The 144,179-nt window shown below is 39.2% G+C and overlaps 1 protein-coding gene across 2 annotated transcripts; it reads right to left on the bottom strand.

Moving 5' to 3' along the window:
* Positions 1-23,817: 23,817 nt before the first annotated feature.
* Positions 23,818-118,883, bottom strand: cdh11 (cadherin 11, type 2, OB-cadherin (osteoblast)). 2 transcript variants are annotated; one of them, XM_085477066.1, is made up of 16 exons: positions 118,415-118,883; positions 80,208-80,265; positions 56,398-56,812; positions 54,354-54,493; positions 53,390-53,684; positions 49,520-49,639; positions 47,835-48,002; positions 41,992-42,179; positions 34,672-34,785; positions 34,416-34,555; positions 33,843-33,979; positions 31,883-32,004; positions 31,625-31,742; positions 28,348-28,599; positions 26,704-26,855; positions 23,818-26,397 (listed from the first exon to the last, which is right to left on the bottom strand). In XM_085477066.1, the coding sequence occupies exons 3-16, from the start codon at positions 56,546-56,548 to the stop codon at positions 26,032-26,034; spliced, it is 2,463 nt and encodes an 820-aa protein (XP_085333192.1). In that variant the 5' UTR covers positions 56,549-56,812; positions 80,208-80,265; positions 118,415-118,883; the 3' UTR covers positions 23,818-26,031. The 2 variants fall into 2 exon arrangements, with proteins under 2 accessions (XP_085333192.1, XP_085333193.1); XM_085477067.1 differs by lacking the exon at positions 80,208-80,265.
* Positions 118,884-144,179: the final 25,296 nt, after the last annotated feature.

Raw genomic sequence — 144,179 nt, 5'->3', positions numbered from 1 at the left:
AATTCACAAGTGAGACTAACATCTACCACAGATATTCCAAAGGCTTTGTAATCATTTGTACTGTACTGTGCAAATGTCTCGAGCCACAACTCACTTCTGATTATTTTTTGGGGAAAATGGGTGCCTTGATTTATTGAAGCATGTGCAAATGTAACTTTTCTGCATTAATTATTCCATTAATTTTGGCGTGATAGGGTCACGTGTCAGGTCTTTGCTGGATCCCCCCCCCGGTTTCTTAAAGGCATGTTTTTCAGATACAGTTCTGGTTTTTTAGGTCTATCATTCCTTTTTTCTTCCATTTGTCTAATTTTCTCTTTTTTTTGTCTTACAAGGACACACCAGACACCATATTGACATTTGTCAGGTTTTCAGCTAATAGCTCATTGGGGTCACTTTGTTGAATTACTTTGTTAAATTATTGAAAGAAAATGGAGCAAATGATGTGTTTTTAATGACAGGCTTCTAGTAACAAAATGGCAATTTAAAATAGGTTCTTTGCTAAGTTGTCTGCTTTGCTCGGATACAAGGCCTGGATGACAGGCAGAGTCTGAAAGACAGTTGGACATCCTGGAATTTTCTTTTGCTCACGATATCATTAAACATAACAAGAAATCGTGGTTCCCTGGAAACAAAATTCAGGGAAACGAGGGGTGGCTCAAGACTCAGGACAAACTGGAAAATACAGTTTTGCACTGTGCAATTTGACATTTATGCCAGATGTTACAGTGGAAATGAATCACAGCTCTCAAAGGGCATTGGGAAATCTATTATCAAACAGCGTAAGCTAAACAGTGCCTAATCATGTTCCCAGAGGCAGCGCTAAATAGTTTTTCTGTGTCTTAAGGTCCTTGACTGAAATGATAGATAACTGTTAAACAGCAGTAGATAATTTCCATACATGTCCTGCTTTCAAAGTCACTGTGAAAGCTAAAAGAGCAAAGTCAGACATTCGGTGCACTTGAAAATCTGAATGGTAGTCCTTGACCTTTATGTATATATTTTTAAAATTTACTCACCCATCTTAAAACCCACCTCAATCAAGTCTACATTACCAAAATAAATATCCTTAGTATTTAGAAGTATCTAACTTTGCTGTGCCTCTGTCTCATTTTATTTTACCTGAAGGAAAAAGTGAATATCCGGGGCCTATGACAGGTGTGATATTATTCTGTTATCATATGTTACCTTATATATGTAATCAAAGTAGTTGAATTAGAATACTGCTGTAGATCATATTATACCCTTTAATATAGAGTGTGTGAGCTGTATGTAGTTTAGTTCTCATTATACTTTTGAGTTAAAAGAACATATTCACTTATTAGTTTATTAGACAAGTGTGCATCACTCTGTATCCTTGATCTGCTGTGAATGTGTTACATGCTTAATTGTTGAATCATGAAGAGAAGATTGTAAGCAGGAGACTCTGTGTCTAAGACAGGGGAGATAGACAGACCACATTCCATACCCCCACCTTACAGAAAGCAGAGAAACAACTGCCGAGGTCATAACTTAGGCGCTGTAACAGAGAAAGAATGTGATGTTTTGGCTTTTATGACTAGATGGGGGCCACTAGAGACTATAAAAAGCTGAGCAACCCGTCACCATTTTGAGACATGCTGTCGAACCTCTGCAAGCATCTCTCCCGTCCGGACGTTGTAATGCTCTGACTGTTGAATTGTATGGAAATAAATGATTGTTGATTGAGCATTTATACACCGAGTATTGTCCTTCCTTCAGCCCAAAGATTCAAAGAATTGGGAGATTTCAACAACTTGGTGCCGTGTGACCCGGATCTTTGGTGTGCTGAGGAGGTGCAGATTTGACCTTTGGTGAGATCGTGAGGCGAGGTGAACAGAGGACCGGTCCAAAAATAAAAAAAGGTAAGCACAGCCTGTTGTATTATAAATACCAAATGTGCATATTGGGCTTTCCAAATTAATCTGTTCACTGAGTTACACGTATTTTCACAGTAAATTTGTCGGTGTCTGGTTTTTGGCGCAAGATACTAACAACATAAGTTGAGGCTGAATTCCAGTGTGTTAAATAAACTGCTTCTACCGAGATACTAATAACATACTACGTTGGACTAGTTGCAGTAAACTGCTTCTACCGAGATACTAATAACATACTACGTTGGACTAGTTGCAGCCACTTTACCTTCCACATTTAATTTTGTCTAATACTGGCTTCTGTAGCAATAATACGTTAGAATTTCTTCTGAAGACGCGGCCATTAGTTCAGTACATTGAAGTCGAGGTTTGAAGTTTGTTTATGGTGTCAGTGACGTCCTGGCTCTTGCCGGCTATGAAATAGAAGTTGATTTAAGGAAAAGCAGATGCTGGCTTCACGGTGCAGTTGAACGCTGGCAACGCGAGAGCGAAACACGTCCGTAGGTTTGGTTTATGATACGGCCGTGTTCCGGTGGTGCGGCCGTGAAGTGCAGTAGTGGTTGGTGCTAGTTTTAGTACATTGAACAGAGGTTTGACGGTGGTTTGTGGCGTCAGTCGAGTTTTTTTTTTTTAAGGGCTGCGGTCATAAAACAAAGTAAAATTTTACTTGCCAAGAAGTACATAGAGCAAAACCTGGTTTATGATGTCGGGTATAACTTCGGGGATGCAAGCATCACTTTTATGATGCGACTTTGCCCCGTTGTGGTGGTCATAAGCGCAGAGAAAGGGGTATTTTGGTCTATGGTGCAGTGTGCTTTAAGAAGATCTAATAGTTGAGCTCAGAGGTTTCTGTGTAAAATTCCCGCTGAGGAAAAGTGTTGTGTGTGTGTGTGTGTGAAGGCGCGCTCTGAGTGTGTTTTTTGGTGAGTGTGAAGCGTGAGCACAGTGACAGTGACGGTTGATGTGTTTGATTAGGAGGACATTAGAGCAAAGACACATTTTAGGATCAAAGGTTGATGCCTAGTGTACCTGTGGAAATAATTTTGCCCTAGGAGTGGCGACCCTCCTGTTCGTGGACGCGCGGCCAGGACCGGCGGCGTCCGGATGCCGAGGTGGTGACTTGGGGAGGTGAGGGCCCCCGCATAGCTACGGAATAACACTGGGACCGCAGCGTAATCGCGGGTTCACATTTATTCCGGACTAGAACAAGACACATTTTGCGAACAAAGGTTGAGTCTAGATTAGTAAAGAAATATAAAAAGGTTGAATTCCTCGTTTCAGTGGTTGAAATTGTTGTGTGCCTGTCCCCTGACGAGTGTGAAATTAAAATAAAGAGGGAATTTGGAGCCACATAGAGATAGACGGGCATAATTGGGTGTATTACTCTGTGGTGTAATAAAAATAAAAAGGAGAGATAGTAAGAGGTGTGCAGTGGAGAATTATGGAGGAGTAGAGAGAGGAATGTGTTGGGAGACTGGCGTACAGTTTACGCTGTCAAGGTAGGCGGGTTGCCTGCTTATCTGTTTAACATGTGATGAAAATGAAATTAAATAAATCTCTTAGTGTGTTAATACAGGAAGCTGCGGACCTGGACCAACTGCCCCCACAAGCACAGCGGCCGAAGCAAAATTATAGGTAATGGGAACCACACCCAACACGAATCAGCAGCTGTGAAACAGGCAGCAGCAAGGAGAGAATTAGAGGAGAAATTAAGAGAAGTTTTAACACATAAAATTGGGGCCAACGGACTTGTGGAGGTTGGGAAGGCGTCCGGAGCATCACAACAAAAAGGTGAAACAAAAACACACAAGCAGAGAAATCTGAGAGAAAGGCTCCTTTTAAGGTAACGCCTAGTTTGAGAAAAAGATCAAATTAACCTGCTTGCCTACAAATGCACATACACGCAATGAAGAAACAGCTTACACTCATGAACACGTGAAGATTTTCCAGCAAGGCTACAGCAGCGAAACTTAACATACATCTGGTGTTAAAGGATAAATACATTACTGACAAATAAACTCTCTGGGTTGCAGGACAACAATTTAACTTAAAAAAAAAAGACACTGGTCTGACCAACCAGTGAAGACATGACAAATTTAGGGGTTAAAAGATTCAAATTGTGACATGTTTTCTGCTGATTGATTGATACAAGTGATTACTGAATGAAAGAAAATTTCCTTTTGGGCTTTTAAACATGATCTTAAGAATTTTAACAGGTGCATGTTGTCCTGTCAACTTGGTGGGTTAGGAGTTGATTATATCGGGAGAGAAAAAACAAAAAAAGGGGGAGAGAAGGCTGACACAGGGCCTGGCCCCATTGTCTCCCCTCTGAATAACACAGCCAACACAACATCATTTTCCTGTTCGTTTGTTTTTGTTTTTCGTTTGTTTTTGTTTTGTTTTGTTTTTGTTTTTTCTATACATATTTAATTACAGGCTGCTTTGCCGGCCCTGAAAGCCGAGGCTGACTGGACTCCTGCTCTCCCCCATACGTGACACTGACCAAATGCTGCAACAGCTGGACCCACAACAACGACCTGAGAATGTCAACAGACCTGCAGGAATGTGATCTCATGCAGCCGAGACGGAGAGCACTAAACCTAAGGCCCGTTTGGCTGAATTTGGCTGAACCTAGAGACTTGTGAAAAAGTGACTGTAAAGCAAATCCAAGCTGACTTATTAATGCAGTGTCACACATAAAGCAGTCCTCTGTCATTTACCCCATTTTGACCAGTTTTTATTCATTCTGCAGTTTTTATGACAAATCAATTAGGAATGTCTTAACTGCAGGTACTCTGTGCCTGAAGGTTCAATTATGGATGTCAGTATAGCCTGTCACACCACAACCTCTAGAGACATTGTGTGTTCTCAATTAATCTCTCCGACTGAATGCATTTCCCTTACTTTTACTGGATATAATGTGCAGAACTAAGGTGATTTATAGGTTATGTTTTTGCATGTTGCCATTGTCGTCTTCTTCAGCTGGTCCTTTTAGGGGTTGCCACATCCCCAGCATTCTCTTCGGTCACATCAGCCCTCGGCATGTCCTCTTTTACTACAGCCATTAATCTTCACTTTGGTCTTCCTCTGCCTGGCAGCTCCACATTTATGTGTCAGTGTAAGAGATTAATAAAGAGGCTTTGCTTAATTCTCACAGAGCCATCAAAAATCAGTTAAAAAGTGACTTGTTCAGAAATTAGCAAGGAACTCGAGTGATCATATTACATGTAAGTATAGTGTAAGGTAGCACAGCTGTTGTCTTGAACTGACTCTGCTTTGGGGGCAATTTTGTCTTACCACCTGGTGGTTATAAAATATGGATTTTAGTAGAGCAGCACCGTTTTATGTCAACAAAAATGCAGAGCAGCAGTTTTATGTCTACACAAATGTACACTCAACAAAAATATAAATGCAACACCTTTGTTACTGCTCCCATTCCCCATGGGATGGACGTAGAGACCTAAAATTCATTCCAGATACACAATATAACCATCCCTCCCAAACAGTGGTCACAAATCAGTCCAAATGTGTGGTAGTGGGCACATCTGCCATATTGAGATAATCCATCCCACCTCACAGGTGTGCCACATCAGGATGCTGATCTGACATCATGAGTAGTGCACAGGTGTACCTCAGACTGCCCACAACAAAAGGCCACCCTGGAATGTGCAGTTTTGTCTCACAGCAAAATGCCACAGATGCCACAAGCAATGAGGGAGCGTGCAACTGGCATGCTGACAGCAGGAATGTCAACCAGATCTGTCGCCCGTGCATTGAATGTTCATTTCTCAACCATAAGCCGTCTCCACAGGCGTTTCAGAGAATATGGCAGCACATCCAACCGGCCTCACAACCGCAGACCTCGTGTAACCACACCAGCCCAGGACCTCCACATCCAGCAGGTTCACCTCCAAGATCGTCTGAGACCAGCCACCCAGACAGCTGCTGGAACAATTGGTTTGCACAACCAAACAATTTCTGCAAAAACTGTCAGAAACCGTCTCAGGGACGCTCAACTGCATGCCCGTCGTCCTCATCGGGGTCTTGACCTGACTCCAGCTCGTCGCCGTAACAGACTTGTGTGGGCAAATGCTCACATTCGATGGCGTCTGGCACGTTGGAGAGGTGTGCGCTTCACGGATGAATCATGGTTCACATTGTTCAGGGCAGATGGCAGCTGAGAATGTCCCAGTTCTTGCATGGCCAGCATACTCACCGGACATGTCACCCATTGAGCATGTTCGGGATGTGCTTGACCGGCGTATACGACAGCGTGTACCAGTTCCCACGAATATCCAACAACCTCGCACAGCCATTGAAGTGGAGTGGACCAACATTCCACAGGCCACAATTGACAATCTGATAGACTCCATGCGACGATGTGTTGCACTGCATGAGGCAAATGGTGGTCACACCAGATACTGACCGGTTCTGGGTCCCCAGACCCCCAATAGCGCAAAAAACTGCACATTCCAGGGTGGCCTTTTGTTGTGGGCAGTCTGAGGTACACCTGTGCACTACTCATGATGTCAGATCAGCATCCTGATGTGGCACACCTGTGAGGTGGGATGGATTATCTCAATATGGCAGATGTGCCCACTACCACACATTTGGACTGATTTGTGACCACTGTTTGGGAGGGATGGTTATATTGTGTATCTGGAATGAATTTTAGGTCTCTACGTCCATCCCATGGGGAATGGGAGCAGTAACAAAGGTGTTGCGTTTATATTTTTGTTGAGTGTAAATAATAAATATTTATTAGTTAAAAAATTTAAAATTTTGATTTTTTAAAAATACTAATTATATAGGAGTACAAACTTTATTTTAGAAACAAATATATGTAGAGAGTTGACAAATGAAAAAGAAATGCAAGGGAGTGATGGAATAGGTATGCTTTTCTGGCATGACAGCTTATCCACTATTTGTATGCACTATAAATATACACCACATATAAATAGTATATAACACTTCAACCACTTCATAGATTGAAGCCTGAGCTGGTTAATGGTTGTTCTTTCCCTGCAGAGGACGAGTTGAGTAAAGTGAGGAATGAATAGGATAATGACTACATGACTGTACACGAAAGTTTATTTTGAAAAACCTCTACCTTTTTAAACATCCAGGAGTTTTAGGTTACCAGTAATTAGTCTGTACAACCCTGGCCAAAAGGAAGAAACGTCATGGATGAAGAAGCAAAATTGGACAATTCTTTCTTTATGAGGTTAAAAAGTGCATTGATCAGATTAGCTGTCAATTGTGTATTAATAACAAGAAACAAAAATAAATATAAACATTAGGTAGAAACCCAAACCCAGAAAGGTAAATGGTAACAACTGGATAGAAGGAAAAGAGAACAGGACAGATAGACAAAGAGGAAGAATGACAACAATCTGAACTGGATAGCCCAAGACTTATAGTTAAGTTCATAGGTGTATAAATCCTCCCTGTTGGACACATTCAAGGGGGGAATCTGAGCTGTCGTCAGGGAGTTGTGCTTTGTACTCTTTTACTGACTTCTTTCGCTGGCATAATACAAGTTACAACATGGTACAATAAAACTGGTGGCTGATTTGAGCAGCAACAGTCATTACAGTTTTGCTTTTTAGCTGTAGTGTTGGCATTGTGGTGTGCAGCGTCCCTGGTTATCAATAAACCTTCATTAAATTATTTTACCATCTGGATGGCTGATTAAAATTACCGGTGAGCACAGGCAAAACCAAATTACTAGCCTCTCTTGATAATACTAATATTAAGAGAGAGTTCCAGTCTGCATTTATCTGTAACCATTAGAACTAAAACAACTCCAAGGTCTAGAGGTGAAGTCGATGTTATGAAGGCAGATACAGTGAATATGACTTAAAAGCATCATAATGAATAAGAACAAGGAAGCACTTTGTGGTTCTGGGATCAGATGGAAGGAGCGACACAAAAGACAAACTAAAACAGCGCCAATAATGATACAATTTCTTTCTTTCCATGTGACTGCCTAGCTCACTGGTTGTCACCCTATTCTTTAATCTGTTTAGTATCTAATTGTGAGTAATGACGCTATTGGCTGATATGGCATGTAGCTCAGCCAGACCCTCTGTGCCCAGTCTGCATATCCAAGCCATCTGTGAGCCACACGCAGGCATAGCCGAGGCCATATTAATACACACACCATAACCACTGGCACATACACAGATCAGCGAAACAACCTTAGTTTAACGCAGGCTCACGCACACATACCATAGCAACTGTCAGCTTTAGCACATTGGCTAACCAGTGGATTCATAACACACCGAATTAGCTTTAGATTTGCAATGAAAAATCAGTTCATTAAAAATGCATTAAATATTTTGTGTGTGTGTGTGTGTGGTGATGATGGTGACGGGGGGTGTTAATCTAGCTTTTTTCCCTCTCCATTTACATTCCCCTCCTCTTTGCTCCTGCCTTCTCGACATTTCTGGTTCCAGCATGATGACACGTCAAATGGCTGCGAGTCTTCATTTATATCAGAATTAGCGTCATATGTAGCCATAATTATGCAGAGGTATCCTTTGAGCCTTTTCACTCATTGAATACAATAATTTGTCCAGTTGTTGATCAGAAGGCTTTGGGTACAAACAGCTAGTCACCCACAATAGTTGGTCCAATCAGGATGCTTTGAATTTGGCAAATTGAACAACAAAGGTCCAATTGTTCCTGTCAGATGAAGGAGATGTCTTGTTTGTTCATTCATATTACAGCTAGCTAAAAAAAAAAAAAACCCATCCAAAAACACAAACAAAAAAACAACAACAAAGGTGTTTCTGACTGCAGATACACTTTTGGTATGTTGATCTAAACTGCAGAGATCATTGGTGTGTGCCCTCATTTTGCCAAAATGGTATTGGCAGTATGTCTTCAAGTCTGTGTCCATGCATTCTTAAATCATTTTGGCTTGCTTTCAGGCAAACGTACCAAGACTTGCTTATCACAATGCAAACAGGGTTCTTGGATGTATTGTTCTGGAAATCCAATAACAGCGTGAGGTGAAAGGGGAGGGAAAAAATATGATGACCTGTCACCTCATCCATGCTGGCGTGATGGGATGACAGTCAAAGTTAAAGGAAAAATGTAACTGCAGACTAGAAAACCGACAGCTGTTTCCTTAGAAGACAGGAAGGTAATTTGTGAGCTGAATTATGTGAGAAAAAGACAAGGAATGCAAGATCTGCAAGGTCTCTGCATAACTATTGTTATCTTTGTGTTGGTGACAGTGGGAGACAAGGGCAGAACATTGCATAGAGTTGCAAATAAACTGCTGCACACTGAGCTGTTACATTGTAAGAAAAACAAATCCTCATTTGAATGGTTCATGCAGGTCCAGTGGTTCACAAATCCAAAGTATATTTTGGACATGCACTTGTAGGCAAGCACGATGTCAAGACATTTCATAAAAAATTACAAATCCACACACACACACACACACACACACACACACACACACACACACACACACAAATGTTGTCACTGTTTTGACTATTAAAATTGAAACCACTGAAAGTTTTAATGTATCAGAAATTGTAAGAAGAGATCCAGAGATGAGGAAAAGGTGGTCCCACTAGATTCCACATAGACTGTTTCTCTGTTTTGGGCTGTTGGCTTTTCGGCAAAGAAGTGTGGGGGATCAGAGAAAGAGAGATGATGATTATGGAAATGAGCAAGCTCTCTTTCTGAAAGATTAAACAGGCCACTGATTGCTTTTACATAACCTTCATTCACAGACACACAGGCTTGCTCTGTCACTCTTCCTCTCACACACACACACATTTTCTGCCTTTCTCGGTGCATTGTGTGTCGTCTCTCCTGTGTAAAAGTGCCCTCTTTCCAACCTCTCCTTTGTTGTGTCGAGCTTTAGACACACAACAAAACACTGCCATATACACACAGCGCGGACAGCTGCAGATTGAGTCATGAGACCCCAGAGGTCAATAATGCTCCATAAGAGAGCCTGCTGTCAATTCTCTGTGTGCATAATTTTGCACGGGTGTAATGCTGTTGTTTCTATAGCGTGCCCTCGAGAGGATATGCGGTTTTGTAGGCCAGCTCAGAAGTTGGTGCCAGTCATTGGAACTTTTCCAGACTTCTGTTTTGTTGGTAAATAAAATAGTTCTATGAGAAATCAGTTTGTGATATTTACACAATTTGTTCAGAGACCTCATTTTCATTTGGATACAGTCTCTCCAGGTGAAATGATTACTTTTAAACCAACTATACTTAAATCATATGACTTAGGATCACTTCAGCTAAACTTGTATTTGCCTTAATATCCTCAACAGCCTCTTTAGTCTCATTTAGTCATTGTTAGCTAACAACTTCTTTGGGATACATAATAGCTTCAAAGTTCCCGAGATGGTATGTACTTACATTTCATGTTTAATGTAAAGTGAAATAGTGGCAGGGCTAGTTCATTAGTTTGTATAGCCCACCCTGCTTTTAGGCAAACCTGACAATGTCAGGGCCCGATTCTAATTAAATAATGGATGGTGTCCTGCAGGATCTCTGCCCAAACCTGGACCAGGGCATCGCTGAACTCCTGGGCAGTCTGAGGTGCAACTTGGCAAAATAGTGTCCCAGATCTGTGCTATTGGATTTAGGTCAGGTGGCTGTGGGGGTAGGGTAATGGTATCAATTCCTTCATGTTCCAGGAACTGCCTGCATACTTCATCCCAGTGCCTAATGGCAGTCAGCCTACCCTGCACTGGTCTGTGCATCCCTTCATGGATATACCTCACAAGACTATCACAGACCCACCACCAAACCGGTCATGCTGAATTATGTTACAGGCTGCATAATGTTCTCCGTGGCCTGTCCAGACCCTTTTAAGTGTGTCACATGAGCTCTGGGTCAACTTGCTCTCATGTATAAAAGCACAGGGTACCAGTGGTGGACCTTCCAATTCTGGTATTATATATATATATATATATCACATATGGCAATTCTGGTATTATATATATTACATATGGCAAATGCCACTTGGGCTCCACAGCGCCAGGCAGTGAGCACAGGGCATGTGTGCCTGAAGGTTCATCTTGGTAATAGTGCATTAGTGCAATAAAAAGGGAAGAATGAGTTACAGACTACTTTAATTAAGAGACATGTCCCTTATAATGTTGCATGTTTTGATGTTATGTACTTTATGGATAACATAGTACAGAAGAAGGAAAATTTGTTTGTCTATGGTATAGATTTGGGTATAGGTTTGAAACTGAAGCCAAAAAAAATGTGTTTAAAGTTGTCAGTTTTTAAAAAATTTAAGGGGCAGCTGGGAATGACTCTTCATTGCAAATAGACTTCCTTAATAGTTTGAATGTGTCTGGGGAAAATGTTTGTCAGGTCCCTTTCCCAGTAACTTTAGTAAGTACTTTCCTGATTATTTTATGTGCTCAATCACTAGTTTAAGGTGATATTGAATAGAACATTAAGGACATCTTGTTAATTATAGTCATTATTAGTCACAAAGAAGAATTATTCTGGCTATTCTTATTTAATGATGATGTTGTCGGTTGCAAGTCTTCAGCAAATTTTGCGTTGATGCTTAGTTTCTCAGTCAGATCCACCCCTTGCTTGTCGCATCCAGTTTCAAAACACCAAGAAGGCAATAGAGAAAATGTTCTGGTGGAGGCTTCCCACTGTGACTTCACCTACCAATAAATGTGTCTCATTAAAGAGGACAGTACTGTAAATCCATAAATAAGATTGATTGTATTTAATGTCATAAGTTCCTGATATAGACTTGATAACAGATGGTCATAGAAAAGCAAAGCCAACGTAGAAATGCATTAAGCAACATCATTTCTAATGGCCATTAAGGGGTGACTTACAGTTGCAAAAAGAAGGGTAGATGTCTTTAGGGAAATGACTGCCGGCATAAAAAACAACAACAACAATTTCCTGTTTTCAGTTAATATTTTCAATTAATAGTTTTATGTGTTATTGAATACTGTGCTATGTTTATTTCCCAAAATATGGCCACTAGGATGATAAAGCAAAGTGTTTTATCATCCCTCTTTTGTATAAAGTTTGTTGCTCTTGCCTGTAGAATTTATAAAGACTGCACGTGTTTAACTTATTTGACAAACAAAGACTTACATGCATGCTGCATCATTCAATGTTACATTTTTAAAAATTTTCTGCCAATAGGCTTTGAATTCTAGCTGGACCTCAAAATGGTTGGGGACCTCTTTAAATCTTCCCGTGATACGGCTTTGAGTACAAACCCTGATTCTGACACACAATAGTCCATCTGGTGGCTTCAAACAGTGATAAGCTTTTTACTCAACTAATTGCCAACACAACCTTCAATTTTTCTATAATTGTATGAGATCCCCCTTTTTTTTCCTCAGGACATGAAGCAGGTGCATCACACAGATGTTACAACTGGGGCAGAATTGGCTGCTGTGTTGATCCTTGCGAATAAAAAGTTTCCCACCTGAGGCTACGCCTGACAGTCAACATCATTATCAACAAAGAGTTTTCCCTTTCAGCATCAACAAATTTATAAAACAAACAAAGCTTCTTTTTCAAGCATGGGATGTGTTGCCTGGTGATATTTTTTTTTTGTCTCTGTTTATCTTTGAATAAAGATGATTAGAATTTTATGTGACTATAAGTACTATACGTGGACCTCATCTGGTAGAAACTTTGACTGCATGGGGACATCATTGCAGTCAGTAATAAAAAGCTATGTTTTGCTCAGTTTCATGTTCTGACAAAACTGAATAACACACACACACACACACACACACACACACACACAATAGTTGTTAATAACATCTAGTTATTTGAATAGAAAAACTATAATTCTGATGTTCATGCTTACTTGCCACCAGAGATGGGCAGTAACGCGGTAATCCGATTATTTTTTTTCCAAGTAACAAGTAAAGTAAGGGATTACTATTGCAAAAAAAGTAATTTGATTTCTGTTACTTTCCCGTAAGCATACTGCGTTACTAAAACCGTGATTTTTTTTTTTTTTTTTGTGAGAGTGTCTCATGACAATTACGTAAGCAAGTGGGACATTCGTAGCAACAGCTGTGTGCAGATCAACAATGGATAATATAAGGAGTGTGGGAGAGCATATGAGCGTGCAGCATTTAAAGCGTGGAAGTACTGACCTTTGAGTTTGATTCCGTAAAAAGTGACAAAAACATTAGCGTCCGCTGTTCACTGCGTGCGAAGAAAACTTCTTTTTACAGTGAAAAAAACCCCTAAACGTCCGAGCAAGCACTGAGTACGCTGCCGCTGGAATGTGAAATTCACAGAGAAACTCCCAGATCTTTCCACTGACCACTGCAGCACACCTGCACCAGGGCAAACCTCCGCCTGCCCCACTCCTGCTATACAGGTGAAAAGAGAGCAACAGGACTGCTGAGTCTTTGATTTTATTTATTTTCTGCTGTGTTTTACTTGCATCTATTTGAAAGAGTAAGTGTAAATACAAAAAACTATTTTATTTTATGTGCTGGAATGTGCAGAAAATAAGTTTAAATGTTAAACAAATTTCTTCCAGTCAGAGAATGTTGCATATAATTTAATGTTTGCTTGATGCATGAAGCTAAAAGATTAAAACTGATAAAACAAGTTTTAAAAGGAGACTTTTCCATTTGATTACATTTTATATGATGGATTATGCAGAAAAAGTAGAATTGGGCTGAAAGATCTATCGCTTTATTACCTATTCAGGTTGTAAATCATTTTTTTTAAAAGTAACTAAGTAACTAATTACTTTTCAAAATAAGGAATCGGTAAAGTAACAGGATTACTTTTTTGGGAAGTAATCGGTAATTAGTTACTGATTACTTTTTTCAAGTAATTTGACCAACAATGCTTGCCACTAAAGAAGCTGAGATATTCAACTGCTAGACTCACATGTTAACCCGGATAGTTTTGTCATTGCTGTTTTGTTTTTTTCATACTCACTGCCAGATTAATAAAATGTAAAAATAATTTTAAATGGCCAAAGATACTCCTTTTCTATCGTGGATCAAGAGTTGGGAGTTCGCCTTGTAATCGGAAGGTTGCCGGTTCGAGCCCCGGCTTGGACAGTCTCGGTTGTTGTGTCCTTGGGTAAGACACTTCACCCGTTGCCTACTGGTGGTGGTCAGAGGGCCCGGTGGCGCCAGTGTCCGGCAGCCTCACCTCTGTCAGTGCGCCCCAGGGTGGCTGTGGCTACATTGTAGCTTGCCATCACCAGTGTGTGAATGTGTGTGTGAATGGGTGGATGACAGGTTGTGTAAAGCGCTTTGGGGTCCTTAGGGACTAGAAAAGCGCTATACAAATACAGGCCATTTACCATTTACCATTTATTAAGTAGATTTAACGAGGAATTTTTCAAGTGCTTGTTGTCTGTTTAAATAAAATGTAACTTTAGACATTTTTCACAGAGAATATGTGATACTTTCATTTTCACTCCACAATGACATTGCATATAAACCATTCAGTTATTTATTTATTTTTTATCAGTCACAAACATTATTTAAATGTTGTTTTATCCGTGAAACAGTACTATAAGAGGGTAACATCAGCAAATTTATTAGACTTAATTAAATAACTAGTTGGAGAAGATGGTGGAAAATCAGATGGCTAAAGAGAAAGAAAATTTTCTTCATCCATGGGCTAACCCAATAGAACTTCATAAATATGTGTACATAATACCCAGAAATAAAACAAATATTGATCTGACACAGGCAAACAAACTAAAACAAAAAGCATTTACGTATTTTTTTTTCTTAACAACAAAATAACAGAATATTGTTCTGCCTCCAGTTTTCCAAAACATTATTTATAGGTTTAACAGCCTTTCTCTTCAAACAAACCAACTGCAAATTCCGCAACATTCAGGAGAGAGACAAAGGTTACATGTCCATGACAAACATGCAGCAGTTTTTTTGAAGGAGTTTCTATTTCTGGGAGTTTGTACAGAATATTCAGCAGGAAATTTCATGTAATACGTGAGACTACTAACAATACTGACTGTTGTCTCCACAACAAGAAGCAGTTGCCACCTTCATCAAATGTCTGAATGTGTGAATCCAAACTCATTAAATAGAAGGAACACTTTCGGAAAAAAGCAACATAATGAGAGTTTGCACCGGTACTGGCATAAGCAGTTTACTGTATTTATTTTTATTCTAATAAAATATTTTTGATAGAAATTGTGATTGGCCATACATGCAACGTTTGAGACAGAAAATGACTTCCTCAATCTTTCATATACACCACAGACATAGTTTTGCTTATTGAATGATCAATTGAATTTTTTTTATTATAAAATAATTCTGTTGAATTGCAAACATACCTGAATATGTTTGTTCGTGATAACAAATTTGCGAATTTATTGTTGACAAAGCCTACATAAGACTGCTAGTTTCTATTAAATACTGTAGTTTTTCCATTGCTCATGCATAACCTTGGCTTGTGGAGAGAGAGAGGCATTGTAACAACTTGGTTTACCAGTGTTGGACACTGACAAAATACAAATGATTAGCATAACTGATTGGTAATTTCATACTGACTGTAGGGAAGAAATAATTTAACCCTTTAAGACCTACTATAGAACCAAGTCCGCCAGAGCTTATATTATATTTTTACATGCTGTGGAGCCATTTTTGGGAGCATTTCAAGTTGCTATACATCAATACAACAATTATAGCCCAGATTTTAATAATATGTATTCATTAAGTGCATAGTAATTACATAAATTGCAAAAAAGTGCAATAAAATACAAAAAAATTGAAAATCGTTTTTGCTTTTTTAACATATATTTCTAGTTAGAGAAATTTAAGAGGCTTATCCCTCAAAACTGTAAATACAAAAGAGTTGCACAAAATAGTTTCCCACCACAGGAAATTTATTTTGAGTGTCTTCATGGTTTTATTTTTGAAATACACCAATTTTTATACACTGCAGGAAAAACGAAAATAAATATTATACTGCAAATTTGCAAAAAAGCAGCATATGCATCAAAATAAACTATTTCCAGCAGTGCAATATGAGTCCTAAGCATCCCAGAAACAACACAGAAAGTCATAAAGTCAAACATAACTTTTAAAAAGACCAGTATAGGCCCTGATGGTAAAAAAGACTACATTTCCGCAAAAATGACGTCACTTCCGGTTTCGGCAGGTAATGGCGGACATGCAAAAGTTTGCGCTGACGTCTATTCCAACGTAGGAAGTGTTATGAACAGCTGATCGGATCGGCAAAGCGTGTTTCTGGAATATTATGTTTTTGTTCCTGCAAGCGCTTTTTATGCAGTTTTTGCAAAGCTTTATGTGGAAGGAAACCGTGACCTAGGACAAGCTGATGGCATAAGATGTAAGTACAACTCCTCCGGTTTCATATGCAAAAAAAATTATTGCGCTAGCTTACGTGGTTGCAGAGCTACCGGGATTTAAAAATAGTAAAACAGAGCGTGCCCGCTCCGACCGGCTTTAAAGGGTTAATAAAGGCAATAGGACCACATCATCTGCAAAAAGCTGATTCAGGACTGTTAGACCTGCTAATATGACACACCCCCACCCATTGGCTGTTCCTTGAAATTCAATCCATAAAAATTAGGAGCAGAATCTTTAATTCTGACTGGCTCCTACACCCAGAAATAAACCTAATGCTAACAATGCAACAGTCTTATTATGACTCCAAGGGACCAAATAGCCTAGAATCTGTGTAAGTGGGATTAAGGATATTATGGAATTGTTATTGTAGAAGAATTGTGTGTGTGTGTGTGTGTGTGTGTGTGTGTGTGTGTGTGTGTGTGTGTGTGTGTTGTTCTCAATCTGTGTGTATTCAGATCTCTCTTTGTGTATTATAATCCATGTGTGTACTGTGATCTGTGTGTGAAGTCAGATTTTAAATGTGTGAATAAATCTGTAAAGAGCTTTGTGAATCTGCAAATGTGTGTTCAGAATGTGTGTTTAATCAGATTTTTAAATGCGTAAATAAATCTGTATGTGTGAATAGATAGTAATGGCTGAAAAGTCTTAAAGTTTTGCTCAAAGTCAGTCATCATTAACTGGCTGTCTTTCTACACATTTGCTACACTACTGCTGTAACAGACCTACATATATGTGCAAAATGTGTGAGAGTTGTCTTTAAATCAGGGGTTCATTAACCCTGAGCTCAGCCTCAAAGGCTTTCACTCACACTCAGTATTTACAAACAGGTGGTGTGTTACTTAGTATTCAAGTATGATATTAGTTGGCTGATATTGGTGATTGTGCTGATGCTAGGCAGGCTCAGATGGACAGACCACAGTTGATTTCTATATATTGAAGCTAAAGTATCTGAATTTCAGGAGCGGGACCACGCCTCCAAACATGCCCCCTCCACTTCTGATCTATATCTGATCCCCCAGTTCTACAAGCTGTTCGTTCTCATTTCCGTGCCCCACCCTCAATCCCCATTTTCAGTTCTTTCACTTATACATTTCTCATTAGTACATGGGGATCTGCTAGGCCCAAACCGCTGCTCAATTCATGTTTAAGCCATTCACCTTTATGAAATAAAAACACTATAAAACCTAAAATGAGGATGGGCCCAGCGAGTGAACTTGCTTTAAGGATGTTTATTTTGTTAGTAGCTGTCATAAATGGCTAACATTGGAGGTTTTTGGAAAAAAAAATGATATAAGTGTTATATTACTGTTATAACAACTATAATGGTCAACTTATGGTTCGCTTATTGTAAATTGTTCCTACTTGTAGCACAGGCTTTTATTTTGATCTTTTAAGATCAAGACTATGCTGAGAAATTGGGATCCCAGGGTTGTGGTTAGCAACGCTGAATTGATTTTCTAACGTGTAGTTCCTGTAGCTATAAGTGTAAACGTACTCAGAAATGTGCTTTAATTTTTTATTTCTGTCTGAATTTATGTCATGATGTTACAACACTGCTTGTGTAGCTGCTGTTGATTATGGCAGTTAATGTGACAGTGGACCCCTGGAAATAACGTTTGAATGATTATTTATTACCAATTCTTTACAGGTTTGCATAAAATCACTTCGGTAGCTGGAGCACTAAGGGCCATTTTCACAGCATAAATTTCAGCTTGGCACAGTGGGATACTTGCAAAAGAAGACAAGATGGAGAGACATGTTCTTTTAAATCACTTAGTGGATCTTGCATATGGTCTGCTGTGTTTTACATGACTATAGTCTGTTATGTTGTGCAAAAGTGCATCAGTACTTTATTTATGCACTTTTATTTTGTTGTGAAGCACTTTGTGATCCTCGTCTTGATACATCTCATCATTAGGAGTTGATCGGTTGACAGCGCAGTACCTTAGGGTCCAATACTATCATTTTTATCGTTAACTCTGTTTTCCTGGGTCTTTTCACGTGTGTTATGAATAAATCTTCTTTTTTTCGGTACCGGTACTAGTTTTATTTTGTTGTATTTATCCGCGACACCTTAAAGGCCGGTCCGTGAAAATATTGTCGGGCATAAACCGGTTCGTGGCGCAAAAAAGGTTGGGGACCGCTGGTCTAGGGTGTCCTGGTACCAAATGCACAGTTTTATGCTCGAAAATGATGGTCTTTTGTGGACAATCTGTGAAAGGTGCAGTCCAACAATAGAACAACATGTAGGCAATGAAATTCCCAAGCTAGGACAAAAAGGCTAGGAAGTGTGACCTGTTGTTGGCCCATAAGCTTTCCTCACTCAGGACCAGTTGGGCATAGGTAACCCTGCAGTACCAGAAGAAAATTGTCAACATAGTTCCTAGAAAATCCCGCTCACCATGGTAAAGTTATGTTGTTGTTGTTGTTTTTGTTTTTTTTGTTAATGAGGGGGGGTTGTCATGTCTGTGTGTAGGCAGGCAGGAGGAGAGAACCCAAAACGCAGGACTCACGGAGGCGGAAGTAACTCAAAGCACACAGCTTTATTGCTGGTATGAAACTGAACAGGAAAAACACTAACTAAACTGGGTGAACAGAATAACTAGACAGGTTGGCATGCTGGCAAATGGAACACACAGAGGACGCGAGGGTGAACAGACGTTAACGACGCAACACTGACACAAAGACACACTGGGCTAAAATACACTGAGGGAGTCATCAAGGAATTAGAGACAGAAGGGGAACACAGCTGGGAGAAATAAGACCTAACGAAACAGGGAGAGCAAAGCCGGAACACTGACATCAGACAGGAACAAGAACCTTCAAAGTAAAACAGGAAACAAAACTCACTTTACTAAGACACGGACTAGACAGAGAGAGACAGACTTGACACTGACCAAAGCCTACTAAATAATAATCATAATCAAAACAGTATCACTGATTAATCAAATCATAAATCATAATCTAGAAAAACACCAAAGCATGAAAAACAGAAAGCTGGGTCAACATGACCCAGAACCGTGACAGGGGTAAGGTTTGATTTTTGGACCAGTTTTTCAGCATGAGTGAAAGTTTATGCTGAACGACTATTCAAACAATTTAACTGAATATGTAGAAGCTCTCTTAATTATCAAGGAACTGGTGGCCTCCCTAAATAACTAACTAAATTAGCATTTCACTTATTACCTTACTGACTGGCTGATGGGTTAATTTTACATGTGAATGGTTGCTTACTGTGTGCTTGTTTTCAGTGCATTCAAGGACATCCAGCTGATAGAAAACACTCCCCATGCACCTAACCAACTTACAGACGCCCTGGCAAACTGAATGAATAACTACATTACTGACTGGCTGTGTGACTGGTTAATTAACTTACTGTCTGTCTGTTTGTAGTGTACCCAAGGACATCCATCCAGCTTGTACACAAACTATTTCACTCACAGACATCTCTCCTCTCTGGAGTGACGGGAAGAATATTTCCCTGTTTACTCAAGTGCCACTTCATGATTAAAAACTAATCAGGCTTCAGCCAGGCTGGGATCCCCCTACACACTGACACAGAATGAACTGTAATTATCTTAACTGTGGAGTAAGAAGCGAGCGGCAGGGAGACATGAATAGAAAGAGAAGGGGGATAAAAGAGAATAAAGAAGAGGATAAAAACATAACTGTGAGGAGAAGGTGAGTGGTCCGAGCCAAGATAAAGGGAAGTAAACAGAGGGGAGAAGAGTAAAAGTGTGCAACGCCTAAAATTTAAAGCAGTTAATTATCGTGATAACGCATATCTTCTCACCTTAGCTCCAGCGTTTAGCCACACTGTGTTAATCTTGTGCAAGATTGCAACTTTATGTTTGGTTAAGCTGCAGATTGAAACTCAGCTCAAACATGTTTCCATCAGATATTTTTTAAAATTACACATGTAGGTCAAAAGCTCATCTAAGAAGTTTAATGGTAAATGGGATGAAAGGGAAAATATTATTTGAAAGCGTGCGAACTAGGACTACCACATTCAGTGATTTGCAGTTATTTTTCCACTCTTCTCTCACTGAAGCTGCTGAATCATCCTTTTTTTATTCCCACAGTGTTCAAATGACCAGGGTATTGCAGCACAAGGCCTGCTGTGTGGAGACAAACTAAACGACAAGGATAACCACTTGAAATCAAAATAAGAATTATTTTTTGCACAAGTTACTCATCCCTTTGTCATTTGTTTTTATTTCTAGGGGTGTCACAATAACTGTGTATCTACTATAACACTAATGCTAGTATTTAAAAGCAAAGCGTGTCAGTCGAGTCAATAATGCACACAGTCTGAAATTCTAAATAACTGTAATCTTTAGCTCATCCAGGCATTGGACCAATGAGCTAATGCCATTGAGAGGCAGCTAATGTCTGTATGTTTGCAATATACAAGAATTGCGACTTGTACTATAGTATTGATCAAAATGTAATTAAACTTGCACACAATAATTACCTTCAACCAAAATGTGCTGAAGGTCACATTTGTCTTTCTCACTGATTTTAATCCTCATTTGTTTGAGCCTAGGAGGATATTACCAATCTTTATATCATAAATATAACTTATTTAACTGCAATCAATCACTCTGCTTTAACTGCTGCTTCTGTCTTTTGCCCAAAGTGTGTGGCTCTGCAATTCTGCTAGCAGAGCTTCAATGTCCATTGACCATTCCTTAGTGTATCAGCATGGTGGAAACAAGGGGTACCGACTAATGTCAGCATATTTAGTTTTCACAGTATAGGACTTCACAGATAAAGGCAAATTACTGCTGTATTAGACATAAAAAAGTGGTATTGTGCCATCTCTAATTATTTGTGCATCCACTAAAAATCTCTGATGAGTTTGAATCTTTTCTTTCTTTTCTTTCTTTTCTTTTCTTTTCTTTTTTTCTTTTTACTTTCTTTTTATTATTTTTCTTTAAACACTATACAGGGGGTAGGGGGTAACAACAAAATAGAACAACAACAAAAAAAGAGGAAAAAAAAAAGATAAATACAGAAGGTAGGGTACCAAAAAAAAAAAGGAGTTTGAATCTTAGTAACCTCAAAGTCAAAGTCAGTACTCTTAATCATCATCATACTGCACACATACTACTAAATGTATTTGTGTATGAAGCTACATAGGGCGATGATATGCTGTTCTTCTTCTGGTTATTTAAACTTCTAACATATCTGATTACATGCTTGACAAAGGGCACATTTAGCTCGTTTGCTGTTCTTTCTTGCTTTAACCAGCTAAACTTGATAGTCCTTATCTTTGAGTTTGTCTCTTTTCTGGAAAAAATTTTGAAGCAGTTGCCTTCATACATGGAGCTCCCTATGTGCCCTCAGCTCAGTATCCATCAGTTATAACAAATCAATATTTTTAGTATTTTTCTGCAAAATATGAAAACATCTCTTATTGGTTTTCTAAATGTAAATGTCGGTTCTCTTCGTCTAGTCTAAACAGCTATCGATAACAAAACTGCATCTGCAACAGCTAAGGTATAACATTTCTGCACCAGACCTTTCCATTCCACCCTTGTCATTCCCTGATCTATTTCCTTGCTTTTAATTCTCATCTTCCTTTGTGTCATCCTTGTGCCTCTCTCTGTTTTCACAGTATGCCCTCTCCATTGTTGCTCATCCAAAGTGCTGCCTGACCTTTCCCAGTGGTGCTCCCTTTGGAGCTGGTGAATGAATTCTCTCTATGTTTGTCTGTATATTTTGAGTGTATGTGTTTGCATGTGTGCTTGCCATTTGATTTTGATTGTGAATAAATACAGTACTGTCTTTCCAAAGGTTGTGTTTGATTTAAAATAAAGTTCATCTTGTAATTTATGTTTCCTATTATAGTAAAAAAGGTAGATAAAACAAGTTCATATGTGAGGGCAAGCGTCTCTAAGGGCAAGCGACTATTCACTATTGTATGAACTCTGTTCCATGCTCCGATCTGTCCTGCACATATCACATGCAGTTTTAAAAGACCAAGGGCCAGATTTGCTGTCTGTGTGCACACTAAACTTGAACTGAAAGGTTTGGTCACAGTCATCTTTGCTGAGAAGAATGCACATGTGTTTGTTATGAAGGTGAGTTTTTAAATGAAACTGATTTTTTTTTTTTTTTTTGGTAACACTTTATTACACAGTGTATGCTAAAGCATGTTTTTTGGGCCTGCTGTAGCTGTGATAATTCCTGGAGCAAGACGTTATCAGAATGAGCACATAATTGCAGTGGGTGGATGGCTCGGAGCTCTTAGTGGGGTGCCATAATTTTGTCTTTGTCCTGTAGTTCTTTACTGAGTCCTAAGCCTAAATGATTAGAGCTGTGCCTTGCATATTTCTAGTCCTCAGTGTCATAAAAGAACAAAAGTTTATGTGGAGTGTTGCTGGGCGAGGGAGAATAGTTCCCCATTAAAATGGCTGCGAGTCAAATTCTTCTCGTTGACTTAAATGAGTATCAGTGCGCGTAAACTGCTGTTGGAGAAAAACAAAAATAAAAAGGAAGAACAATGTGCACAGTGTAAATGTAGGATTATAGCAGTAACTTCATTACATTGAACACTGGTCATGATAAGACCTTAAATGTTTACCTTTCTTTGGAAAAATATGGAGCTGTCAGAGTTATACAGAGAGTAGCACCCCATGGTCCAAGGCCACAGACAGTATCCCTCATTGTCCAATTGAAGACTTTGGCTTTTATCTGTTCCCTTCAGTGGTGTCACATTGATCTGTATTGCCATGCATGCAAAATCTATACTTGTACTATGTTGTTTTGATAAACAGATTGCTCGTTCCTTGGTCAGGTCATTTTTGAGCCGCTAATCAGGGGTGCTCTCGGCTGTCTACAATGGTCGTTTTTGAAATGAGCTGGCCATGTCTGTGTTTATAAATTAGTGCGTTGTTAGTAGGTCCCATGACAGGACTTTACATTCCCATTAGTGTGTTTGGGACTTCATGCTAATTTGCTCTGTTTAGTAAATCTGACCTTAATCTGGCAAAGGCTAGAATGCACTGCTTTAAGTTTTAGGATGGGGTTCAGTAACCAATGGGTGATACTAATCAATTCCTGATAATAATGAATGAGGTCCAAGTGTTGGGCTCCAAGCACCATTGTGCTTAAGTGCATTGTTAGAGAGTTGTTACCATGTTATTACTCTCAAGTCATAAAGTTAAAATAACAGAAGAACTTATGTTTGTGGCAGTGTGTTTTTCAGCTCTGTGGTTTAGTATCAACTACATCTGTTTGTAGGTCAGTAGCAAAAGTTGAGCCAGCTTTAGGTATGTCTTTATTAGGATTTTACTGAAATAGAACTGAAGTTGGTCTGAAGATATGTTTTTAATATGATGAGTAGCTTACAATTATGACTTCATTTATTTTCTTTTAAGCATAGAAATAATGAGTTTTGTGCATTTGACTCAAACTGAGTGGGTCCAAACATAAAATGTGATTTTGTTTTTATATATACATATTTAGAAGACTACATGTTCCTAATTTAAAAAAAAAAAGAAAGGACTGCAGTTTCCAAAGTGAACACAAAGTTGACTCCCAAACACAGTCCAGTATCATTTTATAAAAAGAGCATTTATTTCAAAGGTTTTTTTTTTCTTTTTTTTTTGCTTCGGAGATTGAAGCACATAGTAAAGCAACAGTACAATGTTCAGAAAATATAAGTGTGATGCTGTAACATTTTTTTTTAATCTTTATCTTCTTAACACGTTTTTGTTGTAATACTGGAATATTCTGCATGTATACTAAAATAAGAACTTTTAAAATTGTACAAATTGGTACCATAAAACTTGACAGAGAATAAAAACGAGGCGTTCTCTCACTGCAACAAACACAGATTGCTAGTTTTCCTCTTGAACAGGGAGAAAGAACAAAGAAATGCCAAACAATGAAAAGAGAAACAAAAATGAAAGAAATGAGAGGTTGTATGGACACAGGCATAAACCAAGTCTGTTTAACTTTAAGCAGTACATTTCTTACGGCCGCCTAAAAATGAGACTAGAATACCGTGTAGTCTCTCCACGTTTAGGCAACTGTACAGATAGTAAATCTGAGCTGCAAAGAGTTAAACCAAAATTTCTTCCCATGTAGCTGCAGCCAGTAAAAGAACAGTTATAATAATGATAACAATAAGAATAGAAAACAACAATAATAATCATAATAATATAATAACATTAAAAAAAGAGATTGACCAAGAACCTACACATTTAAAAAGGATGTTTTGGTTTCAGCCTCAGCAAATGTGGTTCTGAAAACATACTTATGTTATTTTCCAGTGTTGTTATCTCTATATAGCAACACATGTTGATACAACAGATGTTGCCGCCAACATGCCGTGCACGGTACTGGAAAAAGACACAATGCACATTTTACCAATCTACATTTACTGTGCTGGCAGACTCAGTACATCCCATCTAAAGACTGTGCGGGGCGCAGGTTGGATCCTCAAAGTGATATATCACGTCAGCACGTTGCTCTGTACACACCTAACATGGAGAATAGTTTGCTTTCTGAATATACGTCTCAAGTTACAAAAAGAAACAAAAGGAGAAAAAAAAAAGAGAATGCACTGCGTTGCAAGAGTGTCTATTAAGTTTAAGGCGATTTTTAGAGCTCACAGGTTTGTACTCATTGTGACTGATCATCATCAGTGGACTCCAAATGAGGAAGTGATCATTCGTTGGTAGACTCGGTATGGGGAGTGATTGTTGTTGTGAGGAATGGGGACACAGGGCGAGGGCATGGAGAAGGGCAGCTTTTTCTTTTCAGGTCTTCTCTGCAGTGAAGAATGAAAACAAAGAATCATCCACAGTTTGAAAATTGAATCCTTGTTGAGTCTGTCTCTTTTTGAGAGTAGAAAAATTGTATCTGTGTAGCATTTTCAGTCCTTGTGTGTTCCTTTGTCTTTGTGTAGCTACTGAAGATAGCATTCTCTTACTCCTTACTCTTGTTGTGTTTTTACCCCTGGAGTTGTTGTTTATTTATTATAAGGCCACCATACTGTGAAGATGCTGTGAGCATCTTCACAGTATCAACAACCCAGAGTCGGTCATGCCATCAAAACGACAGTACCTGCTGAATTCGGCACACACGACACGTCGGCAAAATCATTCCATTTGATTTTTGACCCTACTAACACATCTGTACATTTTATTTCTATTTAATAACATCAGGCAGTTGCTGGAATCCAAACAAGCTCTTCCTTTAATTTATTTCTCTCCCTTCCTCTTTGTCTTTGAGAGATCAACAAAGGGGATGTACTCCACGCAGAAACCTTTCAAGGGAATAAAATTTCCCTCAACAACCATAAAAGAAGAATGTGAATCCAGTCCACAAAAGTATATAGAACCTCTAATAAACTAAACATTTTGCTAAAAGCAAGTCATTTTGACCATACAGCAACATTTTTTCCATCAAATTACTCCCAAACAGACAAATTGCTGACATAGCAAATCTCCAAGCCCTGCAATGTTCAAGTCTGTAGAAATAGAAGGAGGGAAAGAGACACAGAAAGGACAAGGAAGATTTGGGAAAACCGGGAGTGTTTCATGTCCAGGTGTTCACAATGTGTCCATTGACAAATCATTTTGGAGGACTGGAGCGTTGCCATGGAAGGGGGAGCTGTTAACGTTTGTTGACTAATTGGCATGAACTGATCAGTTGGTAGTTGGTAACAGTTGGGAACTGGGGAGTGTTAACCCTCAGTTAACAAATCCTCATGGAATCAAGAAATCAGAAATCGGGGAGGCGTCCACTCAGTGAGACCACTGTTAAGAGTCTTCACCATCATCAGCATCATTAATGGAGCAGTCTTTGGTCCCGTACAAATCTGCCAGCTTCTTAAACCTCGGCCCCCAACTCTGCAGATAGTCATAATCCAAGTCGGACTCTGTTGTGACAGACTCGAGGGAACTCAATGACCCGGCCAATGATCCTCTGCCTTCATAGCCGTAGATCTGAATGGAGTCGTAAGGAGGTGCAGTCGGGTCACTGTCAGCTTCTGCAATTCGAGTCTTGATGAAGTCATCCACATCAACGCTGTTGGCTGCAGGACGGCCAATGCCGGGCCTGATAGGATACTGAAGTTCTGGTTTGATATCCTTTCTTGGCAGGAAACCGTTGGCACCATCTGGGTTCTGAAAAGTCAGAGAAAGAGAGAAAGGACACTACCGTCAATTATAAGCTTACAGATGTATATTGCAGAGAATGAACAAACGTAAGAATTGTATTTATCTGCTGGCAGATAAATCTGGTTAATATTCCACCTTAAGTACTTGTAGGTTTTTAGTGTAATGTTTATATGCATAAGCAGAAACTGACAGTCACAGATTGCTTTTGACCTGCCTGAGGCTGAAGCAGCAGACCCTCAATTTCCTCTTTTCCCCATAGACTTTTATCTTTAATACCAAGATGGTTATTGCCACTCGTCCTCTCACCCTTACCTGCAGTGTGGCAATGTCGAAAGCCTCTGTGTCCTCCTCACCGCCTCCCTCGTCATCATAAGTGATAATATTCTCCCGGATGTCTTCCTCCTCGAAAACTATCAGTGGCTCTTTCTTCTGACGCCTCAGTGCAACAAACAACACTACTATTGCTGCCAAATAGAAAACAAAAATGCAAGGGTTTATATTTCCATTTAAAAAACATTTTACAAAAACCTTCATGATTACAGGTAGTAGACAAGTTAATCGTGGATAATTAGTGTGCACTGTGGGAGGTTGCACCTTGGACATTTTAATTCATATCATTATTGTATTATGTTATACACGCATGCCATTTTAATTCTAAATTGTCATCAACATGTCAAACTCGTCAAAGGTTTTCAAATGTGTTGTACTCTGTGTAAAATGCAGTGTAAATTAAGGTTGAAGAATCAGCTAATGGCTTGTGAAAGATTTTCTGTTTTGAAAGCATATTTATGATGAGATATAAGGCTAAAAATAGATGTGTTTCTGTGTGTGTGTGTGTGTGTGTGTGTGTGTGTGTGTGTGTGTGTGTACTCTAAAGAACTGTCTTGTGTGCATGTGTGTTGTAATAAAAAAAATTTCAACCCAAGCAGACAGTGTGTGTATGTATATATATATATTTCCTGTGCATAAAGGATAACAATACAACAGCGACTATCGCTGCTCTCTTATGATTGAGCTGCAGCTTTTCTGTCTGACACATACAGTAGGCAGCAAAGAGGCGGCAATGGAGACCAATTGAAGTGAAAGATACTGGTTTTTTTTTTCTTTTTTCTTTTTTTTTAGTTGACAGCTGCGCTTGTTACTTGTAAGCACAATCAAAACCTTAGCGGCTAAAAAAAAGCCTTTACCAAACTACCTTTTCAGCAGGCTTAAACACTGACAAAAGTGGTACTTTCAAGCTCTTCCATCCACCTAATAGGTACACCCTGACTATGAAAAAACCCTACAAACGCATCCCTGTGGCTTTGCCTCCTAAACTCTCCAGAAACCTCTGGAAAAGGCTAAAAAACATTAAAAGTCAAATGTTAATATTTTTTGTACCGTTTCTTTTTATATAAATAGTTACATATTAAAAACAGTTCAAATTAATTTAATAATTTGGCTGTGAATAATTGATCTTACTTTAATGGATACATTTTTATTTTTTACTGCACTACTAAAGTTCTTCATGTACTCCCAAATTTTTCAGTGTGGGGCACCTGTGGTCCTTGGAGATGAAAGTAAATGTCAAGCCCTGCTATTGCAACATTTCCAAGTACAATGTGCGAACCCACACTAAGTGATTATGCATGGATGGGGTATGAGAGTGATTCTGTAAGTGCTTATACATAAGTGATTCCTTGACCTCTACTCTTAAGAAGATCAAACGATGCAGCACAGTTTGAATGAGGAGTCAAAAATAGGAGGCGGCCTGAGTCAATTGCTGATGTTTCACCTCAGTGTAAAGTAAATGTCAACCTTTTTGGTATTACTAGAAAGGTTTGCAGTTAAATGGCTCAGTCTATAAACACACCCTATGCAATTTTAGAGTGGCCTCCCTAAAATTTGATCCAGGAATGAATAAATGTCATATATTTTAGTAATCCCCCCTCAAGAATTAAGAATTTTGTTCCTTACCAAGCAGAATGACAATACAAGCCAGTATAGCTATCAGGGCTCCAGTGCTAAGACCAGCAGGAAGGACGTAGGGCTCCACATTACAAGACAGAATTGTGTCTTTGCTGTCACAGGAGCAGACTCTGATGGTCAGGGTGTTGGTGCTGCTCATAGCGGGAATACCGTTGTCGTTTATCTCGATGGGAAGGTAGTAAACATCCTGGGTGAGACGACTGAATCCTTTACGGAGCACATAAATACTGGCTGTGCTGTCTGTAGATGGAGAGAGAAATAAGGTGGTGAATGTGATGAAATGATGGAAGGTTGTTCAACTTCCAAAGGACTATAAAAAACACATGCTGCTGAATGTTTTGGCTTTTATGTGCAAAAACTCACATAATCCACCTTTGCACACATTTTTCTTCTTTAGCATTGTCCACACACACAACTATTGCTGCCCTAACACAGCAGCCAATGAGGTGTGACTTTGATGACATTAGATTTATATTTAATAGTGGGTCCATTCATCAGTTCAAAAGTAATCAAATACCAGTTATTGCTGTTACGACACCAACTTGCTGGCTCTGCCTTTGTACTACCCTCTTTTGTCTGCCTTTTTTCCATCCCTCCCATGCCATTCTTTCGCATTTATATTTTATTACCAACAGAGGATTACACAATATGAGGCATTTCAGAGGCTATATCGCAGGAAAAACAGTGTCTAACTTGTATATTACAATACATAACAAAGCCATACAGGTTAAAAATGTACAAACTACTGATGTATAATAATAAGGTATAAAATGCAGACAGATCTCCTCTTGGAGGTTAAATTTAGTATGAATTTAACCCTAAAACCTACAAAATTTAGGACAGACAGCAATTTTTTTCAAGCTCTGTTCTATTTTTTTTTTTATCACTGCATGTCATTTTTAATAATCCACCTTTATTTTTCCATCTTGCTTTGTGTTTCCTAAAAACCTACAGGTTATGCAGATTGTTCCTAAATTCATCATTTTTTTTCTCTTTTCATGCTTCCCAGTTGTTCTTTACGTGTGATCAGGTGTAACGACAATCTAAGAATTATACTTCCGTGAAATCTCTTAACATTTCCAGAGAGTTTACAAAGAAGTCAAATGGTGACTCACTGTAAGCCTTACTGTAGATTTACAATATAAAATCTTTGAGTCATGCAAAAAAACATGTTACATGTCACTTGCAGTACATTACAGGAAAAAGAAAAGGAAGATTAAAAAAAAGGTTCATAACTTCTAGCCAAAAGCTATGAAAGTTACTCCAAACCCCACTCCCCGATAGAAACATCTTTCTGTTACTGATGTCATTTGTTGCCTCCTGCCAACACAGCCACTGTCTGAAAGTTGTATGTGTGATGCAGTGTGCAGGTGCGTGCTTCTCAGTCCTCTGAGAGGCTCTGGACTCTTTTCTGTCTGTCTGCGTTTCTGTTACCGTGTGGTACTGTGGTACTTTTGCAGTGTTCTTCAATGATAGAAATCGCACACATTTCAAGCTGCTCATTTTAAGAACACACCTAGACTTCTGATAATATAAATCTTAGTTCAACACATATCACATTTCCACTTGTTATTGCTTTGTACTTCAGTATTTCACATCTTCTTCTATAAATAATAGGGCTGGTCAATATGTAATTTCAGCAGTGAAAAGGAAGGAAAACTAAAACGCATGCTACGACTCTTGATTTCTCTGTGCAGCTGGCGAAATGAGTGAAGAACAGGAAAAAATCACAGAAAAGGAACATTTAGTTGAAAAGAAATGTATGGGTCTGTGAGGTGAGTTTAGATTGGACTCGGGCTCGGTTAGTTTGAGAATGCAAGAAATGCACGGGGTGCATTTCGCCTGTCCTCTCTCTTCTCCACTCTTTCTGCTTTCCCACAGCCATTCAGAGTGGGTCCGTTTGTGCATCCCACCCCTACTCTATTCAGTGAGGAGGCTGATTAAAGGCTACACATTACAGGTCTGCGGTGAGCCTCCACCTTACAGTGTAATTCTATGTACTACTACATAGAGCAGTGCTGATGGAAGAAACAGCCCCTTTCCTGAGGAAATGAGACGGATACCTCAAATGAAAAATAAACTTCTGGTTTACTTGTGGTTCCTGAGATATTTCAAAGTAGAATGGAAGGCAGAGCCTTGATATTTCAGGTTCCACTTCTGTGGAATCAGCTTGCAGTCTGGATTTGGGAGACTCTACTTTCAAGATTAGTGTTAAAACTTTTCTTTTTGATAAAGTATATAGTTAAGGCTGGATCAGGTGACCCTGAATTCTCTCTTGGTTGCACTCAGTGTTTCTTGTCCACTCACCCTTTTCATAAATATGTGTTTATACACCACTCTGCATTAAATTAATAGTTATTATCAGTCTCTTTCACAGCGTGTTTTTCTTTTTGACCTGTCTTCCTTCCATGACCCTCAACATGTCAAAGCAGATGGCTGCTCCTCTCTGAGCCTGGTTCTGCCTGTTGTTCTTCCTGTTAAAAATACGTTTTTCCTTCCCATTGTCTTCAAGTGCTTGCTCACAGGGGGCCATGTGATGGTTGGAGTTTTCTGTATTATTCTAGGGTCTCCTACCTTACCTTACTTCTATAAAGCACCTCCAGTGGCTGCTGTTGTGATTTGGTGCTTTATGAATTGAATTGAACTGAAGAAACACTTGAACTTCTCCAGTGTTTAATGTAATAAAGGTTGTTATGGGATTAAATAAAGGTCTTTACATATGTACTATAGTCTCTCCAATTATTTTGGAGTGATTTATTCTTAAAATGTAATTTTACTCATCCACCTAAAATACCTGTATTTTCCATATTGCAGTTTATTGAAACAACCTTTTTTTTCAGTATCATGTGGCTTAAATCTATAGTAGTGTTCTCCGGATTACCTCGTTCTCTTTTCCTTTTTTTTCATCTTGCTCCCAGAACTAACAAAACTTAATTCAATCAGCTGGCCCCCGAAGATGTATGTACAGACGGACAGAGACCCCACTGCAATTAATACAGCCCGCAGGACATGTGTGCATTCATGTGCGTGTGAAATTCAGAGCACCTGCTGATTTCTACAAGGTACTGTAAGCCTCCATCTGGTTATGCTTTGATCTAATCTGAGTGAAAGGGGGAGAGAGAGCGAGAAGGAGACAGCAGATGAAGAAACGGTTAGACTGGCTAAAGAAAAGAATGGAAAGAGAAAGGGGAAACAATCAAAAAGCAGGGGGGGGGGGAAGCGAAGAATTGGAAGGGATGGAGAAAATATTTTAAAGGTCATCTACCTCTGTTGTCTTTGAGGGAAAAGTTATGGTTATGAGCAACTTCTGGAGCAAGGTTGAATGTGAAGTGTTGCCTGTAAGCCATCTCATCCTTGTCCACTGCGCTCAATGTTTCGATGACCTAATACAAACAAATTAAAATGCAATTGGAAGGAAACAAATGAATGTAAATACTGTTTCTGGATACATTTAGCTTCACCATCATCCCACCAAACACGTGCATTTTAAAAAAAATTTATCATCTCACACAGAAAGCCTCACCTTTCCCGGTGCGACAGTTTCACACATGAGGACCTCATTGTTGGTCGCGAACTCTGGAGGGTTGTCATTAACATCTTTCACTTTGATGTTAACCCGCACTTTGGTGTCTTGGTGATGGCCCCCTGCATGTATAGTACACACAGTGCAGTGCAAAATCATCAGTATTTTGCTCCATATAAAAATTCAAAGCAGTGTTAAAGTTATTAAAGCCACAATGTCATTTTTATGTGAATTATTTGTGATTGTCTGTGTGTCTGTATTGTAATCCGCATTTGGCATCGAGTGAATGGAAAGACTGTGAATATTTTTCATCTAAATTGCCTGTCAATCAGTCAGCCACTCAGCCAGCTATTTATTATTTTGATTTGCAAAAATTATAGACGAGTTTCTGAGACATCAAAAAAAAATACACTCAAACAGAATGGCACTCATTTAGTTGCAGCTCCCAGAAATGTCAAGTTATGCCTGCTGAAGATTAAATGAAGAAAAAAAAATGTGATGCAGACAGAATGATGTCTAAACAGCCAAAATAGACACAAAAAATACAACATCCAGAATATTAACTCAGAAAGATGGAGTGCACTTTTCTTGCTTTTCATCTTTAAAAAAGAAAACCCATCCATTTCAGTGCTGTACTGCCTTGCATATTTGCAATTTTAGTCAGTGTGATTTTCCACTACCCTGTCATTACTAGGCATTTATTTAGCTTCCCAGGGTCTGTATGTGGTTAGCATAGCCTGCAATGGTCCTAGCATTGTGGGCGGCAAGTCCGTTTCCATCTGTCCGTCTGGCGTCTAGCACACCACAGGGAAACCACGCAGCACTCTGCTAGTTTGAGCCCCAACCACAGAATACCAGGGTGGGGCCTCTGTGGCTTGAGGGAGGGTTGTTGGGGATAAAGCCAGGGAGGGAAAGCTCCAGAGGGCCTGTGGGTTGACTGGCATCTCCCCTGTTTCTTCCCCACGTATGCACTACAGTAGACTGTTAGGGTGGAGCTCATAATTAAAAGTTATAGCGGTGCTTTAACTGTATTTACTTCTCTTTTCATTTCTGTGGAGTTTTCACCAAAATTCTAATTTTCATGTAAAGTAAACTAAAAAATAAGCTCATTTAAAAAAAACAATTAAAATTAAGGAAAACAGTTTAGGTATAATAATAATAGTTAAAGTCTTGTTGTTGCCTTTTTTCTCTACTTGTTCTTTGCCCCCTTATACAATTAACATTTATCAAAAGCCAGCTCAGTGTAGCAGATCTTAGTTTTCATTTCTGGCTAGTTGCATACACTAACATTAGACACATTCCACTGAGTTATAGATGGGTACACTTATCAGAATGATACCACTAAGTCTCAGCTGTAAAGCGTGAAGTCAGTTCACCCCCTCTGATTCCAGACATGTAATTAGTTCATCAAGATTTAGGCTTTTTGCTGCTGACAAACATAGCAAAAGGGTTAACTTTAGTCCCACCAAGAGGAGGAAAAAATTACAGCCCGCAGCTTGAATCCACTTAAAGTCTGTACATAAGATGTCATGGAGTGTATCCAGCACCACAGGACGACAGCCCGGGCTTCGGATGCCAGCAAATGTACAGCCTGGTGGCTATCTGGGAATTTTCCATCTGTTTGTTCTTGTTTGACTTTTTCTTCTCATACTACATCAGCGTGTGTGGTTTCAGTAACAGAAATGACACAAAGGCTAAGTTCAAACACAGGGAGAAGCTCATTAACTCCCAGAATGGCTGAAAATAAAATAAAATTTGCACTTAGGTGTTGTTTCACTTCACATTCAATTGTATCATAAGGGTCTATGAGTCCAAACTGTATATATATTAACTTTTGCTATGCATATAATGATAAATAGAAGTGTGTCTGTGTAGGCCATATTTAACAGATCTATAGGGACTCATTTACCACACATCAGAATCAGTCCCAGTTGTCTTGTATTTCAGAGTGCATACATACCAATCTCTGTAGCTGACACAGATATATTATGCCAGGGCTGTGTTTCTCTGTCCAGTGGTTTTGTTGTGGTTATCATGCCATCTTCTGCGTTTATACTGAAGAACTGCTCTACATCTGTGTACCGAGGGATCATGTACCTATACAGAAAGTTAGGACTCATGAGTTATCGGCATTACACATACGAACTAATAGATTAAAAACAAAATACATATATACTACAATACGAAATACATATAGCATGCAGTGTTTTCGTTTTGTACTATTTTGAGAGTCTAATAGTCTAAATCCATTTTTACAAAATGAGTCTTGTTATGCCTTTGTCTTATTTTGCATCCTTGCTCTGTTGAAAACATCTTTAATAGATAATATTAAATAAAATATTCTACAGCCTAACATCATATGATGTTAGGCTGATGTGAGTCATATTGTTTGCTCAGTGTGGCTGAATGAAGGCTGAAAGTTTTTGTTTTATTTTTGTGATGTTCCACAGTGAAAAGGCAGTTTCTTTCACTGCCACAAGCCTGTCTTAATTAATGTGTTTGTGTGTTTTTATAGCGTGAACATCTCTGTTACCTGACAGGATTGTTGGCAACATCAGTGTCCTTAGCATGAACTCGCCCCACTGGAGTGCCTGGAGGGGCATTCTCCTCGACCTCAAAAGTGTAACTTGAAGCTATAAAGACAGGAGGCTCATCTGCATCCTCCACTGATATCTACGAGCATAAACACACAATAAGCAACAACCTGTAAGGGAGTTTCTCTGATATTTGTCTTTTTTTTTTTTTTAAGTCTCAAACTCGTGTCATATATTTGTTGTTTTTATCTGTACCTTTATTGTGGCTTCATCTTTGTAAGGGCCCCAGGCAAGGAACTGGGGGTCAATGTGAGGGTTGGATCCTTCCACCTTCAGAGTGTATGACCTTTTTGTCTCAAAGTCCACCATCTGAGAAAAGGAAAGGAAATAGAAGCTATTAAAACAGCCCCCTCCTGTTTTTAACTGTAAACACTTGAAACCTTCTTTTCTTTTTTTGTCTTTTAATTAGTTTTATCTGCAGGAAAACACACATTACATCATTTGCTTTGTGAAGCGTATGTGCGCACTGTGCACTTTTAAGGCCTTGTGATAGGGGGAGCTGTTGCTGCACGAATAACAGCAGACACGTTAGTTGCAGTACTACAACTATCACGGACCAACAAAAGTAAAAGTAATCCAAATACCAACTTTAATTTCCAGATGGTTTGTTATCCATGATATAGCATATGATATGATTATTTTGGGACCAGAATGAATCATTGGGTTGTTTCTTTCCTGGCTTTTTTATTTTATTTTTATCGCCAGATGAAAACAATACCTGTCTGCCTTTAATGAGCTGGGATTAGGTTTGGGATTTTGGGACACCACATGATAAAGGGAATGGAAAGCAGGAGATGAAGCTTCAACCAAAAGAACAGCAGGCAGGTGACAGTTAGATTATTTTATCTATAATAATATCATCTAAATATCCATCCTTCAGATAGAGAGAGGTAAATTAAGCCTTACTTTACCATTTAAAGTCACTGTCATTGATTTACAATACCACTGGCAAGCCGATGTAAAACCCTTAGATTTAATACGCTCTTATTGAACTCAGCTTCAGCTCACTTACTGAGTATTGGTAGAAAACCCACTCACTTTTAATAGCTTCGATTTTGAATTGATTTGAGTGTGTGCTTTGAGGTATTATGCTCAATGTCAAAAGCGTACATTTTCCTCTCATCACATTTCCATTCAGTCATTAAATAATTAGCACATCAATTATAAAGCCATGACCCTCATCCAAACAGTCAGCCTCATGGTATGCATCTAATGAATTTTCCTCTCCATCCTACTGACTCCTTTTCTGATGTACAGGCTATATGCTACTGCAGGGGAAACTTTGGAGTCAACAAATGTGTTGGCAAGCATTGTATAAAAGCTGTGATACCCAAGAGGTTTTCGCTGCTATTATTACGAGGATTCGTGTGTTGCCAACAGCACTTTGCTGTGACTTCATCTGCAGCCCCGTCGTAGCCATAATCATAGTAGTAACACTCTTCTGGGTATCATTGCTATATTATAAACCCAGATAATAACCACTTTCCCTCGCTACTATTTTTCCAGCTGGTATGGGGACGTTAAACTGGCAAAGTCCCAGGAGCAAGCTTGATCTTTTCATTTTCAGGCTACCAACACTTAATGAAATCCCAGTGGGAGAGAGGGCTCATAAGCACAGTGTGAACCGTTAAAAGCAGAGAGAAGCTACTAGAGATTTATGAGGTTGACAAACTGGATGCTAAACAAGTCTACCGAAAGTAAATATTACGGATTTAAGCTGCTGATCGAAATGATTATCCTTTGCTGTGTGTTGAAGGCAGGCAGTCCAACTTATCACGGGTACATTGCCGAATCTAATATCGCACTGAAGGGATAAAATCCAAAGTGCAGTCTGTGATCCAACATGGAGGCAGGTAGATAATACCTTCTCTCAGTGGATTCTTCCACACTCATTCAGTTGCAGTACTATTCCACTGCTGTTGTCAGTGAAGGTGTTTAGTGTGATGATAGGTACAATAGTAGTAGAATAGATGTGACCCAGTTCTTTCATTTTCCCTTTTGCGTCACACTCTCACAGTCTCGTTTGTGCACTCTCTTTTTTTTACCCCACATCCAGTATTTTCATTCTCTCCCTACTTTTGTAATCAGTGTGAGATGATAATAATAATAATAATAATTTTCACTATACTGTCCCCCCTTCCTATTGCCTTCTTGAAAACACAAGCAAACACACAGCTTCTTAATATTCTGTGGACTGGTTTCGTCAGGACACAGTTGAAAGAGAATAGCTGATTAAAGCTCATCCCTGTGTGTGTGTGTGTGTGTGTGTGTGTGTCTGTGAAGAAAGTGAGAGAATAGAGATTAGCGAAGGCTACTCTTGACGTGTGAGTCTGCATGCGTGCTCTTGTGTGTGCAAATGAGTGCCTTTAATTTTGCGTGGCACTGCCTTCGGGGGGCAAAAGGCATTGATTTCCCCCGAGAGGCATCAAGACCCAATAATCTCAAATGTGCACGTGCACGTACACAAAATTACTACACAAACCCTGAGCTGAGATGCCATCATCAGATTGAGAGGAGTGTAAGTGAGGCTAGCAAGGTGAGAGCACCTCTCATTTGTCCTAATGCTCAGTTTAAATCACCATCAGGCTATTAAGCTGTTATTCCAAGAGACACAGGGAACTGTGACAAAGGATGCTCATGTCAGTCAGTGGCCTTGCACACAAACAGCATTTAAATGGGCATGGAACTGTGATTAGCTCAAGGCCATAAACTGTATATAAGAGATTGGCACAGCTACAGTGACTCCAGACTGCTAATGTTAAAGTCTCAACATTAGCAGTCTGGCTGCCATTGCATTGGCTGTTGGAACCAGAAGTGACCAAATTTTGATCACAGGGTTGGGTGCTAAGCTAGCTTCATAAACTGTGTGGGTCGAACTCACAGACACATGCAACCACTAATTCGTGCTAAGTAACAAAATAAAGTACAAGACTTTCACTCACCAAAACATAAACATAAACTGGTTACATGGTCTGCACCTTGTTATTCGTGGGATAATTCCACAAATTATACAAATACGGCAGTTACTGGCATTAGCATTGACAAGACCTTGACAGCCATTGATGATAGCTACCTATGTCTTCACACCTGTCAATCAAAGTTTCACAGTTAAAACCATATGTGTCTGTGCGGTTGTTATAAAGGGGAAAAGTATCCATGGAGGCCAACATTATTTTAGCACCAGGCTTTAAAATCTGCTTTTAGTTTACTTGGACATTTTAGCCACAGATTGTAGATAAAAGACGGTCACCATGACATCACCCACTGGTTAGCGAAGTCCCATTGTGAACTCTCAAGCTGAGCATTTTTGTTGTTTGCTATCCTGGTGTTTCGGCATGATGAGCAAAGGGAGGATCTGTCTGTCAAATGCAATGACAGAGCAGAGATTATATATCTTATCTCATTGGAGTAACTAAAAAGTGTTGCTGGGTAGAAAGACATTGTGCCTAGCACGCAGGTACTGTAGACCTATTTTGGATAAGTGATGGATGGAAATATGAGCAAAGCCTTCAAATGTTTCAACTTATTTAAATTCAGTCATTGTTTAAACAAGTTCATGTATTTAAATGAGTCTAATTTTTGTGTCACAAAGATTAAATTCGGAATGTCTGTGTCTTTTTCTGTTCTTGCACACATGTATGCACATCTGCATATGTGTCTAACACTGCTGTTACAATGAGGTCACTTGTCTATACTTTCAGCTGTGTTGAGTAAGATGTTTACCATCGCTTTTAGCATTTCACAAGCAGAGAGGGTTCTTTGCGCTTGCTGTTGGATAAAGCCAAACACATGTCCACACACAACTGCACCCACGCAAACATAGTGCACCACTTTAGTGTAATCAGTTGATCTCATTTCTTTGATTGGAATCCCTTGCTTTTTTCCTAATCTGTCCGCTCAGCCAGGGGTTTCTAACAACTTCTTTGGGGGAATCATGGATAAAAGTGTCAGTATTTTGACTGTTCCAGTCTGTATTTCAGATTCTCTTCAAATCTAATAATGCTCTCCTGAGAGCTTTCAGTCATAACCATACTTGTATACTATTAGGTTATGCCTAAATTGTGAGTTAACTGCTTTGCTTCAGGGAACACGAATGGTAGCTATCAAGAGAGGAGAGCAGAATTATCACTCACTCATTTCTATGCTTAGTCTTAGTGACACCAGTGGGAAGAGTACTCCTAACCCTGGCAGTCTTAATGCCATCCTAGAGTTCTGACTTGGAAAGGATTCACTCATGCAGACGATTGTGAGGGAGGAAAAAAAAAACATGAAACTGACTTGTATCGATTTATTCACACAGAGATTTTCCCACAGCATCAGTAAAAGCGAACTGTGGGTTAAGGGTGGCTGTTCTTTTAAGTAACGTCATTGCTGTCTGGATAGGGAATGCAACTTACCACAAATGGCATCGTAAATCATCCAAGCATATAATTACATATTTCAATATCAAGTCTTTTACTAAACTTGGACTTGGTTTGGAATTTAGGAAGAAAAGTCTTTCTGTCCCATTCTGAACAAAGAGAGATTTGAGTGTACATTTCATTACTATTTTTCCTGACACATTAACAATATGACCATAAAGGCTTTTTCTTTTTTTTAACTGAGAGATTCAGAGGTCGGATGTCCTAGAAGGGAGAAGCAGACTAGTACAGCTCAGTGGAAGATTCAGCTCATAATCCTGACCTGAAGCTACATATACAACAATGCTTCTGTGTGTGTGTGTGTGTGTGTGTGTGTGTGTGTGTGTGTGTTGTTCGTCAAAGAGAGAGAGAAAAAGAAGAAATGAGTGAAATTCTGCGTGTCTGACAGAGCATTGTGTGCATTTCTGATGGCCGGATCGACGGGGTACAGTTGAGAGAATAAGGGACTGGTTGTGTGCAGGCATTAGAAAGACAGAGACTGAGAAAAAGTAATTGTGTGTGCTGAGCTGGATCACTGAAAGCCACAGTTGTAGTATGTGTGTGTGTGCATGTGTGGGTTACAGTAACAGTGCAGAAGATGAGCTCTGTGGCCTAGGGAAGCATGAAAGTTAATGCACTCTCACTCTCACAGACATAACCATGGACTTTGGTGGTCATATCAAACAATATGAAACTGTGAAGGTTCAGAGAAGGGAATAGAACAACATTTCTGAGCTGCTTCAACCCTTTGCTTGATATTTTTATTTCTTTTTTTCTCTTTACTTGGCTTCACTTATTTCCTAATGCAGTACTTCAACACACAAATATGGACAGTGGTTTAAGTCTGGCTTGGCTGAGGTTAACATTAAACTGCTTTTTCTATAGAAAAAGTGCTGCCTCAACTACATTTCTCTGCTGGCAAATTGAAAAGTGTGCAATGACGCACGCATAGTTTCCATAAGAGCTAGCTGTTGAAGCAGCCACTGTCAAATAACAGACCTTTGACAAAACGTTCATTACCAGAAAGTCATATAACTATAACTTTCAGTGTAAAAGGCAAGCAAAACAGAGTTAAATAACTTTCTAATCCTTTAGACATTTGTATTTAATTGAAAATAAAACAAATAATGTTGAAAAGGAGAAATGTCATTCTCATTTTCCAAAATGTTCATTGCTTTAAAATGCTTAAAATCTATGTAAAAGACTGCATGGGTAAATAGTTCCAGATGAACATGTAATAATCTACCATTAGCAGCAAGTTTAGGGATTTCATCATCTAAACTATATAATATCATTAAAGGATTCAAAGAATCAAGACAAATCTCTGTAGGGAAACATAACGTCAAAAACCAATAATGAATGGCCATAATCTACGGACCCTTGGGTGGCACTGCATTAAAAACAGGCACTGCTCAGTAACAGAAATCACCGCATGGGCTCAGGAACTCTTCAGAATTTCACTGTCAGCAAACAGTTTAATGTTACATCCACAAATGTAAGTTAAAACTCAACTCAACCATGCAAAAAAACTGTTTATAAATAATGTCCTGAAAAGCTGCTCCTATATCTTGAAGGACATTGAAGATGAACTCGGGTGAAGTGAGAAACTATCCAACTGTAAAAATAAAAGTTGAAAGTGTTTTTGGAGATCATGGAGGAGCACAAGGACAGGGATTTTGGGGCTTATTATCTGCACCCATTTCTAAACCCAGCACCGGTGATAGATCTGGATTACTTTATTAGTACACATGGGTATCTCTGTACTGAAGGAAGGATATACCAAAAGGCTAACCTACTACCAACTACCCAAACAGAAAGTGCTTAGTCTAACTTTTTCGCATGTACATTTACTTGTGTAAATTCTTCAGTAGTTTGCATAACATAGTTCAACAGCCGGTAAGATGGCAGTAAAAATGTCAAAACTATGCTGACTCCAGTTTTCCCACTCCTCCCCTAGAACAGCTGTGAATGAGTTCAGTCAATTTTTTATTTTCTTTGGTTAACTGCAGCCCTCCTGTGAAGGCACCATTATTACTGTCTAATTAAAAAGGCTTTAGAGGACCAAAAGATGATGTATTTCACAGGAAATTTCCTTTTTTTTTTAGCACGACAGTATCAAACTGAACATACTGATAAGATGCATTGCAATTCACTGCTTACATCAAATAAACATTCATCAGCCATTTTTTATTTGGTATACCTTTTCAGCTGCATGTAACAGCAAACTGGCTAGTTACATGAGAGCAACTACAGCAGGTTGTCAAGACAACCAGCTAAAGTTCAAACTAAATTTCACAATAGAGGGAAGAAAGGTGATTTAAGTGACTTTGAATGTTGCATGGCTGGTCTGAGACAGGCTGGTCTGAGTACTTGAGAAACTGCTGATCTACTGGGATTTTCCCACACAACCATCTCTGGGGTTTATAGATAATAGTCGAAAAAGCACGAAATATCCAGTGTGCGTCAGTTTCTGGGTTAAGATGCTTGTTGATGCGAGAAGTCACAGGAGAATGGCCAGACTGGGTAAAGCAGTCCAAAAAAGATTTGTCATAACCAAGGTAGTGACGGAATTTGGCATAGGCAACATGAAAGCATCCTGCCTTGTATTAACTGGCTCAGACTGGTGATGGTGATGTAAGATGGCGATGTGGGGGAATTATTTCCTCGCACATTTGCCTCTTAGTACCAACTGATTATAACTTAAATGACACACCCTACTCGAGAATTGTTGCTGATCATGTCTATTGCTTTGCCCCAACTTTGTTTTAATTTTATCACTTGATAAACCACAATCTAATAAAGTAAAATGAGCTTACTCATAAACCCATGGGAATCATTTGAGAATCCACTGAGCTTCAAATTGAGTTTCACCCTATTGTTTGGTTGTCCAGACCAATGCGTTACTCCTTTGAAAAACTACTAAAAACCCACTCTAAACTGTCATAATCAGCAAATACAGTCAGCATAACTAAAGGGCTAAATATTTTAAGAATTAGTTGGGGTCTAAAGAGATGGCAAAATAGTTAAGATAAATGAGTAACTTCCATCTGATGGACCAAATCCAAGGGAGAAAATGCAGTTTTAAGTTGCTAAGTTTCTTTCTTTCTTTTCTTACCTTCTTCAGTTTAATCACAGCTTCTCTGGTTTCGGAGTCTGTGGTCAGTTCAAACATGTTGATTCCGTCTCCATCTATTAAGCGGTAATTCACCAGCCCGTTGTCTCCAAGGTCGGGGTCTTTAGCTTTAAGACGGCCCACCTCCTCTCCTGCGACTTTATCCTCTGACACAGACATCGAGTACACACCTGGAATATAAAAATATGTGTGTCGGCTTCTTGGTGATGATAGTGATGACTTTTGGTCACAGCTTGCTTTTGTATTCAACACTGTTCAATTCTTGGCTGGTTGCCACTGTGTTTACTATCTGAGGCAGGGTCAGTTTTGGAGGGCAGTGAGGGATTAACATGAACTATACCATCTGTCTCATATGGCCCAAAGGATATTAATATCCCCTGTAGTGTCAGGTGTGTGTGTGTTTGTGTGTGTGTGGGTATGTGAAGAAGCAGACACCTGGTTTCAAGAATGAGAACAGTATGACCATATGTCTACTCGCTCCCCTGGTTTTTTTCCCTTTTCTTCTGCTCTTATTATCTCTCACCTCAGTTCAACCTGAACCACTCATCCCCATTTCATCTAATTTTACTTTAGCCTCTGCTTATTTTTTCATAACCCCCTAACCCCCCCCCCCCCCCCCCCCGCTCTCCTGTCAGCGCTATTATCTTATTTATTTTCTCTTCCCAAATCTTTCTTCCTCTATCTTTTCCACGCTTTACTATTCTTGTTTGTTTTTTCTCAATTCCTCCTCGCCTCTTCTTTGCCCCTTCCTACACCAAGATTTGGGCATTGAACACAAAGTAAACTCTACATTTATGGGCTGTACACCGTTAGCGTGTTTATCCTGCTCGTCCAGGTGTGGCAAACCTGTGAATCATGAAATTCAGTCTGTCATGTGGCTTCTGAGCGATTCACAGGACTTGATCCATTCAGCCTAAATCCCTCCTGCCACCCTCAGGCCTGTTACTTTTTTCTCACATCTCCATCGATCTTCACCAAATCCCTCTTCTCCATCTTTCGTCTTCATCTCTGTCCCTGCTTTTTAAACTCCTCTGTGCTGTTTGACTCTATTTACTAAGATCTTTGCCCTCTTTATCTCTCCTGTGCTTCTCCCTTTTCCATCCTCCCAAATCTCGTCATTCATCCTCACCTCTCCTCCCTCATCGTTCCATTTCTCGCATCCCTGTCTGTCCTCTTCTCCTCCTCTTTTTATGTACCATTTTGGCTAAAAGCTCATTTCATCCCTATCCCCCCACTTTGCCCCTTTTCTCTCTCTTCTCCTGTCATTCTATTCTTGCTTTTGCTAAGTAGCTTAACATCAATGGCTTCTGGTGGATGAGTTAAACATTGTATGACAGAACACACAGGCAGCTTGGCATACCTGGCTGCAGGCTAAAATGAAGCGCGTCACATACAGGAAATGTACATTTACATTTAAAGATGACAGTTGAAGCAAATAGGAATTCACTGAGTTCATTATTGCAAAAAGTCAGGCACAGGTTAGTCTCCCATACCAGAGAGAGTGAGAGAGATTTCGGCTACTGTCATTACTCCCACAGACTATAAGTTCATAAACCAGCCATGTTCAAATATAAACACTAATGAAACATCTAATAAATGTAATTTGTGTAATGACCACAATCTCTTGGGTCGGGAATTTTATCTGATGACTGACTTTAGAACAATGATGTCTTTTATTACTCAGTAATTTCCTAGTCAGACTTGTGATTTTGATGTGTTGCGATATATGGAATTTAAACTCAGAAGCAAAGTTTGATGTCTGAAAAATAAATATGCCTGTGGTGTGGTTAATTATATCGTGGTGGGTGTGGACTGAGTTTTCAATTAAATAGTCTGTGCCTAAAGAGCACATAAAGCCTGGGTTTATAAAGATTAACCAAATTGCATAACAGCATATTTGTTTAAACTATCAACAGTAATCCCACCTATGCACACGTTTGAGGAGATTTCTACTCAAAATATTGTCACTCCTGATATTTTTATAAGTGTTTGGGCCCTTTATTTCATTTAAACAACTTGCATTTGAAATTACTGATTTATTAGAGCAGCAGAATATAGTTAGCGTTTGGGATTGGGGAATGGTAACACAATATTGTCCCCTGGAGCCTACAGGTGGCTGGTGGGACTGTGGAGGAGTTTAATAGTGGGCAGCAATGGTGCTGACATGGCAGAGGGAGAGAAGGGAAACTCTGCAGCTTAAACAGGCCACCACATTTGGATAGGACACGATGAGAGTGGGGCACATCACTATTGCTGTGTGATGCAATGCAGCTGTTTCCTGACTAAACTCACTCAAAGTCTTCATAGCATTCGTGTTTAAAGTGTTCTGCACACTTTGACTCGTCTTAGCTGACATAGGCTTCAGCCCCCTGCTAGCCCACATTGGAAAAGCAGTTAAAAAAAGTTATGCATTCTATTCTACTTAAATCTGAGAGAAGAGCTAAAACTAAAGTTCTAAGGTGAGTTTAATCTTTCCAAGATTTATGAGAATAGACAGTTCTGTAATAGAAGTCACTGAAGGTAAATGATGTGCAAATAGATATCGCCCAAAAGATCTTTCACCACTTCAAATGCCTTTTTATTATCTGCTTTGTTCTCCATTGTTCCTGTTCAAACAAGAATGAGAGAGAAGCACTGCAGCTGACATATATTAACAGTATTTAACAAAACCATCTCTGTCATGTCAGCCTAATAAAGACTGAAGTCAGAGAGAGTTAAAGAACAATCAATTGCTATTTGCCTTTGTTTTTCTGCTCCTACTCCTGTCTGTGCTGTGATGGATTTTTCGAGGCTGCAAACGAATGACGCTTGATAATGAGGTGAAAAGAGAGAGAATTGCAGGGACAGAAAGTCTCTGAGAGAAAGAGATATCAAGCCTTAGAGCGAAAAGAAAAAAATACAGCAGCTTGAATGGAAGCTGAAAAGCTGCTAGACAACAAGAGGGAGTCTAGCTGTGCCATATATATGCATTATTTTTCGGTGTGTTTTTATCTTTTTTATTTTTATTCCATCTTTGTATCTGTTTTATTTTTGCTGTCTCTCAGACTCCGTTTTTGTTTCGTGACTCTTATCTCATTTTCCATTTTTTTTCTTCCTCTCCTCTCTCTCACTCTGCCCAACTACTAAATAAGTAATCACTGTCCTCATTCACACCATCTGGGAGAATTTTCTTGCAGGTGGTTGTCCTGCTTTTACTTTTTATTTATTTATTTTTTGACAAGGGTACCGAGTTCCACAACATATTGTTATTTGGTACATTGTCTTGCATTGCAGATGTAAAACTGCCAGTGATGCACAGGCAAGTATAATGTGGTTATTTAGATATAATGTGGCCTATGTGTGTGACTTGATCCTGTCTCCCGAATATTTTTCACCTGGCTCATGAAGAAAAGTGGATTGCAAAGCGTTCCATGGTTGGTAATGCACATATGCTGGCTTAAAGGAGATTATGAAGTGGGTTACTTTTTTTTTTATTTTTATTTTTTTTTTAGGTCAGTTACTAGTCTTTTGTTTAGAGTTTTCTACAAAATTTGCGTCAGCAAATCAGCCATTTACGGTTTTAGGCTCTCCCTTCATTTTTACACCATCTGTCACTATGTAAGAACATGTGGCATTATTAAAGAAACATGCATATGCCAGTATGGAAACTTCTATATATGCTTCTCGTGCTGGAGATGAAGTCTTGCCTTTTGAGCAGTTTTTCATTGCTCATAAAACTCTCCATCTAAACTCCCTCAAATGTCCTTTTGTTGTGGTCTACAGCATCACATTTCAGCTTTGCATTGCAACACAGCTGTCAGCTTGTTATAATATACAGGAACTGGAGTGGTGGTTTTGACTTTCTCTCTCTCTGCATCTCCCTGTCTTTTACATTATCTCCCTCACTGCTTCTGTTCATGTCTCTCCCTTTTCTTGCCTATTCAGCTTCTCCACAGGCTAAATCCTGATCCATCATCTCTTGTTTTCTCCCCATTTCTTCTCTCCATACATTCCTGAGGCTTTCTGCAGAATCTCTGCCAGGAGCCCTTCTGCTCAGCGCTATAGGAGGGAAGGACAGAACGATGAAGGAAAAAAGAGCCATAGCACAAAATGGCAAAGTTGGATATAATATGGAAAGGTGGACATGAAGGTCTGCTGGGAAGTGGTTGCAAAGAAAAATGCATTGGTGTGAATCCTTGCTGAGGTTTAGGATGTTTCTCTTTGAGGAGAACCAGAGAGGTTAAATCGTTCTATGAATATTTGCTATTTGGCTGTGCATGAGATGTGATCAGAAAGTTCAAAAAACCTTACCTGACATAAATTTGGCCAATCTCTCTTTCAACTTCTTCTCAGGCATCAAAGAAAACTTCCAGCATGGCTGCCATTTTTAAATATAAATTGCACTCTCTAGGTCCCGTTTGGACAACACTGTGCACTCTGCTGTTGCAATGTAGACCCCAAACTTACACAGATGACAAACATTATCTTTTGTTTCCAAACTGATCTGAATTTTTATGGAAGATCATTGCTGCTGATGAGAGCTGGCTCTCCGAAGGGATTCCGTGAAAAAGTCTTGAGTTCCCAAGCCTGAAGGAAGCACGTTGGGTGTGGAACAAGACCCAGAGAATGCTTATCATTTTTTCAGCATTCACAGAGTTGTGCACCAATAATTGGTTCCTCGGGGTGAGACTGTCAACACAGAGTTTTACTGTATTGTCCTGAGGCATTTGGGGGAAACATTCAGAGGAAATGGTCTGAACTGTCGTGCATGTCAGTGTGCCATTATGTGCCAGCACAGAGCACATTGAAAATGCAGGAGTTCTTTGGACTTACCACACAATATTTGCTCACCGCTTGCCCCTCCTCTCCATATTTATGTTGCATCCACTTCTGGAGATTTAAATCACATTGGAGGATCCAGCAGGATACTCAGAGGCACAAGCAAAAGGTAACCTGACAGGACATGGCAACCGTGGTGGAAATGGTACAGACTTTCGCAAAACTTGAATGGGAGATCATCATTATCCAAACGAGGTAAGGTTGATGAGTTTTAGAAGTCCATTTCCAAAACTTCCAAATCATATAGAATGGATTTACAGCAGATGGGCATTTTTTGAATTTGTACAGTATTAAATGGAACTAGAGAACTCACTATCATTGTACTGGTTGTGTATTTTGTCACCGAGGACAAATCGGTATTTTGTCACCGAGCAAATAAAATAAAATAATTTTTATCAGTTAATAGAATCATTGGCAGTTCTGTATCATCTTTCATACAGAGAAATAGATTCAGATAAAAATATAAACTTCTCATAAAAAATGTTAAAAAAAAAAAGAATTTAAAAAATATTCAAATTTTGTGCCTCTGTCTCCTTCCTCGCATCAAATCTACTGTTCTTCACAAATCCAGAGATCTGCTTTTTTCATTGCGCTGCTAATATCTAATTCAACCAATGCCCTAGGGAACTTCTAGCTAGTATCCAAAGACAGTCATACATGTTGGGGGATACTCCAGGATCCCAATAAAGACTCTTTTTAAATAATTCTTTTTTTTTTTGCCTAAAGTTACCTCACTACTTTGTAAGTTGCAAACTAATGACACCATGCACTTGATGTGTATTGAATGCCCTTGCACTGACCTTTGGTGATTATTGCATAGTGCAGAAAAGGCTAGGAAGATGCAGACTGGAAGTTCAGATAGTGTAATAGCTCTGCTGTCATTTGGTAAAAGGTCTGACACTTTCACACCTCTAATGGAAATGCCTAACCCAAGGAAAATGACGTACAGCTACACAATACAGTATATATTATCGATGGATAACTAGAAAACGTAGGCGTTTACTCACTCTGTGGAAATTTTGGAGGGTTATCGTTGACATCTGTGAGGGTGATTTTAACTTCTGTGGTCCCTGACAGCCCTCCCATGTGACCACCCATGTCTTTGGCCTGGATGACGACATCGTACTCCTGGCGGGCCTCACGGTCCATGTTTGGCAAGGCAGTACGAATTATACCTGAGCAGACAGAGTGGTAACATGACATTAATGCTAAAATAAGGCTTTCTTTTAGCCATTCTGGAAAACACAACCACTGGAAGCTTGTGGGTGAGGTTTTATGGATTTTTGAATGATGAAAAAAACAGCAGATGTCTGCATATCTACTCTTGTGTTGTATATGCTACTGTACTCGTGTTTTGTCACACCATGTACAACATGTGCATTTTACGTCATGTCATTACAAATTATTAAGAATTACAATAAGGAATTGTATACCTGTTGAAATTAATAAATGAAAATGTTAAACAAATCCCACTTTGAAAACACTATCATTGCTAAGTAAAAACTACCAATTTACAACGAATTTATTCCAAGATTCTTCATTTTGTAAGAGAACGCATCATCACTCATCATTTAAATAAATAAGAACTCTAGTAGAACATTTGTGAAGTCTTATTTTTATCTATTTCAAGCCCCAGTGATTTTTGTCTGTTTAATTCATCACCCACTACTCTCTTTCCATCTCTCTCTTTCTTTCTGCACATGTCTAGCTGCAGTGTCAGAGAGGCTTTCTGTTGTCATATTATGCCAAAAGTGTGTGCGTATGTCTGTGACAGCATGGAAAGCTGATAATCTCCAAACCAATTAGAAATGTGAGCTATGGATTTGAGCCAGTCAAATACCCAACACTGGTTTGATTAGCCAGATTTACTCTGCCCAAATCTCTCTGCCTCTCTGTGCCCTAACCACTCACTTTCCATGAACTATCTCTCTGTAAACCAATTTCTCTCTCCTTCTCTACCCTAACCTCTCACTTTCAGTTCTTCTTCACTCTCTCTGACCTAGCATAGCTCAGTGTTTGCCCTAACCTCTTTCCTTACATCCAATTTCCTCTTTTAATGCAAACCCAAATATTAGGCCTCAGCTCTGCAGGGACCAAAGCTGAATGTCCGCTGGGGACCTCTTTCTACAGCTTGCCTTCTTTTCCTCACCAATTTCATTGGAAAGGATGTCTTGTTACACGATCCCTCTAGCACAGAGTTCTTGGCTTTTTTACATTAAGAGCAGTAGATGGAAATGTGAAAGAATAAAAAAAAAAAGTTTTGAGTTTGGTTTTTGCAGCAATCAGTTTTGATGAGACGCCTGGCAGATGGCACTACAATATTAGAGTTTAAAGTCAATTGCATTGATTATTTTCCTAATTAATTATATTCAATTTAAAATTTTGCGACTGTTAAAATTTGTTCACTGTTTGTAGCGGTCTTAATTCCTATTGATTTGGCAGTTGTGTCCCCCCCCCCCCACACACACACACACACACACACACATCCTAACTCCAGGTGATACAAAAACACCGTGCAGAAAAATAAAATGAAAACGCATTGTCGTATCGTCCATGACAAGCTGTTTTTGTAGTTGATCTTAGACCTGTGTGCATACTACATCACTGTAACATCAAGGCCTTTGAGCTATTGTGTTTTGTTGTGTTGCAGACAATTATAAGCCTAGTTCAGGGTTTTTGTTTGCAGCCTTACCTGTCTGAGGCTCCACAGAAAAATAGGGTTGTCCTTGCAGTATGCTGTACACCAGTCTGGCACTGTTGCCGTAGGTGGGGTCATCAGCATCTGTAGCTGTCACCTGCAACACTGACGTACCTACAGGACAGAAACACAGACATGACAAAAAAGTCAGGAGGAGATAGCTCTACCTTAGTGATTTGGTTCAGGAATGGTTTGACAAACAAGCTTGTCACAAAAATGTGCGCCGATTCACCTGCCTGCACCAGCCGGATGGGAAAGGGAATGAAAAACACTCTCTCTCCTGTCTCTCAGACACTGCGGCTGAAGGGGCTCCTGTGGGGCTGGTCTCCACTATTATTTCTCTACATTTCATCATTGTCTGGTGGAAACATCCAGTCTCCAATTTTGGTGATTTTCATGTTTTAAATAAAACAGCATTTCCTCCGTGCTCTGACAGAGTTCAACAACCCCATGGATTTATGCAAACCTTTCAAAACTCTTTGGATAATCTGAAAAATGCATGGTTGTTGAGCCCGAAACATGACAGTTTATCTTAGTCCCCCACAAAAAAAATGGACATTTCACAGATATGTTTTCACCCAAAGCATCTGCATCCAGTAAATCCCTGTTAACTCAGCTGACACAGATATGCTGAGCAAATAGACCAAGTAAATTAAATTTGCAGAAGTGTGAAATACATTCTATTAACTTTGCGTTATTTCAGTTTTGCTTTTCCGATGTGACTCAGAAAGGTGTTTCTTTTCGCTAGACCTGTTGCTACTTGCTAAAGAAACGTAGTAATAAAAGTGCTTCAGACCTGTATCATTACCAGCTCTGATAAAATAAATATAAATAAAAACAGGCAAATAACATGTTGGTTTTTTTTCGCCACCCAAGTCCAAATTTTCTTACCTTGTGACTATAAAGTTATATTATTTTAAACTTTTTTTTACACTATTAAATCAGAGCTGAGTCTAACTTTTACTTTTGTTGGTTTTAGTTTTATTTTTACATATTTTTCTCTTTTTGTCCTCCTTCGATGGAGTGTAGCCTGTGAGATTAGTCAAGCAACTGGAGCTGCACTGCACGTACACCCAATACACCACACTTGTCACAAACCAAGCACAACTTCCCAATTTGGTGCTGTATTCAAACTCGTTTCATCTTTCCCTCTGGCATTTCAGTGCCAATACTTTCCTTCATTACCCCCTGCTGTTTCAACCCCTCCACCACCCCAGCATCCACCTGTAGGCCCCGGGGGGGATGTTCAATCATCCCTCTCCAATTTCTATGTTCTATTTGTGGGTAGTGATAAACTCAGAGCCTAGGCATCAAACTCCAACCGTAATCTGCTCCTGTGATAAATCAGTAATTTCTTTCATGAGCTTCAATATCCATGATGAATCTGATTACAACCTCCTTTATTTTGCATGAAGTAACCACGAGGGCCCACACAAGGACTCAAATATGTTTAAGAGCTTTGTATTATTTCTAGTCTTGAAAGGGAAAAAAAACCCCTCAAAACCAACTAAAGCTCAAACTCACACAGTTCATCTTGAGCCCAGAGGACAGAAGTAAAAGCTTTTGGTTAGCAAGGTCAATCGAGAAAAAGTGAAAGTTGCAAAAGGTTACATAGGTGAAATGTTTTTTGTTTCATTTGTTTTTCCCCATAACCAAGCAACCCCAGTAAATGTAGAAACTGTTTCTTTCAGGGACTAAAAGCTCAAAATGGCTGTTACTAAGTTCTTGCAACAGCATGAATTTGGCTGGAATAATGGGTGCTTCACATCAATCACGTGTTATTGAATTGTTCATTTGGCTTCTTTACAGCCTTTTTTCCACTACATCTTCTATTTTAATATTTACCTTTCCAGCTGCAGCCATGTGAGCACCACCATTGTGCTCCATGCAAAATTAACCAGGTTCTGCATAACAGAAAACTGCAATGAAATTTTATTCAGCATGGCTTTGAATGTGGTTATAAGTACACCGTGATAAATTACCAAGAATGATAATTTGAAAGAAATTGGCTTTTCTATCCATTCTAAGTCTGATATCGATGAGGCTACATAGACCTAGTTAGTCAAATTACAGCTTTTATTTCTGTTCCACTTCTGTGGTTGTGGCTCATGGCAACTGGTGATCTCTCTTTGCCAGACTTCTGCATTCAGGTTTCAGATTATGTAGCGGATGGGTGAAAAATAGCCTAAACAGAACTCTTTCAGTTTTCTTTCTTTGGAAGTCCAGTCCATTCAGGGAAGGGATTTCTTATGCTTCCACTGTTTCAGGCTTTACCGCTGCCAGTGTGGTTCATTTCAGGTCAGTATCTAGAGGCTGAACACTCCAATACCACACAATTTTTGGAAAGAAAATCTTCCAAGATCAGAAGTTCTAAATAGGGAGACTCTTAAGGGGGTGGTAGAAACTCTTGCCTGTGCCAATATGGTACTAAATAATTCCACAATTCTGCTTGTAGTTTAGCCCAACTTTTAAGAAAAAAAGAGGATTTTTCAGGAGGTGACCTGATATGCACTTCTCTGTCACATTTCCTGCATTCACATTCAGTGATTAATATAGAAATGGTGTTGTTTAGCAGAAAAATAATATGCAGACAAATTTTCAGTTCAACTACCAAAACTACTGCTAAATTAAAACTAAACTTTAGTTTAGTAAGAGGACTTTTGCCTCTTCTGAGAAAATACCTGTTAAAAGGCAAGGTTGACATTTTTGACATAGGATTTGAAACCATTGCTCTGGTAATCAATGTCAAAACCAGGATTACATTTGTTTAATATTTATGCATTAAGGTTGTTATTAATTAATTAATTAATTAGCTATTCTCAGACAAGAACATATTTCTGGAGCCCAGTTCTCATTCAAATCAAATCAAATCAAATTCAAATTTTATTTGTCACGTACACAGTCATACACAGTACGATATGTAGTGAAATGCTTGGACAACTGCTCGTGACCTGAAGAAAACAAAAAAGGAAACGGCTATGAATAAGATAGGAAATAAATATGAAAAATTAAAAAGGGTAAATTTAACTAGGAAGGAATAAAATATAAATTAAGGTTAAAAATGAAATAACTGTACAACACAAATTAGAATGAAGGGTAAATTTAACTGGGAAAGAATAAGATAAAATTCAACATTCATTCATTCAATTCATTCAACATTAATAAATGAAAACAATGACAGTGAAATTCTATATTATATTTATTTATCACTTTGTATTTAATTTATGTCAAAATTCATTTGTGGTTGTTTTTGTGGGGTTTGTTTGTTTTTGTTTTTTATAGTGAAGACTGAACAGTAGTTTGGGTCATCTCTGATTTTGTTTAAATGTGCTATATTAGCACAAGGAAGAAGACGTGACTTGAAATAGGGACAATGCCTTTTAAAAGGCTTACAGATAAACCAATAAAATATTGAAAAAGTCATATTTTTAGAGAAAGTCTCCAGTCTGGGGACTTTGTATAGATAGCCAGGCTTCATAGATTTACAATGATATGGAGAAAAAAGACCTCCAAACCTGCTAAAGAACCGGTAAAGTAAAAGGTAGCCAATTGGGACTAATTGTGTTTCTTTATGTTTATCCATTATCTTTCTTTGTCACCATCCCTCACTCCTTGATGACTGTACAAATATTTTCCCAATATTGCGTGAATACGATTTAAAGTCCCCCAAATTGTATGTTTACCAGCTGTACCAAACTTTTCTGAAGCTTTTCTGTGTCTAATATAACTTTCTTCTTACCAGCTGTAGATTTCTTAGACTTTTAAGCATTCTTTAATGTATCCCTTCCTTGTTTTCTTTGACTTTGTCTCAATACAAAACCTTGCTTCCCCCACATTTCTCTTAATGTTTCTTTTGCTACTTACCAACATTGGACATCTCAGGCACCCTGGCATAGTACGGCCCATGTGGAAACTCAGGAGGGTTATCGTTGATGTCCTGAACTTTCACTATGAACTCTGATGGCGGCTCCAGAGGCTTATTAGTGTCTCTTGCCACAGCCTGGGCTGTTAACGTGTATTGGGCCTGCTCCTCACGGTCCAGAGTTTTTGTGGCGTGGATGTTGCCTGTCTTGTCATCAATGACAAAGATTGTTCCTGCACCTTCACCGGACAGGATGTACTTGATATTTCCATCGCCTGAGTCAACATCTGAGTGGAGCTGAAAAAATGGAGACAAAACTGAATTTAGCTTGAATTACATGCACATATTTCAATATATGTGAAACTTGAAGAGAAAGAGAGAGAGACTAGCAGTTCCACATAAAGGCAGAAAGTCTGGTCAAAAGGCAAATTTGGAAGACACAGACTAGCTTGGCTGCCTGGCAGATGCCAGATGAGGTTGCAATTTCCCAAGTCTACAAACTAAAGTGAGCGAGTGACTGGGACAGACAGGCTGGAAATGCTGCATGTTAGATGGGCACACACTAATAAATTACTGACTTAAAATATTATTATAAAAATGAAGAATGTTCAACATTCAATTAAACTCTTGTTCTTCCTTTATAGCTCCTAGACTTTGAAATATGGTGCTCTGTAAACATAATTTGTTGTTTGTTATGAGAGCCGCTGCTCAGTTTGAGCGATGGTGTTGTTCTGGAGGAGTACCACCAATCATCTTCACCCTTGAATGAGAACATGACCTCTTTCATTTTTCTGTCTTTATCCCACTCTCTCTTTGATAAATGCTAAAACCACATTTAAATCCTGCTGTCAGCTTGCACACCATGACTGCCACTGGATGGCAACGTGGCTTTTAATTAAACAGTTATTCAGAGGCTAATTTTGTTTGAAGAAGGATTCTCTTTTTAAATTGCACTGTTATACTCACCCTGCCCACCAGCACTGGGTCAGGTCCAGTGTACTCCTCAATGACAAAGAACTGATTCCAGACCCATCCTCGTTTGGACCTGTGGAGTACTTGGCCTTCCTTTCCAACCTTTTGTTTGTGTCTGTGTAGCGACAAGTGACCTACAAATACAAAAACACCAATATACATATATTTATATATATATAAACCACACCTATATTTATCCAGTTATAACCAAAACCTTTTAGTTAATTTAATTATAGTCCACAACATGTTTATTATGAATTGTAATTTCATGGTTAAACGTTAAATAGACGGCCACCTTCTGTATGTTATGTTGAATGAATTATTACCACAACAGCTGTTATGTTATATTTTGGATATTTTTTTTGGTTTTTTTTGTTGATTTTCCAGTATTTTTTAGTAAGCTTAAAAGTGTGTGAGAGGGAGTAAGCAGAGTGGCCTGTTTTAGAAGTGTGGATCATTGGTTCAAATCCCAGCTGAAAAATGTGGGTGGACTGTATGAAGAACACATGCTTTAATGGGTCGATTTTTATGTGGAATCTTTGCAAGTCACTTAACCTCTTTTTGTTGTAGTGAAACTCCACAGTGGCTAGAAGGAGCAGTCTGTGGTTGCAGTGAGCAGTAGCAATGTTTGAACATGTGGAAGAATTACCATTAATATTTAAATATTAAAGGGAAAATAATGAAGAAAAAAAGATTGTTTTTGAACATAATTGCATGTTGGCAGTGTGTCTAGAGAGGGGAAAAATAAAGAATGTGTCGAAAAGAACTTTTAATTTTTTTCAGGCTCTTGTGAGTTTCCTTGGAGTCTTCAGCTGTTGTCTGCAATGCTCAGCATACATCTGCACACACTTCCAGCACCTGAGATGGTGATATATAACCAAAACAATAGCATAATACTCTTAAGGATGTTTTGGTTAGTGTGGATAATCAGACCGTTAGCTTTATGGTTGTGCTCAAGGCCAGGGCCTTCTGATTATTGTAAAGTTGAGTCAGAATTGCAAGTTTTTAGATAATGAAACTCAGCTGACTTTATAGGCCTTACATTTTTATTCTCTTCTAACTTTCTCTGCTTACCTTTACTCATATTTAATACAGCTGAATTCAAATAAACCTGATCCTATTTGCATATTTTTCAGATTCTGTTGACAGATAACAGAGCAAGTATGAAATAGTGACTGAAATGCACCCCATTATACCTAAGCTATTTCCAAGCTGCTGTTCTGCACTGTTAGAATGCTGATTTTATAACAACCTTGTCATTTGACAGATTCACCAGGCACATCAGTTTAAGACAACTACTGTGTGCTGTGATTTAGGAGGAACTTACATGTAAAATAAGTTACTCAGATTGAATGTTAGAAGCGTCAGAACGTCTTTTTTTTTTCTTTTTTTTTTCTTCTCAGACACTCTTTCATGTCTACATCAGCTGACATGCGGTCCTGCCTTGTTGTGGAAGGGACAGCAGTACTAAATTTGCATTTAAAGCTACAGACTGTGAAACTGTTAATTTGGAATAAGGCTGAAATAAGGTATATACTTACTTGACAGAGTACCTAATTGGTTTGTATTCTGAGCTAGAACACAAAATGTTTTGGGGGTAATGTGTTATATATTAGGTTGATGAAATGGGTTTAATATGATATTTAATAATACATTAACTACAAGGCATAACTTGATAGATCACATATCTATGAATCTGAGGATCATCTCGGTGGATGACCCGGTTATACAAAATATTTAGGAAGATGCTCAGTGCAAACTTTAAATGTAGTGAGTTCTCAAATCCCTCATGTGATTATAACAGTTACATTTATAAAAAGGAATTATTTCTGTATCAGTTGCTGTACCAAGGCTGCCAAGACTTTGCAATGCTGCATGAAGAAATTCACAAAAAGTAAAAATCGGACAGATCTAATTGATCATTTTAAAATATGAAACTAACACAACCTCTGAAAAGATGAGCAAAATGTTGTTTTTCGGATGTTCACAGTTATGAATTTATGCTGCAAGATTACGTTGAAGTATTGCTTTGTCATACCTGGATGTCTGTGTCTGTGTCCCCTTTGATCCAAGGAAGCATTTCCTTTCCGAGTTCCTAATGCAACGCTACAAAGTGCAGAAACTCCCAGCAACACCAGGAAGATCCTCAGTAGCCCGAGGCCCTGCCGCTTCATCATCAGCATTGCCATCTTGACAAACCTTTGAAACTGTGCACTTTGCTCCGCCCCCTACTTTCTGATTCCTCTCAGTGGAGCTCTGCTCCCACTGAGGTGGTATCTTGCTTTTTTTAACCAAAATGTTGTTGATGAGCTTCCTAGTTCATTAGCTGAAATGGGGCCTGTTGTAGATACTCATCACCAGCTTGCCACGTCACTGCCTTTCTTCGTTTAGCTTTTCTGCCTTCTTTTTCTCCTCTCACAGTTTGTGTTGTCTTATTCTTCTTGCCAAACAGCCTGAAAGAGAGCGAAAGGAAAGCAGGTTTGGTCAGTGACACAAAAATAGTCAAAACAAACAAGCAAACAAAATATTTGCAGGCAAATATGGTTTGATGGTTTATTAAAATTCATGATTCCCAAACGGATACATTTCACTCAGACTAAATGTTCAGGTAAAACCTGATCACTATTTACAGCTCTTTTGGATACACTGACAGCATCATGCCATTTAATAGATCAAATCTATTAAAAAGCACACAGGTGATGACTCAACAATGCCAGTAGGAGTGATACATTTTTTGATTTGTCCATCTGTAGTGGTGAGCTGTAAAGTAAACTGCTTGGTCATTACAAGAAAAGACTCGATGAATGTCAGCAGAAAGCAATGACTGTAGTTTTAAAAAGAAATCTGTGGATATGAGAATGTTGCAAAGTAGATTTAATAAGAGCAATGAAAAAATGTATTCAATCTTCACCTAGAGAGAGACTAGAGAGGACTGGATCTGCAGTGAAGCATCATAGGTTTTGCTCTGCTGCATTTCTTAATATCTGATTTAACCATAATATATGAAAACATAGTTTGTCTATCACTTTATTACACCAGCAAACCAAAAGTTGAACTAATATGTGATGGATTCAACTCAACTCCATTCATTATATATAGCCCTACAACAGACAGGTAGATTTTATCTGCAAAGATAAGTGAAAGTGTTTGTTAAAAAAAGAACCGAACCACTCTACTTTTACTTGTGCTACTATGCCATTACAAGAAAAGCTGGAGCCACTAGAATGCAAAAGGCAAATGTCATTTTAAGCAACCAATTAGCACAGACGATAAATACAGAAGCTTTTTATCTGTTGTCTTCAGTTTGGTTTATGATGTTCTGTTCATGACAGAAGAGAGATGGCAGTCTTTGAAGGTAAAACATTGAGAGAAAAAAAAAGGTCAAACAAAAGACAAAGTTTACTCAAGTGCAAATGTGCAAACAAGTGTGTCTAATTATTCTTCACTTAAGAAAATAATATCACTAAACTGAACCACACTAAAACCGCTTTTTCCCCAGCCAGTGGTTATATATTGATGCGCCATTTGCACCAACATGAGTAAGTCACCTGGCACACTTGAGAGGTGATTTGTGTTTTAATTGCACATCGTCCGTGCAGCGATGCACGTAGGCCTACTACTGTACCAGTGCAGTACCAGTACCAGTTAGAGTGACTGAACTAGAGGTGCTAGTAATCTTTTAATTCTAACTGTAAATTCCGTACTGTGCTTCTTATTTTTCTTGGCATGGACCAATTGAGCAAAATTTGTATATGCACATGTGAATGTGTTTGTGTGTGGGTGTTTAATATTCAATAGATCAGTAGATGAGAAAATTCCCCCAGGGCTCATTGGCTCATGCTGACCACATGACCAGCCAACCAGGAAGTGTTGACAGTTAATCCCATACCGGCTCATCATCTGGCTAATTATCCTCGAGTCCTCTGATTGATGCACATATCTGTGTGTGGGTGTGTATGCATGTGTGTTTGTGCCTGTCTTTCATTCATTTGTAAAAGCCTCGGAGCTGTTTTTTCTTTCACAGCTTGCCTTGAAAAATGGTGCCTTGATAAAAACATATCTGCAACTAAACCTGTGAAAATAAGGAATAATTTTTCGGAAAATTCTTTAAGCTGAAAAATTGCCTGATAATTGCCTGAAAAAAATTCTTAATTGTACAGTTATAGTAATAAATAGCTGTAAAATCGAAATAAATAATGGTTGTTGACATCTTGTATCTAATAGAGAATAAGTTAAAACTTTAAAAACAGCAAAACAACAACAAAAACCCCGTAAATAATGAACTCTCGTTTGCACTTGTTGTGCGACGAGCTGACACCTGCTATGCAGAATCTATTAACAGGACCTCAAACTGTCATTGATGTGTCAAATTAAGTGTCAGCTTTATTTAACAAGTAAAAATAAATCAAGTCCAAAATAAATTGCTTTCCCCAGTATCCCGGTTCCCTGCTACAAGTCCGCTGTTATTTTTCTGAATAACTGTCAGATGCGTGTCAGGTCAAACACAAGAAAAAAATAACAGACTAGATTGATAGCAGCAGACAGAGTGACAGCTCAGGAATGATCAGTGTGTAAGCCAGCATGATATTGTGTGGTTTGCAGAGATGGGCAGTAACGCGTTACTGGTAACGCGTTACTGGTAACGCGTTACTGTAATCTGATTACTTTTTTCAAGTAACGAGTAAAGTAAGGGATTACTATTGCAAAATCGGTAATTAGATTACCGTTACTTTCCCGTAGGAACGCTGCGTTACTGCGTTACTAAAACCGTGATTTTTTTTGTGAGAATGTGTCATGACAGTGACGTAAGCAAGTGCGACGTTGGTGACAGCAGCTGTGTGCAGATCAACAATGGATAATATATCGAGTGCGGGAGAGAGTATGAGCGTGCAGCGTTTAAAGCGTGGAAGTACTGACCTTACTTTGAGTTTGATTCCATAAAAAGTGACAAAAACATTAGCGTCCATCGTGCGTGGGAAGAAAACTTCTTTTTACAGCGAAAAAAAACCCTAAACTTCCGAGCAAGCACAGAGTAGCTACGACGTGATGGGAAACTCACAGAGACACTCGCGCGGATTCTTCAACTGACCGCAGCACACCTGCACCAGGGTAACCCTCCGCCTACCCTGCTCCTGCTTTACAGGTGAAAATAGAGCAAAAGGACCACTGAGTCTTTGACTTTATTTATTTTCTGCTGTGTTTTACTTGCATCTGTTTGAAAGAGTGAGTGAAAACACAAAAAATATTTTATTTTATGTGCTGGAATGTGCAGAAAATAGGTTTAAATGTTAAACTAATTTATTCAACTCAGAGAATGTTGCATATAATTAAATGTTTTGCTTGATGCATAAAGTTAAAAGATTAAAACTGATAAAACAAGTTAAAAAAAAGAGACTTTTCCATTTGATTACATTTTGTATGATGGATTATGTAGAAAAAGTAGAATTGGGCTGAAAGATCTATCGCTTTATCACCTCTTCAGGTTGTAAATCGTGTTTTTAAAAAGTAACTAAGTAACTAAGTAATTAATTACTTTTGAAAATAAGTAATCAGTAAAGTAACGGGATTACTTTTTGGGGGGAGTAATCAGTAATTAGTTACTGATTCAATCAGTCAATCAGTAATTAGTTACTGATTACTTTTTTCAAGTAACTTGACCAACACTGGTGGTTTGCTTGGTGACAAATAAGTGACCCCACTGTCAAATTCAAACAAAGCACCTTTAAAAATACAGATTTTTTGCAACTTTTCTCTCTGTTTATTTGGTTTTTATTTATATAGTGAGTTCAGATGAGTTTGTTGGAGCACCCCTTCAAATTAACTGAAAAATCATATTGATATCTTGCAAAGCTGTGGAGCTTCATGAAGTAGGTTCTTACTTTACTAAAACTTTCTCTCCATCTATTCAGATGCGTTGAGATCTGATTGTTACTCTCCTTCTTAGACATTAGCTAGTGGTAGAAGGAAACAATATATTTGACAAATTCCAGTCTGCACTGAAACAGCATTATTAAATTACGAATGGCACTGGTCTCATATTGCTGTCATCATACTTCATACATACACTTAGAAATTCATATAAACCCATGTATGTATGTCCTCCTCTGCACCCCTTGTATGTGGAGTCCCCCAGGGATCTATCCTCGGACCAGTTCTGTTCTCACTATACAAGTTATCCCTGAGCCACCTGCTTGATAGTTTCAAAGGCATATTATTGCTATGCTAATGATACACGGCTGTAATTTTCAGTTGAGCCTAATAACCTCAACAGCCTTCCCTACCTTAATGAATGTGCTCTCTGCCATTACTAACTGGACATCTTTAATTGCCCTTCATTTTAATTCTGGCAAAACTGAAGCTCTTCCTTTGACCCAGACAATTTCTAAGGAGGTCAGTCAGTACTTTTACCCCCTCACGTGCATTGGAAGTCATCGGCTAAGACCCTATGTCTCTTCGCCGATATTTGAAATTTGAACCTGAAATTTAAAAACTCATCAAGTATTGTTTCTTTCTTTTAAGAAACTTTGCAACTTTGGTTATTTTAATGTATTTTTCAGTCATCCCTTGACCATTTTCAGTTAGTCCAGAATGGACAGACTGCTAACAAAAATTTGCCAGTGTACACATATTACACCTCTTCCTGGTGTGCTTTAATGGCTTTCTGTAATAAAAGCCATTTTAAAGTTGTATTCATAACATATAAAGCCCTATGTGGATAGGCCTGGGATACGAATCAGGGCTACTGAAACCTTATAACAGCAGTTGACCTCCCAGAAGAGCTCATCAAGGTCTTTTAATTGTTCCATGATCTTATTTTAAAACCAGAAGTTCTTCCGTGTTTGAGGTTGCAGCACCTAAACTTTGGAACAACCTCTTAGACTTGTAGGTCGGCTAAATGTGTGGTTTGCTTTAAATGACAGCTGAAAACGTTTTATTTTAAATGCGTGCTTTTGTTGAAATGTGAAGCACTTTGTTCTTGAAAAGAAGTGCTTTATAAATAAAGTTATAATTAGTAGTAGTAGTATTTAACCAATGAAGCCCAGCTATCAGGGACAGACAGCATAGGGAAAATCAGCTCAGTGTTAGAGAAGCTGAAGCAGTTGGATGGATGAGCTGGTACTGAAAATATGTTACATGGTTATAAGGCCACACATTGGTAGAAACAGTACAAAACAGACAAGAAATGCATCAGAAAAGAACACGCTCCTTGCTTACTTGTTCAGGATTTTAAATCCACATTGTTTGCAGGAAAGTCTGGACACAGAAATCCTCTGAACAGTGTTTACAAAAGCTGCTCCATATGCTAACCACCTTCATCATGAAGTTAACAGATGTGAAACAATCCTGTAGAGTTGCACTCAAAAGTGTACCAAACTGTTACTCTCACACATTTTCCTGAAAACAAAATTCTCTCACTATTGATTTTTAGTCATTTTTTTATTGGGAATAATTTTTTCTGTTTAAAATAATACTATTTCTTAAAATAAAACCCAAACCGTTCTTGAAGATTAAGAGCGCCAGTCTATTTAAAAATTAGATCAACTTCACAATTTATTGAATTTATATAATACTACATGGCCGTACCTTCTATGACTCATATTCGTTTGCTGTTTTCTTAAGTTTTCCGATATCTCAAATGGCTGACGGTGCGAGACACAGAGAGAAAGCGAGAGAAGCAGAAAACGCAGCGCTGAAACAGACAGTGATAATGACTCCCCAGGGCAAGCATGCCTTTTGGCCAGACCGTTTCCTATGTCTAGAATACATGACTCAAGAGTCACGTTAGAATAGTGAACAGCATACTTGAGTTTGTGTGTGTTTGTATATGTGTGTGTGAACGCATATGCACTATTCCCTTGGGGTTAGTAGAGATGCTGTTAATCCATGAGTCAAGTGTTTGAGTAGGCTACTGTGATTCATTGGCTAACACGAGAGTGTAGCTCCACACACTGTGTGTGTATGTGTGCGTGTTTGTGTGAGTGTGTTGAATGTGTCACACAGAGGTCAGAGCATAGGGTTAAAATAAATCAATGTGACATGTCCTCACTCAACAGGGGGGATATTTGCCTGTTTAAGAGTCTGAATATGTCTCTAAAGATGTTTGTATTTATATCTAATGGTGTGCTGTGAATGTGCATCTGTGTATATGACTGTCTGTGATTATGCAATCTTATTAATGTGGGCTGTTATGACTGAAAACCCCAAAGTGTGTTTACTATTTCTTTTCTTATAGTGACTAAAGTGAGCGCCGAGACAAACAGAATAAGTTCAGCGGTCTGCTTAGATTTTGCTCTTCTGATATTGACTTTTTGAAATTTGACTTGGTTCATTAATATTTATATTTCTTTACTTTTAACCAGAACTCATTATAATATGGAACACACTGTGTGACGATTAGGAGTCAAATTCTTTAAGACTGAGATTTTGGGTCTTTTGTAGAAGTAGATGTTGAATAAAAAGTGTTTTTTTCCTCTCGCTCTCTATTTCCATGCACACAGGTTGTTTCTCATGCTGTGTCTCTTTAGTCAGAGTAGCTGTACTGGCTGCCCTACTGGAATCACAGCTAGTACCTCCAGAACTGAAGCGAGGCACAAAAGAGATTTCCACCAAGTAAAGAGCTGAAAGGCGACAATTACTCCACAGTAATAAATGTAATGCAGTACTTTAAGCAGTCGATGCTGAAATCTTTAGTAACTAAGTAAATAAATAAATGAAAGTTCATTACTTTATCGAGTCATTGGAAAGCTTTACTCCTTTGTTGGACATTGATAAGTAAAAATGGAAACATAAACTGGGACAAATACACAATTTCATTAAACATTTCCCCAAAACAAACTTCTCAGCCGCTGTAATTAATCATTGTATTGCTGTGTTAGACACAGGAGACTTGTCTTTGTAATGTCACCATTAAATAAAACCCGAGTATGTACTTATTTTTCTCTCTGTCACTGCCTCTTCCTTTCTCCTCACACTCTGTCATTGTTTCTCTGCACTGTGCTTCCAATGCTTTCCCTCCTTTGTAAGCCAAACGTCGACAGCAGCCAAAAGAACATTGGAAAACGTCTGTGAAGTATAGGGGAGGGGAAAAAATAGTCTTGACCCCACTTTTTTTCTCCTCGGTCTTCTCAAACTTTCCCTCACTGCTTTTCTCTCTAAGGGTCAGTGACAATAAAGGTGATTCATTCGTGTATGAAGGTGTATATACACCTCTCTCTAGCGTAGTGCACGGTTTGTGATTGTGCATGTAGCTGACAGTGTGGGTCTTTTCTCGCCTTTTCCTCCGTGTCTCCACGTATTGCCTGTGCTGGGTAGGTGTAGGCAAACAATGGTCTCACTGTTCCTCGTGTGAAAAACGTGAACAAAAGGAATAAGACATACACGAGGAATGAAGGAGAAGGAATGAGATAGGTTTATATGTGCTGTATTTTTTCCCCTTTGCGGCAGCTTCCCTTTTCACATTGGGCAAAGCCTTTCAGCGTGGTTTTGTAAATCAAAAGCCGTCTGAATCATCGAAGAAAGAAAAAAGAGAAGACGCACAGTCAGGCATTTTTTAATTATTATCTTTGCATGTAAAGACAATGGATGTTGACTGTGACAAACTCTGTTGGCATGATGTTTGAAGTTTTAGCACATTTTAGCTGCAATGACTTGTGCAACTTCTATGTAATCCAGATGCAGACACGCATTTGTAAAGTCGCTGTTTTGGACTGACCTCGGTCAACAGCGGCCATCCCCGAGCTATGACACTAAAGGATTATGTCTGAATTAGCTAAGTAGCCGGCATGAAACAGAAGTGGATGCAGAATGTGCTGCTTGCACCCACATCACAGCCCGAAGGCGACATTTGTCCCTTTTGTGTTCTCACAGATACTGTGTCATTGTTAGTTCTTGCCATGTTGGTGTCATTCGCCATGGTGTTTAGCCTCCTGACAGAAAACAAGGTGCCGTCACAGCAGAAAACTGTGTCACCTCATTGCTTTAAACTAAGTCAAAGCAACATCTCTTAATTGTTTTAGATTTGAATCATTTTAGGTTCACACAGTTTTTGCCCCGCTTGATTGGATAGTTAACTGTGACATCTGTGTTATAGATATGACAAACAATGCAACTTCACCCCCATGTGTCATCATTGCACCATGTAAATTAACATTTAAGGTCTTGCCTGAGGAGGTCCACTCAAGGACACCACAAAAATACAACAGTTGACTGTTGCCAAAACCAAACTATAACCACTGGACCCCTCTGTAACCCTGCACGCTATTCGAGCCAGATGTGATACATTTTTTTCCACATATATGCTGGGATGTGAAAGGGGGTCAAGGGAGGTTTAAAAAGAGATTTTCTCTTACTGTAAAAATCCACTCCTACTCTCCCATACAAATCAATCCCTTCACTGTGCTGTGGCAGACATAAAGCTTTGGACTGTAAAGTTTTTTTTCCTCCTTCTTCCTTTTTTTGTTGTAAACTCTGGCTCCTTGAAGTGACATATTCAACAAGGAGAGATTTGATAAGACAAAGTATAGATGAGATGAAACGGGACAGAGCAGGAGGAAGGAGGGAGATGGAGAGAGAAAAACAGCTAACAGAAATAAACAGGGTTTGTGTTTGAGTCCAACCGTCATTTGAATTTTACACAAACTTTTGAGATGCTGCAAATATTTAACCCTGTTATTATTATTTCTCCCCAAAATGTGCAATACATTACTTAGACTACAAAGTGTGATTATATGGAAACTGCAGATTACTGAGTGAGAGCCAAAGAAGTGAGTGCACAGAAAGCTAAAAGGTACAAAGACAGAGAGTCAGTGTATTAAAGTTCACTTTGGGGATCTTATTTCGGTTACCGGGTCTTTGTGGTCTGTTAAAAGCTTAAAAACAGAGCGGTGCTGAAAACAGACACCCAGCGTTTAGCTCACACCACGAAACCTGAGGCTTAATTGCCTTTCAATTAGAGGAACTAATAGGTGTGCATGTGTGTGTCTGTGTGTGGTGAGGCAATTACAAAGAAAGCTCCAAAGCTTTCTCAGCATTCACGAAAATAGGTATTAATGAGAGGCTAACAACTCTCTCTCTCTCTCTCTCTCTCTCACACACACACACAAAGGACGCAGTCTTCGCTTTGAGTGTGTGTCTGTGCATGTGTATGTGTAGGCTGCTGATTTCTATTAAGCCATTAGTGAGATTCAAGTGCTAATTACCACCCACAAGAACCCACGTTTGCCATTTTCACACATGTGCACACGCACGCACACTTGCTTTATGTACAGATCTTTAAAATCTTTAATCAACCACATTTCAACATCATTAATATCAAATTACTTGGAAAAGAATGAAGTAATGACTGTCCCGGCCCTATGAGATCCACAACGTGGATTTCTAAATTATATGCATTAGCTAATTGAATCATTATGTAATGGCGTTATGGTGCAGTTTATGTGATGCTTTCTTAACGCTTCTGCTTCATGAGACATTTGGCTTTAACAGAAAAGTCTTGGAAGAGAATGAAAGACATCAATCAAAGAGCAACGATTTGGATTTGATCTTGTGTGGCTTTTAACGAGCGAGTGGCACACAACACAAAGACCGAGCGTAAGACGCATGGAATGCTGCACAGACCACAATCCCTGACGCTGATAATTCCACAGTTAGAGGTGCGTGACGCAGCGGAAAAACAAGCATCAATGCACCGCTAGTAGATTTGGTAAGGATAAACATTAGTCTCAACCAAATCCTGTCACCTGGTATCCATCTCTCTGAAGCTAATGTGCTTCTTGTCATGGAGCTTTGATAGGTTTTTGATGGAGAGAACAGTCTGCAGAGGTTCAATTTCCACAGTGAAGCAGATCTGTTTCCTCTTGGAAGACAAAAACATCTTCCGCAAGGACACTGATGCCATCGTTGGGAAAGAGCTGAGTCACTGTGAATGAATATGGGCTCATTTTGCTTTGAAGGAATTAAACAGTGTGGCTCTTGGGGAGCAGCTTGTAAGAAAAGGTCAATGATCTGAGGAAAAGATTAGTAATATGCATTTTTCTTGTTCTTGTTTGCTCTGGTATTGCTCCAGGAAGCAAGAAGTTAGAATATACAATCACTTCTTTGTACCAGAGTGATTAAAAAAGCCTTGTAAACTTTCCACTTCTGCCATTTCTTGTTCTTGTCAGCTGTGCTTTGACTTGATCTTTATTTTTTGTGAACTCTTCCCACGATCCTTGTGTCTGCGTAGCCAGAAAGCCATGCAAACGACACCAGAGCAGGACCATAAATTCAGCCACAGGCAGAGAGAAACCTGTTACCAATCTTCATCATCATTTGAAGATACAGCAGCCAAAGTGTCCAATCATTGCTTTATGGCTCCCAATAACACTTCTGCACCGGATGTCAGTAACAGGTTTATAGGGGTACAGCTGAGTCATATCTTAGTTTAGACCAATTATAGAGAAACATATTTTCGATGTGCAGACTTCTGAACGGTAGGTTGTTGTTGTTTCATCCTGTCTGTTTCAGTTTAGTTTTAAAGCTGTAGAGAGCTCGTAATACTCGTAATATAGAAAGATATGGATCCACTTACTTTGTTGGCATTCTCTGTGTTTTGACAGTTAGCAGTAGCACAGTTATGTTCATTTAATGAATAAAATTAACTGAACTTAGAGGAATACATTGGAAGCTACAACAAAGTCATGGTAGCATGTGTTAATTTCAAGAATGAAATGAACAAAGCTGAAAATGAAGAAGAAAAACAATGTGCTGACAGCTCTGACATTTATATATATTTTTTGATTTATGCATTCAGCTAGCTAGCATCTAATTAAGTCTGATTCACATCCACAGCTAATTTATTCTGTCAAAAGAATTTTAGTTCATAAAGATAACACTCTGTTTACATGAAAACATTTTTGTTTTGATTAGCATCCTCGTTTACTCCTTATCGTGTTAATTTGAAAATGATTATAAATCATGTGCAATCACAACATGTTTTCTGTGATGAGCGGAAGGTTGCGTTTTACATCGCTTCAACGTCATGTTCTGTGCATTTAAACATACTGTTCTCTGCTGCTTTAAATCACTTGATTCATCCCTATCACGACAGCTGCCTTGTAGTTTCATAACCTGTGTTCATCAAGAGATAAACTGATTGCAACATACAACGAGAATTTCTCTCGCAAAGAGCTGATTGTGGTACCAATACAATTCTATTTTTTTTTATTTAGTTAGAAACATTCTTGTACATTAAATACTGAATCCATAGTTTTTGGGCACAGTGTAACAACAGCTGCTGCTGCTGCTGTCGACATCTTGCTTTTATAAAACAAGACAAGAAATTTATAGAAGAAAAAATCATAACGGCAACATAAACAAAGGCGATAATGGGGTGAATGTTTCAGCAGGGTGCATCACTCTGTTGTTCCTGATTTGGCCTTTAATTTCATAAGGAAATCCTTCAGGGTGAAAAGAAGTTAATGACTCAACCAATCAACTCTCTCTGCTCTTCCAAATGAGCAACCAGAATAGACAGTAAAACAACGGGCGAGCTGATGAGATGCAGTTAAGCTCGAGGCAAGACAATGCAGTTCCAATTAGCCTGCTGACCACCGTTTATTGGCTATTGGTTTGCATGGGAATGCCCTCTTCAGGCTTAAACTTTGTGTCCGAGTCCCTTTATTTCTGACATTGGGACTGTCTGTAAATACCTTGCAGTGACAACTGTGTTCCAATTGTCTTGGTAATCATTTAAACATAAATCCTTATGAATGTGGTTGAGAAATTAATCTTTAATTAAACAACAATCAAATTCTTCCTCTCTATCTCGCCCTGTCCTTCTTTCACTCTGCTATTGTTTCTTATTGTTTTTCTTTCTATATTTTCCTCTGCTTCGGCTCGCTACATCTGTCCCTTTTATTCCTTTCCTGTTTCAGTTTTCTGCCACAGTCCAGTAGGATCCATTGTGGCAAAATATAGCTTTGCAATACAGCTCCAGAATGACACTGTAATTACTGCAGTAGACTTAAAACCACAAAACATGAGCAGAGCCTCACAGGTTTGCTTCATTTTCATTTTTGTTTATCCAGTTTTTTCTTTTATCTCTCACTCGGAAAAATGGCTCCTCAGATGCAGCCAGATATTTCTCTCACGCGGCTATCAAACAGCCCCATTATTGTTTGCTATGTACACGCTCGCATATGGTTTAAGGGATTGAAGTACTTCAAAAACAAGTCATTGAGGACATCTGTAGAGGTTTAGAGTTCACAGTCAGACACAATCTACATCACAAGAGATTCATGACACTGTCACTGTATCCTTTAATCAGAGAGCTAGGCAAAGATAAGACAGATGAGTGTGATGGCGGGGTGGGGGTGGGGTCATGTCAAGACTAACACAGAAAGAAAAAGGGACTAGTCAAGAAAATATTCTACTCATTGTAAGAATAGAAATACAAAATTACACAGCTGCTGGGTTAGAAATGGAAAAGGGAGTAAACTTTGAGGAATGCATTAAAAAAAAGCAAGAAAAACTGAAACTTTGTGCCTCTCGCTCTATCTGACTCGGTTTCTTTGTGTGTGTGTGGTTTCTTTTCTCCCCCCCACTAAATGAGGAGGAGAAAGAGAGACAGGGCAGGAAACGGTGGCGTCTGGAATCGATTTGAGGCTAAAGGAAAAATAAAATACTTTGGATTCTTAAAGGCTTGAGGAGCAGGGACAGATGACCGCAAAGAAATGAAGAAAGGTAGGAGAGAGAGAAGAGGCCACATAACCACAAGTTTAAAAAGAAACCCAACATAAAATAAGGGGATACAAAGCTAGCATAAAGGATTTAGACCACTGCAAAAGATCTCTGAGCTCACCATAAGTATAGTGGAAGAAAAACTTGTGTTGTGTTTTTAAAGCACAACAACACAAAGAGTTATACAAGACATTTGGAGAACTGTGATTTACACTCGTGTCTCCCAAAAAGTTGATTCTGTTCAGTGAAAGAAACATTTGTCACTCTTCCAAGTGACTTCTTCAACAAATCTCCAACTTTGACAAGTTGGTGGTAGTGATAGAGTGCGATCGAGTCAAAAAGAATAGAATAGAATAGAATTCAACTTTATTGTCATTGCACATGCACAGGTACAGGGCAACGAAATGCAGTTTGCATCCATCCAGAAGTGCTTTAGTGATATAGATATATTACAATATATATTAGCAATAATATAGATATGTGAGTATATTACAGAAATGGGTCTATTATGGTATGTTATAATGTACACGGTATGAAGTATGTTGTGAATATTCTATAACTATAAGTATGTACAGGCTGTAGTGAGTACAAGCTATGTACAGGATATGAACAGGATATAAATATGAATGGGTATGTCCTAGGTTCTGTCACAGACTCCCGCAGCCGGGAAAGAAACATTAAAGGGTAAAATTGCTTCTGATATTAAGGAAACAGTAGAGGAAATATTTTATATGCACACACACATGTTTAGGACACGGTATATAACTTGTGTGAAGGGAGTGAGGGTGAAGGTTGAATGGGAGAGACTGCGAGTAACCTGAGACATTGCTGCAGTGCCTTGAGATTCACTTTAAAACCCATTTCACACTACAGCTGTAAAACTGTTTATTTTCTATCCAATTTCAACAGCAGTGTGTAAGCATCCAGCTCTTTACTGTGACAGCTTCTGTGATCCACACACATGCTGAGGTTTGTTTTGTGACAGGAGGATACAAACCGAGCTGAACAGGTGACAATGCAAAATGGAAAATAATAAACAATAATGATGAAATTTAAGGTAATCTTAAAGATAACTGTGCGCACGTCTTTGCAATAACTACTCTGCAATATTACTTTGAGTAGCTATAATGCATAATTTCATAGTTTCTGTATATTTCTTTTGAATTTTTCAGTAAGCAATCGTCAGTAAAGCTTGATCAATTTATCATCCAAAATTAGCTATTTGATGACCTCTTTAGATTGGTATTTATAACGGGTAATAAATCAAATTAAAAAATAAATAAAAGAAGAAGACAGGAGAAACACCATTCAACCATGCAGTGAGTTTATTTCGTCGACTAGAGGGCAGTCTTTGATGTTGATACATGCTTGGAATGACACAAACACAGCCATTGGCTGATCCGAGCAGAGCTGGTCAGATCATAACTAAGTAAATAAATTAATGCACATAATAATTTTAGGGAAAAACGTTTATGTTTTGTATGTTGAAAGAAACAAATACTGGTATCGGGCTTAAAAATATTTCACAAGTAAGGACAATCTGTTTTTTTGTAGTTTGGATAATCATTTATCATGAATAACACAATCAATGAGTTCGACTGGTAAAACTTTATCATTTTTTGAATGTGTGTTTTTAGTGGTACTGCATTATAACTCAACCTTAATTTTATATGTATACAGCTGAAGCTGTGAATCGGTACACTGCAGAGGACTACCGAAGCCGCCATTAACAGATCAGCAGGAAGCTAATTTATCTTATTAACAATGCTCGTTAAAGCGACCACAGCAATGAGTGCTGTTGTGTGTTATTGGCCCCGTGCAACAGTTACACAGCTGCCAAACAGTCGCAAATGGAGAACAAAGAGGCAGGTGAAAAGAACTAATACCGGCTTCAAGTCCACGAGAATCAAGTAGCATTATGAGGAAACAAATAATGCATAATGGTAAGAGAGAGAAATGAAAAGATCAAGTGAAATTGCCGAGCAGTAGGGAGGAAAAAAAAAGAGGAAGAAAGAGAGCAACTGAGAGGGATTTGTGTCCAGCTAGGTTAGCCATGTGTGCTAGTGCTTTGGCAAGCTCAACGAGTGTTCCAGCATGATGAATAGAGACTAAAGATATTAGAATATGAGACAGAAAGAGAGAGATATCAAAGGGAGCCTGAGAGGATAGAAGGTGGAAATCCTCTTTTTTTCCATTCTTCCCCAAAGAGAAATGAGAGAGTTAATCCTCGGGGGCTTACATTTGTTTTTTTTTTTCCCTCTCTATCTCTCTGTATTTCTGTATCTCTGCCTCCTGACATTTTCTTTGCTCCCTCCTGATTTTCACTTTGCCTCAATCTCATTCTCTGCTTGTAGTTCTCAGCTCTGTCTCTGTTAACAGTCATCCATATTTGCATCTCTTCTTCCAGTCTTCCATATTCTTCTGTTGTTGAATTCCTCATTTCCCTGGATCCCTGTCTTTCTCTCTCTCATCCTTCTCTCTTCCCCTCCATCTCTCCGATTCCGTCCGGGATTTATGGGTTTATGATGCACGGTTTTGCACACATTTATCTGCTCATTCTTTCTGTTTCTTCTCACTCTTTTTTTTTCTTTTCTTTCTTTTTTTTTCTTTTTTTGCTCAGTTGTGTTTTGAGATGTGTGTTGATGCTTATAGGATATTTACATTCGATCTCTGCATGGTGTGCAGTGAAATGTAGTGACAGAACAAGAGAAAGAAACCGAGCAATGAAATGCAGAGCTGAACAGCTCAATGAAGAGCTGTGCAAGTTGAAACAGTTGTAACAGAGCAGTGAATACAAATTCAGGACACAATAAAATAGATAAATGCCAAAGCGAAGTAGAATGGAATTAAAATGAAAAGCCATCTAAGGTCTGTATTTAAGGGATCAGGAAAAATCTATTTATCTGTCATTTAAAATCTAAATCATAAAACTATGCCTCTGTCCGTCTGCCCATCCCATTTGAGCCACACGTAATGGGCGATCTATGTTTTAAAAGCAATAAAAAAAACAAAAAAACACGACATTTGGGTCATAAGGTATTGTTTTTTTTTCGCTCGTTCTCGCGACAATCCAGTGCAGGTGGCTTTGTGATGGAAGGCTTGGTTGATCAAGCCGAGCCTGTAATCTCATATTGAAGGATAACTCCATTTCTTGCATCCTTTGAGCACCTAAAAGCAATTTCCCTCTCTTCCGAAATGCCATTTTCTCCTGATATTAGATCCCTTAAGCTTCAAAATTAAACATTGTTACCTGATGCAGTGTTCCCAAAGCTTTGATGATTGCATCATCACCTGTGTCACTATTTTATAAGCAATCATCAGTTGTCTGATTTTTCTCACAAAATCACACTGCAACAAAGAGGAACACCCCACTGCTCCTCAGTAAGAATTAGTAGGCACGCATTATTTGACCAACAAAGCTCTTTCTGTTTTTGTGTCTCAGCAAGCTCTCACACAGCCTTTATTATTTCACAAGATTATAGACAAGCAGGATTCATATTTTAAGGAACATTTATAGCTGAAAATGCTTAGTGGCTGAAACTGCAGAAATCACATAACAAGTCTGCTGTGTCACTGGGAAAAAAATGTCATAAATTGAAATGAGCAATTATGCCATTTGCTGAATAAATCAATTCACACACTCGTTTCATCATTTGTCACTTAGAGTGTCATCTAAAGGGGATAAAAAGCCCTCTCACTCTGTTCTAAAGCTGAGAAAGTCTGTCTCCAGGACTTCTGATACATCTTCATCAAGCTTGTTTTCAGCAGTTAAGCTGATGGTGTTATTCAGAACACTCACCAACAGTTTCCATAAAACTCAAACCAAGCAAATCCTCTACCATTACTCAACTCAAACCTTCAGTATTTTGCTATTTTAGTGTGCAATATGGAGCAGCTTGGATAAGGATATTTGATTTTGAACTTTTAGTTATTAGTACCAGTCAAAAGTAGATTTCAGGTGTTTACTCACTACTTACTCACATCTCAAACTGTCACTGTTGCAGCTCAGTAGATCTCGGGAATAATTTATTTGCACGCTAGCTGTTTGTGTTTTTCTGCAGGCTGGAATAGGGGTGTGTCTTTAAACTCTTCAGGTTTAGTATTTTATTGATGTGTGATTTTCTATATCTGGTTCTCAATCAGTCAGACAGCTGGATAATCAATACTGGTAGAGGACATTAAAACTCTGCGTGTGTGTGTTTGTGTAAATCCGTGGAAAGAAATCTCCTTGTCCCGAATTCCTGCTTCTTATCTGTCCTCCCAGACCCCCATCAGTGTCACATTTTAAAGATATATGAGCCTGATAGTTAATGAGTTTTAACAGCATTTTGCAGCTCTACTTTACACTCCCGGGAATGGCTTATCAGTACTGGGTTACACCTACCGCTGACTCTATGCTCACTGTGTTAACATTTATATTTTTCTCTGTTAAGAGCACAGTTTGTCTAACTTGTATGGCTTCTTTTAAAAGCAATATGTTAAGACTTTCCTTCAATCACACATTTGAGCTCTTTTGAGGAAAAAGGGAAATAATACATAATAATAATTGAATTAATCAGATGTCAGATGTGCAGCTTCTGGTTGTTTTTGGGTGGTAGATCCTTGTATTTGTTGGGAGACATAATTCTCTTTGAATGATCATGAGCTCATGGCTTTTAAGATCATCCAGATCAAATGTCTATTATACCCAAATGCACAACTCGTATAGCAAAAATGCTGAGAAGTGCAATCATGAGCCCACTGGTGCACTTTGTGTATTGTAAACAGCAAATCAGATCATTACTTGATCAGAAAACATTATCAATACATTGCGATGTAGATGTTTTGCTAGCCGGTCGTCACGGCAAAGCTACGAGAGCGTCTCTCAGCATGGGCCCGAAAAAAGTTCTGTCAGCCGAGGAAGGAGACGATATTAAGAAGTCGCTGGAGTTTATGACAGAGGAGATTTCTACTGTCAAACTGCAGCAGAAAGCCATCCTGGACCTGGTCGAGGAAGTTAAGGCTCTCCGCATCCAGAACGCCGAGAAGGATCGGCGGCTGGCGTACCTGGAGAACAGAGTGGCGGATTTGGAGCAGTACACCCGGATGAACGATGTTATCATCACGGGGCTTCGCATCAAACCCCGGTCATACGCCCGGGCGGTCGCCACTGACAATGTAGGAGGGCCAGGAGAGGAAGATGTCAACTCCACGGAGCATCAAGTGGTTACCTTTCTACGGTCCAAAGGTGTGGAAGTGGATTATAACAACATTGAGGCTTGCCACCCTCTACCCCGAAAAAATGACAGTAACAAACCAGCCATCATTGTGAGATTTGCAAACAGAAAACAGAAAACAGCACTGTTAAAACAAGGAAGGAAACTGAAAGGATCCGATGTCTTCATGAACGAACATCTGATAAAAAGAAATGCGGACATTGCCAGGAAAGCACGTTACTTGAAGAAACAGGGAAAAATTCAAAATACATGGACCACCAACTGCAAAGTATTCATTAAACTCAATGGAACACCGGAACAAGCCAAAGTGTTGGTCATCAGAAATATGGAAGAGCTGGACAAATACTGAGGTCAACTTACTCTGGAGGTATGAATACACATGTGACGTGACACACAACACAACACATGGCACAGTCCAAAAGAACTTCATCTGCATCCGGCAACAATATCAACATGACTCATTGGAATTCTCTTTATGATAATCTGGAACTGAGAACATTTCGATACACAGACCATAATGTTCTAGACTTAGAAAAGGATATAGACCCGGAAAATAATTTCTTCTACAACATCAGCTGTAACTGCTGCTACTTCACTGATGAACAGTTTAAGCACACCATCAACACGGAAAATAAATTATCAATAATCCATTTTAATAGCAGAAGTCTGTATGCCAACTTCAACAATATAAAGGAATATCTAAATGAGTTGACAAATCCATTTGGAATTATTGCCATTTCTGAAACATGGATCAATGCGGAGAAAGGAATGGACTTTGGACTGGAGGGATATGAAGTGAATTTTGTAAATAGAAGGAACAAGAGTGGAGGGGGAGTAGCTGTGTATGTGGATAAAAACCTAAACTACAAGGTGGTAGAAAGTATGACAACTGTAATTGATAATTTACTAGAATGTATAACAATTGAAATTTATAAGGAAAAAGAAAAAAATGTAATAATTAGCTGTATATATAGAACACCTGGCTCTAGTATTCAAGTATTTAATGACTTCATAGAGGAAATATTCTCTAAAACAAATCAAAAAGTTATGTTTATCTGTGGTGATTTTAATATTGACCTGTTGAATCCAAAAAAGCATAAAATGACCGACGAATTCCTAAACACTATGTACAGTTTGAGTTTACATCCTAAAATAACCAGGCCTAGCAGAATTACACCACATTGTGCCACCTTACTTGACAATATTTTCACTAACAATATGGAAAACAACATTGTGAGCGGAATATTAATTAATGACATCAGTGATCACCTACCAGTTTTTGCAGTTTATGACACTAATTATAAGAAAAATCAGCATGAAGAACAACTGAGATACAGACGTGTAAGGACAGAAGAAACTATGACTGCATTTAAGAACGATCTATTAAATCAGGACTGGGACAAGGTGTACAAAGAAGCTGATATTGATATTGCATATGGCATATTTTTAAGAATATTCATGGAGTTGTACGATAAAAACTGTCCAACAATAAAATACAACAGAAAGCACAAATATTCAGATAGACCATGGCTCACTAAGGGTTTACAAAATGCATGTAAAAAGAAAAATACACTCTATAGGGAATACCTAAAACAAAGAACAAAAGAAGCTGAAAATAAATATAAAAAATACAAAAATAAGTTGACCAATATTATACGTGTATGTAGAAAGGAGTATTATAGTAAAATATTGAACAACAATAAACATAATATGAAAGGAATATGGGATGTTTTAAACGGTATCATTAAAAATAATTCTGGACAACAAAGTTATCCACAATACTTTATCGATAATGGCAATATTATGGAAAACACTGCTGATAAGGTCAACAGCTTTAATCATTATTTTGTAAATATTGGACCAAAACTGGCAGAACAAATTCCTGAGTCACTGCCATCAGTAGAATGTAGTGAAAACCTGATTGATAGGAACCCTAACTCAATGTTCCTCACATCAGTGGAGGAAAAAGAAATAATTGACATTGTACACATGTGTAAATATAAAACATCCACTGATTGTAATGATATTGACATGAAAATCGTCAAGAAGGTCATTGAAGGAATTGTAGGACCTCTAACATATATTTGCAACTTATCATTTCAGACGGGAAAAGTGCCAAACAAAATGAAAATAGCTAAAGTTGTGCCGCTGTATAAAACCGGGGATAGACGCCACTTCACAAATTACAGGCCTGTTTCTTTACTACCACAATTCTCCAAAATCCTAGAAAACCTGTTTAATAAACGATTACACAAATTCTTAGATAAATATAAATTACTCTCTGACAGTCAATATGGATTCAGATCAAAAAGATCAACATCTCTGGCATTAATCGAATCAATTGAGGAGATTACGAATGCTATAGATCAGAAACAGTATGCAGCTGGAGTATTTCTGGATCTCAAGAAAGCATTCGACACAATCAATCATGACATATTAATTAATAAACTGGAACGGTATGGGATTAGGGGGGTTGTACTGCAATGGGTGAAAAATTATTTAAGTGACCGGAAACAATTTGTGAAGCTGGGTGTCCATTCCTCATCATGCTTGGACATTGCTTGTGGTGTTCCACAAGGCTCTGTACTGGGTCCAAAATTATTTATTATTTATATAAATGATATTTGTAAGGCATCTGATATATTAAAATTAGTATTATTTGCAGATGACACAAATATTTTTTGTTCTGGGGGGAATCTAAAGGAGCTGCTGGATACAATTACTTCAGAAATGTGCAAAATTAAAAAATGGTTTAACAGGAACAAACTATCGCTAAATCTAAGTAAAACTAAAATTATCTTATTTGGGAATTCCCTTAGAAATGCACAAGTGCAGATTCATGTAGATGGTGTGGAAATTGAAAGAGTACTTGAACATAAGTTTCTTGGTGTGATTATAGATGATAAATTAAACTGGAAGTCTCATATAAATCATATACATAACAAAATTTCAAGAAGTGTCTCAATCTTGAGTAAAGTAAAACACATTCTGGACCACAAATCACTCCACATTCTCTATTGTTCCCTGATTGCACCGTATTTGAATTACTGTGCAGAGGTTTGGGGCAATACTTACAAATGTTCGCTATCATCAATCTTTATATTACAAAAAAGGGCCATAAGGATAATCCATAAAACTGGTTACAGAGATCATACAAATCCACTATTCTTAAAATCAAAAATTCTAAAATTCACAAATCTGGTTCATTTTCTCACAGCACAAATTATATATAAAGCAATAAATAACCTGCTTCCTGACAATATTCTAAAAATGTTTTCTAAAAGGGAACAGGGATACAATTTGAGGGGGGAATTAAATTTAAAACATCCTCGTATCCGTACAACATTAAAAAGTTTTTGCATCTCTGTGTGTGGAGTGAAGCTGTGGAACAGACTAAGTAAAGATATGAAGCAATGTCCAAGCATGGCGCAGTTTAAAAAGCGGTTTAAGGATATGGTTTTTACAGGGTACAGGGAAAAGGTAGAGATTTGATAGGGTGTTCTTGTCTAATATTTTCATGTGTGTGCGCATGCACGGGTTTGTTGGTATGGGTATATATGTATGTGTATATGTATGTATGTATGTATGTATGTATATATATATATGTGTATGTGTGTATATATATATATATATATGTATATATATATATGTGTATGTGTGTGTATGTATGTGTGTATATATATATATATATATATATATATATATATATATTAAATATATATAAAATTGTAGGTTGTGTATCCTTCAGGTGTTAATGGGGTTATTGAAAATGTGTATATGTGCGTATGTGTGTATATACGTAGGTATGGATAGATAGAAACATATATGTGTATATATTAAAAAAAAAAAAAAAAAAAAAAAAAAATTACACATAACATATAATGTAATTACAAGGAGGTATTTCTGTAGTCTATTGATACTAGATAGTGGAAAAGGGGTGGGATTAAATAAGCTTATGCTTCTTCCTGCTCCTTTTTGAACATGGACGTTATTTGGAGTTGTGGTTGCACGTTGCTCGTTTTCCTTTTGTTTGCTTTGTTCATTTGTCTCTTTTAATTCTATTTTTTTTTTTATACTTTTTCAACATGTTCAAAATAAAGATTCAATCAATCAATCAATTACGCTATTGTTTTGAAGGAATTCCCACTTCAATATTTCATTTTGGGATTGTTACACTGTCACTGGACCTCATCTGCAATGATGCTGTTGTAAGCATTATAGTTTGTTAGTTTCTGCTTGAAAAATATGCATTTGAGTCAAAGAATGCGCTTCGTGTAAACAAAGCCAAAGTATACATCAACAGCTTAGACTCTCATGAGAAATCCCAACTAATACTTGAAACTACAACGTGTCTCATTGAACCTAAAACAGTTGTGCTGACGATTGTGCAGCAGAAGTTTGCAGCTCTGCTGCCTGACAAGATTAATTCTCCCAAGCCTCAAGCCTTTGGATGAGGCAAAGCTCTGTGGCTGCACTGGCGGTAAGCTGAAATAGAGTGTAATTTAGAAACTATCTCCCCGTATCATAAAAAAGCAAAACGAGTGAAGAGGGAAAATGAATGCTAGTCCTAATGTCCTGCTTTCTCTCTGTGTGAAACTGGTATGGAATGAGAAAAAAAAAAAGCAACTGAAAAAAATAGCCCAGGGCAGCCACATGCGTGGACATATAGCCATATAAAAACAGAATAAATTAGTTTTTTTCTTTTAGAAGGAATAGGCTAAGAGAGAGAGAGAGCGAGCGAGTAAAAGAGACCTGCGTGTGGCCTGAGAATCTTTCAGATACACGTTTTAGTGCAATTTCAGGTTTTTTTTATTTTATAATGCTGAGGCACACATTGTGAGAACCCTGTCAATAAATTGTCATAGTGACAGAAGAGGTCATCTGGATATGTGTCTTCTATTATAGAAAGTGTGCTCAGATGCTGATTTAGAGGTCAAAAGGTTAAACATCCAATCAGCGCACAGCATAGCTAAAACCTTTTGAAATCAAGGCTCATAATGAGTTACGAGCATAATCAATAGTTGTGACTGGAGACACCGTTCATTGGAAGCCACAAAGCAAATTTAAGCAGATTGAGATGAAGGAAAAAATTTATGTCCAGTTTTAAAACCCATACAGACCCTGTGGTCCAGAACAATTGGTTTATCAAATTTAACTTTTGAAATTTATCGTTTTCCTTAAAAAAAACCCCAAATAGGCCTTTTTTACCCTGAATATGTAAATGTTTTTAAGCCATCAGGCTTCTCAAATTGCTTGCCCTTCATCATCCATGGCATCTCAGTTCTTTTAGGCTTCATCAAATAATTCAAGCATTTGTTTTTATTGTTTTTGGGTCCTTCTGCATATTTCTCTTTTTCCCGTCTGCAGCCTGCAATTGAATGATTAGACTGTGCCATTCTGGAATCGGCTTGTCAGCCTGCTAGCCACAGATAAGCACATTCACGATCGATTAGATCTGCCTTTAATCTATTCAACTTTTTCCAGGCAAATAGAAAAATGCTTAGTATGGAAGATGTGAGGTGTGCGATACAGTGACTTTCAGAACATGTGCCCAAAGGGCAAATGCATTGTAAGCTACATTTTCAGGCATGAGATCACATTAAATATGAATTTTTACAAGTTCTCCTTAACAAGCTGCTGAAGGCAAATACAAGCTAAACATTTTTGAATAATTTTCTACTAATCATGAAGGATGGGGATCATTACTGAGAGAGATGGAGGCAAAACTGCAAAATGTCTAAATGAAAGAAAGAAAAGAAGATGGGAAGGGTGGAAAATTAATGGAAGAGCGCCAGTTAAATGTAATGCTAAACAGGCTAGTGGGGCTGATGTCTTAATGGCACTCTACAGGCCTTTTGTTTTAACACACAAACACACAGACGTACACAATAGAGAAATAAATGTCAGGACGCACCTTTAGCTCATCACTGTGTTGAATACAAAGGCTTTGTTTCCCGTTAAGTGACAGAGATCTGCCAAAGAAGAGAGAGAGAAAATTTACATTATTAAGATGTAAGACCCGCCATTTACCGGAGAGAAAGGAGCTGAAAGACATTACATATTATATTGCCATGATGTAATTAGATATGTTTTCATTAGCTGTGCTGCATATTTCATCACATTGTGCATCAACGTATAGCTCAGGAGAAAGAAAAAGAGGATGCACATCAGAATACTGATGAGAAAAAAGGCAGAGAAGAAATACAGAAGTAAGAAGTTGAACTTGTACATTTAAAAGCATGATGAAGCATAACCCAAAATAGTCGTTATTAATTTAAGCGCTCCACAAACAAACTTCTCCTAATCTTTACATGCTGAGAGTTTATTGCTGTTGCCCTTAATATATCCTGAAATATACTGCAACTTGTGGCTACACATGGATGGAACGAGTAAGCGTAAATTAAACATGCAATTCAGTTGCTGACTTAGCCACTTCTGTTCTAAACCATTGCCTGTATGTACAGTGCACCAGCCTGCAGCTGGTTTATGCATTAGGGTTAGTATTCCTAAAACTTTGACCATAAAGTGTGATGTATGAGCACAGAGCAGACACACTGCACTTGCCTAACATTACAAACGAGTAACCAAGATCACTCAGTTCAGGTTTTACAGTTGTGTTCGTGAATTATTGCAGTTTATATGCTAAGGGGGAAAAAGGGGGGGGGGAACCACCCGAAAAATGGTTGGACAGCCCAATCTCACTTTAAGGTCATCAAATACTGTAAAAAAAACAAAAACAACAGAAACCCCCACCCCCCAAAAAACCCTCCAAAACAAAACATGGAAGCTTGTGAGGTGTCCTTTGCTGTTGTGCCATTAAACATCCCCTGCGGCAAATGGTGAGCCTGGTCCCATTCCCAGTTTGTTACATATGGGTTTTTGTTCAAGACCTGTGACATTTAAATGCACTGCTTTCAGGTAATTTTTCCAGCTACATGGATCATTTTGTAAAGACGGTTCATTTAAACCAGACCACAGCAAGTGAAAACAACGACAAACACAATGCAAAGCACTAAGCTTCTAAATGTGACAAACTAGTGATTTATGCCACTGCCAACTGTCCTGCCCTTTTATGCAGAATTTGTTGCTCTTTCAAACAACACTGTTAGCTCCCTGCATTCAGTATTGCTGGATCCAAAGCACCGACACCGAATCTTTGTGACTCTCGCAGCTTCTTACACGGCAGCAATATTTGACACCCTGGGATGAAAACACATTGAGATAGGGGCGTGTCTTTGTTACTGTATAACCAGAATAGAGGTCTCCAAGCCCATGGGCTGGACAAAACAAAAATTGCTATGATGCACTAACTGAAAAAAAAACCCAAACTAGTAATGACTTTATTATATATGTACTTATAAGTCTTAGTTGTTTAGCCATAAGCTCGTTTAGCCTGGCTGTTGCTCAGTCTTGTTGCTACAGGCAACTAAGCCCCTTTATTATGGGCCTGTTTCTCTAACAGTTTCCCTCCTCAGAACATTAACCGATAAGTGTTTGACATATTGATTACTATAATGCCGCTATAATGATGTGAAAACATCATCATTGTAGCTTCCATCCATTTGTGCATCAGTCCTCTTCCACGTATCCAATTCATGTTCATAGTTGGGCGTGACCCTATCCCAGCTGTCACTGGACAGGAGGTGGGGCACACCCTGGACAGCTTGGCAATTAATCTATATAGCTAACACAGAGAAACAGACAACAATTCACGCTCACATTCACGCCTAATTTAAAATCACCAATTGATCTAACATGCATGGCATGCAAAATCCCCACACAGGCTGAGAGAGAACCCACGAGCCTCAGCCGGCCAGTGGATTCAAACCCAGAACCTTCTTGCTGTAAAGCAACAGTTCTAACAACCCGCTACTGTTCCGCCCCCGCTTTTTTCTATCCTTTATTTCTTTTATGTTATGTTTTAATGCAGACACACTCCAATGGAAGCATCAGGGGCAACTTCTGCCCAAGGATACTTTGACATGCAGACAAGAGGAGCTCAGGATGAAAACAACCTCCTAATCAATAGATGACCTGCTCTACCTGCTGAGCCACAGCTGCTCTAATATTTGTATGACAAACAAAAAGTCATGACGTGAGTGTAGGGCAGCAAGTCACAATATGCGATGTCTCTTTGAGTTTTGGGCCAAAAGGTAGCAAGGTTGAAGATCAGAACTGGTAATGAATGGTTTTAAGGAAATGCCTTTATGCATCCATTGCATTCCCACATCACCCGAAATGTTATCCGAGCAGGGAATTGAATGGGAGGTGCTCTTGCCTCTGTCAGTAACCAGCACTGAGAAGCCCTTGAGCAAACTACTTAACCCTGGTCGGTCCCAGTGGAGCTGCTCCGGGCCTGTGCTGGTGCTGAGTGGCTGTACAGTGCAATTCCCCAGCATGAGTGTGAAGCAGAGTGTTGCTGAAAATGAAAATTAGTGATTTCTGCAAGCCTTCATGGGTGAATAAGGGTGAAAGCCAGTAGAAAGCAGTCCAGCAACATTAAATTTGTTCCTTTCCATCTAGTAATTATGTGGGTGTGATGGCACATGGGTTAAGAGATGAAGAAAAATACTGCGAGGGAGATATTTTATAACGTAATAGCTAAATATCAAAAGGCCAAAACTGCCTTTATCTTCAGTGCCACAATTCTTTTATCCACATCTTAATAAATGTGCAGTGAGAGATCACACAGCTCTAAGGACCGAGACACTGCAATAATTAACTGCTCCTTCATATTTTTTTCACAGGAACAAAAGATCAGTACATGTAGCTTAGGAAGAAAATGTGTAGAAGAAATGTAGTGCACCTGTTTAATGATGTTTTCAGCTTAACATTTGTTTTGTAAATTAGACACACGGATAAAATGTTGGTGCCTTGAAAGGTACCGGTGGTTTGAGCTTACACAATGACCCGTATAACCATAAAGGATATCACTTTATCCTTTGGGGACCAGTAATGCACAATGGTGTGCTTAATGTGGTTCGATCACAATAATTACTTAATGGAAAATTCTGTTTGGGGGCAAATTTTATTCTTGTTTGTTCAAGGCTGTTGAATAAGTCGCTCAAACACTTCAAAATTCGAAAATACTTTAATAACATAACACCGCTGCTCATATGTCAATCATTTGTCGCTAAACATCGGATTTTCTTGTTTGCATTACGTGAAAGTGACAGCAGCGGCACTATCAAAAGTTACAGCACCATCAACATCCTCAGCATCACAGCATAACTGACATGCCACAAACACCATCATCGGCAGAACATAACAAATCATCATTATTCAGTGTTGGTAATATTCCTTCTGCATAAATCATTATAGTGATATCATTAGAATCATGTAGCTGATCGACCTGCTTTGTATGCACAGAACCGGCTCCTTTCACCTTGTTAAAGAAAAATGGATTTTTGTCAGAGTATTATGCGCAACATGTGCTGACACTGCACATGTACTTATAAGCAACAATGGACTACATTGTTAATAACACCAGGGGTACCTTTAAAATGAGGCATGCTTTCTGAAGCTTTGCACTAATCACTATTGTGTGATGTCACGGTGGAAATTTATACCAATGGCAATTGTGCTATTGTTATCATTCTCCAGCTAAATCTGCCTGCTTTATATGCAGAGACGATTGAGCTCAGTCCAACCGTAAAATGACAGCTCGTTATGTGAGGGAAAATGGATTTTACCATGTTGTGGTATTGCTAGGGACCCTGAGACAATACTATCAATACTGTCACATTTTGAATTGGTTCTTGTGTGAAATGTGAAATGCTTGAATAACGGCCTATTGATTGGTAGGCCACTGCCAGCAACTCTGTGTACATGTTTGACTGCATGCACACAACCTCTAGAATGTGATAATAGTTTGTATTGATTTATTTTGATGAATTGCATTCATTTCTGAAAAGTGATTTTTCTGAAGATAAACACAAGGGGGATCTAAGAAGGGATCGGCAATAAATAATACCCAAGAAAAAAAAAAAAAAAAACTTTGAAAGATGATATGATGACGACCGCACTCCAACATCTTCTTTGATGTACAGATTGTGTATTTTGATCTTAATTAATGCAAACTACATGGTCTGCATGCTTCCTGTTAGGATCGTTCAGTGCCTCTATGAGGATCTAAGCTACTTGTTTGCTCCGAACACATTTTTAGGAATGTGGTTGTGATATGTTGCCGTATGATTCCTGTTCTCTTTAGTTAAAACAGAAAAAAAAACATAGACATGAAACAGCGGGGACTGCAGCTGTCAGCAGGAGAGACATTATTTAAGGATAAAGACATTTCTCAGTTCCCCATTACTGCAGAAAATAACCACAAGTGTATTTTAATGTGTTTTTTTTAAACTGGTCTGCAAATGCTGTAGCCCTGTCAAACTGCTCAAATAGACACAAACAATATTTGCACACACACGTGTCATGTACAAATGGAGACAGCTTAAAATCGAGTCATCAATGTTGTGTCTGTCATTAGCTAAAAGGCCTCAAGCTGGAGTGAAACCAGAATAATTATTCTGATTATAGTCCTCTAGCTGAGCTCTATCCAAACACATTATACTCCCCCAGATTAAAATCTGGTGTTTCATGTGGTTTCTAAATCAAGATGTTAGGATTTATTCCATGATAGCAGCCAACTGGAATCTTAGTATTACAAAAGTGGAGGAAAGACCGATTTTATGTAGTCGTATAAAAGCAACCAACAATTTTTGATATTTTGTCTGGCCAGGAGATACACATTGAAGGTACTATTTTTTACTGTCTGACTCTTCACATAGCTATTGCTCTCTGGCTTTATAGGGCAGTGTAACAGATGACCTTTACATGGGGAAACTCTGCTACAGCTGAGGAGCCTGAAGACATTCCTGACTCAAAGTTTAAGAAGCATTTTGACAGTAATGGATGTATTGAGAAGGGGTTGTCATTTCAAACTGCCCTGAAATACAAACCTTCCCCCCCTCTGGCACTCATTAAAACAGCTTAAAACACCAATGAAATGTAATAATCATATCTCATGTCAGCAAATGGGTTTGTGTGAGACAGTGATATGCATGAATGTGAGTGAACACGGCCTTGTAACGGCATGTGTTCACAAGTTTGATGCTGTCAGGATGACTGCAGTGAAATGATGCAAGCAGAATGTGATAGCGGCTTTGAGGATCAGCACAGTGGACGCAGCTGGTCGCCGTGCACACACACGCACACACTCACACACACATATATACCCACACACATTGGCAAGGACTGGTGGATCCCAGCTGTGTCAGTATTATACATGCACCAGTGTGCATTCACAGGTGCATGCGGACACAGGCAGGCCCACATAAACTCACGACACTGTATGAGTGCATAAAAGTTGATGATGCATTATCATATAGTGGTCAGCGCACACCTAAACATACACGCATGCTCATTTGCTGAAGCAAAGGGTCAGACAGGCTAGATGCCTGTCCATATCTGGCATCCTATTGTAAAATAAATACATGCTTTTGTTTGAACTATATTGCCCCTCTTTATATACACTCTTTCAACTTATTTTTGGTGCACAGTTCCTTTTAATAAATTTTATCTTCAGGCAGGTATCCTCCTCCAGCTCGCCTCTACCTCCTCCACTTCCTCACACCTCCACTCTGACTCATTACTGAGTCTAAAATAAAACGCACAGGAGATGCAGGTGCAAGTGGCGGCAGTCATTTTGCAGGGGATTGGTTGGTAACTATAGGTCTATTTTTTATCTTTGAGCTCAGACGGCCTGCTCCTACTTTAGTGCTACTCCTACAACACTTGCTCTAGACAGTCGTGCATTTTCCACTTCTCTGAAAACACTTGTTTCTTTGTCAGCTACTCTGAATTATCTCTGTGGTTAGATAAGCCAGAAAGGCTTTATTTTCTCCATGTCCAAAAGCAAGAACGTGTCCTATGTTCAGAATTTAGATTTTCACTGGCTTGAAGTTATACTGAGCTAATGCACAGCAAATCAATCTTTTGACTCTGTAGTACTAATTTATATGCCATGCTGCAGAATATCAGAGCTTTAAATTCCATTTATCACACAATACAAGTACATGTTAGAGTGCATACAATTAAATGCATATTTAAAATTCAGCTGCTGAACAAAGCTATAATCACTGGAAAACTCAACTCAGTGCTAACACTAAATCTGCAGAAGGTGTGAACAGCAGGCGCAGGTGTAAGGTCACTGTTAGACATGTTGATACCGTCTGCTTTTAAAAGGAGAGTTTGATCTTAACAGTCATGACAAGATGGAGAACTGTGTAGTTTCAAGAGTATTGATTTTTTTTTCCCTTCAGAGCCTCTAATTGATTTATTTTTACATTCTTAAAGTATGTAGCAAATCTTTTCTTCGGTAATACTCTGAAAAACCATTAGGACCAAGTACAACACCTGTAATGACTTTTTCCTCAAACACCATACATGCACAATTACAAGTTCACAAAATGCATTAGTTTTCCACCAAAGTGGGCAAACTGCTCATCCCTGTCTGTAAAAATGTGCTGCTCTACCAGGCTGCACAAGCAAATTGTCACTGTGTCTTAATGACACTGCAGGTTCGTTACATGACATGGAAAGTCTACAAGGACACTTGTCCTGTGAGCTGATTTTATTGCCTAGACTTTGTAATTACATTTCAAGTCCATGGAGCACTGGCAATTTGATGGCAACATACTGTAGATGGGCAATTTGGCTGAAACCTGAGCTATCAGTATTGTCTTCTGAGATGCTACATTGATTCTGCCCTCCTATTTGATTTTGTACCTGGGAGAAAGTACAAAAACCTATTTTAAAGTCATTGTGTTCCTCACACTCAGCATTTCAATGCTTCTTCATTTTCATTAATGTACAGAGCCTTAATTAGCAACTGCACATTCGTATTTGGACTAAATGGTTTTTGCTCTGTGTATATCTGTTGTTTCTGCAGGTTTCATTGGATTAGTATTTCCTCCTTTCCATTTATATCACAGATTAAATACAATAAGGAAGGTATAACTCTCATTTTACTAATCAAAGATAATTATGTGTAAATGTGGAGTGGAGGATATATGAAAGTGGGACACCAAGCAGTTCGAACAAAGTTTCATTTGGTAATGCTGTTTATGATAGACCTCTAGTTTTTTTCTGTATTCTAATTTTGTATTGTACTACTAGAATATATTATTACTATAGCCTGACCAGTATGTCAGTGTAACTGGTTTACTGGCTAGCTATTTGCTGATATGTTGGTTTTGGCATTTATAACAGCCAACAAATGGAAATCAGAAAAGGTAGAGACAAGGGAAACATGCTTAATAATAATAGTTTTATCAACACAAGAGGGCAACATGTTTGGAACACGACAAAAACTAAAAGCAACTGATCTAAGCAGAGTCAGGTAGAGTGTAGACAGGTAATGCAAGACTTGTAGCATTAAAACAAGAATATCTTTAACCTTTCTTGCCATATTGCTTTAGGAAAAACCTAAAAAATAACTACACATAACATAATATCATGGAAATCTGTTTGTTTCATGTGTAGGAGAGAAATAAATTGCCGATATATTGGATTTTTAGGCCACCAAATATCTGAAATCATGTGATTTTTAAAAAAAATTATATTTGCACATTGCTAATTCCTAAGCAACAATATAACACTAAGACAATGCAAGGCTTTCATTACATGTTCTAGTTGCATGAAGGCAGAAAACAAGTCATTGTGGTCTGTTACTAGATGGTTGCCAGGCACCTTGATGGCTAGAGGTTTGCATAATTGAGGTTTTGTGGATATAAATGAGAAGTTATTATCTATGATATAAATATGTTATTTTTATAAGGTGTTATAGTGTTGCTGCTTTTATAAAAAGGTTAAGGTTATTTTAGCCCATTACTAACAGTTTGCTTGGCAACATGCTGTCATCATCAAGATCAAGATGTGCATGTGTGCCAAGTTTGGTTTCTCAACTCTTGATCGTGTAGGAAAAGTTGGCAGACAAAGAAGCTCAAACACAGACAAAGATTTTTTTTTATATTATAGTAAGATGTCTGTAAAACATTGATAAGGATTAAAGTAAAAATTAATAAAATTAGTCGGTGAGTAATTAATTCACATATTTTTTGGTTTATTTTGTGCTGTCGTTTTTGGCAGTTTAATAAAATAATAATACCTGCATACTAAAGTATCCTTGTGAGGCTTTCAGATCATTCTTATACAGCAACTCAGTTCTCACAGAGCTGACAACGCTCACCTTCAAGTTGGCCTGCTTTTTAATTTCAACCACACACACAAGTTTCTCAGATTCATCTTATGTGTTAGTGACACTCTCTAGTAACAGATACAGACTCAGTAGGTGGAACAAATGACCAACCATGTGGTCACATCATTATTGGTTCCATTACTGGTACCAATGCAGTGACATTCAAAAGTTACACTCTAATTTTACTCTGCATCTATGTGCAAAGACTGTAATCTAAATGCAGCGAGTACTTACACAAGCAATTAATGAAGATGTGTAATAGTGACAATATGAGTGAAGGGAGAGATACATTGCAGGTGACTTGCTGACTTAGAGAGACAGAGAGAAATGAGCAACAGTCATTTAACTGACAGGCTGAGAAGGAGGGATGAAGAGCAAAGGAAGAGAGAGGTGGTGGATAAAGAGAACTCAAGAGAGAAGAGGAGAAGAACCCAGGAGGGGGAAAAAAAAATGCTTTTTACATATTCAGTTCTGCATGGCTGGACCACTTATGTATGTATGTGCACACCCAGTTATGACTTGCCTCACTTGTCAATGATTTTCATTTAGATAGTTTGTTATTGTATGACATGCTCTCTTACTCATATAGCAGTTCAGGCACAAGTTCACACACAAATATGTACTCGCATGAATATATGATAATCTCTCACAAAACCAGCTTGGCAGTGTGCAGTTACTCGTTAAAGTCTGTTTGTGGCATATAAAACGATCAGCCAACCTTAAATCTGACTTAAAAATGAAAGACCGCAATCATATAGCTTCGGCTGACACAGCATCACACGTGTAAACATATGGCAACATGACATCCACAGATATCTGGCAACAGTGGGAAGGAAAAACTCCCTTTTAACAGGAAGAAACCTCTAACAGAACCAGGCTCAAGGAGGGGCGACCATGTGCCTCACCACACCCCATGGGGTAAGTGGAGGAAGACAGGACAAAGATACGGTGTGCCTTGAAAATGGCAAGCATCAAGAATCCTTCAGTAGCCACTCATAAGTGCATCCAAGAAAGGCTGCATAGTTTAGTAGTCAGCCTACTTTGGTGGTTATAGGTGTAACATTCGGTATATTTTGACTTAATCAACTAGTAAATAACATAAATAAGAATATGTGAGATTCTGTGGGTCATGCGCCAAATATTCCGGTGGCCAATACAGTGCCCTGAAGAGTAAGAACATTGCTCTGCTCCCAGAACAGCAACAAAAGCCTGTCAGCTTTTCCATCAGTTTCAAACCCAAGGAAGTATTTATGCCTCACTAACTTTTAAAGTAAGCAAAAGTAGCAAACACTTGAACGTAATATGTTATTCAATCACTGTGTTTTTTGTTCGATAAAATGCTTCTCACAGAAATTGTGTAGTGTGCAAATACATAATTAACTTGATCATGTAGGTATTTGTTTTCTTTATGGTGATTGCTGGTCTGATATACTCAGCCCTAACCCAGCTTTTTATTTACCGCTCCATCACATGGGTTCATGTAAACACAGGCTATCATTGTCCTGCCCACTAATTAATGAGTCCAGTCAGAGTGCTGGATGCCTGCACGCGCATTCTGCCTCCTCAGAGAAAACCGCAGACAGCCCCGTGAATCACTGCATTCAAATAGTCTCATGGTAAAAGAGCAAAAATGATTGAATACCAGAAGGAGAAATTCATGAGCCTGGATGAGCGATGATAAATGTATTAGCACCAGATGACATTTCCATCACTACCTCATCGATCACCTGGGGGACATTTTAAATTGTGGCCCGTGTGTGCGTCTTTGTGTGTGTGTGTGATATGCAGAATCAGACTGTTTAAGAAGTGTGCCCCTACTAAACACACGCACGCATTGTGACAGATATAGGTGCAAAGAAGATGTGGAAATTTGAGATTGCTACCGTGACCCTGATGTGTATGTGCCACAGATTTGTCTTAATTTTTTATACCTATTCACACCTACTCCTCTTACGATGTGGAGAAACTTCCACACATTGCAAAGTGGCTGAAACTTTGTACATGCAGCTGAATACACAATCACTCTGATCATATATTCTGCTGTTGTTTGCAAAATTTTTCCATGCATGCAAATGAAAGATAAAGGTGCATCTAACTCATGACAAGGAATGTGATCTGCAGATGATAGTCAAACAGTACTTTGAGAGCGATGGGAGATTGCATCCTCCTCCGATGCAAATCCCCTGTTTGCAATTTTTGAAGCTTTAGATTTTGATCTGATTATGTAGGTTATTCCTTTGCCCATGCTTCACCTTTTACCCAAATTTTATGAAATTCAGCTTGGTAGTTTTCGTATAGGCTTGCCAACAGACACACAAACAACAATGACATTTCCCCACTAAGGCAAGATGCGGAAGCATGAAGCTTTCTAGCCACAGGATGAGTTTGAAACAAGGTGCAAATGGCTCAGTAAATCTGGCTCTCACTGGCTCTCCACTCTGGCCTCTCTCTTGTTCTTTTGGTCTGTCTCTTGGTATGCAGCGACCACTCTCTTGCAGCTCAGACTCTCTTATCTAAATCTCCATTCAGACTGAGAAAGAGACAGAGCTGGGGAGAGAGAGTCAGAGATAGATAATACAGGTCACTCTCCAATGACAACTCTAAAAGGCATCTGGGGAGAGAAGAGAAAAGGAGAGCAAGGGAGCGAAAGGGGAAAAAAGAGCTGCTGCAAAACGTTTTATGGATTTCTGTTCTAAGCTGAGACCATGGAAAACATGCAGACTTAATAAGTAGCTTGATATGAAAGTTAGTGTACATCTGGTGATTTTCCAGGCTCACAGCGTCTTAGCCATTTATTTTAAGATCCGCTGAAAGCCTGTGGCATTGATAAATCAGCAAAAATATCCACCCTGTGCCCGAGTAATGGAAAGCTAAGCTGAGCAACCATGAGCAGCATTAATGCTTATCAATGCAAGAAGGAATTTGTGCCTTTTGTATCTTTTGTCATTTTGATGCCATAAATAAGTCCTCACTCATTTTGCAGCAGTGCTGTTTTCGTTTGTTTATTCCTTTCTTAAGGTCAATTTTAGTCATGTTTAATTTACCACCAAAGATACATATAAGTATTTTTATGACATCTGTTTTTTTTCTCTCTCTTACTCGTCGCACCCTGTGTGTTGAAAGGGAAAACTTTGTCAGTCATTTCTCAAAATAGCTGCTGATCATAATGTCAAGCAGAACCAGATGGCCTGCTTGCATAATCCTGTTTTCATTGGTAATTTTCATTTTGCAGGCATCTGTAAAAAGTGTAATAGTCTAGCATGTAAAGAAACAGAGGTTGCAGATGTAGGTGTATAACTGGGTGTGTGCCAATTTTAAATGTGCAACAAAACGTATAATTGAACTATCCCGACCATAATATTCTGAGAAAGGTGAAACTGGAAAGTCATGAGCTGCACTGTGACAAATTGTGTTATCTTGAATGTTTACAGGGTATCGTGGTGACATCAGAGCTTTTATTGTTTCCTGTCAGTTTCTATCATATAAACAAAAACTTTATTCTTATGTCATCAATCATGCTGAACGTTGAGCTCGATGTCCTAAACATACATATTTACACTTCATATTATACTATGCTTCAACACAGTGTGCACACACACAGTTTATACTATTCACCACCATCCACCCACCCCTACCCCCTATTTTTAATCTCCTCTTGTCTCATACACATGAAAACGAGCTGATGTAAAGTGGAACTGATATCTAACGCTACACGTAGACACTAATATACATTCAAAGAGACACATACACACACCCGCACTATTTTTGAGTTATGTTTGGTCCTAATCTAGAGAAGTAGTAGAAATGAGAAAGGACCATTAGATGCATAGATGTTTGTTCTATAATTCAGCTGCTCACTGCAGCACAGCTGAGTTGGACGGCGTTTATAGATGTTCATTTATCTCTCCTGATTACTTTCAATCTTCTCTTTACTTTACCTGCTTTTCTCTACATCTCTGGCAATACTTCTCCTCTGTCTCCCGCTCTTTCTTCTAACCTGAGGCAGGCAGTAAACTCCTAACTAAATTGAATTTGGCATGTTCTCAAACTGCTGTCGAATATAGTGCTGGAAGCAAATGCCAGTATTTTCATTGCTCCTCCAGATCTTTTCCTATAATGATGTCTGTGCCACTGAAGCAACTTGGAAGTTGCAGTGAGAGCTATAACACGACTAGCCAGTTCCTCAAAGACAGAAATCAGCATATTAGAATCAGACAAATTCAAAAACACAATGATGAACACAGAAATCATGTTCACCCATTGTAGGCGAGGATGCACTGAGAGATACTAGAGAGGCTGTGAGAAAAGCTGGCTAGTCTGCCCACACTGCAGGCATCAAAGCCTAAAACAGGACAGTTTACTGTGTTCCAGTGCAGTAAATCTGGAAACAAATCTACTTCGTCAGGCTGTTTGCTGTTACTTTTATTGGCTTTTTGAGTATGCACTGAGTAGATCTACACCCCAACACAACATTGCTTCTCAGGTATCTCTCTTTTTTTAGCATATTGATACATTTTTAGTCATTTTTCCTTCATCGGCCACCCTTTTTCTTTTCCCTTTCCCATCCCCATTCTCTATAAGCTCCTGTCAGAAGGCTGAACCATGAAGTCAGTTGCCTCTCTCATTCTGTATGTGCTATCAGATCTAGTTGGTATACCTATAGTAAGCCCTCCTGTCCAGGCTGAATGATTGTTAAAAGCCTATTGAGTTTCTTTGCGCTGTCCTCATACAGGTAATACGATGTGGTGTGTGCACTTAGTTTTCAATTTGTGTATGTGTGTTGGGGATCTGCATGTAATATGATGCAGTCTTTTAATTTAGGAAAAGAGATGCAGTCAGCAGGTAGAGGTTATGACCTCTGTTAGAGGACACACACTGTAACTGAACATGAAATTGATTTCAAGGTAAAGTATCAGAACATGAGAACATAATGCTAATGCCGGGGGAATATGTGACTTCGATCTCACACCTTTGTATTCTATTCTCCAATTATTATATAAACTGCACATATAATCTGCCCTAGAAAATCATTAATGCAATTCATGTTATCTACACATTTCTCCCTGCAAACTAATTGATAAACTTTGGATACTTGATGTATGACAAAAGAGGAAAATGTTTTCATCCTCAATGAAATTAATTTGCACATTATAGGCATTATTAAAAGAAATAGCTTTAATTAATTGAATGTGTTTAATTTGATGAACCTCCAACAGGTCTTCGGGTTTTGATCAACTTGTTTTACTCCACCTAAGAATTGCTGAGGAGTTGATTGTGGTTTTGCATTAAAGTCAGTTTTGGAGCCACATTGAAACTGTCGTCTTCTTGGCAGTAATGACTCGGAGAATCACTCGTAGAGAACTGAGCAGCAGCAGTAACTGGATCAATGAAGAGACTGCAGTTAGAAAATAGGGATCGTTGTAATCAATTAGAACCTTAACTGCTGCTGGAATGATAAAACATCAGCCACTGGAGCATCTCCGGCCACATATGAATTTTTTTTTTCATTTTGATAACGCTGCTTAAATATAAAGAGATCGCCCGAAAAAAAATTACATTTAAACCACTGAGATATCACTGAGTTATGCCCAAACTTATTCACATACAATGAATAGTTTATTGTATCGAGTGAGAACTTGGGATATCTCAGTTCATCATCTGAAACAAGCCATTTCAGCTCTTCATTCTTTAGGGCCATTTTTCCTTTAAGCCAAATTTCTTCTGATATGACTGCCCCTCTTCAGAAATAAAAACATTTAAACAACAGATGAGTTGTGGTTACAACGTTGGTCGTGTTTAATATGGACACTGAGTATTGTAGCTATATATAGAAAAGCTATAAAAGACCCTCTTCAATTTTTAAATTTTAGGTCCCAACTTTCATTGCTCCCAAATATCCAGCTGATGTGTTTTCTGTTGGAATAAAACAGATAACAGCAGGGCAATTTGAAGTCAAAGACTCATTTTGCTGCACCATGCAGCCCAAATCAAGACTTTGTGTATGAGGTAGATTTGCTTTCAGTTTGCGTGTGTCCTTCAGCTTTATCCTGCACTGCTTTTAATTCTTTTCTTTTTTTTTTTCTTATTTGCCTGATCAAAAGGCTACAGGCCAGGTCCAAACACCCTGCAAGTGTCAAATATTTTTCCACTTAATTGGCTGCTATTATACTGCCTCACGTCAACACTTTGTCATGTTTCTCTTCTGTCTGGAAATTTAACTGTTAATGGGAACCTGAAGCTATCTACACATGGTGATGCAGCAGGTGTAAGCCTACCTTTGCTTAAACAAGTAAATATGTATCATCGTCTCTTTTAAATGCACCGTGGCAAGTAGGAAGTTTTTTGCAAATGCATAGTTTGCACATGGGAAACGTCTTTTTTTTTCTCACTTCAAAGCAAAATACAGGAAATTGTTTTCTGTCCTAACGTCCTCTGCCCAACTCTAATCATAGTTTCTCTCCTCTCCTCTCCCATTAAAAAACAATCTCATCATTCCATGTGCCCTGTGCCAAACTAACCCGAACACAGGATTTAATGTCAATAGCAATCACACACTCAAACACTAGGGCAGCACTATAAATGGTTTATGTCACAATCTTTGTCAAGCAACGCACACACCCAGCACCCATCACAGTATCATACAATCTCACACACATTCAAACATACACACACTCCCTCAAGCACCAGCCATGGAACTGAAAAGCACTTCAGAAAAATAATGGAGCTGTGGCAGCCCTGAAGCATGTAAGTGTACATTGCTATGTGTGGGAGGTTTTTTTAAACTTATGAATGTGCGTAACTGAGTGTGTGTATGTGCGTGCATTTGTGTGAGAAAATGTGCAATTTTGTAGTTTTACAGCCGTGATGCAATAAATGGTTGTGGTCAACAAAAGCAGTTGACCTATTTGCAAGGACAGTTGTGCAAATGTGTGTTTGAGATGGACAGCGTGAGAAGGTGTGCGAGCTCTGATTTGGATGTACACACATACAAAGTATGTTTCACAATTATTTCTTAAGTTGTCCCATATGGATTTTGCATATAATAAACCTAATTTACAGTTTACAACCACGTGACTGTGGAATTGACTGAGTTTATAATTGATTTTAAACAGCACACAAAAAAGTAATGTTAAGAACTGCAGTGGACTGAGAATACTCCTGCGACCGCAGAAGGTCGTGTAAGACGAACAAAGAATATAAAGAGCTTAGGAGTAAAGTAAAGAGGATTTTCTTTTATCTGTCATTATTCAGACACATCAGTTAGATAAATAGATGGATAGAGAGTAAGAGAGAGAGAGGGATGGTTGCTTTGCTTGCAGAGACTTGGCTGGTGATGAATAACCCCATCTGCTTGTCATTACTACTAGAGCTACTAGTGCTACACGCGCACACACACACAGTAGAATCTGTCACAGATCCCTTCTAAACAGCCTCAGGGGATCCAGGGAGAGAGTGAAAGATAAAGAGGGGGGAGAGCGAGCAGAGATCCTGGGTGTGTCCTGGGCCCTAGATAAGCACAGAGAGGTTGTGCTATGGAAATGAAAATCAGGACAAAACACACTAGGAGGGTAAACACCTGTTCCTCCCACTCCTACGTTTCCAAGCGAAATTATCTATTTTTAGTGGGCCATTAGACCAGATCTTAAGGGTAATTGTGACATTAGCTGGCAGCCTGGTATCATAAAAAAGTGCATGATTAACATGCCAGTTTCCTTCTTACAAAATAATTGTGCATGTTTGGATCTATACCTTTGCTAAAAGACAACGGTGAGATTATTAGCGAGTTAGCGGTGGCCTCTAGGATCCCTGATAGCGTTTGCTGATCTACAACCTTTTGAAATGAAGCCCTTTCAGGAACTGACTGAGCTTGAAGTATTAGAGGTTGATTATGGAGGGACAGGACCAGAGATCAAACCAATCTAAGGGAGGTTCACAGTGGGTTCACACTCCTACATGTCCAAGCATTTTCAAGGAAGATACTGATATTAAGGCTGTTATTTATCTGTGTCAGTTAGGAAGTGACACTGAATTCAGATGAGGAGTCACCGAGACACACAAAGAAACTAATTTTCTCCGTGCTCTACCTCAGTGGTTTTACATAGACCTATATAGCTCATTAGAGTGTAATCTCTAATAGTAAGGTAGCCAATATTTTATTTGATATGGCTGCTTTAGGCAAGTGAAATGTAGTTAGAATAATGTTCGCTTAGGAAAGAAATTGCTTCACAATAGACGACTGAAAAATTCTCATCTAGACAGGTGAAAAATGCTGTAAAACATTTAATAAATGAAATTAATTTGGAGAAAAGTTTTCTTTCACAATGTGTTAGAGCATGAAGAATTTTCAGCCTCTAGTAATAGAGAATTAAAGGACATTCACTCCATATTTTGCAATCCCATGTAATTTTCTGGGGACCTGCCGATTGTTTTGGAGCTATTTTAGAGCTTGAGGTATTTTAAATCCCCAAAGCTGTTCTTGCTCCACTGTAGTCTTAAAACAAAAGCCTAGTTCAGTCGTCTTCTAATCAATCCAGCCAGTGGACAGCTTGTAGCCATGATAATAGCCAACACCTGGAGGACATGCCAAGAGCTGAGACAGTGTTACTTGTATTAAAAACAGAGACTGAAACATGCACAAAGCGAAATAAAAAACTGTCTAGTAGCATTGTATCCATACGGATGTGCTCAAACACCCAGGTTATGCACTCTTTTTGGATTAAAGTTGCTGAACTGCAGATCAGAATGATGTAACCACCCAAGGAAGAGTCAATCAAAGTGGTTGCAGAACATCACAGCAATAACTGGCAGTTATTTTTAGTTGTCATTTTTCTGGCCTTGTGATGATGAATAACATGGCCTCACCGTTAACTTGCTGTGTGTGCATGTGTGTGTGTGTGAAGTAGATGTGACGCAAGTATAGGAAAAGTGAAACAATTAAAGGAAAAAACAGCAGAGCGCCATCCAATAGCTCCTCCAAGGACACCATAATTACAAACGCTGGCTTTTTTAATGTGACTCAAAACTTCAGCTCTCTGTCTGTGCTACTCATACACCTCCACACTCCCACACACACACGCATACACACACACACTCACACCTTACTGTTTTCTCTGGTCCCTTTGTGGTGAGTGTACAAACGCTTTTGAAATGTTTTATATGTGTAGAACAAGGCTACTTTGTCTTCCTGTGTCGTACTTTTCTGACACACACAAAGACAAAGATAAGGGGAGAAGCATCATTACCTGTGAGTGCAAGTAAGTATGATGACATCCATATGCAATACCTATCTATTCACATCTCTGCCTGATCTCCTACCAAATACTGATGTACAATATGCTGCAAACCCTACCTTAAAACGAGCCAGTAGCTGATCCCATTGTTTGCATTAAAAACATAGTTTATAATTCTATAAAGTGATTTGCCGTTTCATTAAAAAGCCCAAACTTCAGCATAATTCTACAAGAGCAGCTCCAGTTCTCAAATAATTCGCCAACACAGCAATGAAAGCATCAGTTTTCTACACTTGTCACATCTATGGCTAATCTTTTATTTAGAATTTGGTTGTACAGGTGCAGGGCAGTAGGGCTTTCTCCAAACAGTCAACCTCTGTTCAAATGCGCATCCCACTGTATTTCGATACAACACGAAGTTCCCTTTTCTGATGTGTTGCAATACACTAGGTGACCAAACAAAGAATTCAAATAGAAAAGACTGTTCATATTTAGACACACATTCACATGCTTTGTAATGCAGACAGTCTGGCTTCTTCTCTGTCACTGTGGAGGGTAAAGGTTGAATGACAGGGGGAACAGGGTGAGCTGCTCCTGACTGTTCAACAGGAACAAACAGACATAAAAAAGGCCATGAAAAGGACAACCATTTACATCACAGTCAACTCATTTGTTACCCATTTACTATTTGTGTGTGTTGTATTCTCTAACCTCCTACTGTGTCTCCCTGCGGGTCTGGCACACACACACCCACCCACACACACAGACGTACTATTAACCCTTGTGTGGTGTTCATATTTTTGTTACTCAGCCAGTGTTCATGGGTCTGGTGGACCCGCTAGAGTTTTGGCTTTCCAAATTAACACTATCAAACAATTTTATGTTAAATTACTCAACAGATGTTTAGTTCATCCCAATTACAAGACATATGAACAGCAAACATGGTTAATTTTTTCCCTTTACCTTTGTTAGATCACATTTATGAATTAATGTACTTCTTGTTTTTTTTTTGTTCTTTTTTTTAATAAAATGTTATAAAAAAATAAATCAGTTATAATCAAGTGGAGTGAGTGGAAAGACACAACACATTTACACGTGAAGCAATATGTTTCACAACTAAATGTGATCAGCTGCTCATCAATGGTGACATTAGGCCCAGGTTTGTAAAAGAGGGGGAGGTGGTGCACACACTTATCCCACACTGTCCTGATGGCAGCAAGCTTGTCTCTCTGCCGTCGAGCTGGTCTGTCGTCTCGGTTATCAAAACGGATAATCCTGGAAATTTTGTGGATGTTTTCCAGAAACATTGATGCACGGAAAGGTTCTTGCCGGTTTCTGCATCCCACAGGGATTCTGTGGATTCCCTTTCGGACCTGAAAACTCCTGCAAGGATAAAACCCCCAAAGTAGGCCTTTGGGGTTCTTAGATGAATTTGGTCCATCTCCTTCCACCTCTCTCCAAAAAACACCTTCCTTCTAGATTACTGCAATCCAGAATAATTTTCTGGATGGAATCTGGGATGAAAAGCTCAAATGAAGACTTGATGTCCTGCACATGAGTACCTGTCAGTCGTGTTGGCCCTGGCTTATTACAGTAACAGCTCTGCAGGGTGGCTCATTTCTTGGGCAAGAAGACCATTCAATTTCACCAGTTATTGACATCCATATTTCTTCACTTGCTGTCTGGTGGGCTTGTTCTGGTCCTGGAGCTGGCTGCTGATGGGGTACTCGTCTTCGTTTTGTTACTAAATGGTGCTCAACCTCATCCTCTTCTTCAAAGTCACTGTCAGACTCTGAATTTTCAGAAATGTGAAATATTCTGAAACCTCTTTGTCAACATCATCATCCGAAGCCCCTCTCTCTTCCAAAATCAATTGGATGGCCCTCGCAGTAGATAATCTTTTGCCATCTTGATCAGTTGTGATAAAGAACCACACTGGCAAAGTCTTATTTATAGTATTATGCCCCTAATTTGCAGGTGGGACAGGGTATGAGAAAATAAAATTTGGATCCCTCAAGAAAGAGGGTAAAATGTGTGGGAATGTAAGAGCAGACGGTGTTGATAGTTGAATTTTCAATAATGTTGCAACTTTGTGCGGGAGCAGGAGGGGAAGAAAACACTATCAGCAGCACCAGAAAGGAGGAAGACAGAGTGTGGGAACACAGGACCTGCACTTTCAACACTTTTATTAGGCCTGGGTCCAGTGGACCCGAACACCTTGTATGTAATGTAAATGCGTGGGGGGAGGTACAGTATGAGGTCATTGAAAATTAGTTCGGATTTATGTTCTTCACAGAAAATAAGCCAAAGCCAATGAATTTCAGGTTGAAAAAATAATTAATTGTTTAATTTTTCTTTTGAGAAAAACTGAAAACGGGTCTCACAGACCCGAACACCATACAAGGGTTAAAATAAGTGTCCCTTTGACTGCAGTAGTGTTATGTAAATGAGTGACATCTCTCACACACCAAGCTCTTTCCTACTTTACAGCTTTGTCTTTAATAGCAACCCTTCACTAATATGAATTGGTAGGAAGTCTTAACCAACCACTGTTTCCATAACGATAGCCCGCCTCCTGCAAGACCACCCACACTCTCCTGTTATTACTGACATAATAAATTTCAGTGTCCATTAAGTTCCAGCTCTTTGGCCAGGTGAACTCAAAGGTTTTTGTTTTTCTAAAGTTTAGCTACATTCTAATTTCTATGTGTTTTGTTGTACTGCTATTGTGAACTCTGGAGGAGCATCGATTAGATTGTTCTTATTGTGTAGCAGCCAAGGTGACCAATAGGTCAGTCTTGCACAAACCTTCATTGTTTCTTTAAGGCATGTTGAAAAGGCAAATGATCTGCTGAGAGCAAAAATCTAATTAGGTGACATTAGAGTTGGCATTTAAAAACTTCTCATAAAGGCTTTCCCTGACTCTATTCATCAGTTTGAAGTTTGCCTCTGTATCACTGAAATCTTGAAGATTCTGGACTTCTGTTCACATTTGAGTGATGGTGCACATGATGCACTTTGCACAGCAGTGACTGAATGCAGATGAGGACAGTGCTCCGTTATCTTTAAGGTATTAATTAAGGTCTAAAAGTATTTTTTTTCTTACTCATATTGTATGTGCTTCAATCGGTTCCATCGATCATTTATTAAAAGCAAAGGCCACTTCTTTCACCGCACTGTGTATGGTTATATTTTGAGTCTAAAAGTAGGTAAGTGGAGAGGTAAGATTTCAAGAAATCAACGGACTGTATGAAATATGAGAAACAGTGGTGGTGAATAAACCCAGACTTTTCTTAGCATGTCCAACCAATCAGGAATGCCAAAAATAGCTTGATCGTTATCCAAAACCACACACACGCTCATGCAAGTTGAAGAACTGGAGGCCCCAGCCATGGAAAACTCATAAAATTAGAGTCTGAGAGGGCCAAAAAAAACACGTCTGCAAGAAAAAAAAGAAACGGAAAGAAAAAAAAGTCAAAATGGCATCCCCTCAAAGCTCAAAGCAGGTAGTATGAGTGTGTGATTGCTGTCAGGCTTGGTTTGCCTCAACAGAGGTGTTGGTAACTTGGAAACTTGAAATACACACACCACACTTAGATGGCCAGTGATCAAGCAACGCCTGCACTTTGTTCCTTTTTTGCATCATTCTATTCTTTGTCTCTTCTCTTTTCCATTTCTGTAGTCCACCCTTTCCTTCCTCATTTTATGTATTTTTGTTTCTCTCTCCTCCTCTTCCCCTTATGTATATTTCTTCCATTCCTGTTCCAAAATTATATGGAAAATTCTGATTAGTAGCTATTAAAAAGCTATATATAATTTTGAGTAGATGCGGTTTAAGTCAAATCTTTCTTTAGCTTCACGGATGTAGAAATAACCTTTCCAGTCACATCTCCAGTCATTCATTTCATTCGTCACTCATTCTTGTTGGTTGAAAACCCGCCTCATCAAGAACTAATAAAGCGTTTCAGCCCCGTCTTTTCCCACCTGTATTTGCCCTAATATGCTCTTATCTCGCAGCTAAAAGCTTTTCTACTTCACTGCGTTGCTCTCATTTCCCTCCTGTGGCTCTGACTCACTACACTTCTCAGTACTCAATGCTGCTGATGTTTGTAATCTATGAATTTTACAATATTTTTTTATTGCTGTGAGTGTCAGTTCCGTGTAAAACACACACTCTGGACACGATTTTTTGTTTTTTCCCAAGAGCATTCTCCGAGATTGTGTAGTTCCTCTGATGAATAGAAAAGCTTTGATATTAGATCTTTCACACAATGTAACACTTTCATTTAAAGACAGCTGAGTTTCAGGTGAGATAAGGAAGCAGATATCATGTATATCACATATTGCGATTAAAATTATGTGTGTTTAGGCCATACCAGTGACCTGAATTACACACCTCAGTATATCTAAGTCATGCTTCTGTCTGCCTGCCTCTCCTCCTGCTGTGTGTCTGTGTCTTTCCTTTCTCTATTAGTGTCTGTGCCTTCAGGCTTCCATCTTTTATTGTTCTGGACAAATAAAGAGATCACACAGAAAAGAGGCCTACAAAAATCACTCCCTCACACATGGACACACGCACGAGCGCGTACACACACAATCAGATGGTTCTTCGGATGAAAGGGGCATTGTGGTAGCATAGCTACAAATCCCGGCAGCCCTCAGCACTCAACAGCTAACACACACTTACACACAACCCCCCACCCCACCCCCCCATCACACACACACACACACACAATTCTTATCGGACAAAACGTTCCTTGTCTTAAAGCCTGACCCGTCTAAACACACAACACTCACACATACACATGCACACAGCTTCATAGAGGTAGATTACCCTCATTTACAAATGTATGGCTTTGTGACTGACCCGTTAGCAAAACTAGAGGGAGCAGTACCCAATGAATTATTCAGCCCCTCCTTAAGGGTTAAAACAGGCGGAAAATATGCTTGTTAAGATGTCAAGGACCAGGAAGAATACACTTTTGAAGAAGGGTTAAAAAAAAGGGTAGAAATTTTCAAAAACTAAGGAATCTGTTTTAGAAAATGTTTTTTTTTTTTTATCAAAGATAGTTTTTTGGTTTTAAGATATACAACAGATGGACAAGGTTTCAAAATGAAAGCAACAAACGATGAGTATTTTGTCCTTCAAAAGTTAGAACAATATGCTACATGAATTATTCAGTGCTTCCATAAGAGTGAAAACAGGCGGAAAAATATCACTTGTGAAGTTTTTGAATTCAATATAATAAAATATATAATTTACTAAAGGACAAAATGAATGACGAAAAGAACACGTAATGCCAACTCTCAAGGGTTATTAAAAAAACTAAACAACAACAACAACCAAAAATGGGGAAATTAAGACCAGAAAGCATTAAATTGTTTAAAATGTTTCAACTTTATTATAAAAAGAGAGTATTTCTATGAAAATCTGAGAGTTGTGATGAGTACTATTTTTTTAAATGTCAGAGAAGGAAAATACAGCCTGTGTGTCACCTCCAAGCAGACACATGAATGAAATGATGAAATGACACATCTCTTCCATAAAGACGAACGATCAAAAATCCTTCCGATGATTACATGACTCGGTGGCCTTGGAGACTAAGGTAAATCAATCAGAAAAATAAAAAAATAAATTCTCTACCAAAACCCCTTCCCTCCCCATCTCTCTCCCACTCCTCCCCTCCATCTGTCCTTCTCCTCCCTATTTTTGTCCCTTCTTTCCATCCATCTCTTTTCCCATCTAGCATCTCTTTTGTCTCCTAGCCAGCCTTCTCCTTTCTTAATGCTTTGATCTCTCTTTCTGTATCCATCCAGGCGTATATGAGTGAGTATGGCAGGCTTGCTCGGTGTGCCTCTATGTGCATGGCTGCTTTAGACTAAAAACCCCCCCACCTAATATACTTCTGTCTCACACACACACACACACACACACACACACACACACATTCAAAAGGCCGTAGAACTTTTTGAAAGTCACACCAGATGTTCCGAGCTCCATATTCATGCAACAACATCCTCTTCTTATTGTTTTGCTTCCATGTTTCCTTTATCTCATCTTCTCGTTTCCCCTTCCCCCTTTCTCACTCATCTGGCCTTTTATTCATTTGTTTTCTTTTATAGAACCCCCTCCAACCCCTCTCCTAATCTTGCAGTTTTCCTTTCCCATCCTTGTATTCATCGTTATTGCTTTTAAAAGCCTCCTCTTCACTCCATTTTCTTCATTTTTGTTCCATTTGTGTTTTTGTTATCATTGTATCTCTGGCATGCTCCATTCTTACCCCTCTCTTGCTCCCTCATCTTCAATTTGTTTGGTTGTTTGTAAACCATCTTCTCATCCTTCCCTTTATTCTGCCTCTCTTCCCCTTCCCTATCCATCTCCTCTTCAGTTCCTCTCCTCTTCCGCCCCATCCCTTTTCTATCAATGCAGCCCTATAGTCTAACTCTACAGTCCATTCACTTTTCGCTCAATCAGCTGAAAATGTAAAAAGGAACAGCAGCTTTTTAGTAGTGAAAGCATACCCATTCACAATTATTTCATTATATTCTGGATCTGACAGATGTGCAAAAAGAAAAAAAAAGGTTTTTATTAATATCGTCATCCTTCCTTTTCCACTCCTCTTCATGTCTCGTCCTTCATGCTAGTCTATCATTATTTTCTTGATTCTTTCGTCTCTCTTGACTTAATTGACTGAACAGGCTTTAGACTGCGTAGATGCATCCTTCATATCATTCCCAAACCTTGCTTGAATATCATGGCATGTTTTTTTTATTAACCATCTGCATCTCCATTTCCTCGCTTTTCTCATTTCCTCTCATTTTTTGCATCATTTCTCGCCCCCACCCCACCACCCCTTCCCCCGTATTCCCATTACATCCACCACCTCCTCTCTCTCTGCCTGTCATTCTTTCTCTGAGGTCTATTGATTCTCTGCTGGGGCCTTTTCCCCCGTCTTTCAGCTGTCAGAAGGAGATGGGATCTTCTGATGTCCCCAGCCATGATAAACAAATTGTGTGTCTCCTGCAAACCTCTTTGGAATACAGAGCACACACCCACAAATAGGTGAAATCAAAACAGATGGGACACAGAGAGTGATGATCAGAAAAGATGGAAAACGGGAGGCGGTACTGATTTGCACACCTATTCTTTTTTCTTTCTTTTCTTTCTTTTCTTTTTTTTTTTGCATCTCTTGGGGTTTTGAGTGGAGACTAGGCTTTATTGTGGCGCATGTCTTTATTTATCTCCCTGGATATTCTCTGCATTAGCCCCTTTCATTTCCACAACAATCGTTTTTGCAGTTTTCTTTCATGGATCCATCTTTTTGTTTCATATATACATTTATCTGTACTGCAGCAATCATTCCCAGTGTTTTATCCCAATTATTTCATGAGTAACAATATCTTACACGGTCCCTGAATTTCTTTAATTTTCTGCATTGTAAATCAGTTCAAAAAATGAACACTAGTGTTCCAGAGTTGTGTCCTTCCCAATACTATATCCATCCCTTTTCAGTCCACAAATGCTTCCAATCTCTATTATCCCTCTCACTTTTCTTTCTCCACCTTTTTATACCTCCATCCTACCACATTTGCTGCTTAGTTTATCCACACACCCAGCATCTCTCACCGTCAGCCTCTATGCATGTGTCTGTCCCACCTTCTCCCACACCCTCCTTCTCCCCATTCATCCAAGTATTGATTTAGCTGTCCATGATACGCCATAGTGATTGACAGCTACTAATTGGCTTAATCCCACCCCCAGGGGTTTGTGGCTCTTTAGCTGATCTGGATACAGCTGTCCTATTGTCCAACATCTGACACCGTGACCCCGATGAACCAGTGAGGGGGGATAAGAAGGAATATTTTCATTGGAATAACATATTCTTGGATCATTCTCAAATCAAATGAAAGAGTATTGTTGTAGTGCCTTGGAACTATCTGACTCAGTGATTTAAAAAGATTCAGTGTGTAGTAATTGGGAGACATTACCTGTATTCCACAGTGTGCACAGAGAGGAAGACAGAATAAACAGACCTCTGTGCACTAACAGCAGGCTTTTGCCAAGTGGTTTGACAGATGAATTCCTGGCTCAAAGGTGAACACTTCTTTCACTGCAATACATGTGCATCAGCAAGCATGTGCCCAGTCGGGAGTGTCCTTGAGCGAGACGCTGAGTCTCTTAGGTTGAAATGGAAAAGCGAGGGAGAGGGAGGGAGGGAGGGAGATGGTCACCCCAACAGACGAAAAAAGCAGCCCTAAGCAGCCCCAGATTAGCTTTGCACTATTGAGGAGGCAAGGGGCAGAACATAAGGTCTTAGTGGATATCACTAAGCCTTTAAAGACCACCCTTCAGCCTTGGATGTACTCCCCCCATCGTATTTATCCAGTGACTGTTTACATTCAAATTAGCCCATGGAGACCTTACAGGCTGAAAACTTTGCCTCAAAGGCAGGTCATGATCTGTTCACCTAGAAGTCATTAGTGAGTTTAGATCTTTGAAGCCGTTTTTATTCATAATGATAATGTGTGAAGATGGATTTATTTTCAAAGATGCATGTGCATCATTAAACTCGTAAAGGCCTCGAGATAGCCACAATCTTCATTAATATTTAATAGCCAGTTATTCTCTCATGTCAGTTGCTCAGTGTCGGTTGCGCTTAACATGGAATAAAATTAGAAATTAGAAACATTTCTAATTTCTAGAACAAGTTCTAGAACAATAAGCCTGAGTATATTTTGCAGTATAGTTTGCTTCCTGATCGATTTGGCCTTAAGGCTTCATTTGAACATGACATCAATCAGTCATACCATATTAGTAGAGTCTAGTTGCTTGGCTTGAACATATATACCATCTATACCCGTATTTTTCAAATAATGACTTAATTTGGAATCGACTCTATAAAGATGAACGAGTAGACAGAAACTGAGGGTGGAGGTAAGCAGTAGAAATTGATCAGCAGTGTTGCGGACCATTACATCTACCATGCATGTGTAATGACCCTTATTACCACTCTGATTCATATATCCCACCCATTACCCACAAACCACTTGACTCGGTGACAGACTGGAAGACACAAGGGTCATTGTGCCAAAACATCCTCCCATGCTAAAAGATCCCCTCTTTTCTCTGCCTCTATTCTCAGTATAGTAACCCCCACCCCTTTTTTGTTTTTCATTCCTACATGGTTGGTGAAGCCAAGTCCCCTCCCTTATTTCTTCAGGTTAACACAGAGAGACCTTTGTTGTTCCATACCTCAATAAGCCTACACTGTTGGTTCTCAAAGTTCCCTCAAGGCAAAGACACCCATACGTATCCCAACAATCTGGACGACTCCTCAAGAGCAGTCCCTTTTGCTAAACTTCTCCCAAACTGATGTTTGTAGTAGTAGCTGATCTTTTTGAAATTTATACTGACAGTCAAACATTCCCAGAGAGGCAAAGAGATAAAGTAAGACATGCATTTGCATAGAACATAACAAAATCACTGTATAAATTCTGTGGAAACAACTTAAACAATTCATTCTTATTCATTCTACATTATATTTGAAATTCCATTGTATCCTTGAGGACTGTAAAACCCCTTTATGAAACTCAAAAAGTGTCCTTAAGTACCTGAACCTGCTAAAGTAAATTGTTTTGAATGAAGGTGTTAAAGTTACTCCACCTGAAATATGAATAAAAGCGAGCGAAAATGGAAATCCTAATAAATAAGAAGGTTATTTTTCACTTCAAAATTTCACAGCAAGATATTTCCTTTGATATACTTCTTTTCATCTTGAGAATGAAACCAGATGACATTCAGCTCTTTTTGCGCTAAACAGAGCTTAAAGATTGGTGCATCGTCTGGTTGAGTAAAATATAAACATGCTCAGTGAATAAAACATCGGTAGTATTTCCTTATATACAAAGGTCAAAACATCTGTTTATACATTGAGTGATCTGTACCGCTGTATGCCTGCCCTCCAGCACAAGCACAGACACACACACACTCGCAAATATACTGTTATTACAGTATATTTGCAGGGACTTTTATGCAGACTACATCCACTTTGACTCCTAATACACACAGTATCCTTCACCACTCAACCTAATGCTACATTACTTCAACAATCTCAGAAGACTTTGTTCAAAGCTTCAACCTTGTCTGGAATTTTTTAAGTCTTTCTGTGCCTTTGGAGTCATCTGGTTCCTGTAAAGATAAGAGTAAAGTGAGATGCTTGCTTAGACTTACACCCACACTGAGCCTTGCATATGACGTTTGAGCACTGAGTGACCTTGCACCTTCAGATGACATGGGCTCATACAGACAGACTGCCTGAAATGACTTTTATTTGTTGCTGATGGTGATACTCAGGTGCAAGGGCATGGGCACACGAACGTGCAGAGGGTGTGTGACATTGTGTGGTCAGCTTTAGCAATAATATCTGAAAAAAACTCACATGCATGGACACATTGGACTAACGCTCACACATACATGGTGACCTTGTTTCTTCAACGTGGCCACTAGAATCTAAACAATGTTGATGACATTTGCTTTCATGATATCACAATAAAAATAAACATGGCTGTGACAAATGTGATGTCATTCCACATAAACACTGAAAACGCAATAGTTGATAATGGCCCCGAGGAACTGCTACTTCACTGGATTTAAAAATAACCTCAACTGGGTGTAGTGGTAATGACGACCACTGCCATTTTGCAAGATCATTTAAAAATACAAGGAATATTAAACATCTAATAGCAAATGTTAAATATTTAGAGGTGTAAATATTGGGTTAAATGTAAAAATCTCCAACCTGTACAAACAATCTGTGATAGTGCGTTATTCTACAGTGACACATTAATCCTACTTTATTGTCAGCACTGCTTTGGCTTATGTTAAAGTTAAGAGAAATTAAACATTCGCTTAAATTCTCTTCATGTTTAAAGAACCCATAGAACCTTGTTTTAATTTTCCTCCTATGCAGTACTTTTCACAAAGGGATTAGTGGAAGTGTGAAGAAAAAGTGTCAGTGACTGAATAGAAGAGGATCTGCCTCATATCAGTCCTTGTACCTTTCCCTATATATAGCTATGGCCTTCTGTAGCGCAATAACAATTAGTCAGTCCTAGAAGTGGCAATACATTTTGCTCAACTCTTCTCTTTTCACTGAAAAGGTCAATGCAGTCACAGCACAACTAAACAGAAAGTATAAGAGAGAGCTAACGAAAGTCAGAGGATGAGGAATGTAAACTATTTAGATGAGGGGAGACAGGTAAAAGAAGAGAGGAATAAAAATGAAAACTTACAAGGAGAGATGACAGGAAAAAAAAATGATGTTGCTCTATAAAACTGACCCATGGTCAGGGATTAAGGCATGGAGCGGGGAGGGAATATACTGAAGTCAAACCAGTCGAATGGAAAAAAGTGAAATTAATAGTGTCCAATGAAGAAGCTGCAGTCATATTCAATCATATTACACTATTATACGTGTCACGGTCAATGAAGCATGGCTAGGGAAAGGGAGAGGAAAAAAGAGAGAAAGTATAGCAAAGGGGTGGAGGACCTTAAGAAAGAAGGGGAGGGACAGAAAAAAATGAGTAAAAATGCAAAGAAGGAATGCAGGGTTTTAGCCAAAAGTAATGACACAGAGAAAGAACGGCAAATAAAACAAAATAATGAAACAGAAGCAAAACAGAAAGTGACAGAGGGAGGAAAATGAAGAGAGGTTATTATGCTAAAGAGGTCAAGCTTGCAGTAATGCTGTCTTGTAGAAAAGAAAACTGGGTTTTTCTCTATAGGCTTAGTACAACAGTATGTGTCAGCGTCACATGTACACTGTTATCTCGTTTTTTCCCCCATGTCTTTTTATGTGCGTGTCAGTGAGCCATCGTCTGGCGTGACACCATCAAACCAAAGCTGGTAAAATGTAGATTTTACCTAGTTAATCTAATCTCATGGATTCTTCTGTGGCACCGGTGTGAGTGGATGTGCACAGAAAACAGACACACCTTCGCCTCTCAGATCGCAGTATCTCTGCAAGGATTCCGAAGAAATTCAGGGTTCTGCGAGATTGGCTCATTTAGTGAACTCACAAATTATGCAGCTAGGAAAAAAGTATCATTCATGCATTCTAATATGGTGCATAATTTAGCAATCATGTTAAATTATACAGAAAGCTGCTATATGTTATAAGGGAAAAAACTCTATGTAATACATTTCTCCAGGCCGGGTTTATTTTTGGAAATTTTTCAGAGAGTAACACTTGTGTTCATTTGAAGCACAGTGGGAATAAATACAGGTGGGGGTGAGGGGGCTGAGGTATACTGAAGGGGACAGGAGGAGAATGAAATGTGGAGGACAGGAGAAGGGAGATAAGTAAAGAGGGAAAGGAAGGGGAGGAAGATGAGGACTGAGGAAAGAAGGAAGGAGAGAACAAGAGAGGATGAGACAGAACTGGATGAGAAGCTGTAGATAAGTCCCAGTGTGATCAAAGCATTACTTTGACATCAAATGCAGGCCTTGCCAGCATACTGACTGGTTAATGCTAGAAACACTTTGAAATATTAGAATATGTGTGGCTAAGAAGCTTCTCCTCATATTTGTCCACTTCATAAGGATTTACATATTGAGATTAATGCGTTATAAAGTGATAAACATTTTAACTACCTATGGTCACATCTAATTGTCTTGCAGCTGTCCAACCATTAACAGTTACATGCATTCTGATTGTCTCCATCTAATGACTTTAATGTGCCTTAAAGACAGGTAAATCGTGGTTTAAAATCCCATTACTGAACACCCACATCATTCACATCACAATACAAGAAAAACAATTCCGTCATAAATAGCCCCATATGCCAGCAGACAGGACAAAGAGCCAATTTGTTGCATGAAAAACTGGTTTCCATTACCGTGTTTGTTTAAACTGTTTTAAAATAATTCAACCTTAAAAAGCAATTTTACTGATAAATAAGCCAAATATGAAGGCATACAATGTGACATAAATAAAAAGATAAGAAATAAGTGAACGTATGCAACAGGATTATTACGCTACTTATGTTCACAGAGCCTGTTTCGGCAAATAGGTGCCAGAGCCCTTCCTCTCTCGATGACATAAGACTGCAAACTTAACTACTTTTTTGTGTATTCCGCCTTCGAGCTACATCTTCGGAAAGCTCATTATGCCGCATATGAATTGTGTCATCCAGTTTCAGTTCTCATGTTCATATTTTCTTAAACAGTAGAAAAACAACAGAAATACATGCAGGGAGGGACAAATGATGAATGTTCTTGGCCAGATGGAGGTCACAGTAACATGGTTTTTAGACTGTGGAGCTACTGAAATGCCACATTTTAGTTAAACTATTTATCAGTCTGATCTGCATGTCTCTTCAACACTCCCTCTAATGCAGAGTCCTCTATCTAACCCTGCTTATAATCAGATAAGCTATATGCAGCATTTGCTTTTCTGGCCGGCCACTGACACTTTGTGTGTTTGTGTGTACGTTCAGCTTCTGGTTTCGACACCACTTGCTGTGTCTTTGTCAGCACGTGTCCTGCAAAATAAATCATTTTCCACAATTTAAACCTGATTTGAACTGATTTGAACTGATTTGTCAGCCACTAATGTGCACATATCCTCACATATATAAAGTATGATGCAAACAGGATGCAAACAGAAAAGCATGGACACACACTGTACCTTGAAACCATAGCTAACTGTCCATAAAGTTCACCTTTATAAATGTGTTCCATCAGCAAAATTAACTTGCTACAATTAACATAACCGTGTTAATTATGGTAATCAACAGCACACCCACTGCAGGTACATGCTCAAACCTGTGCGCGCCTGTGCGTGTTTGACAAGTTTAGTGGAGATAAATGATAGAGGGAGTGAGAAAATGATGGTACGGACAAAAAAAGAAAGATGGGGAATGAGACTGATAGCTTGAGTTTGACAGGTGATTTAAAATAAAATAAAGTTCAATAGTCAATTAACTGTTTAAGTTATTTGTTAAACAAAAATACCTAAAAGTAATTAGAAGACACTGCTTTAGGCTATGGAAGTTTTTTCCATGACTTGTTGCATGTAGTATCACAACATATTAATTGATGACAAGTGTAGTAACTTATAAAACATAATCAGTTTGAGGGAAAAAGGTGGACAAGCCCACTATGAATAACTTTATGACAATACTTAATGGTTATCTTGCTGAGGATATTCTTAGACATAGATTTAATGCGTTTTCTTATATTAACATAAACATAAAGCCTAAAGTCTTCAATATCAAACATGCTTTTCAACAACTATCACAATGTGGTAGCAACCCAAAAGGTCCTCTGCTTTCCAAAATGTCCTCATACCAATGCTCTAAAACTCAAGCTGGTGCTCACTATGATAGCTGGACAAGTACAGACACACACACATACAGAGTTAATTATTATCCTGAATAATGAGAAGCAAATGACTCATTAAATCTCTCCTTGACCCGCACGCAGAAACTAGCCACTGTTCCTCACATTCTTTCTTTCTCACTGACTCTACAGTACCTCATACAAAACTTGTCAAACCAGACGCCTTTTCAGCTGTGAATTATTAATTGGCATTAAAGAAAGAGCCCAAATTTCTCTTTGACCCCAATCCCGAGTACTTTTGTACCAGAGCGACCGCAAAAAGTAAAGAAAATCTCCTGAAATTCATAATTGAGATGAACTTTGTTCTCGACCTTCATCCCTTATTTCCTTTCCCTCTCGCTCCCTCACTCTTTTTCAGTGTCTCTGCCTGTGACATGCTGTCTGCCAAAGCAGAAATATAGTTACATTTGACTGTTTAAAAAAATAACAAACATGGTTTTCTTTTTCCTTAATATGATTGGTGTCCACGAGACAGCAGAGCACCTGACTGGACCCAAGGACTGTCACAGAAAACAAATTACACTTATTTTTCAGGCCCACTCTGTCACACTCGTGCATACACCTACATCTATACAATATATCTAAAGCATATATATATATATATATATATATATACACACAAAACCATTGTTAAAAGAATCACATTTGCAATCAATTAGATTTCACAAATGAATATTCTGGATGAAAAGTTCAGGTGCCTATACACGTGCCCATACAAGGTGTTCTGATCAATATAAATCGCTGTCTCGAATAATCAATTTCCAATACAATCAATATCAGTGTCAACCCTGTATTCCGATCATCAATGGTAAAATCGATGAAATCACTCATTAATCCTGAATTAACATTGATCCAGACTCCACTGTTTTTGCAATTAAACTGCAGCCTCATCGCCTAGCAGTAAATCCACGCAGCCTTTTCTGCCAGTGCTCAGCTCTTTTATGCAGGAGTGAGAAGGTCGACCATGCCGAGGATCACTATTCAGCTAACAAAGCTTTAATACTGGAAACCAACACAGCTGCAGCTGCAGCATGTCGTTTTAGGTGCGCATGATGCGAGGGCAATTAAAAGTGAACACCTAATTGATGCTGTAGTCTCTCTGTGCTGCCACATGTTTTTGTTTATTTGCTCTAACTGGTGTCCTTGTTGCTTTGTGGTATTACTTGTGGTGCAGTTTCCCATCTCTGAGTACTTGCATGCATCCCATCCAGCTTTAGTCTGCACTGCCTAAATTACTTCAATGTGACTTTGCTTATCAAATAATGAGAGCATGGGACACATTCATGAATCACACTGCTTGTTAGTTTGTTTCGGTCAACAAAATTGAAAACATTTTCCAATTTAGTGATTTTTCACTTGATATTCAAGTTATTGGTTTTCTTTTCCTTTTTAGGGATACAGAGAACGGAATCAAAACACAGTATGCGCTACGTTGAAGGAAGGGAAACGGGCCAAAAAGTAGAGAGTAGTCAGACTAAAGTGCATGAACTGGAACGGGTGCACTGTAATTTAAAGTCGCTGGCATGTAGACCAATTGAGGAATAATTGAAACCACATGAGCTCAAGAAAGAAAAAAAAAACATACAAACGCCATGCTTAAGGCCAAAGAAACTAAACCCAGTATGTCATGCTGCATGGGAACTATGTCAACACTACTAAGCCACCTGTGTTGTCTCACTCTTCCCCACGTGCACCAATACCCAGGAAATCATCAAATACAGACAAATTAACTTGCTTTTTTTTTTCCTCCTCCACCCCCCCACCCCCACCCCACACACCGCTAGAGAACAAGTATGGGGATTAGAGGTCAAAGGCACTAATTACTGACTCTGCCATTTAGTCCGGTTGAGATGAAAGATTAGAGTTATAATCCCATTCCGCTGCCATAGGAAATTATATATCAGCCTAACATCTATCTGGCCTCACATTCTGCTGTTTTAAATAGATGAAGATCGATCTAAGGGAAAGAGAGAAAAAAAGCTGACGTTTAACCAGTTGTGTGTGCTGACTCTGCTTTCTATTGAGCCCATGGAGCAAGGGGCTGGAAGAAAACAAAATTTAAAAAAAAAAGTCCAGAAGCAGAAGGCAGAACTCAATTCTCCACCAATGTTCCCCCACCCCGTTCTCACTGGGAGGTAACGTGAATGTGAAGGTAAGAGAAACCAGTCACAGTGGACAGGCTTATCCAGACAGACAAGATTTGTGCGTGTGTGCGCGTGTGGGTCTGTCTGTTAGGGGCGTTCATATTGAATCCTGTATCCCTGGGGAGCCTAACTACCTCTCCATCTCTCTGACTGGCCCCCTGAGAGAGACAGACAGAGCAGGAGAAAGGAGAGAGATTGGAAAAAGAATTAGAAATAAAGAGCAGAAAGAAGGAAAAGGAGCAGTGGAGCCAATACTGCAGCAAAGCCCAATAGCTCCCTCTGTCGTCATCTAGAAATGGTCCAGTAGCTCTTCCATTCATTTTCCCCTTTACTGTCTTCTTTTTGAGTCCTGTTTCTTTATCTGCAGGATCACAACTTTATTCTATCTTTTAAGCCTCCCTTTCATTATTTAAAAAAACTACTTTACGATCACATAACTTACGAGGATGAGCAGTTGGTGCCTAATTAAAAATAAATATAATGATTACAGTGTAATAAATTAATCCCTCTATTTTGTTTCCTCCCTAGGGTGCTACATCAGCACTGCTTGCAGGCAGATGCCTTTAAACTCAATCCAGAAAGCAAGGTTGTTTTCTTTTCATTCTCTTTTTAAGATTCTGTCTTACTCGTTTCATGAATGTGGAAAGATCAACATAATTAGTCCCATCAAATCTTTAAAAATCACTCAAAGCTGATCAAAATTAATACTTATAAGTAAAAAGCAAATTTTATATTGTCTGATTTTTCTGCATTTGCCATTAATTTAAAGAACATTTTCAAATGCTGCTTCTTTTTCCTTCTTTTGTGAAACTCTGAAGAACGTCAAATAACATCAACAGGAATTATTGCTACACACTTGGACTGAGTCTATAGATACATAATAGGTAAACATAGTGTCTAATGTGCATAGTGTCTAAGATAAGTCATGAGAAAGTTCCCACAGATTGAATTCCGAGTTAGAGAGTTTGAACTTAACCTAAATATCTTCTGGCCTTCTCATGTCCTATCACACATTCCAGAAGAAATGCTAAAGCTCGTTAAGCTTAATTCTATCTTTACTAACTATAACTAGCACAGCTATGATGCACAGTATTTCCAGTGCCAGGTTCTGAAACCACTTCAGTAAAAACCAACAAATCTGACGACATTTCTGTGTCAGTTTCTGTGCAATTTCTTGGCTGAACATCAGGGAAAAAATCTGATACCTCTCCCACCCCGCTTTCATCTGTCATCCAAGCCAGGTTTCTGTATGCTGCTCACCCTAAATAGCACAAAGATGTACTGGTACAAGGGAATTATGTGTGTCTGCCCTGCTTTTAAGGTATACAATCACTTCTGCAGACATAAAACCACATTTTTGCGGGAACTGTTCATTCCTGCAATGGCTAAGTGAAGGCAGGCAGTTTCTACTCGCATGTCTCATTTCAGCTCATACGGCAGTGACTCTCAAAAAGGAATGAGACTGACTACTCTACTGATAGACGTCACGCTGCCCTCCTCTCTTGTCCACCACCTCCTCCTTTTCTTCACATCCTGATAGGAGTCATGCTCTTTTCTGCTCAGCTGCTGCTCCTCCGACCGTCTGCCCCGTTGTTTCTCTCTGCCCTGCACCTCATCTCCTCTGCAGACCACATCCCCTCATTTCCTTTCCTGTACCTCTTTTTTTGCCTCTTGATCTTTTCCTCTTTTACTCTGCCCACACTGTATTATTGTTTGAGTGAAATATTGGGAGAATGAAGAATTAATTGGTGAATTAAGAAAACATCCAAAAGCACAAGTTGAGTGATACTGTTGTGCTACTTACAAAAACCCTTTGTGGAGCCAGAGAGCGACAGCTGTGATGTTGAGCTCTGTCATTAAGTGAACATAAGAAGCAGCAATTCAAAACTACTAAATTAGGGACCTTCTTTGTGTGTAATATGTCTTTTAAGTGGCCAGTGAGCCACAGTGTCTCAGAACTAAATATAAAAAAGGGGAATTCTGCTGTTCTTCGCTGCAGTGACTGGTCTGTAGGCTAATTGGCAAACATTAAATAAACAGGGAAACGCTCTCTGAAAAGTAACCACATAATAAGGAAGTGTGGGGGGAACCACAACAGCACAGTTACAACACTTGTAAGAAGGGAATTAAAAAATGAAAAAAAAAAATGCCTGTCGAAAATATAACACAATAAGTTCCAAACCCTTTCCCCCCTTATTTACTAAACTGCAGTTAGAGCATCTAATGGATCCATTTCTCTGCATCTTTCCTGCTCCATTGTAGACTGCAGACTTTTTTCAAGGCAACACAAGAAAACATCTCTCCAGCCAAGCCTGGCTGCTAGGAACCCCCTGTCGAATAAATACAACAGCAGCAAATGATTTTCTCAATGGCTCCCATAAGACTGAAGCGCACAGACAGAGTCGGAGAGATTGCTGTGTAGAGAAATGAAGAGAGAGGACGAGGAGGGCGAGAGAATGGTGAGTTGGAGGGGGTTGAAATGCAAAGGGGAGAGCAAAGGTACGGGAGAGAGGGGAGACATTTTATACAGCAACAGTGTGGGAGACAGAAGGGGGAGAGGGAGAGAGAGATTATTGCCTGCTTGAGAGCAGCAATCTTGAGTTGTGCCATGAATACCAAAGATACAGCCCTGGAGTTAACGCCCCCCCCCCCCCCCCCCCCCCCAACACACACACCTCTCTAGCTCTCTTTGCTCCCCCATTGAAAACGCAGCGGAATTGCAGATGCCCAAAACTACACACCGATATCTCTTTGACTCTCTGCTGAAAGCGGCTGAGCAGCAGACCAGTTCCAAATCCATCTGTAATTATTCATATCAGACCAGCATGCGCACAGACCCAACCAGTACGGACAAATCTACTCTACTGAGCAGATTTCACTGGATGTCTATGCAACAATTTGCAAAATGATCTAATGTGGCCCTACAGGGATGCTAAGCCAAACGCACGGACCTAATTGAGTGCAGAACGAGCCTGAATGAGCCTATGGGCAAGTGATCTGTATGCATTTTTTATGCAGTTTCACCAGCGCTGGCGCACACCAAAAGGGCAAGAACGCCGCTCCGCTTCAAGTATTCAAACGGACTGAATACTAAGCTGCGTGGAGTCTTCAGGGATTCACATTTCAAAATCACAAAATCAATTAGCTTCCAAATCAGTAATGACCCCGCAAAAACCAGAAAACGAGAAAGAATGAAAGAAGGGGAAATGGCGAAAAAGGGGAAAATATTGGGGATTGAGAATTTTAAATATGCCGTTTTGATTTTACAGGAGGAGGATAAGTTGGGGGGAAACGCTTTCTGGAAGAAACAGGAAGAAATATGTTAAATAAATGCAGATTAACTGTAACACTAACAAATATTTCTTTCCTGGAGTGGGCTAAAGGGACGCAGTGAATTTATCTGTTTACCGAATTATGTGACCGCAACCCCCCCTCACACATCCAGACTCTGTTGATGGTGATCCAAGGAAAAGTTCTGCGTCGCAGTTACGCGGAGCCGCCGGGAGACACGGAGACAGCGAAAGGGAGCTTACTCCTAGATTAGCTACTATAGGCTACGTGGGCAGACTCACAAATACGCAAACGCAGTTGGATGCACTCGCAGACCAAATAAGTAAAAATATGCAGAAACACTGCAAGAGAAACTTTAGTGAATCCACGCTCTGTTATGCGAAAACCACACAGATCCAACCGTCGTCCAGTGGCCCGGAGGAACGAATAAAGTCTGCACTGTTACTGGCAGCAGCACAACAAATAAAACCAAGTGCTGTCTTTAATGCGCAAAGGATCTTTGGGTTTTGTGAGATTTTCCATTGTTAATCAAACATAATCAAGTCCGATATCATCTCCGAGTAATCTTCCTATAATGTATAAGAAGTGTTTGTGCGACAGTTTGGTTTAGTCAAGAGTCTAACCAGAATCTCCCCAGCATCCCGGGAACCTAAACCTTTAACTTCGCTGGCTCTCGTGTGTTTTGCGCTCAGGAAAGCCTCTGCAGAAGAGATGCGCGGATAGTGAGAAGAGAGACATACGATGGAAGTGTGTTGATGTAACTACGGCAAAATCCCAGTCCTTAAACTCCAGTGGTCTTACCTTGGAAGTGAGACTCCGTGCGCAGCTCGTTCACCCAAGTGTCCTCAATACATACAAGCCAGTAGAGATCGGCCACTTGACTTAAGTAGTATTGCTTCTTTTACCAGATGTCCAACACATCCACTGATTAAAAGCCCAGTTTTTCTATGTTTACGTGCGCTTGGAGATGAGAGGGTAGAAATTCAAGCTGAGCCAAGTGGGTTTCCCGCTGGAGCTCAGTGGCAAAAAATAATAAAAAAAACAAACCAGTCAAGCGAATTTAAAGATAAACTGAAAAGAGAGGACAAAAATGAAAGAGCAGTCATGCGTCTTGATGAGGTCCGAGACTGAAGTGATGGAGAGGAGCGGAGGGGATGGTGAGGAGGTGGGTGTTGGAAGAGAAAAAGAGAGGAAATCACCGTAGCATCCCTCCCTCCTTCGGGTAACAAATCCGGTACCGTCAGCGCCGTTTATCCGTCCTCCCTCCTGGAGCATCGGAAGCGATGTGAGGGAAACTGAACGGCGCGCAGCAGCAGCAGCGAGAGAAGAGAGGGAGGGAGAGAGAGAGAGAGAGAGAGGTGTCGCTGCCGTTGGAGGGCGTAGGAAACTGGTAATCCTCTCTCTCCTCTTACTCCTGTATCGGTAGTAATTTTGTTATTCGTCGGAATTAAATAAGTGGCACCTCAAATGACAAACTCAAGTGGGGCAAACCTCTCAATACACATTAACATTTTCAGATTTTATTACAGTAGAAATATAATTTGTTTAGTTATTTTTGACCGTGGTTGCAAAAAGCATTTGCACTGAGAAGGATACGTTGTTTAATGAGGTTTAGGCCACATTATAGCCTTATCTGTATTGTAACACTGTACACCCTTCCCACATCAAAATCCACCCTGAGAGGTTACAGCAGAAGAAGCCCTGCAGGAGGGTAACTGAATGCAACAGTTGCTATTTCCTCATTGGCTAAGAGGAGCTTCCAACCGCTACCAGCAGAGATTTAGAATTGCACAGAGAGCCAATGAAAGGAGAGGACGACAGGCCTGCTATACACAGAGAGTGTCGCCTACAAAAGTCCAGTGTAAACGATGTAATTGGCCATGAAAAAAAAAAGCTGGAAAAACCCACACCTGGAAAACTAAATTATGAATGGTTTGAAGGAGTATTTCGTAAAGCAACGCTCGACTTGTAAACATCTGCTATTATGGATCCCTTAGTCTCAGAAAAAAATAGATAGTGTGTCAATTACACTAACCCAATGATTGTTACTTTTGATATTAATGTTTTGATATTTTGAAACATTCAAAGTCTGCTTAAATGAAGCGATTTCACACAAGATAGACACACACAAGAACCTATAAAACAATAATTTAAAGCCTTTAAACCAATACATTTCCAATAGTTTTATCTTTCTCGGAAGATTCATTTTACTTGAATCCCATCATGACTTTTCAGCCTACTCAAGTTGTTTATTTGGCCAGTCCTAACAAAATCTTAACCACAGCTTTCACAAGTGATGACACATAAGTGCCACATCGAGCCATTCATAAATGCCTGTATCAGCTGCCAGTTGCTCACCCCCATCCGTAAATTTCTGTATGTATTTTGGATGCTAATGGCAGGGGTAAAAAAAAAGGCTCACAAGCATGGCTCACTTGCAGGGGTTCTCATTCAGTGGGGAGCAGTATATGATAATGCATATTTTCATTATAGCATTCAGCAGGCCTTTATTACTTTGGATGCAAAATGACATAATTAGATTAAGATAAAGGGCAGGTTGTCAAATGTAATTACAGGGTATTTCTGGCCATAATGAGTGAAAATGTAAACAACTGCAGCCCTTTGCACACAATTTTTCATTTCATAGAGTCTGGTACGTTTCAATAAAAAAGTCAGCCTTTGAATGTATTTGAAATTCTTAATGCACACTGACTTCTGGTTCAAAACCCAGTCTTTTCCATGCCAACAGCCTGCAAGGGACAGCGAGGTGATGCTACAAAAGAAATAGACTTTTTTCTCTTCTTCAAAGACAGAGAAGTTTCATGTTTTTTGGGGAGTTATATGCACACTCACCTTTCTCACTGCTGCTGAGTGAGGATAAAATGGTTTTGGAAATTTTCAGCACAGCAAACATTGAGCCCATAATTCATTGGTTTTACATTTTTAAATTTTGATATATATTTTTTTCAAGGTAAAGCTTGTAGCTGGATTTTTCTTCATATAAGATACTGTTTCAAATAAAATAAAAAAATACACAAACCCTTTGTTTGTTTAAAATTAAACATAAAACATGGAATCAAACCATGCTTACAGTTCATCTTAATCCTTCCATATATTTTTCTTTCTATTCTTAACTTAGCAGCTCCATGTAGAGAAGGATTTGTAAACCAACCGTAACTCAAGGGTTATCTGCTTTCCTGTATGGTTATTCTGAAGGTTCCCCACAGCTGTGAAAATCTCATGTTATAATCTGGAAAATCTTTATTTTTTATTTTTGAAAAAAAGGCAGTTTGTTTGATGTAAGCTTGGTAGTTCATGAGTCTGTAGAGGGATAAGGTTAGTGAGCTAAAGACAGAAATATTAGGCTATTCTCTTTTTTCTGGCATATCTGATACTGTAGCAGCTGATGGTTGGAAGTGTGTCGCCAACCAGTCTTCTAGGCTAAGCCCCTTTTCCATTAGTACCTACTCGGATCGACTCTCCAGGGACTGACATGGCTCAGCTCAGATCAACTGGTTTTCCATTACAACCCAGTAGTACCTTGTTTGCGTGCTTCTTGTCTGCGTGTTCCGCGATGGAATTAATATGGGAGACAATTGCTACAACAAAGATGGATGTCGAAGCAAATGTATACCTGCTGCTCTGTCTGTGTTTTTTTTTTTTGTCAGACTCAGGGGAGCACAGCATTGTTTTTTGTAGTCATTTCCCTCATTGCTGAGTTTAAAAAATGGCGGTTTTGATTTTCGAGACGATCTCATGACTCATCGAGTGACGCTACTGATCAGCCAATCGGTCTCATGCAGTCTGGCAACGTCACATTTTAGTACCTGCTCAGATCGCTTGGAAACCAAAGTACCAGGTACTATGACCTAATGGAAAATCCTGAAAACCATGCCAAATCAATCCAAGTAGGTACTAATGAAAAGGGGAAGAAGTGATTCAAGTAGGTTCTAAAATGTGACATCGTCAGACTGCATGCCACTGATTGGCTGATCAGTGGCGTCATGAGAGCATCTCATTCAAGAAAATCAAAACCACCATTTTTGAATTCCGGCAACGAGGGAAGTGTCTACAAAAGATAACATCGTGTTCCCCGAGGCAGACAAAAAGTCACAGACCGAGCAACAGGTGTATCATCACCTCAACATCCACCTTTGTTGTAAAGTTTGTGTTGCATATGATGTTATGGCATGCTTTGTCATTTTGCTATAATGATTGACCACATACATTAGGTGGTACTCGACCGTAATGGAAAACCAGTTGATCCAAGTCGAGTTGTGGTGAGCTGTGTGCATTCAAGCTGAGAAGGTACCAATGGAAAATGGGCTTAACCTAGAAGACTGGTTGGTGACGTACTGACAACCATCAGTTGCCATAATTTCTGCTACAGAAACAGCTGGTGATCAAAATGGATTGCTAAAGCCTCACTCGGGCAGGACCAAAGACCAACGACAGTAAGTAAAAAGACAGTGAAAATAAGACTAAACACACAGTTGAATAAAGGGAAACCAAGTGCAACATACATAAGCCCAAGCTGGGCGCAAGCCATTATCCTGGCCGAAAAACCCGGGACCTATGCCACCTGTGAGTTATTCCAGCACCACTCCTCCAGTCTAGCTATGTGAACTTTATAGGTTTCTAAAGCAGGGCAATTATCTCTCAGCAGCCAATATGTCTGTGGCTGGTATGTCCAGGCACAAATGCCAATGGACAACTTGCTCATAGCAGAGAGATGCAGGTGACATCTGCTGAGACTTCATCATCCTATGCCCTGAGATAAGATCATATTAGAAATTTACAGTGAGGTTCTTTTTGCTGAAGAAAATGATAGAAGATGTAAGGTAAGTGACCTCCAGTGACCACATGAAAAAGTCACTGTAGAATGTGTGATGAGGAGGAACTTGTCACTCTGGAAACAGAAAACAAACTTTGTAACATATGCTTAACTATGTAAAACAGTACATTTTAACTAACACATTCTCATCCTGGTGTGTCTAATACTGCCGTTCTGTCAGAAGCCGTTACCGTTACAATAATGAAAACACATTTTCTTTTGAAATCTGAGCTTTTATGCCCTGACTGCAGCAATATTGGATGCTCTGTTTTTTAAAGTGTGCAATATGGATGTAGTGGGGTTAGAATAAGTCAGAATTTTGTCTTGACAAAGTGAGCGACAGTTGGGAAAGTCTCCAGGCCCTGCTGCAAACCTGAACTGGAATAATGGGGAAAAAATTGACGGATAGAACATGTTTTCCTTATCCTCTACTAAATAGTTTTGTGGGTTGCTGTTGATCAAGTAAAGTAAGATTAAAGTAATGTGTTTTATGTTTTCAACTTTCAACTTGTTTTCAACTATTATTACTTTATATTTCTGGTTTTATTATGAAGCTCTTTGTGATTTTTTTTTTCTTTTGCCTGTCCCATTTGGTTCTTTAGCCATCAGAATTGTTGTCTGAAGACCAACAAGGATACCCAATGGATTTATTTTGCCAAATGGATCATCGTGGCATTGCCGTATTGGTCCATTTGATCGACCTTTGTTTTTATTATTTATTTTATTTTATTTTCAGATGTTACAGACGGGACAGACATGAGTGAGGAAAGTGAGGAAAGGGAGAAAGAAAGAGGAAGGAAAAGAAAAACAGAAGGGGAGAGGGACAGTGAGAAAGGGGGGGAGAAAAAAAATCTCCTGGATCACCTGTTGAGAGAAAAAGAATAGAAAACAAGCAAAAAAAACCCAAAGCAAATGGTTTCCACATGTAATGGTCTGCAAGAGGATGTAGAGAGCCATAGCCCCGTCCCCCAGGGCATGAAGCAGGCATGGAGGAGATCCAGGCCCCAGACATCCAGAGGCCCCAGAGTGCGAGAGCCCAAGGAGGACCACCGGAGGGGCATCCGTGCCACCCTCATGGGAAGGGCTGAGGATCCCCAGACGAGGCGTCACCCAGTAGCCACCGAGCAGAAGCTAGAGGGGGCTGCACCGGCATGCCCGCCGGCTCTGCCGGCAGCCAGCTGTGCCAGAGTGAACCGAGCCGCAGGCCCAGAGGCCGGGAGGAGCGCTTTGTGATTTTTAATCTTTGAAAAGTGCTATATAAATACATTTTAATTAATCGATATGAAAGGAAAGGAAAGGAAAGGGAACACAAAAGAGCAAATGACATAAGAAAGTTAAATATGGTTCCAAATGAGACACAAATTCCTGTCAGTGAGATGTCAGTATGTGTGTATGCATTTTTGTACCATCGCCATCCCTCCCGTATCCTATTGTAGACTATGGATATATGTTTTCTATAATATTTTAGAAAAGTTCTTTCAGAAGGTAGGCCTGTATTTCCTTTTCTGAAACATATCCATCAAAACTACTGATTCTAATAAAAAACAATCTCATCATCAATTTTCATCCCTCACCTGCACCCTATCGTGACACATACAACTATTTTTCATTCAGGATTTATGCTACATTCAGTGTGACACTGACATACTTGTTTTCTTGTTGGTGTCTATCAACATGCACCCCAGAGTAAAATAATGCCATATATAGTGAGGGTTGCTGTGTCAGGGGTAAACCAAAATTAAATAGAAACCTGACTTATTAGAGTGTCATTGTGTGGAACAAATTGCCATGAATGGCTTTGAGCTTAATTTTCTAGAGCCTCTGCTTACCTGATTTTCATAATGGAGTGATGGACAATGGCAAGCATTTTTATAAAATAATAGAACTGCTGATAGAACTGATTTTCTAATCAGCATCTTTTCAATAAAAAAAAAAACAGACTAATGGCTAAAAAGATGAAATAGTATTTCAATCCTCCCTGAAAATTCAATACCACCTATTGACTCCAAGCTTTTTTTGTTAATTCTTTACGTGATCACTGACTCTAAGGAGACATGGTGCTTATGCTAAATGTATGTGATGAAGAGGAACTTAATTAAAACCTGTGAGCATATTGCTCATAAGAACAGTAATGCTATATGCAGTGGCCACAATGAGAGCCTGCAGTCTTGTGTTGTAAGCATTCAGCTGAGGCAGCACTTCTGAGAGGTCTGGAGACGAAAGATGTGTGTTGTTGTACATGCTGACCCACAAACCCCAAACAGTAAGGGATTATTCACCGTGAGCTGGGCCACCCACAGGATACACACACACACACACGCATACAAAGATGCATATAAATAAACAGACACTAGGACTTACTGAAAATAACAGAAACACAAGATAAAAATCAATATAGACATAAGGAAATAGTGCAAGAGCAGGCAAAATAAATACAGAGGATGTGAAAGGGTGACACGCTAAGCTACAGCCCGGTAAGTTAAATGGAAAAACATGAGTGTTTGACCCTACAGTAAGGCAATACTTTGGGCTTTTGGGGTCTTTTGCTGCCATGGTTTGGGTTCAGTAGTTTTCTTACAAAGGGGACACTGCAAATCAATACAAAGTTGTTTTGAGTTATCACCTTTATCCTATTATGGACCATTTCTATCTTGATGGCAATGGCCCTTTCAAGGATGAAAATTCCCCAATTCAAAGGGCATGAGAGGTTTAATGACTATGAAAATGAAGTAAAATATATCATATGGCCTTTGCAGTCACAAGAGCCGTGTATGATGAATCAGGCTTAGGATTTAGGAAGGTGTCTAACTTCATGCTCAACCTTAGGTTTTCAGTGTTATGACGGTGGGTTACTTCTTACTGGGGTTCATCATCATGGTAACTAATGCCACAGACCTAACCTGCTCCAGAACATAACCTGCTCCAAAGCAGGTTGCGTTTGAAATAAAAGATCAGCAGGTAAAATATATTTTTTTCTGGAAAAACATTATCACTGTTCCTGGAAGATGGGATATGGACAGTGATAGTAATAAGGTAAAATAATTTCTTTCTCATCACATAAAAAGAAAAAAGAAAACAAAAATATTCAGGAATTAGAAAAAAACATCAAATCACTAGAAGAAGCCTACGCGTCCCACCAAGATCAGGAAACATTGAACAAAATACGCAAAACAAAACTAGAATTAAATGAGATAATTGTTAAAAAAACAAAATTCTTAGTACAAAGACTACGCCTACAAAATTACGAACATGGTAATAAATCCGGTCAATTTCTAGCAAACCAGCTAAAAATAAATAAAGAAAAAACAACTATATGTGCTGTTCAAGATTCATCTGGGAACACATTATATGAACCGACACAAATAAACAACATTTTCAGGGATTTCTATAAAACGTTGTATTCACCACAAATAAACCCATCTAAAAAAGAAATTGATCAGTTTTTGGACAACATAACTCTTCCAAAATTATTGGACACTCAAGCAATGGCACTGGATTCACCACTGACACCAGGTGAACTCCAGGAAGCCCTGATAAGTATGCACAATAATAAGGCTCCAGGTCCAGATGGCTTTCCTGCAGAATTCTACAAAGAATTCTGGTCGATTCTAGCACCAGTTTTCTACAGAACGTTGTTGGAAATTAAAGAAAAGGGCAGACTTCCATCAAATATGAATTCTGCAAACATTAATCTCCTGCTAAAACCAGGCAAAGACCCTGTATATCCCTCAAGCTATCGTCCAATATCCCTTATAAATGTAGACCATAAAATAATCTGCAAAGCTCTCTCAAAGAGACTGGAGAAAATAACCCCCCTCTTAATTCATCCTGACCAAACTGGTTTCATAAAAGGTAGGCACTCATCAACAAATACACGTAGATTACTTAATTTGATAGACTACTCATACAGTAAAAACCTAGAAACTACAATATTCTCTTTAGACGCAGAAAAAGCATTTGACAGAGTTAACTGGAAATTTCTATTTGCAACTTTACACAAATTTGGTTTTGGATCCTCTTTCATAAACTGGTTAAAAATATTATATAATTCCCCAACAGCTTGTGTTAGAACAAATGACCAGACATCCTCCAGCTTCTGTCTCTTGAGGGGCACCAGGCAGGGATGCCCACTCTCCCCTTCACTATTTGCAATTTTTATTGAACCACTAGCAGCAGCAATTAGACAGAATTCAGTAATTAAGGGCATAAAATGCAAGAACGTGGAACATAAAATCAGCCTTTATGCGGATGATGTGTTACTCCTTCTCCAAAATTCACAAACCAATATCTCTGGGGTGATTGAATTGATAAACTCTTTTGCAAGAATATCAGATTACTCAATTAACTGGTCAAAATCTACAGTCCTAGCGATTAATTGCTCCTTCCATAATTCCTCTTCTACACCACTGCAATCGGGAAATATAAAATATTTAGGTATTAATGTTTCTCCCAAGCTTGCAGATCTAACTAAATTAAACCATATCCCACTTTTAAAGAAGGTAGAAGATGATCTGGCTAGATGGAAATGTCTACCCATATCACTCATGGGAAGGGTTGCCGCTATAAAAATGATGGTCTTACCAAAAATAAATTATTTATTCTCAATGATCCCAACTAAACCGCCACAAGATTGGTTCAGATCTCTAGATTCATGTATGTCCAAATTCCTTTGGAAAAATAAACCCCCACGTATAAGCTTAAAAACACTACAAAAGACCAAGGATAAAGGAGGACTAGATCTGCCTAACTTTCAGCACTACTTCTTAGCCAACAGGCTTCAGTTTATCTCAGGATGGCTAAAACACACCCTCTTAGATGAACCTTGGCTAGATGTAGAACAAGCACTCTGCAATAATCTAGAGATCTCAGACCTACCATTTATCAGCTCAAACATCCAACGACATGAATGCTTTAAAAGCATCAACATCAGCTCTTCTCTGACAGCATGGTGGGAGTTTCTAAAATTGACGGCGTCTTCATTAATCCCATGCAAACGTACACCTATCTGGAACAACCCTGACATATTACAAAACAATAATATGATAAACTTTTCAGATTGGAGTGATAAAGGAATCAAATATTTAGAACATATACTAGAAGGAACAGAATTTATTTCATTTGACGGACTAGTTACACAATATGGGATCAACAAGAAAAGATTTTTAGAATATCAACAAATTAAATCCATAGTAAAAAAGAAATTTAAACCGGGTCAAGTTGAACTACAAACACCACCAAGTGTGGTTCAATTTCTTACTCTTAAACCCCCCAAATTACTATCCAAAATATACAGAATGCTTTCTAAAACAGATGAATCAATATCACTTCCTATTGCAAAATGGGAAGCGGATTTATCAGTTAACTTAGACCTAAACTTCTGGTCTCAGATTTGCTTAAAAACCTTTCATCTAATTAGAAATCCCAGTCTTCAATTAATTCAATACAAAATATTACATAGAGTGCACTGTACAGGTCATCGGATGTTCAAGATGGGCTTTACGTCTACCAACAACTGCTCACACTGCCAAACCAATTCACCGGACAATTATATCCACGCTCTTTGGTTCTGTCCACCAGTTCAGAAGTTTTGGCGCGAGATATGTGAAGACTTATCGAAGTGTCTGAAATGTAACATTCCAACTTCCCCCTTAGTGTGTTTGTTGGGCAGCTTAGATAATGTCACTTCAGAAAAGAATATAGCTCATATGGTTTTCACTGCCCTATGCATAGCCAAGAAAACAGTCCTCATGAACTGGAAAAATAAAAATAATCTTAATTCTAACCAATATAGAAATTATCTATTAGATTACATTAGTCTTGATACAGCCTCTGCCACCACATCAGATCAATTGCTCTGGGCTCCTTTGATCAGCTCCATCACCTAGTGGGGGTGGGGGGGTCATAGTTTGGTCCCGCCTTCACTGGTGTGATTGGTGTGGGGGTAGGGACAGGCTTAGGGCGTCGGGGGGTTCCCCGGAGGCATCTTCCTTGGGGGGCTCAACCCGGGGTAGCGGTCATGTCCGGTTAGGGGCTCTGTTGGCTCTCAGGTGACTGTTTCCTCGCGGCTGCGTGCAGCGGGGCTAGGGGAGGGTCTGTGCTGACGGACGTGGGTTACTGACCTGGTAGCCTGGCTGCCCCTGGGTGGGTCCGGGATGGGCGTGAGGTTCTGGGGGCGCTCCGTCTCTGGGCTGGGACCCGGACCGGGCCTCGGGGGCTTGGGTCCTGGTTGGTGTGTTGCCGGGGTTGTGGGCGGGTGGGTGCATGGGGGCCCAGCCCTGGAGCAGGGTGCCGCCGGTGCATCGAGCCACCTGGGGGGCTCTTCAACTGATTGTCACATCTTGCAGGAGCTTTCCTCTCCTCAGGAGCTCCCTCTGCAGGAGGGGGAGATACAGGAGAGGTGGAGGAAGATCTCAGCCTGGGTGTTTATTGTCTTATGTAGTCTGGAAGATGAGTGGATGGTGGGGTGGGTGCAGTTTTCTCTGTGGTGGGGTTGGGTGGACTGTCCCCTGCTCTGTGGGGCCGGGCGGCGCTGCTGCACTGGGCCCCGGTCTGGATGGGCCTGGGCCCCCTTTCCCTGGCGGGTCGCGGAGTATGGGGGTGCCTACTGGGGTCAGTGGGGGAGCTGGCCCCAGGGAGGGGTCACTTGCCCCTCCCTTCCTTCCCTCCCCATCTCCAGCTGCCTCCCTCTTCCCGCTCCACCACAACCACCCACACATGCAGGGCCTTGGAGTAGGGGTATGTCACCAGGGTGCAGAGGAGGCTACCCCCCCCCCCCCTCTGTCCCCCCCCTCTGTCCCCTTCTGGCTGCCTCTGCCTCAATTTTATCCCACAACTTAGACATTCACATTACTCACACTCTCATTACACATACATATAGGATCTTGGGGGTGGGCACGATACACGGAGTCCAAAGTACCATCAGGGTGTACACCCCACCCCTGGCATCGTTGCCCACCTCTCAATGTTAAATACACGTAGACATTGAGGGCTAGCAGGAGGGACCATGCGCTTACCTGCTGCTCTCTGGCAGGTAGCTCCAAGCCCTCCTGGGTTTTAAATGCACCTTAGAACACACATGCATCAACACTACAATGAGCGGCTGGAGGGAGGTTTGGAGTCTTCTCTCACCCCCATTCTCTGCGACCTGCTGGAGCAGGGGGGCTAGGAGGAGGAGTTGGCCGTCCGACTGCGGTCTGGAGTGTGGAGCCTTCCTGCTGCTGCGGAGTCGGGGCGGTCTGCCTCCCCCCACCGCAGGGAAAAGGGAAACACCACCTGGGTCTGGGTGCAGTTCCCCCCTCCAGGGGCGGGGGCACCTAGACCCGGTTTGTAGAGTACGCTTGGGGAGTGTGATCGTGTGTACAACGTCTCTTTATGTCTGTCTCCACGTTGGTTGAGTGTGGAGTAAGTGCATATGAGAGCATGAGGGTGGGAATGGATGTTTGTATCTGTGTGTGCCTGTATGTCTGTGTCTATATGTCAGGTTGGGTGTCAGGCGCCACCTCTCTGGGGACACCTCAGGCCCTCCAAGGTTTGGAGGCCTATCTCCCCCTACCACCACTTCCCCTGCCAGTGGCGGACCCCCTCAGACATCGGTGCGTTGGTGGTTCTTTGTGTCCGGGGGTGGGCGTCCAGGTACACACCGGCTCACTCCTTGGCGGCCGCTTATCGGGGCCTGGAGCCTGGGGCTCGCTCGGGCCACTTCGGAGGTGGGGTGCCCTCAGCCTCTCGGCCTGGGGCTCGGTCACTCAGGCGCAGCTGGCTGCCGGCGGAGCTCACGGGTGCGTCACTGCAACTCCCCCTGGCTTCTGCTCTGCGGCTGCTGAGTGAGCCCTCATCTGGGACTCTCCTCAGCTCTTTCCGGGACAGTGGCGCAGCTGCCCCTCTGTTGGTCTTCCTTGGTCTCTTGTGTTCTGGGGGCCTCTGGATGTCTGGAGTTTTGATCTCCTCCACACCTGCTTCATGCCCTGGAGGACGGGGCTGTGGCCCCCCCACACCCTCTAGCAGATTATTACATGAAGGAACCTTTTAAAAAACAAAAAACAAGCGCGTCCATGCTCACAGGTGTACACACGGGTGATCACACCCACAAACTACACCCTTTTTGGCTCCTACCTCAAAGCACACTGTGTTCTGTTGATCTTATGTGCTGCACAATAATGTTTAACATTTAGTATTTACTGTCATATTCCCATATATCATTGTGATGTTGTTTATTCTATTACTCTTGTCCTCTTCTGCTTGCTTTCTTTTTTCTTTCTCAGCAGGTGACCCAGGTGATTGATATATGCATTTTTTTTTCTCTGCCCGTTCTGTTGGTTTTTGTCTTTTGCCCTTCTCCCCCAAAAAGAGGGAAAAAAGGGAAGGGGAAAAGAAAAAAAAAAAAAAAAGAAAAAAAAAAGGGAGTATTAAGTAATAAACAGTGATATGTTTGTATGTTTATGTGAAACTAATCCTGTCATGTTCGTATATTTAAGCCTCAGATTCACTAATACCATCTTGCTAGTCTTTTGGACAAAGTTGTGCCATTTACTTATGGATCATTGTACGGTGCAAGAACAGGTGAGTTTTAATTGATCTGCTGCAGAGAATGACTACTGAAATCCCTTTACAGCTGGAATGAAAACAATCAGAGGTGGGAAGCAACAAAGTACAAATACTTTGTTGCTGTACTTAAGAACAGGTATCTGTACTTGAATTTTTTTTTTTCTGTCTACTTTTTACTTTTACTGTCTACATTTTTAAACAAACATCTGTACTTTCTGCTCCTTAGATTTTCAGAACAGGCTCATTACTTTTGCTTTAACACATTTCAGGGTAGTTATTTTGTCACGTTGACCTGCCTTCAAACATCAAACCGATTTGATCCTAAATGGTAACATATGAGTGGCAGTCCTGTTTGTGTATTACTCACCAGAGGATCCTGCATAAAAAGAGATTACCTGTGCCAAAGTCAGGGGTTAAAGTGGGCCGGTGTTTTTGTTGCTCAAAGAGCTACTTTTCACTTTTACTTGAGTAAACAAGTTGAATCAGTACTTCAACTTTTACTGGAGTATTTTTAAACAGTGGTAATTATACTTTATATACTGTATACATACATAGTACTGTGCAAAAGTCACGAGTCACCTTCTATTTCTTTGTATTTTCCTGGGAAAATAGGAAATGGGTGCATTTGAACCTGAAAGCCAGTATTTGGTATGACCTCCTTAATTCTTCAACACATCCTGAACTCACTTAAACATCCCTTATTGTAATTTCTTTAAGAAATCTTCAGGAATAGATCTCCAGATTTTTTTTTTTCATTCAAAAGCTCTTCTTTGAATGTGGGCTTCCTTTTGTTCTGATTCCACACTGCTTCAGTAATGATGTTCCAATCTGTGTTTCCCCCCCCTTTTTCTGTCCAGGTATGCTTTCATTGTGCTGGAATTGTGTTAGAAATGATTGTCATGTAAAACGAACAAGTGGTAGCCAATCAGACATTTCCCAGATGCTCTTACATGGTGGGAAACAAATTGATGGTCCTTTTCTGCAATCACAGTTCCACCAATTTGTACAAGATTCCCAACACTACTGACTGAAATGCAATCTCAAACAATAACAGAACCTCCACGGTGTTTCGTAGATTGCTCTGTTTTGACCTCTGTACTGATGAGTTAAAAAAAAATAAGAAAGTAATATTTGGATTTGTCTGTGAAGGTTCTCAGTCATCCAGTTCATCATAGTCCAAGGAGCTTTCTTTCCAAGCTCCTTAAGATAAGATAAGATAAGATAAGATAACCTTTATTAGTCCCACACGTGGGAAATTTGTTTTGTCACAGCAGGAAGTGGACAGTGCAAAAGTTATGAGGCAAAAAGACTTAGACTTAGACTAATATTTGGATTTATCACTCCATAAGACCACATATCTTATTGTTTTTTTTTTCTTTTGCCTGCTACTTTATCTTTGAAATCATAATTCAGTTATTGAGAAATAAGTGTTAAGGAGATCAACAAGAACAAACTCCTTGAAAGAAAAATATAAATTAACAAGAGCACTCAAAGAGCGCATCTCTCTCTGGAGGTCAGGGACAATACCAAAACTTTGATGTTTTTATTACAGCATGGTGATGTCAGCCTGTTGGTTTTTTTTTGTTTTGTTTTGTTTACAACATGATGACATCAGCCTGTTATGGTATCATCGTGACACTGTACAGTGTTGTACTGAAAAAATAAAAACATGTTTTGTATTACTTGATATGGTTTCTTTAATTTTTTTTTCATGATCAACTTTGACCTTGGTTCTTGACCCAATTTCCTCCAAAATTAAACCATCTTGAACTGTTTTTGGTATGTGCCATCGTAAAACATTTGAAAATGACATGTTGAAAACTCTGGATGATAGACTGCCAACAAGCATGCAAACAAACAAACTGAATTGATCACATGCTCCCTACGATGGAAGTATGAGGGAATGGGGGATGGCTCAGTACTTTTAAACAATATAAGTTGTGTCGGGAAGGACATTCGGCATAAAACTCTGTCAAATCAAACACATGGAGTGACCCAATGCGGACATCCCCTGTGACAAGGGAGCAGCCAAATGTGGCTGGTCTAAAAGAAAACATATTACGCAATAAAATTAGCTCCAAATCTCAAAATTTTTGTGTGAAGTCTAAAGTTGCACTTTAAAATGTTCACCTTTTTGTGCCTGAACACCTTAACCTGTGGAAATAGTTGATCAAAAGACCGTAGATACTAGCTCGAGTTTCCCATTGTTTTGTTTTTGTCTTGGGCTGAAATGACATTTGAAACTATTTATGTGGCTTTAGTTTATTTGAATAAAAGCTCAGTCGATATAGTGCTGAGTGGTTTCCTAAAAGGTCTATTTTTTATGCAATCTGAGTTTACTATAGTTTATATGTTTGTTAGACACAAAGTGCTTAAAATGGGACATAAATCTTACAAAAGAATAATATTTGTTGCAAAAGGCATTACCGGACCTTTCAAACCTAAAAGGTTTGCTTTTGACAGATTCTTAAAAAGAAAATGGTCTGATGAATGGAACCATAGCTATATAAAATTCATTTTAAAAACCCACATGCACTAGTGTACCAATCTGTTGCTAAGTTAACATCTTTGCATTATGTTACCATTGTGGTCTTTAACCCTTTTCAACACCTCTTTGCTTATATTTCCATATAAGAAGAAAAAATATGTTCTCCTACTATTCTCCAGATACCTAAACAGACGTCATTTAGACATGTTTCTATAAAAAGACTGAGCTTTCTCTTAATACAGGTGACCGCATTGCGGGGGAAAGTAATGGTGTGCTCCCAGTTGGTCTATAAGATGGAAGCTTTCAGATTTTTTTCCCCACAACTTGTAGTTTTAATAGCCTTTTCCTCCTGTTTCCCCCCTTTTTTGATATTTTGCAAATGCCGCATGCAAAACAAACTATAGCTTTCAAATTAACCAATGTTCAAGATGATATAATGTTTCAGCTTTTCTGCCTTTAATGTTGAATCCAGCCAGTTCATTCTAAACAAAAACACATATGTATTTCTCTGTTTTTAGTCTTATGTTTTGGTTACATGTGGTGAGGCTGCCTAAATGATTACACAAGGATTATGAACTAGGCTTTTAAGGGCAAGGTTGTTTGTTTAAGCTTGGGCCTGAAGGATACCAGGAGATTTAGGAGATAAAAACAAAAGAGTGGAACATAAATCTTGTTTTATTCCTTTAACCTATGCCTTAACTTACCCCTTCCCTTCTTCTGTCCTTTCTTACTTCCCTCTTTGTCAAATTTCACATTTTACTTATAATTTCTTTGACTTAACCCTCTATCCCCCTCTGTCCTCCCTTCTGTGTTAACTTAATGGAGGCCTGCAGTGACCAATCAGTAGCTTGGGATTATCACACAGTTTGCAGTAATTGAATTTGGGCTGCCGGCACGGTAACTGAGCTTAGGAAATTGAGGGAGCTGGGACTGTCAGTGGACAGAGCAATGGAGAGAGATGGAGTTTCATTTGGAGCTAGACAAAGAAGGAAGACACATAAGAATTGATCATGAAGCCAGGAAGTAGTAATAGAGAGGGGGGGGGGGGGGGATTCATATCTTCATATTATGTGTATTTTAAATTTGTAATGAAGTTTATAAAGACTACAAACCCCCAACCCACCCAAAAAAACAACAACAGAAAAAGCAAACAGGGATGGTGAGATGGAAATGAAGCTTTCTTTTTAGGGATAGCAAATCAGAGTGACAAAGAGAATCAGTCAGGCAGAGGGGCAAACATAGAGAATTAAAGACAGAGACGGAGAGATGTGGAGAGAGAGAGAACAGAGAGAAGCCTTGTGTGTGAGTTAGCAGTGAGGAGCAGAGCTGCATAGCAATCACTTGTTAGCTATGCTTTAATCAGACAGACAACGCTAAACATTAGCTCTCCTCCTACACTCTCAGCTCATTTAATGAGAACTTTAACTATGTGTAAGTCTTCTCTTTTTCCTCATGGAAAGGGCAGGGGAGAAGTGGGCTTTAAAGAGATGTATTTTTAAAAAAGAGAGTGAAAGGAACAGACAGAGAGGAAAGAGGCTTTTGACGTGTTGCTCTCCTTTACTAAACATGTCAACCAGTTGAATAAGGGGTTAACCTGACGTGAAGTAAGAATAAATAAATGGTTACAATAGTGGATAGACTTAAACACAAATTCTAAATACGGTTTATGGTGTGAAACAAATAAATTGAATACATAATACAGATTAAAACTGTTAAATGATGCATTTAAAGGATAGCATTCAGTACAACTCATAGAAGAAGGAACGGCTTTTGGAAATGAAGGCAAATCTTCACCTTGGAGAAAAGAGGACACTTAAAATAGACAAAGTTGAGTGAGTGAGATTTTAGAGTGAATGATTTTAACTCAACAACTTTAACAGAAATATCCGTCTCTTCAAGTGCTAAACGCTATACAGTAAGTCTAGCTAATCTTTAAAGCTGTTTTAACACACATTACGTGGCTTAAGGCACCCACTCTAAATTCCAGCCTGTCTTCGTGACAACAGTATGATATTTAAGCTCTTATAGAGGTACGGAGACCCCTCTCTTGAACACCTTGGACAATTTTCTTCAAAAAAGGCAGACATGTTCACTTGGACTCGAGCATGAATTGTCATGATATTGGAGGTCAAAGGTCATGGTCGCTCTGACCTTATTGCTGAGAATGTGATTTAGCCAGATCCATTTATTTACAATCCAACTGCTAAGAAACTCAAACAGTTTCCATGCACTTCAGCTTTTATTCAACCCTCTGGAGAGCATTCTTTAACTCATGCACCTCAGCAAGTTTTCTAGTTTGTTTTAAGCAGTGCAATTAAGTTGTCAGCTTTTTCCAGCAATGCATTTCAGGTGCTTTCACATATGCTTTATTTCAGCTTTAGTTTTTGTGCCTAACTTTTAGACTGAATTATTCTTTCTTCTAGTAAAACTTGCTTGGTTCTGCACAACAATCTGTGCTCCGGACGCTCAGTGGGTGCACTTGTTTTTTCGTCTGTCTGTTTCTCTCTGTTCTTGTCTTCTTATCGTAATGGCTGGTTAGACAGTGGTGTGAGAATTAGGCCAGCGCTTCCTAAAGCAGAAAGCAGCAAACAACACTATGGTGTACTTATATATTCTAACACATTTGCACAAATACATGTGGTGTTGAGTCTTCACCTCACACTTTTAATGTGAATCGTTAAAAAAACAACACAGTATAATATTTATAAAAACAACACTTCTTACAAGGTTTCACCCATCCAAGGGGTTAGAACAAGAACTGGCTTTCTTACAAGATAAAACTAAAATCCTAGAGGGAGAGAAGAAACAGGGACATAATAAACAAACTCCTTTAACACACATTCAAACACACACAACCAAACGAAACACACCACACCGTACAAAAAAAGAGATTCTCATATGTTCACCAGACATGGGAGATTAGGCTTCTGACAAAATATTGACAATTGGATTTCACAGTTTAAGTATCATTCTCTGCATAGCAACTCTCTTTCCCTTCACCTTAATCCAGCCTCTCCACCCTTCTCTCCTTGTCTTGGTCTGTCATTCTCTCTATCTATCTCCCTTTGACTTTTTCTCCCCCTTCGCTCCTCTCACATTTAGAGACACAGCATGACCTTTACCATTTTCTACCTCAATTCATCCCAATTAGAAAATATTGACTGGGCCTCGCTGCTGATACTCATTGGAGTTATGCAACGGGTTGGGGGTATGTTTAGAAGTTCACATACCCCCATCATCATGGTAGGAAAAGATTCCTACCATGATGACCCCCCCCCCCCCCCCCCCTTCACTAAAACCACACTTTTCTTCCAGACATGTAACATATTTTCATGCTGTTGTGCTTGAGAAGTTGGCAGCAGTGGTCAATTTGCATTTGGTAGTCACTGTCAATAGGAAACCAAAGTGTTTCGCTCTCAAAGCCACATGCAAGCTGTTTCATTTACACTGTTTGGTTTCTCTTCAGTTGTTCCATTTCTTCAACAAAGGTTAACTTATTTAAAAGATACCAGCTTTCAGCAGGTGGCTGGCATTTTTCTAGTGGAAGTCAATGGGGATCCAAAAACAAACTAGATGTAAATGTTTTCCAAAATTGATCGAGCCACAGTCGCCAACTCCTAATTCCTGTGGAAGTGCTCATTCCTGCTGATACTCTGCATAACCTTGAAAAACAAACTTTTGCCAGTGGCTTAATGTCAACATGAATACCAACTTATTTCTCACTTTAGCATAAATAATGAGGGATTTGTGTGTGTGCTGCATATGTGACATACAACAGACATTGCTCTTGTCTAAGCCTGTTGTGATGAGGTCTTTGAGAAAATTGGAGGTGATAAAAACACCACAGGGTATTTGGTTCACAGTTAGATAAAATAATTAAAACATTTTATGTGGTTAGAAATAATAATAAAGTGCTGTTAAGAGCTACATTAACTTTTGTTGGATCTGTTGCAATCTACCACTTTTAGAGCACAAGTGCAGTTTACTGCTCAAGTCAAGGCTTTGCTTACAAAGACTGCATTGCACTTAAGCTGATGGTAAGCAAATTTGCTTTTCAGGCATTCAGCTGACACTGTAAATCACTACACATAAGTGCAAGTCAGTATTTATGAATCTCACCATCACAAATAGCCTGGAGACAAAGAGGTTCATGCTAAGACCTGGACACTCTTCCCTTCAGGGGAGATTTTCTTTGCCTTCATCAATAAATAACAAGCAGCTAAAATCAAACTCTTCAGTATTTGCCAACACTGTTGAGCTAGCTTTGAAAAACAGAACGCCCACCTTTAAGCTGTCAAAATGCCCACATGTTATCACATGATCAGCCACTCAGTTTGATGATGTGAAAGGTGTGTTTGGATTTTCACCAGGTTGTGAGTTTAGATTATTTTAAAAGCAGCAAAGTGAATTTGAGTACCAACTTTGATTAAACTTGGAGGTTAATCGGAAATATAACCATCAAACTAGCAAAAAAAAGAAAACTTCCTTTAGGTCTGATTTTCCACTAGGCTAGTTAACGTGTGAAAGTGCCTTGTGCTTCCTTGTGTGTGTGTGTTGTATGTTACTGGCTAATGTGTGAAAAACACTTCTGTTTTCTTTAGATGTAGCCCCCTGCTGAGCACAGGCCAAACAGGACACACACTCACACAGACACTCCTGTGTTTTTCTTGCATCTCCTCTCACAGCATGACTCCTCTCTCCATCCATCTCCTGTCATTATCTTATCCCTCACTGATGGCTGAGTGGAGCATGCCTGCATATGTGCGAGAGAAGCTGATAAAAAAAAGGAATGAATGAGTAAACACAGGCACCTTGATCCCTCTTCGTAATATCCATCAGAGCTGCTACACCTCCTCCTTTAAACTGTCTGCTTCTCTGTTTGTCTGGCTAGTTCGCTTCATGAACACTTAGTTTATAGCACATTTATGCCCTTTCTTCTCAACAACACAGTTTATTTTCCTGGCAAAGAGTAAAGTTGCAAATCACTGCCCCTTGGACTGCTCAGTGTAACTACTGCCCACTCCTACTGGCCTCTAAGCAACTCCACTGGTGTGTTGCCTTGCTCAGATGCACTTAGATGTTAATTGTTCACTTTCCCCACCCACATTTTTCCCAGACAGACACTTCTAATACCTGTGGTCAAGCAGAATTCTTTAAACAGCTCCTACCGCTAAAAGACAAATAAAGAAACTCCTAAAAAGAGTTCAGGTTTGTGTTGTTGGCCACAGACCACTGCTCCAACTAAAACATCTGACTGTTATTTCATCTCTGTAGGTAAATATCACTTTGAAGCTACAGATGCTGACCCATTGAATCATACAATTTATGCATGAGCTCTAGAAAAGTCATATCTTAAACATGCCTCAGTGGAAAATAATACAGTTAGGTCTGTTGATTTATTGGCTAAAGAAACAGTGTTGCAGTTTTGCTTGTGTATACAACCACAGTGGATTTTAAATCAAACAGTCAAGATGTGATTGATCTGCAGATTTTAATGCAGGGTTTTTTTTTAAAAAAATTGCGTGTTGAGGATTTACAGTAATTTTTAAACCTCTGTTTTCAGAAGCTCAGAATGAACAATTTGAACTTTTAACTAATTTGCCAAATAACTGACTGACTGGGAAACAGTTTCATGGCCAAGTAAGATGATAATTTAAGCAGGCACAATATTTGAAGTTAGATTGTTGAGCAGTTGCCATCAGGCTGAAAAAAATAATAAAAATGAGGCATGTTCAAATCAATAAACTTCTGCTTAGCTACACCGAAAGTATGTGATGACAGAATTGTTTCCATGGTTAAGGAAAAACAGCATACTCCAAAAGTAACCTAAGAATTTCTTTAGGCAAAAAAAACGAATACTCTTCAGAGGCCAACAAAGTCATTTGATTTTAGCCCAGTAGGGCATGCTTTCCAGTGCAAGATCCACAAACAAGCAGCAGCTGGGGGTGGCTGCAGAACAAAATCTCAAGGGAAGAAACGTAGCATTTGGTGATGTCCATGAGATTTGAATTCAGGCAGTCACTGACTACGAAGGATTGTCATCCAAGTATATTTATATCAGTTCTTATATTTAAAATTATGTTAACTTATTCAATTAAATTTGAGGCTCTGAAAATGAGAGCCTATGTAGAAAAATGTCTGTAATTCCTAAACAGTTAATGCTAATTTTTTTTTTTTTTTTTGCAGAAGTCCTTGAATTAAAACTGGAAATCTGCACTTTGATTTAATTCATTGATTTGTTTGTTTGATTTAAAATATGCTGTCTTAATCAATCGAATTATGGACCTAACCATATTTGACCTAAGCAGATTTGATGATTCTGGCACCACCTGTGGAAACAGAGCCTCAGTAGTCAGGGTTTTGTGGGACCATGTGACAAAGTTTTTTAGGTCTTGTGTCTGAATAATAAAATGGCATTGATTTTATACTAAGAAAATGTTCTCCCTACATAAAGTGATTGAGTGATGACTCATTCTGATATCCGCTGAAAGATTTGTCTGCAACCTCGGCATATAAACATACAGAAATCTTCTGAATCTAATCCTGTGGTTTTCTTTTATTCTTTAATTTGAGAATTACACTTTTATCATGGCAGACATCTGTGGGAGATGCTGTAGCAAAGAATAATTAATGAAGTGTTGTATAACATGAACCTTCTGAGGCTCACATCTAGAGCAACTAACAGCAAGACACCACCAAACTGTACAAACACACTCAAACACTCACACATACATAAACAATCACACTTATTAAGAACTGCAAGATGTAGACATCTCTGGGTTAAAACTAACATTTACACAAAGAAGAAGAAGAGAGGACCACATTAATGTGAGAAAGACTGACTTTAAAAAAAGTGAGGAATGAAGAAGTAACAGAAAAACCTTTTTTTGTATTAAGTTGTCTTATGTTATACTCTGTAAGCATGTTTTTATCTGTGTTTTAATGCATTTGTGCTTGTGTGGGATTTGTCCAGAAAAGACGGGACATGTAATAGCTGCTTACTGACCCAGGGGAAAGATTATACAATTAAAATGTAATAAGTGAATATACAAATCTTCAAGGGAACAAAGAATAAGTCTGAAAGGTCACATTTAAAAGATTAGTTGCACAATAACCCATCTTGATCTTGAAGAATTATAACTGGTTGGGATTCCTCAGAAACATGCCATTTATATTGAATACCCCCCAAATGATGCCGCAGATAGATTTATTATCTGCGTATTAGGGGTTATGTTAAAGATAAGATGCTTTTGTTTGAACAAAGTATTGAAGTCAACCGTTCCTATTTCCAATGAGGCATCTCCCAATGGGCAGCACTTAATTGCCACTTTAGATGACTAGAATGAGAGTGCAAATTAGATGAAACTGTTCAGCTGAACTTAACTTCAATTAATTTTTGAGGGTCAGTACAATCAAACCAGCTGCATTACATTAAGAGCTTTAAAAAAATCTATTATAGATTTGCCTTTAATGACAGTGTTTTAGCCATGTGCTTATTGTTTCAACTCACTTCAGCGGATTTGTGCATTCCCTTTGGGTGACAATTAGCTCACAACAAGCGCTTGTATTCCAGGCTCGAGGGACAATTAGTGAGCAGTGCGTTAGCGATTTGTCATGTTTGTAACACAATAGCATAACACAGCCACCCACTGGAATTGGTTGAGTTATGAAGCTGCCGTGTAGAACCTCATAAGAAGTCACGCCCTCTCTCTCTGTCTGACACACACATATCCACAAATAAGTATATAAATAAAAGTGGCATGTTGGGTACATGAGCCTGCCACAGGCCACTGATCAGATGACAGGACAATGTGAAATCATTAGAGCACGCCTCTGTGCAAAAGCTCAGACCCTCAAGAAAGCTTTAAGTATAAAAAAAGAAAAAGAACGTGGGCTGTAGGAGCAAATCAGCCATTTTTATTCATTTTTATCCATTAAAATTCATCTTTGTGTCGACATTTTGTGTAAGACGCAGACTATCCCAGTGCAGTGTTGAAATGATTAGCATTCATCCCTCTCGCTGCACCCAGTGACTGTGAGAAAATGTCAGACAGCCACTGCTAAAGGAAAAATGCCAGAATTGCATGGGTGTCAATTGGAAAATCGAATCAGAAGTTGATATTCTTTTCAAGTGCCACGAGGTGTGAAAGAAGCAGCAATGTGCATGTCTCCCATTTACCTGAAGTGTTTCTGTCAGACAGCTTTGTGTGTCTCTTCAGCAAGCACTTTTAAACATGTTTCTTTAACCATAGCTGTCTGCTTCTCAAGAACAGTATAGCCAGCAACAGATGAGTGAAGAAAATGCCCCAGAAAAGTTGCATCACTTACTCTGCCAAAGTAAGTGATGCATTTTTAATTAAAAAAACATTTCAGAACATACTGTTAACACGTAATATCTTGGGCACAGAAAGGGGTTTTTCACTACTAACCAATGTAGGGCTGATTGTTTTGCAGACCATCGAAATACCCGATCATTAAAATAAAGCTGTGCACTGTGATATCTCTTTTTAGTTCACCGCTGATAGCAACGAGGAGATAAATGGCCCTATTCTGGATAAGCTTCCTAATCAAACATGTTAGGACTTGATACAAAACAAGGAATTTATTGTGGCAAACACATTCTATTAACAGATATTTTAGTTATTTTATTAAGTGTCCAAGATTAAAAAAAACACACACACAAAAACAAACAAAAAAAACATTGTATAATATACAATGAAAAAAGATTGAACCCATTTGATTTCTGTCTGTAAGACAATTTTATGACTTTTGAGAAATAAATGTTTTTGTAAATTAGATTTTTTTGTATCAGCACTGCCTCCTGATCATCATAGGTGACAATTGCAATTCTCGTGTGTTTCACTGATTTCACCCCTTTTTCTTTTCTCTAGGAAAGATGACAGAAGACATTTGCATTCATCATGAACTGATTTCCAGGAAAAAAAAAAAAAAAATGTTTCAGACCTTCAGAAACTCCAGGAGGTTCAACTAGGCTAATGAAATGTTTCTATGGCTGACTAACTATGAAAGGCTCACTGTAAATGGACTTGGGCGATTGTGGCTCAAGAGTTGGGAGTTCGCCTTGTAATCGGAAGGTTGCCGGTTCGAGCCCCGGCTCGGACAGTCTCGGTCGTTGTGTCCTTGGGCAAGACACTTCACCCGTTGCCTACTGGTGGTGGTCAGAGGGCCCGGTGGCGCCAGTGTCCGGCAGCCTCGCCTCTGTCAGTGCGCCCCAGGGTGGCTGTGGCTACAATGTAGCTTGCCATCACCAGTGTGTGAATGTGTGTGTGAATGGGTGGGTGACTGGATATGTAAAGCGCTTTGGGGTCCTTAGGGACTAGTAAAGCGCTATATAAATACAGGCCATTTACCATTTACCATTTGAAAGCACTCGTTTGCCTAGCAACAAAAAGGCTACAATACATAATTCAGCACTCTCTGTAGGTTGTAAGAATGTAATTGTCTATTCCTCATATAAAGATCCCCCCCCACATACACACACACACGTTTTCTAACCTTATTTTTCAGGGAAAAGTATTATATTTTTTGGTAAGTGCTCCTCGTCTGTAGTAGTAAATTATATCACAGTTAAGTAACATATCTGCACCTGGGCTTTGGTGCTACAATTAGTGGTCTCTGAGAGGGCACAAACAGCAAACACCAGTGTAGTTTTCAGTAAAAGTACAGGGTGATTATAAAATTCCTGAACTTGGATGGTAAAAATCACAAAGGTCACTTAATTTAGATTTGGCAAGTGTCCCTTACAAGGTTATCTTCTTCTGCACACTTGAAACTTTTCAGTGTAGCTGGTAATATTTGATTGCATCCTTGAAGTCCTATTCTATGCCCAGGACCTATGTCTACTTTAAAAGTAGAATAGATGGATGTGATAACGAGTCAAATTTAGTGAGTGAGATCAGTGTAGATTGTGGTCAAAAATATATGCAGTGAAACAAGATATAAAAAAGTAAAGGCACTTTCCCAGACTATCCTTGGCTTATCAGGAGAGGAATATTTTTGGTTGGACTGAGGTGGGGACGTATTCTGGGTACAATGACTGCTTAAAAGAATGTCAGCAGTCACTAACGCTCTTAGTGCTCAGAACTAATCACTACAAACAAATATAAAGAAAATAAACTGTAATACAGTCACATACTGTAGATGGTTATTTCTTTCTTTCTTTTTTCCCTACAACAGTGGATTTTGTTTTTGCAGTCCCCAGCTGGAACATAACACACAAATGAGAGACATTTTACAGCTTGGCCTCGAAAGAATTCTTGGCATTTGACTTCTTAATTATAAAACAAACATTTTGATGCTCAGTTGCATGGCCCCAAATTGAAGAAGGGTTGTGTAAACAAATAGTTTTCTCTTGGTATGTGTCTCGCTATCTCCTCTTTTATTGTCTTCTTTGATAAAGTGTTGAGTAACTTCACTCTCACTCGGTGGTTTTGTGTATCTGTCTCATATTCTGGCTCACTCCTCTGCCTCCTTTACTGTCTCCTTCTGTCCAAGCATTTAGTAGCCCTTGACTCTCTTTATGTCTCTTTCTATGTTTGGCTAGATCTCTATCTTTATCTGTCTAGTGATGGATGGCTCAGGGTGAGGGCCAGTGACTTCAGCTGGATGGAAAACAACTGGCTTGTCTTTCTCTCACTCACACTGACACGGCACACACACATGCAGACACACACATTAAA

The sequence above is a fragment of the Copadichromis virginalis genome, linkage group LG13, assembly GCF_057382275.1.
Source record: "Copadichromis virginalis isolate Kocher_CV1m ecotype Utaka linkage group LG13, C_Virginalis_male_GT1.1, whole genome shotgun sequence".
NCBI classification, from domain to species: domain Eukaryota; kingdom Metazoa; phylum Chordata; class Actinopteri; order Cichliformes; family Cichlidae; genus Copadichromis; species Copadichromis virginalis.
Note: the sequence above shows the minus strand (reverse complement) of the source record. Positions and strands in the feature narration are given on the sequence as shown.

Bases quoted from the DNA above. Each gene is read 5' to 3' on its own strand.
- cdh11 (XM_085477066.1), bottom strand. From the start codon at position 56,548: ATGGCAATGCTGATGATGAAGCGGCAGGGCCTCGGGCTACTGAGGATC. The intron at 54,494-56,397 runs GTATGACAAAGC...TTGTATTTGTAG, and splicing joins ACACAGACACAGACATCCAG to GTCACTTGTCGCTACACAGA. The intron at 31,743-31,882 runs GTGAGGCTTTCT...TGTTTGTATTAG, and splicing joins AAACTGTCGCACCGGGAAAG to GTCATCGAAACATTGAGCGC.